Source organism: Barbus barbus (genome assembly GCF_936440315.1).
Source record: "Barbus barbus genome assembly, chromosome: 11".
Classification (NCBI taxonomy): domain Eukaryota; kingdom Metazoa; phylum Chordata; class Actinopteri; order Cypriniformes; family Cyprinidae; genus Barbus; species Barbus barbus.
Genome location: NC_136739.1, coordinates 29,980,530 through 30,096,748, shown reverse-complemented (window position 1 = coordinate 30,096,748; position 116,219 = coordinate 29,980,530). Strand labels below are relative to the sequence as shown.

The 116,219-nt window shown below is 35.5% G+C and overlaps 3 protein-coding genes across 3 annotated transcripts; 2 read left to right on the top strand and 1 right to left on the bottom strand.

The window, feature by feature from the left end:
• Nucleotides 1–8,504: 8,504 nt before the first annotated feature.
• LOC306876815 (tetratricopeptide repeat protein 21B-like) lies at nt 8,505–32,214 on the top strand. Its single transcript, XM_079428228.1, has 29 exons — nt 8,505–8,671; nt 9,398–9,527; nt 9,632–9,742; nt 10,785–10,951; nt 11,516–11,638; nt 12,020–12,177; nt 13,245–13,329; nt 14,172–14,270; nt 14,847–15,039; nt 15,898–15,995; nt 16,494–16,694; nt 16,851–16,980; nt 17,817–17,974; nt 18,070–18,294; nt 19,274–19,512; nt 19,707–19,779; nt 22,282–22,392; nt 23,296–23,434; nt 23,941–24,047; nt 24,772–24,960; nt 25,960–26,070; nt 26,361–26,442; nt 26,588–26,738; nt 27,319–27,480; nt 27,594–27,789; nt 28,676–28,900; nt 30,763–30,883; nt 30,973–31,040; nt 31,327–32,214. The coding sequence occupies exons 1-29, from the start codon at nt 8,639–8,641 to the stop codon at nt 31,402–31,404; spliced, it is 3,963 nt and encodes a 1,320-aa protein (XP_079284354.1). The 5' UTR covers nt 8,505–8,638; the 3' UTR covers nt 31,405–32,214.
• Nucleotides 32,215–33,500: 1,286 nt separating this feature from the next.
• On the top strand, nt 33,501–55,422 carry LOC306876575 (polypeptide N-acetylgalactosaminyltransferase 3-like). Its single transcript, XM_079427868.1, has 11 exons — nt 33,501–33,649; nt 34,785–35,369; nt 38,291–38,463; nt 43,526–43,675; nt 44,109–44,343; nt 44,823–44,940; nt 45,452–45,652; nt 46,404–46,535; nt 46,725–46,826; nt 49,072–49,224; nt 52,333–55,422. The coding sequence occupies exons 2-11, from the start codon at nt 34,873–34,875 to the stop codon at nt 52,444–52,446; spliced, it is 1,875 nt and encodes a 624-aa protein (XP_079283994.1). The 5' UTR covers nt 33,501–33,649; nt 34,785–34,872; the 3' UTR covers nt 52,447–55,422.
• Nucleotides 55,423–58,893: 3,471 nt separating this feature from the next.
• LOC306877318 (cysteine/serine-rich nuclear protein 3-like) lies at nt 58,894–77,879 on the bottom strand. The gene is made up of 5 exons (XM_079429020.1): nt 77,676–77,879; nt 67,075–67,286; nt 63,419–63,678; nt 63,042–63,338; nt 58,894–61,993 (listed from the first exon to the last, which is right to left on the bottom strand). Exons 2-5 carry the CDS (start codon nt 67,280–67,282, stop codon nt 60,875–60,877), a joined length of 1,884 nt encoding a protein of 627 aa, XP_079285146.1. The 5' UTR covers nt 67,283–67,286; nt 77,676–77,879; the 3' UTR covers nt 58,894–60,874.
• Nucleotides 77,880–116,219: the final 38,340 nt, after the last annotated feature.

Here is a 116,219-nt window from a genome sequence, read left to right as displayed (position 1 = left end):
TTCTTCACTTCTGCATCGTAGCGGGATTCATCAACGGTTGTGAATTAATTTTTGTATATGAACTCTGATTTGGTCATGTAGCTGCTCTAGACCATGTCTTAGGCCAAAATCGCATCTTTCAGCATTCAAATCTTTGCATTTTTAAAGATTTCTCTTAAAAATGGTTCTTCATATTTGTAAATATTTTGTAGGAATATGCAATCTGTTATAAAATTTCTATAATGTATAAATTCTGGATTATAATCTATATAGGGAATGTGAAAGGTTTAAAGTAAAAGGTTATATGCATCAAAAGCTAAAATACAAAATTATGCTGAAGTTATATGGGAAATATAATCTTTTTGATTATTTTGAAGCTAAAATATTGTGAAATATGAGCGTTTTTATTTATATTATGCATTCGTTTTTTATAAATAACACTGAGGAATCTATAAATGCACCATTTGTGTTTGCTGCATATTTCACCAATGAAGATTCTAGTTCTATATATTTCTGTTATCAATGTTAGCCAACAGGTTGTTTGACATGTGTCTTTACGATGACTGAAGACTGATGGGATAGTGTGTATTTGTTTACATTTTTATAGTTATGAATGTTATCATTACATTTCGTTTCATGTCAGAGACTCATATGTTCCACATAAACACAGTCGTAAGTGTAACTGCTCCATGTGAATGTGACGTATTGAGAAAATGAATTCTATATTATATCATAATGTATATTATGAATTTATATGAGACGAATATCAAAATAGCATAAGACATAAATCACTAGCTTTTATATGCATCATGCTTGTAGTCTGTGAGTTAAACTGCATGCGAGACATTGCTATGGATCAGTTCTTTAAGCTAAAAGAATAAACTCATCACATACCTCACACCTGATACAACTCTTGTGTATTTACTTTTTTTTTTTTCATGAATTTTGGTTTTAACTGTTAAAGCACCCTTTGTATCTGTTGTGATTATTTGAATTCACTCTTTATTTGGCCACTTTTACAATCCATGACTTGAGTACGAGACATGAAAGTAAATAGAATTGTGTATAATTTGTGTGCCACTATTTCACATATGCATATTAATTTAAATTGTCCCCCTCCAAAGGTTTGAAGTTACTTAAAAAATTTAAGTATAAATGTATTTCCTGTTTTTTTTTTTTACTTTATCCCATGGAGAAAACAGTCTTCGATAGAAAACAGTAACAAATCAAGTCTAGAAAGCGCAGACTTTTTTAGTTTTAGTTTTTACATCAACATTTCAAATCAACTTGGCAACGATGACAGTTTGCGCTGATGATTCCTCTAAATATATTCACATTTTACAGCATCTATACGCCCTGATGTCTGTACGTAAACATCTAGTAATGTTTCTCAGGGAGAGAGATGTTTTATGGACAGCGCTCTGGTCTCAAGTGACTGTCCGCTCTAATTAGGAGCACATTAGAGCTCCCGTAACTTCAGTCCTGACCATTTCAACTCCACCACAATCAACATTAGACCTGATCCACTTCCGCAAAACACCACAGTTTCTCTGCTAATGAGCTTTTATGTGAAAATGCTTCATTTTGTTGTCCTCAGAGGTTTCGTGTGTGAGTGCACATGTGCCTGACCTCACATCATCTAATGCTTCTGTCTGATTTGCAGAGCAGCAAATGTAGCAAGTTTTTTATGACAGTAATGCTAATAGTTGTTATTATAATTATATTCTTTATTGAATCATGTCAGATTAATAATAATAATTATTATTATTATTAAAATTATATTTTTATTATTCGTAATTATTAATAATAATAATTATTAACATGACATGATCCGATAAAGAAAAAGAGAATGACAATAATAAATTAGCATTATTGTCAGATTATTATCATTATTATATAAATGTCAATGTTGGTAAATATATATATATATATATATATATATATATATATATATATATATATATATACATTTAAAATTGATATATTTCTTTGTTACCACAATATATAATTATGTTTAATATTATATATAAATATATAATAAATATATCATTTATTTATTATTCTTATTCTTATAAATTTTTATTATTATAAAATTCTACCATTTATATATAATTTCCATAAGATCATAATTATATGAAATATTAAATCAATAATTCGTTAAAATCCAGGATTCATTAGTAAATACTGAAGAGCACATTTGGCCACAAAATACATCCGAATAGATCATCAAGACAATCTGCCTCTTTACATGATTCAGAAATTGCTGGTGGAATCTAATAGGACTTGATTAATTATTCATCTGAGATCTCAGATGAGCTCTTATCTGAAGATGACTCAATTTCCAGCCTGGCATACAGGGAAGAAGAAAAAAGAAAGATCTTGCCATTTTCTAGTTATTCAATAAAACTCCCTCAGCGTTCTCGTTTTTCACCACACCACACCCTGTTATCGTGTCATTTGTGGTGCTTATTTCCGTTTTCCACTAATGGTCATTTTAGATAATGCAGAATAATTCAGTTAGATTCACAGACTGCCTCTCCTTTGAGCCCATCAGTAAGACAATAACTTAATAATTTAAGAAAAACACAATTAAGCAAGTGGCCAAAACCAAGACGTTTCCTTACGAGAGACCCATAGGCCGGGCCGCAGCAGCACAGATGGTGTAGTGGCCCAGTCAGTATATTTGCAGAAGCTAATGGCCTCGTGATCGGACGACCCAGGAAGCTCTGCTCCAGACACTAATTCAAATGAAAAGTGATGCTGCAGTTTCTCCCGCGCTGTTGCTTAGTAACGTAACATCATGGAGGTTCATGTAGTTACAGTGTTAGCAAGGCAGAACCGCCCTCATGTTCCTTCAGTCAGTCTGGTTAGGGCTTGTTCTAAATCTCTTATACATTAAGTATACTTTCGGCAGTCGATCATTTAAACATTAAAAATTTTAAATTTTGAAGTTTGAAAATCTCCTGTTAACTTGGAATGTTCAGTGTGGCCTCTCATTTGCATATTGAATTGTGATTGGTCTTCTTTTTTATGTCTGTTTGCGTACTTGATGATTGGTTTGGTCTTCTTTGCATATTCAGAAAAGGTTATTATAGGCTTATATATATATGTGTGTGTGTGTGTGTGTGTGTGAGAGAGACCCTGGACCACAAAACCAGTCTTAAGTCGCTGGGGTATATTTGGAGCAATAGCCAAAAATACATTGTATGGGTCAAAATTTTTCAATTTTCTTTTATGCCAAAAATTATTAGGATATTACTTTACTTTTACTTTTAGTCATTTAGCAGACGCTTTTATCCAAAGCGACTTACAAATAAGAAAAAGTAACTAAAACTAAAAGTTAACACTCTGTAAATACTCTATACACACCCATTTAAGAAAATACAGAAATTAAATAAAATTGACAAATGCATACAACAACAACATTTCAATAGTAAACATAAAAAGGGAAAAAATTACAAATAAATCAAAAATAAAAAGTGATACTTATGTCCTTTGCCGGTGTCCTAGCCCAGCTAACCCACATTAATGATTAATATTATTAAAATATCATGTTCCATGAAGATATTTAGTAAGTTCCCTACCGGAAATATATCAAAACTCAATTTTTGATTAGTAATATGCTTTGCTAAGAACTTAATTTGGACAACTTTAAAGGTGATTTTCTCAGTATTTTGATTTTTTTGCACCCTCAGATTGCAGATTTTCAAATAGTTGTATCTTCCAATTCCAACTGTTGGTTTGGAATTGGAAAATCGTTTTTTTTTTTTTTTTTATGAAAAAGTGATCCCCAAGGCATTTATTTGATCAAAATATAGTAGCCTAAGTAAAAACAGTAATATTGTGAAACACTATTCATTTAAAATAACAGTTTCCTATTTTAATATATTTTGAACTGTAATTTATTCCTGTAATGCAAAGCTGAATTTTTAGCATCATTTAATCTTTAGAGTCATGAAATCGTTCTAATATGCTGATTTACTTATTATTATCAATGTTTTTAATATTTCAGGATTCTTTAATGAATAGAAAGTTAAAAAGAACAGCATTTATTTGAAATCTAATATTTGTATAAAATTATAAATATCTTTACTGTCACTTTTGACGAATTTAACGTGTCCTTGCTGAATTGTATTAATTTCCTAAAACAAGAAAAGAAAAAAAGAACTTACTGACCCTCGTCTATTGAATATTTGTAAAATCTGTATGTAGTATGTATGCTAAACATAATATGGAAACATTATGTATGATGCATTACCCAGATGAACCAGACATAATATCAGTAACAATTAATTTTTTTTATGTTAAAATCACATGCAATGTGATGATGTCATGTGACAATCATGTACAGTAGCATTTTTTAAACATTCCTTATTAAATTCCAAATATACCAAGTTTTGATTCTTGTGTGCAACCAACTGAAAGCAGTACTGAGTACTGACATTTACAGCAGTATCAAAGCATCATAACCTAAACTGACCTAACACTTATTTATTGCAATTCTAATCGACACATGTACTGTAACATTTTATGATACATTCAGACAGACAAACACAATTTAGTGCACAAAGCAATTTAGTGCTTAATGATTGATGCGTGTCAAATCCCAGTTATCAAAATTTTATTGCTCATATTCAATGGTGCATTTAAATATTGATCCATTTAAATATCCATTTACTGATTGTCACTTATATTTTATTAAAAGGTCTATGCAACCTTTTGAGATTAAGATTTTGAGAGTGCCCTACAGTGTGTCCTGGAGGTCACCAGATGGATCGATGAGGATAACTACAGGAAAACCACAATGCGGTAAGACACATCCAGCAAATGGAGCCAAGAGGAGCCTCTAAGCAGCAGAATTACGATAAGGTTTGAGAATGTTCTTTAAGGAGCTGTTGTATGTAATGTGTAAGAGCACTCACTGTGCTATTGATCAGAGCCTGGGCTGTCTGAGTAATTGTGAATATTGGCCTAAACGTGTTAAAGTGCTTTTGACACCGAGGTCATAAAAGAGCAACATCTTCCCCAGCAGCAAACCTTCTCGTTGTGTTTCAATCCACATATTTTTACAGGTATGTGAATTTTGGGGTATTGCATTGAAACCATCGAATGGAGACATTATGATGTGCGTTAATTGTTAAAGGAATAATTCACCCAAAAATGAACATTTGCTGAAAATGTATTTACCTTCAGGCCATAGAAAAAATTTACATTCATTTGTTTCTTCATGGGAACAGATTTGGAGAAATGTAGCATCACGTCACTTGCTCACCAATGGATCCTCTGTAGTGAATGGGTGCCGTCAGAATGAGAGTAAAACATCACAATAATCCACATCACTCCAGTCCATCAATTAACATCTTGTGCAGCAAAAAATGCACTTGGTGAAGGGAGCGTCTTATATATATATATATATATAATATATAATATATATATGTGTGTATGGGTAAACAAAAACTTTTATTTTGGATACGATTAATTGCGATTAATCGTTTGACAGCACTATTTTTAAAATGTTATATAAAAAGTGCTCTGTTACAGAGAATTCCTGGTTTGTTTTATGTGCACAGAATCATCAAGTAGTTTCTCGATTATGGAAAATACAAACCTTCTCAAAATCATTCAGAACAAGCCCGGTGCATTTACATATGAGGAGTATCACTATCAGACCGCCATGTGCGGACAGCTGTCCGATCATCGTGCGTTTGATGACTGCTGCTGCTGATAATGATTATCTGTCAGTGTGTATATAACTGTATCGGACAGGCCGAGGAAAGGCCCCCCTTCGGGACAGAATGCACGGCCCTGTGTGTTTAGACTGGGACCAGGGCTGAGGACACCGGCGTCCAGGACAAACCCAGGGCTGATTTACACGATCAATGAGCTCAAACTGTGTTGTTTAACCTCAAGTCTCTCATTAAGGCTGATGAAGATGAGAGCACATTTCCATTTCTCATGCTGTGTGGACAATGTGAACTGGACAGCAGGAGTCAAGCGTACTGAATGGCCTCTGATAGGGAGTTTATACCAAAAACTATAATTAACTTGACAAACCTGTATATATTTTGTACCAGACATGAATCTGTATTGTGCACTATAAGCTATTTAAAAAAGTAAATCATATCAAATATACTGTTCAACAGTTTATTTATTAAAAAAAGAAAAAAAATTAATCCAAGTATTTCATCACGGTTTCCACAAAAACTTTAAGCAGCACAATGTTTTCAAAGTTGCTAATAATAAGAAATATTTCCTAATCAGCATATCTGAATGATTTCTGATGGATCATGTGACACTGAAGACTGGAGTAATGATGCTGAAAATACAGCTTTGCATCACAGGAATAAATTACATTTTAAAACACATTCAAATAGAAAACACTTATTTGAAAATGTAATAATATTTCACAACAGTACTGTTTTTACTGTATTTGTTTAACCAAATTATGCAGCCCTGGTGAGCAAAAAAGACATTAAATAAATAAATAACAAACATCTCACCGACCCCAAACCTTTGGACACTATATACATACAGTATATATATATATATATATATATATATATATATATATATATATATATAATTTAATTATCTGTCTATATAGAAACTACATAAATATATAGCATGAAATTAAATTCAAAAGACATTTAGAAATCCATATTTTGTGCCAATGTTCTTACATTTTCAGTATACAGTATTTCAGTATTCATTTTATGTCCTAGCAACAGTTTTGAAGTTTAGTTCTGAAGCAAAAACCAGTGCAGTGCCCAGAGATGGATGGGTTTTGAAACACCAGCAATCTGTGTGCCACACACTTCAGCTCTGACCACAATTCAGTCATGTGATGAGATTCAGAGACTGAACCACCACAGCAGAAGCATTACAGTTTGCATCTATTCAAAACAGCCCGACCTCACTTTTACATGCAGATCAATGCAAAAGGAGAAAGAGCCAAAGTCAAGCATCACCTCAGTGAAGGAGTTATGTCACCAGGTGAAAGGTAGATGTAATTCAGAAAACTGTGAACATGTTCAAAGCCTTGCAAACACCTTGAAAGCCTGAGTTATTTAATAATCCAAATAAACAGGCAAAAAGTATTATGCATACAAGAGGAAAACTGTTATAACTGAAGGACTATGTTTTTTTTTTTTGGTCTTGCATGCTTTTTTTAAATGTTATGTTGTTTTTAAAAAGAATCCGATTATAAAAATACAGTCTTAAAACATACAGCAGCAGATTAGCCAAAATTCAGCTGCATAAGAGCATTTTGATGTTGCATTAAAGTAGCCTACTTCAAACTCCTATGATACACAGAAGACAGAGTGCATAAGCTTTACAGTTTAATTATAACCATTAATCATTAAAAATGCAAACCTATTTCAGAACAGTCAAATATCTAGTGCTAATTATAAGAAGCGTGCCACAGTTTTGAGCCTGTCACTGGACACACACACGCGCGCGCACACGCACACACGCGCACACACACACACACGCGCACGTTTGTTTCTGTGCATTGTGGGGACTTTCCATAGACTTCTATTACTTTTATACTGACCAAACAATATTTTCTCTCCCCTAACCCTAAACCTACCCCTTACAGAAAACCTGTTAGCATTGTTACGCTTTCAGATAAACATAATTTATCGGCCAGCGGGGCAGTTTTGTCTTTGCTGTTCCAGTGCTTTTGGAGGGCACTGTGTGTATATTATATATATATATTTATATTTATAAATGTGTATGTATATACAGTATATGTATGTATGTGTGTGTGTGTGTGGTTGTACATATATATATATATATATATATAGTTTTTTGGTGTTTGGCTTAGTGTTATGTTAGAATCATTATATTTCTCATACCTTTTGTTCTTTAATATTTTTAATTGTGTTTAGCTTTATTTTTCATTTAAATGTTAAGTTTAAAAATGTTGTTGTATGCATTTGTCATTTTCATTTAATTTCTTTATTTTTAAAATGTGTATAGGTAGTATTTATACAGTTTTAGCTTTTAGTTTTGGATCTGTTTTTAGTTGTTTTAATACTAAAATTGATTGCTTCTGTTGTCCTAATTTGGATAAAAGCATCTGCTAAATGACTAAATAATAAAATAATACTATTTTTTTATATATATTTTTAAAGGCTGGTCCCCACAATGTAGCATAAAACAAGTAGCCTACACACAAACAATAAATAAATTGTAAAAAAAAATACCAATATATTAAATAAAATAAATAAAAGAACTGAACTCTAATGCATTATTACAGGAGAATCTTTGAAATCTTAAATCACAAGATTTTGAGAAGATATTCTCATCTGAGAAAAAAAAAATATATATATTTTTTTTTATTCATATATGACATCTTTTGATGTTAGAAACGCAATTTGAATATGTATTCATAAATGTATTTGTAACTGATGTACACTTATCTGAGCTCCAAATAAAAAACATATTGTGGCGCCACCCTGTGGTAAGAAAGTGGAAGTGCGCCACTGTTTCACTGAGTCGTCACTTCCTGGTTTCCAAGCGGAAATAGCGGAGTTTGTTTGGTTACTATGATGCTTCATCTGCTTAGCAAAGATGCTATCCGGGATAGAAAGACCCAGAATCGTCTGTTCTGTGTGTTTTCAGGGTTGTTTTGACAGCTGCAGTGTGTGACACTATGGCGGGGGCTGATGATGAGGAATGCGCGCTTGTAAGTCATAATAATCAGAATAGCACCAGAATGTTTTGTGGAAATGCATGTAGTTTCTGAGATGTTTCATATATGCTTAAAAATAAATAATACATTTCGGTGGGAAAAAGCAACCTGTAAAGCCTGACACATGAAATAATTGTATTAATGGAACAGTTTATTGAAATAAATATAAAAGAAAATGCGTGTGTGCTGGATCATATTTGCTTCATCAAGCTTTTATGGCTCATATAATAATATGATATAGTGATGGAGCTCATGCTCACAATAATGATGATTGAGAAGTGAACATATACTTTCCTCAAGAGCCTTATGATCATATTTGATACTCACTTTTATTTTTTGTATGGATAATCAAGCAAACCCAAGTTCAGTCCAGTATGTGTTGATCTTATTATATTACTAACAATATACAAGTCTTACGTTTACTCAATAAAAACAGTCACAGCAAAAAGACACGTGAACCACTGGATGTTTTTGCAATTAAACATAAAGTACTTGCTAAAAAAATGTCAGCTATCAACAACATGTTGATCATTTATCAGAGGCTTATTTAGAAATGCATGTATCAAATATGATACAAGATGTTTTACAGAGTAATATATATATATATATTTAAAATAAATCTGTTTACCAGTGGTTTTCCAGTATAATTAAAATGCGTTGCATTGTAGGATTGACCCAGTTAATCAGCTTAAACCCTACTGAATTTATTGCCAATTTCAGGCCTTGATCTTATACTACTGCCAGGAAAAGTACTCCAGTCATGTTGTAGATGTTTCCAGTGAAGCTCAAAGGAAATTCAGTCATGATCCAGTCTTCGCATTCCTCCACGCTTATGGGCTGCTCATGCAAGGTGAGGAAACCCCTCTGTTTTCTATCTCTGTCTTCATTTGACGTCTTGAGAAATGGTCTGAATCCCTTGGCACCTGTTTGTTCTTTGTAATTTTATTGTTGTAGATCAAGTGTTGGATGCCATTCAGGAGCTGGAGCAGCTGAAGGAGAGAGGAGACGTTTCCCTCTGTGTGCTCATGGCTCTGGTTTATGCCCACAAGAAAAGACCAAACCCTGGTAAGAAATAAATGACTCTCTGCAGTGAATGGGTGCCGTCAGAATGGGAGTCCAAAAAGCTGATAAAAACATCACAATAAGCCACACCACTCCAGTCCATCAATTAATGTCTTGTGAAGTGAAAAGCTGCGTGTTTGTAAGAAACAAATCCATCATGAAGGCATTTTATGTTACTTCTGGCCAAAATACAAGTGCATAATCCATAATAACACTTCCTCCAGTGAAAAAGTCCATCATCTGTTGTCATCTCACATCAAAATCCACCAACATATTTGTTCAGCGCTATTTTGGACTGTTTTAAACAGTGCTTGATCTCTGCATATTTCTCTACTGATTCAAACCAGATGACTTTTTCACTGGAGAAAAAGCTGTATTATGAATCTAGAGGATTTGTATTTTAGCCAGAGGCAAGGGTTTGAAGTTAAACACATCTTGATGATTTGTTTCTTGCAAACATGCAGTTTTTACATCACAAGATGTTAAAGGAACACTCCACTTTTTTTGGAAACAGGCTCATTTTCCAACTCCCCAAGAGTTAAACAGTTGAGTTTTACCTGGCGGTAAGCACTTTTATCTTATCTTAGCATAGATCATTGAATCGGATTAGACCATTTGCATATCACTCAAAAATGACCAAAGAGTTTAGATAATTTTCCTATTTAAAACTTGACACTTCTGTAGTTACATATATCATAGGCTACAGAGCTGGGGACTACTTTCAGGCGCTGCGTAATATTATTGCGTCTGCTGCACTCATGGTACGGCAGCAAAATTATTACGCCATATCGGCCTAGAAAATCACAACTTTTCATTTTCCGTCGGTCTTAGTACACGATGTAACTACCTAACCCTATTTCCAAAAAAAGTGGCGTGTTCCTGTAATTGATGGACTGGAGTTGTGCGGATTACTTGTGGATTATTGTGATGTTAGTATTAAATGTCTCTTTAAAAATCCTTTGTGTTGCATGGAAAATGTATTAGCATACAGGTTTGGAGTGATATGCATGTGAATAAATAATAACAAAAGGTGTCTTGCATGTAGACCGTGACGTGATCCAGGAGCTGGATGGAAGGGTGAAGGAGGAGAGGAAGACGGCGAGTCCCAAAGCTCTGTATTACGCTGGCATGCTGCTGTGGCTGCTGGGCCGCAGTGACAAAGCCAGAGAGTATGTGGACAGAATGATCAAGATCTCCAACGGCTCTAAAGAGGTGAACTTTTCTAATGCATCTACCCTTTAGATTTCTGCTGACGTGGCTTTTCATGATGGGAAAAGGACTGATCAACCTGTCTGCATCAAAAGGATAAGTCTGATGGTGGGAAAAAATTCTGCATCTTCCAAATTATGCAGCAAGATGCATTATTACATTTGGCCTGTTAATTCCTGGTGATCATAAAACACTAAACAATGACTTTTTCAGTTCATTAAAAAATTTATTAATATTTATTTAAACATCAGGGGTCCAAACGTGTAACATGACTCCTTTAAATATAGTTATAGTTAAATAAAACTAAAACCATAAAAACCTTTTTCATTTTTATGTAGTTAACATAGTGTAATGTGCTAAAATAACTAAAAATAAATAAATACATATAAAAAAAAACAATACAAATACTAAAAAAATTTCATTAAAATGAAAACTAAAAATGACAGTCTAATTCAAAATATTAATAAAAACTTTAAAAGTTTCTCAATGATAACTAATAACACTGATGATCACCAGATTGTCCACATATTTTGTTGTTTGTTTAATATTGGGATCATTGTTTTGTAGGGAATTGTACTGAAAGGCTGGATTGATCTACGATCTAATAAAGATGCTTATGCAAAGAAGTCTGGGAAATACTTTGACGAGGCCCTGAAGGAGAAAAGCGACATTTTTGCTCTGATGGGGAAGGTAACTCTATTTCTGATCACCATTTAATAATTCAACAAACAGAAAATTCCTTATTGATGCACATTTTTTATTTACTTTTTTCAAAGGTATACATCTTAAAGGTGATGTGTGTAATTTTTAAAAAATATTAATACTTTTTAAAATACCACAGAGAATCAACTTAAAGTGATTCAGAGGCTGATAAATGTTGAAGTGAAATTTCACTTAATCTCAAAAATATTAAAAACATGGGAAACTATGTTAGAGATAGTGAAAAAGGAGGCGGCGTTATTTTCTAAATTTTCTATTAAATGGCAATAATAAAAATAAAATATTTTATTGTGCGTAAATGAAAAACAATGCAATTTGTTTTGTAATGCTCTAATTGTGTCTTTCTGTCAGGTACATTATTATGAATTTCGTCAGAATTATTCTGGTGCTTTAGAGACCATCAACCAGGTGATTGTGAGTTACCCGTCCTTTCTACCTGCCCTGGTCAAGAAGATGAAGCTGCTGTTGATGCTACAGGACTGGGAACAAACTATAGATGCAGCTCAGAGGTAAAACTTTTATTTAATGGTTTAAGTAATATTTGTTTTTGTTGTTGTTTTTTAAATGCATAAATGCACTCTAAAAGCTCTCAAAGACTTTCAGAAGCGAGCTGCATTCAAGTGCAAATGGAAATTAGATGTGATTCCATGGATTTGTACAGAAAGACTGGATCATTGTTTCTCTTTCCCTGTTGGATGAGGGCCAGCGAGAGGCAGAATGAAAAGGGCCTTTTAGACTGATCACTAAGAGCCGTACGAACTCCACGGCGAGACCTCAAAGGGTCTGTTTGAAAACCAGTTCTCTCAGGTGGAGCTGGATTGTGATTGTTCAAGATAATTTATGTACAGTATTTGCTCTAAAATTGCTTAAAAGAGACATTTTGTATGAATGAATGAATGAATGATGCATTTATATAGCGCATTTATTGTGTATTGCCGTACACTCAAAGCACTTTACAATCATGTGGGGGGGGGGGGGGGGGGGGGGTCTCTCCTGTAAATCAGAGGGACTATAATTTAAACTAAATATTCATTATAAATAAATAAAAAAATGAATGCAAGAAGTAACATACTTGAAAAATCTCATTCGAATAATCAAATAATCACTGTTTTCCACTAAATGTACATAAAGAAGAAGAATATTTAATAATTCTCATTAATATGCATGAATATAGCAATAATATACTTTTTAAAAACATTCAAATATAATGCAGGAGCTGCTGTGCTGATGCAAACTAATTGTTGAATTGAATCGCTTTGAATTGATTCTTTGAGATCGACCATTTAAACTGATTCCTGGAAATGAATCATACTTTAACACCAAAAGGACCGTCAAAAGTTTAGTCGTTTAACAAGAAAACACAATATAATTAAATTCTTCTGTAATAAAAACTGATGACAGGCAGTTTTATAGTGTGGTGTTTGTCACAGAATAAAGTAATGTTTATAATGGATATTGAAGATGCATATCTAAATATTCAGGAAATAATTGCTTTATGCAAAGACATAAATGCATGTCTCAGAACATCTGTTTTACACATCAACTGATCCTGATTCTGTCATCTTCTGAACTTCAGGCTTCTCCAGCGAGATAAAAATAACCTGGAGGCCCTGAGGATGCTGGCGCTGCACTCTCTCTGCAGGGAAGGAGATGTTGGAGAGGTGTGACATTACAAACATATGTGTGTTTACTCAGATTAAATGCCAGAAAAGTCATTTATTATGGGTTCAGATAGTCTGAATTGCTGCATTAAATTTAGTTCCTGTTTAGTTATTACACTTCAACCTGGCATTAATCCTTCATGAAGTTCTGCTTCATATTTTGAATGTATTTGTGATCAAAACCTGTCAGAAAAGTCTCGAAATCTGATATAAGGTGATGCATGACAATTCAGATTCATTTATGTGTTTGAGTGGTGGCATTGTGGATCATATTTTGTGACTATAAATTTTATTATGCATTTATGAATATATATATATACGCTGTCATTCAAAAGTTTGCTTCTTCAAAAGTAAGATTTATTTATTCATTTATTGATTTTACAAGCAATTATTACTTCTATCCAGCAAGGAGCCATTGCACCCCATTAAAAAGATTTATAATGTAACAAAAGATTCAAATAAATGCTTTCTTTTCATCAAAGAATCCTGATGTCTCACGGTTTCCACAAAATGTGCAGCAGCACAACTGTTTTCAACATTGATAATAATAAGAAATGAGCAGCAAATCAGCATATTAGAATAATTTCTGAAGGATCGTGTAACACTGAAGACTGGAGTAATGATGCTGAAAATTCAGCTTTGATCACAAATTCAATTTTTACGTTTCAAATTGTAATGATATTTCACTATCACTGTATTTACTGTATTTTCGATAAAATAAATGCAGCCTTGGAGAGCTAAAGAGACTTATTTCAAAAACATTAAAAGATTTACTGACCTCAGACTTTTGAATGGTTCTCTCTTTAACGATTCTCATTCATTTTCTTTCGTGTTTTTTTCAGTGTGTAAATCAACTATCAAATCTGATCAGTAATCTGGACATTCAAGAACCAAACAATCCGGAGCTCTTCTACAGGATGTCTTTAGCGTTCACTCGAGTGGTAATACTCATCCATGGACATACAACTTAATATTCATTTGAACCTTAAGATTAGAATCCTGCAAAGAGCGGGAAATAACATGTTTTAATAGGCTGTTGTTTCATGAAAGATATGATGCTGCAGATTATGGCAAGCCGTTTTGACTTTTATTCATTCACAGGATATGAATTCTTGATATCAACAATTTAATTCTTATTATATCAATAATTAAATCGTTGATATCTGTAATTGTATTTTCACTAATTAAATGTCACCTTAAATGTCACCAAAATGAATTGTTGATATCAAGAATTAATTTCTTACTATTACTTCCAATTTCACATATCAGAAATACAATTCTTATTAGTAAAAATGTCTATTTTTGATGTCAAGAATTAAATTGTTGATATCAGAGATTACCCTCCCAATTGTTGATATCAGAAATACATTTTCAGATATCAGAAATTAACATGGTCACTAGTGACAATTAAATTGTTGATATCAAAAATTAGCATTTTAACTAGTGAAAATGTAATTGCTGATATCAAAAATAGCCAAAAATATCAACAATGATGTGAATATCTGATCACTCTGCAGTGTGGAAGAGCTGAGAAGGTCCTTCAGCACACTCACAGGATGGTGGAGCGGGCGTTTGCACAGGCTTCGAGCGACTCTGAACTGGCCACAGAGATGGGCTATCAGCTGGTTCTGCTGGGCAGGGTGAAGGAGGCCATGAAATGGTACAAGACAGCAATGACACTCGATGAGAGCAGCGTCTCCGCTTTGATAGGTGAGAGCAAAAGAGAGCTTATCAAATAAATTATGATGGATGAGTCACATTCAAACAAAGCCTTTGTAAAATGGCTTTAAATGCACATCTGTGACAACAAATTATATATTTATGTGCAAAGTGGCAATTGAAAACAGTCTACAGTTACACTAATTAATTATTTACAGTATGAAAAAAAGATTTTTCATCAATACCTGTATTTATATATTGAACAATGAATGGTTGGAAAATAGTTTTTAGTAATTGCTGTTGCCGTCAATTCGTAAATGCAATCTTTTGCATTAAATTGGCTAAAATTGAGTGATTCAAATCAAACGATCAATTAAAGAAAACTTGTTACAACTTGAAACTTCACTAAAAGACTGTCTAGGATCAATGTTGTGATTGTTTATTAAAACTATTAAACTACAGTTGTCAACATTTCAAGTGGATCAAAAAAGTCATCCTAAGACAAGAACGAGTATTGTTTTGGTTTTAGGACAACTTTGATGAAAGGTTTTGATCCAAATGTTGACTACTATATTAAAAATCATTTTTGGTAATTAGAATCTGAAATAAAATATTATCAGATAAAAACTTAAACATTTAAAACTAACTAAATGTAATTAATAAGTGGAAGTACTTAAAATGACTAAAACTAAAATTGAAATCAAAATCAATAAAAGTTAAATAGCGTTATTTAAAAAAAAATGTACACAACAAAATTACTAAAACTGAAAATGTAAAAATAAAAGCTAATATCAAATATTAAAAAGCACTATAATGTCTAGCATGCCTGGCGTATTTTTTTTAAATGTTTTAAATGCATTACTAGAAAGAGCATTAACTGAGTGGTTTTGGTGTTTGGTGTTTGTGCAGGTATCATCAGGTGTCAGCTTATGGAGGGACACATAGATGATGCAGAACAACAGCTGGAGTTCCTAGCAGAGATCCAGCAGTCCATTGGCAAATCAGGGGTGAGAAACCATTTCAACGACTTACTATGTTATCTTAAAAAAACAATGTGAGCTCTTGGAACAATGTTACACAGAGAGACTCTTTCCAGAATATTTCAACAGAATTTAATAAAAGATAAAGAAAAGCATTTTTGTAGAATAATATCTATCTTTGATTTGGTTTATTAATCCACTTATGTTGTTTTTATCCATTGAGTCATCCACAGTGCGTAACAGAGCCTGTTTACTCAAACCGAGACTCTTGTCTGTGTGGTTTAGCGCACACTTAAACAAACACGCACATCTGCTTAGTGAAAAACAGCTGTCATGTTATATTTGTAGAGCAACAGATGTATAACAAAAACAAAGCTTCTTTCTTTTTTATTTTGAGCTGTGCCTGAGGAATTAAACTGTACAACATTAGTGAACAGATTAATTAGCACGTGACATGGTCTTAAAGCACACGATAAACAGAATCATCTTTAAGGGTTGCTTAATCTGCGTGTTTGTGTGTGTTAGGAGCTGTTGTATCTGCGGGCGCTGTTGGCTTTGAAAAAGCGTCGGCCCCCAGACGAGGCGACCAATCTGTTAAACGACACGGTGGACGCACACTTTTCCGCCCTGCAGGGTTTGCCTCTCAGCGTCGAGTACTTTGAGAAGCTCAACCCTGACTTCCTGCTCGAGATCGCCAAGGAATACCTGGCGCTGTCTCCTGCCAAGGTCTTGCCTCTCTTGCGCTGCCATGCAAACAATCAGAACACACTGTATGCTGCCTAACAACATCCTAGCAACTGTCTTTTGTCCAGCCTTGGTTCTATGTCTGTCTTGATGAAGATTACCCCTGTAGTTTATTGGCTGATGTTGTTTTCGCTGCAGGCTCCAGCTCCAGGTCAGCCTCCTGCACCTCAGCTGCAGCACTGTGCATCTGTGCTGGACACGGTGGTCAAAGTAGTGCCTGGACTGCGGCAGGCCGTCTTTCTAATGGCCAAAGTCCGATTTCAGTCAGGTGTGTGCATGTCTGAGTTCTATTTTCTGATAAGTATGATTGTATTGGTATCTTTCTATTTATTTTACAAGCAAAATCAAACATCATGGCTTGATCTAATTGGGTGAATCTCTCAAACTTCTTTCACACAGGCAGTATTATTTTAGTATCACTGAGATATTATTATAGTTTTTATGAATATTTTGAATTAGTTTATTTTTGGATTTTATATTTTAACTTTAGGCAAAGTTTTAGTATTTAGTATTTTTGTATGTTTTTGTCATTTTTATTACTTTTTGTCTATATAGTTTTTATTATTTTTTTATTTCAGTTTTGTTATTTTAGTACATAGTTAAACTAAATGAAAATGAAAAATGTTGCTTTTTGTACTTCGTTTTATTTTAGTTAATGTTTATTTTATTTAAAGTAACACAATATTTTATGTTTTTAGTTTAAATTTTAGTTAAGAACCGTATAATAAGACTGCTTCCAGGTAATATTTCACCTCAAAATCAAAAGAAAAAAAAAGAAGAAACTATATTTTGTTCTCAGTACTGTAATGGGGGAAAAATTATGTATTTTTCAAATTGCAAAGTGCTTTATACAGCATTTATTGTCTTGTTAATTTAAATAAAACTGTTATTTTACAGTAATGATAATATTGGGAAGTAAAAATAATAATAATAATAATAATAATAATAAAACACTAAAAAAATCTATAATTTTTGTCATCCAAGTAATAATGTTAAAATGCAAAAATCCAATCACTTTTTTAATATAAGATATAATTTCTTATTTTTGACCAGTTTGTTCAGTAAGCCAGGTTTATGATCTCTTCATATGTTGTCCCCCTACAGGAGATATCGAGGTGGCCCAGAGCAGCCTGCAGCACTGTTTGGATCAGAACCCGGCCCATGCTGACGCCCATCTCCTCATGGCTCAGATCCATCTCATGCAGGGCAACTTCAAGCTCTCCTCCCAATCTCTGGAGCTCTGCCTCAGCCACAACTTTGAGGTGACACAACATGCCAGCCATACTGAACTGCAGAAGTAAACCAGTTTCAGGGTATTGATTTGATGGGACTGAATATGTGGTTTGTTTGCGCTCAGATCCGCGAACATCCTCTGTATCACCTGATAAAAGCTCAGTCTCAAAGGAAGATGGGGCAGCTTCAGGAGGCCATTCAGACGCTGCAGATGGCTATGAGTCTGTGTGCTGTGAAGAGAACGGGCTCCTCAAACAAAAGACAGAGTAAGAGAGTTGAGCTCAGCTCACCTGACTGCGTATCTGTGTTCCTGGAACTAGCTGAGGCTCTGTGGCTCAATGGAGAACAGGTTAGAGTTTAACTTTAAAACTTTTCCCCCCAAACATTTCTTAATTTTCTTAAAGGAACAGTTCACCCAAAAATGAAAAGCTGCTGAAAATGTACTCACTCTCAGACCATCCAAGATAAGTTTGTTTCTTTATCAGAACAGATTTGGAGAAATGTAGCATGCTTACCAATGGATCCTCTATAGTGAATGGGTGCCATCAGAATGAGAGTCCAAACAGCTGATAAAAACAGCACAATAATTTACAAGTAATCCACACAACACTAGTCCATAAATTAACATCTTGTGAAGCCAAAAGCTCTGTATTTGTAAGAAACAAGTCTATAATGAACCTGTGCTACTGGCCATAATCCAGAATAATGCTTTCTCCAGTGAAACGTCTATCCCTTGTTGTCCATTCTTACTTCAGAATCCATTTATATATTTAATTAGAACTGTTTTGGGTTGTTTTCACTAGTAAATGGTGATTGATCTGTGCATATTTATCTCCTAATTCAGACAGGACAACTTTTTCACTATAGAAAGCAGTATTATGGATAGAGGACCCATATTTTATCTGGAAGCAACATTTGGAAGTTAAAAATGTGTTAATGATAGATTTGTTTATTATAAACAGCAGCTTTTCACTTCACAATATGTTAATTGATGGACTGGAGTGGTGTGGATTACCTGTGGATTATTGTGGTGTTTTTATCAGCTGTTTGGACTCTCATTCTGACGGCACCCATTCACTGCAGAGGATCCATTGGTGAGCTTGTGATGTAATGCTACATTTCTCCAAATCTGTTCTAATGACGAAACAAACTCATCTATCTTGAATGACTGGAGCGTGAGTAAATTTGAGCAATTTTTTTCACTTTTGGGTGAACTATTCCTTTAATAATAAATAGTGTGGTTTATTAGTGTTATTTTGGTCTTTATTGTAGTAAAATGAATATTATTTTTGCTAGTGCTTGGGGTTAAAAGTTGTTCTGAATTTCAGCATGAGGCAGCTAAAGTGATGCAGGATGCCATAAATGAGTTCACGGGCACTCCAGAGGAGCTTCGAGTCACTATTGCCAATGCAGACCTGGCGCTAATGCGAGGAGACACAGAGCTGGCACTGAGCATGCTCAGAAACATCACGCCAGAGCAGCCCTACTGTATACAGGCCAAAGAAAAAATGGCAGACATCTACCTGAACCACAGGAAAGAGAAACGGCTTTATGTGAGCTGCTATAGGTAATTCATTTTTATTTGTCAAATTAACTCCTCATATTCACTACATGTATTATAGCTTACAAAATATGTTTTTTACAGTATATGGGTGAATATCATAAATTCATGTCCAGCTTTAACGCAAGCTCTGATACACCTGTGCAAACAATCATCAGACACTCGTATTCAGAACATTAATGTATCCGTGTTCTCATCAGGGATTTGGTGGACAAATTGCCGAGCCCTCATACCTTCCTGTTACTCGGAGATGCCTACATGAACATTCAGGAGGTGGGAGAGATTCTAGTTGTTTATTCTGATGTTTACATTTGTGTTGAATGTCGCAGTTAGCAAAGGTTTTTGTTTAGAGACTCAAATATCTGTGTTTTTTTTTTTAATATGATGTCTCTCTCAATCCCCACGCAAATATTTACTATACAGTGTAAACAGTGATTCGTTATCTGTCTGGAAAATTCATTGAAATTCCGGAACCCGTTTTTTTATACGGTTCCATTAAGGTTTTTTTTTTTACTTTATCATTACAGTTTCTTATTACAAAAAATAATTTCTACTTTAATTGCGAACTAAATTTTATTTTATTTTTTAAAAATGCAACAAATTCTATATATAATAATGGTATAATACTATACAAATAAAATATACAGGTGCATATAGATGCATCTCAAAAAATTTGAATATTGTGAAAAAGTTTAAAACTCTTGAAATGCAATAAAACAATAAAACTCTTGAAATGCACCTTTACTTTACATGTAATGAATCTAGAATATATGAAAGTTTCACTTTTTGAAATAAGTAACAAAAAAAAAAAAAACTTTCACGATATTCAAATTTTTTGTGATGCACCCGTATTTATTTTTTGCATAACAATTTTATTTTATTGTTATGTATTTATTTATCTGCATTATGGTAATAAGAACTACACGGAAAATGTGTTAAATTATGAAAATATTTAAGCAAATATATGTATATACACTCACCGGCCACTTTATTAGGTACACCTGTTCAATTGCTTGGTAACACAAATTGCTAATCAGCCAATCACATGGCAGCAACTCAATGCATTTAGGCATCTAGATGTGGTGAAGAGGACTTGCTGAAGTTCAAACCGAGCATCAGAATGGGGAAGAAAGGGGATTTAAGTGACTTTGAACGTGGAATGATTGTTGGTGTCAGACGGACTGGTCTGAGTATTTCAAAAACTGCTGATCTACTGGGATTTTCACACATAACCATCTCTAGGGTTTACAGAGAATGGTCCGAAAAAGAGAAAATATCCAGTGAGCAGCAGTTGTGTGGACGAAAATGCCTTGTTGATGTCAGAGGTCAGAGGAGAATGGGCAGACTGGTTAGAGATGATAGAAAGGCAACATTAACTCAAACAACCACTCGTTACAACCAAGGTATGCAGAATACCATCTCTGAACACACAACACGTCGAACCCTGAAGCAGATGGGCTACAGCAGCAGAAGACCACACCGGTGCCGCTCCTGTCAGCTAAGAACAGGAAACAGAGGCTACAATTCTCACAGGCTCACCAAAATTGGACAATAGAAGATTGGAAAAACGTTGCCTGGTCTGATGAGTCTCGATTTCTGCTGCAGCATTCAGATGGTAGGGTCAGAACGTAAAGAACATGAAAGCATGGATCCATCCTGCCTTGTCTCAACGGTTCAGGCTGGTGGTGGTGGTGTAATGGTGTGGGGGATATTTTCTTAGCACACTTTGGGCCCCTTAGTACCAATTGAGCATTGTTTAAATGCCACAGCCTACCTGAGTATTGTTGCTGGCCATGTCCATCCCTTTATGACTACAGTGTGCCTATCTTCTGATGGCTACTTCCAGCAGGATAATGCACCATGTCACAAAGCTCAGATCATCTCAGACTAGTTTCTTGAACATGACAATGAGTTCACTTTACTCAAAAGGCCTCCACAGTCACCAGATCTCAATCCAATAGAGCACCTTTGGGATGTGGTGGAACGGGAGAATCGCATCATGGATGTGCAGCCGACAAATCTGCAGCAACTGCGTGATGCTATCATGTCAATATGGACCAAAATCTCTGAGGAATGTTTCCAACACCTTGTTGAATCTATGCCACGAAGAATTAAGGCAGTTCTGAAGGCAAAAGGGGGTCCAATCCGGTACTAGCAAGGTGTACCTAATAAAGTGGCCTGTGTGTGTGTGTGCATGTTTATGTGGTTTATGAGGACACAAATGTGTATAATGACATGGGTATGACAGAGGTATTACAATATGAAGGTGGTTTATGAGGACACTGCCTATGTCCCCGTAATTCAAAAGGCTTAAAAAACATACTAAATGATGTTTTTTTTGAAAATCTAAAAATGCAGAAAGTCTCCTGTGAGGGCTAAGTTTAGGTGTAGGGTTGGTGTAGGGCAATAGCACACACAGTTTGTTCAGTATAAAAACCATTACGCCTGTGGAGAGTCCCCATAAACCACAAAAACCAACGTGTGTGTGTGTGTGTGTGTGTGTATATATATATATATATATATATATATATACATATATATATATACATATATATATATACATATATATATATATATAATATTTTTTTTTTTTTTTTGTGTATATATAATACTGTTAAAAGTATGTGAAAAATGAAAAAAAAAAAAAGAATTCATGAGATTCTCCTAAACATGGTATCTGTCATGTCAAATGAGTCCTTACATTTCAGTTGGACATAATAATTTTTTGTTATCACATTGTTGCTTGTGTATGAAAATAATGTTCTCTGCTGACAGCCGGAGCTGGCCATTGAGGTGTATGAACAAGCCCTGAAGAAAAACCCCAACGATGGAGCTGTGGCCAGTAAGATTGGAAAAGCACTTGTCAAGACCCACAACTATGTGAAGGTAAGTGAAGAAGAGTCTTTGCAATAATATCTCTTTTAAACTTAGAGTGTGAGTTTTCAAAGTGGGTTTTTCAAGGAGCTCATTTTGAAAGAAGCACACTACAGTCAAAAGATTTTGAATGATAATATTTGTAATGTTTTTAAACAAGGCTCTTCTGCTCACCAAGCCTGCATTTATTTGATCCAAATTACAGCAAAAACAGTAAAATTTTGAAATATTTTTACTATTTAAAATAACTGTTTTCTATTTTAATATATTTTAAATTGTAATTTATTCCTGTGTTTTTAAAGCTGAATTTTTTGATCCTTCAGAAATCATTCTAATATGCTGATTTGCTGCTCAAAAAACAATTATTATTATTATTATTGTTGAAAACAGCAATATGAAAACAGGAGAAGGTTTTTTTCAGGTTTCTTTGATGAATAGCAAGTTCAGAAGATCAGCATTCAATCAAAGAATCCTGAAAAAATGTACTCAACTGTTTTAAATATTGATAATAATAATTTTAAAAAATGTTTCTTGAACAGCAAATCAGCATATTAGAATGATTTCTGAAGGATCATGTGACACTGAAGACTGGAGCAATGATGCTGAAAATACAGCTTTAATCACAGGAATAAACTACATTTTAAAGTATATTCAAATAGAAAACAGTTATTTTAAATAGTAAAACTATTTCACAATCTTACTGCTTTTGCTGCATTCAAATAAATGCAGGCTTGGTGAGCATGAAGAGAATTCTTAAAAAAGTAGCATTGGTAATGAATTTCTGTTTTAAAATGCAAAAAGAGGTCTTATTCAGTGGGGATTGTCAGTAAGAGTAAACGTAGCTTCCTTTGTTAGAAGCATTTTCCTCTGTTAATACAGTTTTCTGAATGCAGTTTCTCTATGAACTTTTCCCAGGCAATTAACTATTATGAGGCGGCGCTGAAGAGCGGGCAGCAGAATTTCCTGCGTTACGACTTGGCTGACCTGCTCATGAAGCTCAGACAGTACGAACGCTGTGAAAAAGTCCTGCAAGAGGCTCTCACACATGATCCTGGTGAGAAACAGCTCAGACATTCTGAAGTTATTGTGAAATGGGGACATCTCACTTCAGTCACCCCTAAAAGAGATTTTTTTTATTAGTGCTTCATTCAAATTGAACTTAAACTGCGGTTTCCAAAAGATTAGTGGAGAATTGAGCTTGTTTAGATATTGTCCGTGATATTTTTAAGTCTGATAAGCGATGAAATCAATGTTTCAGCAATAAAGAGGAATAATGCATGTCTGCTGAGTATTATCACTTGTATTTTACACTATATTTACTACACCTTAGAAATGCTGAATTATATGTTTCAGGGTGTGTATTCAACAACATGTCACATGACTGACAAATTAAATCAGGACTGTCCTTTGGGTGTGTCATGGGAGAACAGGGGTGTGCATTTTGATTGATGTTTGGAAGCTGCTTCAGCTTAATGTAATTTAAAAAAAATGGTGTAATACACAGTGCAGTTGCTTTTTTTCAAGTGTGATCGGTTGTGTGTTTCTGTTTTTATTTTTCAGTGAATGAACTGCTGCTTCTTACCGAAGATTGTCGCTATCTTGTGCTTCTCGCCAAAGTCCAGAGCAAAGTCAATAAAAATGACGAAGCGCTACTGTCCTTACAGAGAGTGAGTTGAGTGTCTTTTTCTGGGAAACAGTGTTATTGTTAGCTATTTAAAAACTTACTTTATTTTGCAAGTAACTGAAATAATCAGTTTAAGTACTAAAATTACTAACATCAATTTATTTTCCTTTTTTGTGTACCAATTTTTATTTTAGTCTTGATTGATTGATTGATTTATTGTTAGTTAGTTTTATTGTAATGAGAACTGGGAGGGAAAATGTGTCGTCATGACAATATTTAAGCAAATCATTATATATTATATTATATTGAAAATGCAATATTTTATTGAGATTTATTTATTCTGAAACTAAATTTAAAATGTATAAATACAATTAAAATAAATGGAAGCTAATTAGAAATTAAATACAAAACAGAAAAATCATAAAATTACTAAAAGGAATACTTAAAATATAAAAATAAAAGCTAATTCAAAATAATAAAAATAATAAAAATTTAATATAAATAAATGTGCATATATATATATATATATATATATATATATATATATATATATATATATATATATATATATATATATATATATACACCCTATATTTACTCATTTATATTTCATGTAGTATGCAAGTATGTTTTCAAGTATATAAATAAACATACTTTGGAGGGTGAGAAAATGCTGACAGAATTGAAATTTTCAAGGTGAAGTGTTCCTTTAATTTCACGCCCAAAGCGGTTGTTTGAATTGTTGTGAAATTGTTCTTCCTCCTCAGGCGAGGGATGTGCAGGCGAAGGTTCTGAAGCGCGCTCAGCTGGAGCAGCCCGACTCGGTGCCTGCACAGAAGCAGCTCGCCGCAGAGATCTGCGCCGAAATCGCCAAACACTGCAGCAGCCAGCGCGGCTACGAACGAGCCGTCAAGTTCTACAAAGAGGCGCTTGTGTACTGTGAAAGTGACAGCAAGGTCGGTGTGGCCCGGATCAGTGAGTCCAGTGTGTTCCTCTGCAGCTGGATCTGTCCATGTGTGGTGCTGCATTTGAACACGGCACAGGCCTGCATTTGACTGCAAACCATCACAAATCAATCTTATTTACAATACTACATTATATATTATTAAATAGCTTATATATTTGTATATATTAAGTAGCTACTGTATGTGGTGAGGATTAATGTGGGATAATTCATTGAAGTACACACTTTGTGAAATGAAAAAGCGCTTCACCTAATTTTATTTTCTCTTTTTATTAGGAACTATATTGACACAAAAGCACAAAAATTGTGTCATCTTGATTTCAAAACAGTATAAATAAACCAGGGTTATGAAATTTAACCACAACTTTAATATAACTTTAACTAAAATATAATATTATAATTTTTTTTTTATTTCAGCTAGTTCCTAAGGCAGTATGTCTCATTTTTATGTAGTTTATCATGATTTACTAACATAACTCAAATTAAAAATAGCATTTGATTAAAATTATGAATAAAAACTGTAATAGTACCTCAATTATATTAAAATAACCCTTAAATGAACTTAAAACACATTTATATTAAGTTGTCGTTAAAATGAAAATAAATAAATATTGCATATAATATTTTTCTTTTTTTCTATAATTTTTTTAATTCACAGTTAAGCACAGTTTACATTTGTCAACAAAGCTAGTAATTCAAGTACAGTACATTTACATCCATGAATTTAGCAGATACTTTTATCCAAAGTGACTTAAAAGCATGTGCCAAATGAATAAATGTTTTTTGCTGCTCTTTTTTTTTTTAATTTATTTATTTTATTTTTTTATGTGCAAGATAGATAGATTAGAATGCACTTAAATAAAAAATGCATGTAAATAAAAATGTGAAACTTTTTGACAGAAAATAACGATTCTTTTCAAAAGCAGCAGACGTTCCAGTATCCCAGTGAACAGCTGTGCAAGTAAATGTGTGTGTCTGTGTGTTTGATCAGGTGATGTTGGAACTGGCTCAGCTGTATCTTACTCTGGATGATGTCGAGGCCTGTCAGCAGCAGTGCAGTGCCATTCTGAGGAACGATCCGGTCAACGAGTCGGCCACACTGGTCAGTTTCTGCTCCTCTCTTATAACCTCACACCAATGGACCAATCAGATCAATCTGGAGGCGGAAAAAACATCTTGATTGTGTAGAGTTCTAGAAGGAAGATTCTCATTCATTTCCTTGAACGTTTATTCATATAAACGTTCAAGTCAAACTTTTTCATCATTCAATTATTTTAAGATTTTTTTTACACTAAAACCTGCATATTCTCCCGCAGCTCTTTAGTTTTTTTCCTTTTCTTATAGCTTTGCTAGGCAGAAATGTGGTGAACTTCTCTTCTCTGTGTTTGTTAGATGATGGCAGATCTTATGTTCAGGAAGCAGGACTATGAACAGGCTGTATTTCACTTCCAGCAGCTCTTGGAAAGGAAACCAGGTGTTGTTCATCTCCTGACCTTTCAAACGATTACGCCGTTGTTGCAGCAGCCCCCTCAGCTTTCCTTCCAGATACTTGTCTGGGCTGCAGGGGAAACCTAAGCAACCAGGAAGCTGTAATGAACTCATTTAATCTCTTCCCCTAGACAACTACCCAACGCTGTCCCGCCTCATTGATCTGCTGCGCAGAGCCGGCAAACTGGAGGAGGTTCCAAGATTCCTCGAGATGGCAGAGAAACACTCATCGAGGGCCAAGTTTGAGCCTGGATACAACTACTGCCAAGGGCTCTACCTGTGGTATGACTATAAAACATGAAATAGAGGGTTATGCTTTATGATGGTAATATAACGTTTCCCATATGAGGTTTTGTCAACCCCTTGGGGTTCATTAGTTAATGAAAGCTAATATACTAAATCATATAATTATTATTATTTTTTTAATTATGAATTCATTTTAATTTTACAGTGAAAAATAAAACACTTCATATACAACTTACATTTTATTTGCATACTTTCGTGTCATGTGGGTCAGCAATATATGGATTTTTAGAGAAAATATATATATATTTTTAAAGGAGACATATTATGCCCCTTTTTACAATATGTGATATAAGTCTGTGGTGTCCCCAGAATGTGTCTGTGAAGTGTCAGCTCAAAATACCCCACAGATAATTTATTATATCATTTTGAAAACGCCTATTTTGAGTGGAAGCAGAAACACTCTGATTTTCGTGTCTGTTTCTTTAAATCCAAATGAGCTGCTGCTCCCGGCCCCTTTCCAGAATAGAGCTGTGCCATTTCAGCTCATACCTGCTAAAAACATCTGTTTTGGTTCTGATTATCATGTTTATTTTATTAGTTGATCTGCTTCTCAAAGGTACACCGGTGAACCTAACGATGGGTTACGCCACTTTAACAAAGCCAGGAAGGACAACGACTGGGGCCAGAATGCAGTGTACAACATGATTGAGATTTGTCTCAACCCTGACAATGAGACCATAGGAGGAGAGGTGTTTGAGAACCTGGATGGAGACATGGGGTACGTCCTGATCCGTCACTCAAGATGCATCCCATTAGTGTCCTTTATTCTGTATTTGCTGTATTGCACACATGTACTTTCACAAATGATGCGTTTCATTTGTTTGTGTTCAGAAACTCTACAGAGAAGCAGGAGTCAGAGCAGCTAGCCGTGAGAACGGCGGAGAAGCTCTTAAAAGAACTGAAGCCGCAAACCCCAGCGGGACACGTACAGCTGCGCATCCTGGAGAACTACTGCTATCTGGCCACCAAACAGAAAGCCAACGTGGAAAGAGCTCTCAACGTGTTCATTGAGATTGCAAACAGTGAGGTGTGTGGACATCACATGATGGATATGTTAAATACACACACATGCACAGCACTTTTATATATGCCTGAATCACTCCTTCAAGACAAACACTCCTTCAAGACAAACTTAGACTTGAGTTCAGAATGTTTATTTAGAAACAATGCATTAGATTGATCAAAAGCGACAGTAAACACATTTATAATGATACAAAGCAGCATATTAGAATGAATTCTGAAGGATCATGTGACACTGAAGATGGGAGTAATGACTCTAGAAATTCAGATTCAGGAATAAATTACATTCAAATAGAAAACAGTTTTTTAAATTGTAATATTTCACAATATTACATTTTTTACTGTATTTTTGATTAAATAAATGCAGCCTTTTTTTTTAAATCTTACCAACCTCAAACCTTTAAACAGTAGTTTATATGATATTCAGCAGGCTTTTGTTACTTCTATAAAGGCACAACCTCAAACCTTTAAACAGTAGTTTATATGATATTCAGCAGGCTTTTGTTACTTCTATAAAGGCACAACCTCAAACCTTTAAACAGTAGTTTATATGATATTCAGCAGGCTTTTGTTACTTCTATAAAGGCAAGACACTATAGGCAAAACTTTCTTTTTTCAGGCACTGGTGTTCAATATGTTTTTTTCAGACTAGTAGAAAGAAAACCTCCAAAATACCCATCTAGGTGTTTATTTTATTATACTTCATCTATTTGTGTCTGTAGATTTCAGTTATAATACATATCTTTAAAGGCTGTTTCTCAAGAAATCAGATGTCAGAAATCTCTATTTCAGTATCACTTACACCAGACTTTACTATTTGTTCAATGCTCTTCTTTCATGCTTCACAACAACATTTACTCAACTACGCCTAAATGTCTGTTTGTTCTTTACAGAAAGATTATGTTCCTGCGCTGCTGGCCATGGCCACTGCCTACATGATCCTGAAGCAAACCCCTCGAGCTCGAAACCAGCTCAAACGCATCGCCAAGATGAACTGGAACATCATTGATGCGGACGAGTTTGAAAAGAGCTGGCTGCTTCTGGCCGACATCTACATCCAGTCGGGAAAATACGACATGGCAGGAGAGCTGCTGAAGAGATGCCTTCGACACAACAAGGTGACACTGAATTCATTCAGCTGCAGTATATATCACGATTTGTGCTGAAAATTCAGCTGAAAAATAGTAAAAGATAAGTCTTTTTAAAGGTAGGGTAGGTGATTTCTCAGAGGCTGGCAATAGCAAGCTTTGAAAGCATAAAATCCCACCCTCTCTGCAAATCACTCTCTCAGTTTGAAAGTGTTTGTTTCCTATTCAATCCCGTCAACTTGCAGAATGGGGCTTTTCATATCATTAGCAAACCGTTTCTACCCAAGGATGTTGATTTTTAGAAGGTATCTGTTTGAGATGGCGAACAAGAATGTGGTTTGGGTAACATTAGCAACACCTTTTTATTATCTGTTTGATAACTTAGTCAAGCCAAAAGCTAATGATATCCATTACTATTACATGTCCAGTGTTGTAGAGAGCGATTAGATAAAATGCATTATCATTCCGATACATGGACTTGTAGAAAAGTAATTCACTCTTTCTCTTCTTTGAAATCAGTTTCTGTTTCAAACATATATGGCTGAATGAATCCAATATTGGCACTTGCCATTGTGTAGCATTTACTTACTTCAGTTAACAAAGTAATTATGGAGCATGTAGTCAGATGGACTAATTTAAATATTCATAAATCTGTGTATTCTAAATGAGGTATGGGTGTAGAGTTATATTCAAGCCATTTCAAGCCAAAAATGTTTAAATATGCCATTTTAATTATAAAAATAAGGGTTAAAATGAGTGATTACAGTGGAAAATGCCTCTTTTTAGATGATCTGTGATTCAACACATTTGATTATTTTCTCTTTTTATTTGTAACTTGATGAACAAAATCCAAAAGTGTGCAAAACTTTTTTGCTAACTTTTCAGAATATCTAAAATTAGAGATGCACGATATTATCGGACTGTTATCGGAATCGGCAGATAATGGCTTTAAATGTAAATATCGGTATTGGACCGATATGGAAAATTATGCCGATATCATGTCTTACCGATAAGAAGAATAACTCCCATGTGCTCAGGGGTGTGCTAGCGATTAGATCACGTCAGCAGTATGGCACATTCACCCAAGCAAAGTTTTGCCTGAATGATGATTAGATTCACTGTTTTAAATCGCTGCATTGAATCTGAGAATGCAGGAACAGAATGACACGTTCGGTGTATGATAGAGTAAACCGTAATAGCACGTGCAGCAGCTGCAGCCTCCTCCGGGTCCTGTTCGGTAAGGCGTTTTAATGCGCAGTCCTGAGCTCACGTCTCAGAACCCTGACTGTTTCTATAGCAACCGGGACTTCTAACGGCAGCTGCAGTGACGCGCTGACTTTACCGATTAACAATTGGCTCTTTCATTCCGAAGGTGGGCTTCCTGCGATTAAGCAGCCATATTGAGCGTTGCATTTTCCCCCATTCAAAACTATCCGAGTGACACATCTTGGGTATTCTGAAGCTATAGTCTTTGATTCAACCCAGCGCTGGGTAAAATATGGGCAAACCCAGCGCTTGGGTTGTTTTGACCCAGCATTTTTAATCTTAAATCTTAAAATAAAATGTTAGTTACCACTGCATTTTTCAGAAAAATCAAATGCATTGATTGATACATAGTTTATTTATAGTTATTGTCAAAGCTTCAATGTACTGTCATTATAAATAACGTCATTATTATTTAAAAACTAACCAAAAACAAAAATAATTTGCTTAGAATTTCCGCACAGGAGAGACTTGGCGTTGTTTCCAAACAAAAGGAAATATGTTGGCATCGGCTATCAGCCAAAATGAGTTGAAAAATATCGGATTTTGGCAAAAATCCAATATTGTGCATCCCTATCCAAAATATTAAAAACACTTACAGAATGATGTCTTAACATGTTTTATAACAGTCCTGCTGCAAGGCATACGAGTACATGGGCTACATTATGGAGAAGGAGCAGTCGTTCAGAGATGCTGCCATGAATTATGAAATGGCCTGGAAGTACAGCAATCAAACCAATCCCACTATCGGTAAGATTAAAGCCCCTCTGACGCTCTGTACTGCTCTCATGTGTGTGTTCACATCTCTTATTGACATCAGCATGATGTTTGTTTACCAGGCTACAAGCTCGCGTTCAATTACCTGAAGGCCAAGAGACACGTGGATGCTATAGATGTGTGCCATAAAGTGAGTACGCAAGAAATCCTGCTGCGAATATAAACGTCTAAATTAGTAAATACTGTACTGAGACCAACGGTCAGATTCCAGACATGTTTTTTCCATAGAAAAATAATTTTTTACAAATAATGTTTAAACGTTTCTAGACAGACCATATCATACCTATATTATATTTAAAACTTTACTAAAACTATAATAGCTAAAAATATATTAAATACAAAAACAATTTAAATAAATGCAATTAAAAAAGTTATCCTGTTGCATCTTTTTTTTCTTTCTTGCGTCTCACCCTCAGGTTTTGGACGCACATCCCAACTATCCACGCATCAGGAAGGACATCTTGGACAAAGCAAGAGCAGCTTTAAGATCATGACAGAAGGACTGGTGTGTTGTGTGCTGTTGTGATCTCATCTGTAATTTCATATAAAGTGCATTTATAAGTGTCAGTATATGAAATATTTTGATATGACTACATGCAGTGTTCATTCAACATTAAAATCAATCATTAATAACGGTGCAAGATTTTTCCTAATGTACACAGAAATAAATAAACTTTTGAAAACACTAATGTCAGGCTACAGATTCCATAATATGCACATTTTCTGTATGCAGCAAAGCACGCTGCGCAGAATACTGAAACCCACAATGTGATGGGCTTGACCTTGCATTCTCATTGTGTCTCTTTTTGCCTCTTTAGATGACCTGCTTGGCAAACAGAACATTTTTGCCTAAAATTTACTCAAAACTGCATCAATTTCCAAGTTGATAACAGTGAGGTCATGTGAGAACAATGTAGCATACGTGTGTTTAACTACATTCTGGGTGGAATATAGCTTATTATGCTTCATACTACACAGTACATGATATATATAATTAATTTGTTTTACTATGCAGTATGCAATATGTATGGCTTTGTTTAGAGTTTATCAAATGCAAATATAAGACAGTATGTATTTCTCCAAGTTTTCTGGCCTCGAGCATGGATTTAGTCCTGAATCTGTGTTGTATGTGCCACTTGAACTCAGGGCAGAATTGAATCAGTTTATTTTTCCATTACAACTCTTTAACCATCTAATGCTGGTGTCCACTACAATCTTCTGAACCATGGTGTGATGTTGCATCCAGTCCATATATATTATAAATGTGTGTATATATAATAAAAAAATGTATATACATATGTTTAAATTATATTTCTTTCTTTATAATTACATTCATTATTTAAATAAATATATTATATTAGGCTATACTTAAATATATATATGAAGGCATATATCCAGGGATCAATTTCCTGGAATTTGTCCAAATATAGTAGTTTCTCAGATGTGGGGTTTTGCGAGATTTACAGAATAAACTTTTAGCTTGACAGTGTTACGGAAAAGAACTTTAGTTGTGCAATAAATCCACATCAATTTGATATCAAATAATAAACTTTGAGTTTCATCAGAAGCAGTATGCATATGTCAACCTCCAGCAAGAGTCCGACTTTCTCACTGAACTCTATTACAGCGAGATTCAACGCGAAGCGACACAGAGGGAAGTTAAATCTCCAGTATCCTACAGATGAACACTCTGAGCCTCTCTGGTATTCTTCTCTTGTCCGGTTCGTGTCCGGTTTCTTTTCTTTGCCCTGCAAACACAGAAGCTCTTTATGAAGCCCATGTGCATGGGGGACACGGTGATTAAAATCCTCAGGCTGAGCATGTCTGGTGAGTGTTTTCTATCATTTCTATAATTTAATGTGGTAATACGTCTAAGTGAGTTTAACGTAGTCGAATGTCACCCATCACTGATGTCAGATGCTGCATGAACAAATGTATTTAGAGTCGTGGAAATATATGATGCCAGTAACGGGACCCTTCGCTTTTGGATGATTTAGGTTTGTGTAACATTAGGGTGTGAATTATTATGGGGGTCTGTCTCTACTAATTAAGGTTTAAATGTCCCTAAAAGAAATTCATAACAATAGGTTAGGGGTCTTAAAAGTAGGCTATATTCTTTTTGCATGCGAGTTATTATTTTAATTATTGTTGATTTTAGATGATTTACTTAAAGCAAATGTTTTTGTTTTATTTAAAACGTCGTAGGCGATTGCGCCCAGAAAATGACTAAAATAAATGATTAAAAAAAGAAGAGTAATTTGCTCGCATCCCTGCTCCTTGTTTACCAGCAACGTCCTGGCAGACCGTGACAATCGTGTTAAAAATTTAAAAAAGTAGAATTTCTTCCATTATTTTATTATAGAGAGGAAGCTAAAGAGGGCAACCCCCCCCAAAAATAAAACCTCTTACATTTTTATTAAAGAGATTTTTTATTTATTTTTTGGCCCTAATTAAAGAAACTCAACCTTATAAGAGGAAGAGCAACATTGTTTAATAGTTGAAATGTTGACGTTGCTGGACTCACCCTAACAGAATGAAGGCACATGTGGCGCTTACGCACGCGTTACGCAAGTCCCGCCCCTTTACCTGAGAGACGCGCACCTGGATCCAAGGACGCGGAAGTCCGGCTGAGATGACTACGCTTTGACATCGCCGTGGGCAGCAGTTCTACTGTGGGACAGTCGCTGTGGGGGTTCAAAACTCTTTTGGATATGAACTTATGATATTTAAACGCAATTGGTATGTCTTACTGTTTCTTTGCTCTCTCGGCTTTGTTTACGTGATAGCGCACGAGAACTGGACACTGATTGGTAGTTTTGGACAGATTGTGTTATTTTCCTAGTAATAGTTAACCCTAAAATGAAGCAATAAAGCAATATGTGTCGCGTAAATTTTTTTTTTTTTTATCTGACAAAAAGGAATACCTCAATTAAAGTATCTAAATTGTAAATGTGCATGGATTTCCCTCCCATTTTTAATTTTATGGAATATTATATTAGTTTCATGTTTAGATTAATATTTAGTAAGAAAGTAAATAGACTGTTATTTGCTTTTCTCCGAAATACAGTGATAGCTCCTCTGGTACAACACATTGAAACATTGATTTTCATTGATAAAACATGTTTTTGGTAAAGAATATGTATTTATGTATGAATTTTGATTATTTAGGCCTACACATTACAAGAGGGAAACCTGCATGCAATCTAGGGTTGAAAGAGCCGAAATGAGCAAACAAAAAACATGTTCAGTTTCCCTTTATATTTATATTCCCTTTATATTGTTTATGGCAAAAGAATGTGAATCACAGATTCGATGCAATTAAATCCATATTTGATATTAAAATATTTTGCAATTTCATTTTGCAGACACAAAACCAAGCCAGGTGTTTCTGTTGTTTATTGTTTTACCGAGTGTCACACAGCATACAATTAGCTGTTTTTAGTAAATGTTTTTTGATTCACATTATTTTGGTCTACACCGTATACAGTATTCATTCTAGGGTTAAAAGCCTTTCATGATGCCTCATGAAAATGTGATTTTTAAAAAGATAGACAGAACTGTCAAGTCTGATGTTTGTAATATGATTAATACTTTTCCATTGGTTAAAAGGCCCAATTATCATTTGGAAAGTTTCTGTTAAAATTCTCTCCAAGGGAATGTTGTTAAAGAAATTAAGTTCACAAAATTACCTCTCAAGTGAAGAATGATTTCCCAGCCACCTAAAAGAGGCTTAAATATCAAAGAAAACATTTATGTTGGACGTTCAGAACTGGAGTTCCCAACTTTTCCGTTCTCAAACGAGTTGTCAGGAGTGTTGAACTTGTTCGCGGTCTGGTGCTCGTATATCAGCGTCATCTTTTTGTCCCATTCACAGGTTTGACAGGTGGTGATGTTACGCACGGGGTGTGTGTCAGGTGAAGCTTTGTTTCTCACACTCTGAGCGCCGGCTTCGCCTCAAAAGAATGACGTTCTTCCGCAGGCTTCTGCGCAGACGACTGCACCCATGGAAGCTGGCCATAGTGGCGTTGGTGTTCGTGACGTTCCTGTTTCTGATGCAGCGAGAGGTGGTCAGTCAGAACCCCCAGGACGAACCCTGGCTCAAGGGGATTGTGGAGAAACGGGACGGCGTTCTTGAGATGGTCATAGGTGCGGTGAATAACTTCCGGGACGCTATGCCCAAGATGCAGATAAAAGCTCCGGTGAGGAAGCAGGAGAGCCAGGGCAGTCCGGCCTGTCTGTCTGGATACTACACGGCCGCTGAGCTCCGACCAATCCTAGAAAGACCACCGCAAAACCCCAGTGCCCCAGGGGCTTCTGGGAAGGCTTTTCACACTGACAATCTGAGCTTGTCAGAGCAAAAAGAAAAGGAGAGGGGAGAGGAGAAGCACTGCTTTAACTTGTACGCCAGTGATCGGATCTCACTAAGCAGAGACCTCGGCCCCGATACGAGACCTCCAGAGTACGTACTTCCTGTTTGCTTTAGACACTTCTACAGACAACTTAAGCGAATAGTTCACCTGAAAATGAAAATTAGGTGAGAATGTTCTCACCCTCAGGCCATCCAAGATGTAGATGAGTTTGTTCATTGGAACATATTTGGATAAATTGATCAATGCATAACTTGCTCACAAGTGGATCCTCTGCAGTGAATGGGTGCCGTCAGAATGAAAGTCCAAACAGTTGATAATAACATCACAGTAATCCACAAGTAACCAGCACAACTCCAGTCCATCAATTAACGTCTTATGAAAAGCTGCATGTTTCCAAGAAACAAATCCATCATTAAGACGTTTTAACTTTAAAACGTCGCTTCTGGTTAAAATATGAGTCCTCTATCCATAATATTGCTTTCTCCAATAAAAAGTTGTTGCTTTTGAATCAGGAGAGAAATAGGCACAGATCAAGCAAAAAACAGTCCAAATCAGTTTGAAACAAATATATGTTGTTGGATTTTAATGAGAGAAGGACCTTTTACTGGAGGAAGCCTTATTATAGACTCTGGACTGGTATTTTGACCAGAAGCAATGTTTTAAAGGTAAAACACTTTAAGGATTGTTTCTTACAAATATGCAGCTTTTCACTTCATAAGACGTTAATTGATGGACTGAAGTGGTGTGGATTATTGTGATGTTTTTATCAGCTGTTTGGACTCTCATTCTGACGGCACCCATTCACTGCAGACGATCCACATTAATGTTACATTTCTCCAAATCTGTTTTAATGAAGGAAAAAACTCATCTACATCTTGGATGGCCTGAGGGTGAGTAGATTTTCAGCAAATTTTCTTTTTTTTTTTTCATCAGTTGAGGTGTGCGAGTTATTATTTGGATGCAATATCTGTCTCTTTCACTTTTTTAAATATTCAGGGTTCCCACAGAAATATATCAAGGAATTTTAAAATTGTGTTTAATAAAATCCAGGGTCATACACATTTATGAAGTGACTACACATTTTTCTAGTTATGCCTAGCTGATGAATATTGCGCTCTGTGAGCCTCATTCATGAAACATGAGCAAAGCAGATGTGCATTAAACTATTCTTGCATAAATTCCTGCATTTAGTTCAATAAAATTATGACTGACTTTGTTCATGTTTCATATAGTAGTCCCTGTAAATGCAATCTTTATGACATTTTACCTAGATTTTAAAAATTCAGCATCCAGTAAGCATGACTATACGACCGGAAAAGTCACGTAGAAGTGGAGATTCATCTGTCAAAAAGCGTGGGCAGCCTTCAATGTTAAGCTGAAAGAAAAAATATATATCTACAAATACAGTCATGTTGAAACACAAGTATAGAAAGACATGCAATAGTGTGATTTGCTTTTTTTGCTGAATCACCTTCTGATGTGGGTTCTGCAGCTCTGGCTATCAAAACTCAATCCAAAACCAACCAAAAATAACACGAGGAGACCACCTTGTAGATCGAAGTGGTAGTATAATTCCATTGCCAGCAGAGAAAAACACACAAATACAATGAGGTCCAAAGCTCTGAGACTAATAGACATTTTTCTAATTTTAAAACAAATTTTTGCTTCATGTTTTTAGTATTTATGTGGCATATAAAGTGCACAATCTAAAGGATTTTTGAAAGTATTTTCAAAAATTTACCATAATGTAAGTGTGCATAGAATCTAGAGGAGAATGTGTTTATCTGTGAGGATAATCAGTGACTCTGTGAAACTACAGACTAGCTTTTGTCCTCAGACACGTTATTTAAACATGTCTATGCAGATATTGCTACTAATTACAGACTGAGACAAAAATGAGCTTTTTTCTCTAATTAAACACGTTTGTTCTTGCCCTTATTGCTTTAGTGGGGTGATATACACAAAAACAGAGTTCCTATTGCTCATTGTTATACAAAGTGTCACACAACACACAATTAGGAGTCTGCAGAAGGAAATCCAGATGAGGACTGGGTGACATAGCTGAAATAAATTTAGATATTTATGCATTTACTCTATAAAGGCTTAGAAGGGTGATTGTTATTCATCATCAATTCAACCAAACATCCATTATAGCTAAATTAATTCAATTTTTATTGCAAGAAGTAACACACAATAGAAATCTAGTTAAAATAATTCTGTAATATTACTTGTACTAATATAAAAATACATAGTACTAAACATAAGTATTTTAAGATGATGCAAATAAAATGTTGAATCAATGTTGAACTGATTCATGGACAGTTTCTGATTTTCAAGCCTTCTAACTCGAATTCCGTTTATTAACGCTGTAGAGATAGAATTAGTTTTTTTTTTTTTTTTTTTTTTTACATAAATTTAAATGAGAAATGTGATAATTTATAAGCATTGGGATACTGTTAAAGTTTTTATTTTGCATTAGTTTTATTTTTATATTTTCCATTGTCATTTTCATTTTAGTAAAATTTTTAGTAATTTTGTTGTTTTTGTTAGTTACTGTTTTTTGTCTATATAGTTTTTATACATTTTTGTTTCAGTTTTAGTTATTTTTGTGCAAATAAAATGAACAGACACACATTTTGACTTCAATAATGTATTAATAAATGCTGAAATTAACATCAACTAGGATTAATAAATGTTTTAAAATTATTTTAATTGTTAATGTTAACCAAGTTAACAAACAAAATCTTCATTTTATTGTATTTTTTAAATTTTCATATTTGTATTGATATTTCAATCAATGTTTATTTTATTTCAAGTAACAATACTTATGTATGTATGTGTGTATGTACTGTATGTATGTTTAGTTTGAGTCTTTAGGAAATACACTGGCCAAGTGGGGCCAATATATTGCCCAGCCCTAATCCAGACATTTCACAGACATCTGTTGAATAAAACATCCTCCCCACATCTTCCCTTCATTTCTCTGTCTGTCTCTTTTTTCCTCTCACAGATGCATCGAACAGACATTCAGACGCTGTCCACCCCTGCCGACCACAAGCGTGATCATCGTCTTCCACAACGAGGCATGGAGCACATTACTGCGGACCATCTACAGCGTCCTGCACACCTCCCCTGCTCTGCTCCTCAAAGAAATCATCCTCGTGGATGACGCCAGCTCTGAAGGTAACTCACCTCTAGCGTGCAGCCCCACCAGAGCGTCCGTGTGTTTTAATGGGCGTCCGGTTTCACAAGCAACCCGCTTTACTGAATTCCTGTAGGCCTGCTGACACCCGGCGCTCGTGAAGCAGGTTACTACAGGAAACAGAGCTGTTTGGGAATGTTCTCAGAGGAGTTTTGCTCAGCCGGTGAAGGGGGTCAGGGCTATAGAGGCTCTTAAAAACCAGATCTTTGACAGGTGGACGAAGAAATGCAAAGAAGAAAATGGTCATTAGAGCAGTGGTTCCCAACTGGTTTGCTTCAGAAGCACTATTTGACATTAGACCTCAAGTGGTGACTCAACATGACACAAAAAAGTGCTTGTTAAAACTGTAATGTATTTACAGTCGTATGCTGTAATTTGGTGGTGTATCAATTTTAATGGACTTTACAATAAGTTCCCATTTGTTAACATTAGGTAATTGACAAAGATGAATAACTACTGTAACTAATGTATTGCTCATTGTAAGTTGATGTTAGTTAATGCATTAATAAATAGGACCTTTTTGTAAAGCCTTACCATTTAAATTCCAGCAATATGCATATGATTTTTCTAAACCAACTAAATGTTTCTCAGCAACTAAACCATATTATGTCCGCAACACAATTGCATGTGGCCGCGTCTAGTTTCTTTAACTTTGTGTAGTTTTATTAATGGTTCTTGTGGATGAGGGTGTGTTGCATGGCCTGCCAATAACATTTACTATAACTAACTTTGACTGAATGGCAAATGAGTTGCCACCAAAATACTACAGAGTTTGTAAAATTGATTGATATTTGATCATTTAAACTGACTGTTTTCTATGTTAATATATTTTAAAATGTAATTTATTCCTTTGATGCAAAGCTGAATTTTCAGCATCATTACTCCAGTCTTCAGTGTCACATGATCCTTCAGAAATCATTCTAATATGCCGATTTGCTGCTCAAGAAACATCCATTTTTGTGGAAAACGTGACTTTTTTCAGGATTTTATGAGGAATATGAAAGTTCAAAAGAACATAATTTATTTGAATTTAATTCTTTTGTAACATAAATGTCCTCACTGTCAATTTTGATCAATTTAATGCATCCTTGCTGAATGAAAATATTAATTTCTTTCAAAAAGAAAACCCCATTTTTTATGGTTCTGTACATGATTAGTTGCATTTGATTATTTGCATTAGCATTGTTTTCACCCTACTGAACAGATCAGAACAGACCAGGGGTCCGTTCTTCGTACGTCGCTAACTCAGTTAGCTGGATTTGGTTGTTGCCGATTTTTCTTGATCTTGGATCATTTGGTTCTTCGAAGCTCATCCTGGAGTTGCTGTCATAGTAACAGGTCCGTAAGCTTAAACCTGCTCGGGAGCAGGCTTATTTCATGTAAACAGGATTAGATTGCATCTTTTTAAGGTGAATTGATACTTAAAATCTGTCACAGCCACTGCTACTTTATTATAAGAGTACCCTGCTGGTCCAGGGACAATAATTTAAAATAAAAATAATTTGAAAATAAGATATCAATGTTGTGTAGTCTATAACAGCCAATTTTACTCATTGAAAGATTGACATAATTACTTTATAATTGTATTGGAGTCTTACACACATGCTATACAGTTAATCTGAGCCGTGCATTAATTTGAGTGATGACAGATATTATGGGAGGGGCTTGATGGAGCGCAGGAGATGAAGATAACATGATCTTTAAGAAACTGTAATTAATGCTGTCATGTAACAAATCTGTTTCAAAGATAAAATTAAATGAATTGCTAATTACAACACTTGTAAAAATGTAAAAATCTAATGCCTACACAAATACTAGAAATCATGAATATAAATCATTGGGAATCATGTAAAACAATTACAAATAAATTAAAAACAGTACACATTTAATTTATCTATTATAACATTTATGTAGTTTTATTCACTTGGCTGTTTCCTTATAAAAGTAAAGAAATTTGTCAGGTGTTTTTTGGTTAATGATATGATGTCATTACGTTGCTGTCTTGCCGCCAGCCAATCGCTGCATTGCTGATCGTGGTTTCGAGTATCGATACATCTGCCCTTTTTGGGGAACACAAGAACGCGCACTAATCTTAATCCAGATATTTTAATTAAATCCGCAAATTTGTTTGAATAACCAAATTAGCCAGATATCAGTTATCAGGATTAGAAGATCTGGCATCTTTCAAACCATCTCAGATGTATTAAGCGAGGTACGAAGAATGGACCCCTGCTTACTATCCATTTTGATTTGAGAACCACTGCACTATCCGTTCCCCTGGTTGAATCACGCAGGGACTGAACTTTCTCTCTTGGCCGCATGCCATGCGAGAAATAAAAGCCAGGGAATTTCCTTTCAACTATTCTTTTACGCCCCCTATTCTTTTAATTACACCCTCCGCCTCTCTTTCTCAAGCAATTCCAGCTTCCGCTGAGAAAGACCAGTCTTGTGTGTGTAGGTCCCCACCCTCAGAGGCAGCCAAACCCTATAGGACGTCCCGCTGTGCTGTTGAATCATTTCAGCTGCTTTCAGCCGGCTTAGTGTTGCACCTTTACTCTTAAATGATTCTGAGGAGGATCTTACATATTATGTGATATCATAAATCATAATGTCTGGGTTGGGAAAGCCACTCTTTAACTGCAGCTTCACAAGCGACTCTCCTTGCTCATTAAAAAAATGTTTAAACCAGCCTAAGTGGTTAGTCCGGCCTGTTGTGATTGGTTTATGAAGGTTTTCCAAACTTGTTCAAGTTTTTTTTCAGCTGTTGAACACAAAAGAATATATTTTGAGGAATGTTGGTAACGAAACAGCTGATGGTCCCCATTGACTTCCATAGTATGGAAATAGATCATATCAGTTCATTGTAGTGCTGTTATTTGTAGCGGGAAGGGCATCCGGCATGAAACATGTGCCAAATCAGCTCTGCTGTGGCGACCCCTGATAAAGGGAGCAAGCCGAAGGAGAGAGATAAGTTACAGTATCACTATTTTTAGCTAGTTACTCCTCAGTTCTGTATAATATATAATATTATACCAAAGTGCTGGTCAGTGGCTTTTCCCTGAGGGCTGCTGGGAGACTCATGAAAGGAGATATTTATGCTTAATGAATACGTACGCACCCATATCTACTAGATTAAAGGTGCTGCTTGAGCGTTGTCCTGCTCCTTTGCTAAAAGAGTATTATTATGTCTTTTATCCCAGCTTACTGAATCTAAAATGCACCCTAAAAGAATACTGAATCAGTTTGAAAGAAAAACATTAAATTTAATCATACACCTTTTTAAAAGTAACAAGCACCAACTGTAAAATAAATCTGAAATGTGTTCCAGAATCTATTGAGCAGCTTCGCTGTATGCTACATAAGCAGCTGCCTTTTAAGGGAACATCCAAACTGAAGTGCCTCCACATATGCTTGATGCTTAATAGTTCACCCAAAATGAAAATTGTGATTAATTACTTGCCCTCATGTCGTTCCAAACCTGTAAGACCTTCGTTCATCGTCAGAACACAAATTAAGATATTTTTGATGAATTCCAAGATATGACCCGCAGCAAGGATCCTTACACGATCAAGGTCCCGAAACGTAGTAAGAACATCGTTAAAATAATCTATGACTACGTTTACATGGACATCAGTAATCTAATTATTTACCTTATTCTGAATAAGACAATATAATATTAAGGTGTTTACATGAGTTGCTTTTAGAATAATCCTTTCATGTTCCCGTTTTACATATTATAGTACACATAGATCGATTAATGGCATGCATCATTACGTCACCATCCGACGTCCCCTCCAGAATTTCATGTATAAACATATAGTTCGTCTTTGTGATGATGCCATATACAGTTTTGGGTGTTTAATTTTTTTTATTTTATGAAAGCGTTAAGTGCAGTTAATTATTTGTACGTGCATACAGACGACGGTGGTGTTGAAGCTCTTTTATTTGCCGTAAAAATAAAAAACTAACCCCCAAATAAGAAATATTTATAATAGCCATTTGTCTCATTTTGTCCACCTTCTGGATGGATATTTTAAAGGGCACCTATTATGCCCCTTTTTACAAGATGTAATATTGGTCTTGGATGTCCCCAGAATGTGTCTGTGAAGTTTCAGCCCAAAATACCCAACAGATCAATTTATTATAACAGCTGGAAAATGTCATTTTTGGGGTGTGTCTAAAAGAAAAAGCTGTTTTGGAGTGTATAGCTTTAAATGCAAATGAGCATATTCCCGCCCCGTCTCCAGAAGGGGTGTCGCGTATACGTCTCTCTGCATTGCATATCTACAGCAATAAACAGCCGGTAGAAGCAACATAACAGAGCGAGAGAACCGGTGTTCAGCCGTATATATGGGAAGCCAAATGCACTGAACGTGGGACGAAACAGTGCGATGTTACAGAGCAGATCAGTTAAAAAATACTTAATGTATACACACAAATACGGTTAAAACACTAAGCACTAAAATGACATTCACAAAGGAGTCTGGAGTGAAACACGTATTTAGGTAGATTTTGAGGCGCATTAATCCACTGCGTCCTCAGCAGCTCAGATGTTGGGAGAAATTGAAGACTCTTATGTTCAGTCTTACATCCAAACACAGAGAATCAGGATTGCTTGCAAGACATTGTTAACGTTACAGCTGCTTGAACGCAGAGAAAATGGAGGACAGCGTAACTGCTGAGGGCGGAAACTATAGCAATGCAGGGCTGTCAATCAACCCCGTGGCCCGGCCCTCTGAAATGTGACGTTACACTGCGTGAGAATCAAAACGGCAGGCGAAGTGAGACTGACTTGGTTTGAAGGGGATTCAAAAAATAAGTGGGTGGATTTTTATTATTGTAGGGTGGTTGTGTTCATACACTGCCAACAGACATTTATGTCCAAACTTTGTGATTTTGCACAATAGGTGCCCTTTAATGCATTCTGAGATTCCCTTCTCCAAGAAAGAATAAATTCCGTAGAATTTTGCATAAAAAAGTCTAACAATAATTGACTGCAAATTGCACAAACACACATTGTTTTGACATTTCTCTTTCTCACAGAGCGACTAAAGGACGAACTGGACGAGTATCTGCAACAGCTGCACATCGTCCGCGTGGTCCGTCAGCGAGAACGAAAAGGCCTGATCACTGCGCGGCTCCTCGGGGCCTCCGTGGCCGTGGGTGAAACTCTCACCTTCCTAGATGCCCACTGTGAGTCATTTTAAAAAGCCAATCACTCCCACTCAAATGTGCTGGATACACATTAATAGGGCTTGTAATCTTAATAAAAACGCACTCTTTATAACAAGCCTGTGGTCAGTTAGAGCTGCTCTGCGCTGGAAAGAATCTGATGCTTTTTAATTCCGTCTGAGTTTAGGCTTGTTAAACATTCATGATGTTTTTTAGAAAGTGTTTGTGTCCTCCGCTGGTGTGGTTGACTGGGAGACGGTCAGCCAGAATGCAGAAATTACTAAAATTGATTTAGAAGACGGTCTTATTTATTCATCTGCGCTGTGTTTATGCATTAGGGTGTTAAAGATGTTGAAGAAAATGAGAGTAAGAGGTGATGTGTAGCCTAAGGCCAGGAATGTACTGGGAGACTTCAAAGTGATTTTATCAAGCAATTCCTGCTTGGTTTGTTTAGGTGAATGTTTCCACGGATGGCTTGAGCCGCTGCTGGCCAGGATAGCAGAAAACTCCACCGCCGTAGTGAGTCCCGACATAACCACCATTGACCTGAACACGTTTGAGTTCATGAAACCCTCACCGTACGGACAGCATCATAACCGGGGGAATTTTGACTGGGGCCTTTCTTTTGGTTGGGAGACCCTTCCGGATCATGAGAAACGGAGACGCAAAGATGAGACGTACCCTATTAAGTAAGAAAACACTCATGCAATGACTTTACAGGCCTGTGTGATTTAAAATACCTTAAAAACTACCCTTTGAAAGTCTCTTTTGCTCACAGAGGAAAAATCTGTAAAATCAGTAATATTGTGAAATATTATTACTACTTAAAATAACTATTTTCTATGTGAATATATTTTAAAATGTAATTTATTTCTGCAATGCAATGCTGAATTTGCATCAGTGTCACATGATCCTTCAGAAATCATTCTCTTTTTGTGTTTAGTGGAAGAGAAAATGTCATACAGGTTTGGAACAGCATGACTATTCTTTAAACGATTTGAGTAAATAGATTTGATAATACTCAGGCACTCATTGGATTTCATTGTTTGTTTTCCATTAAACGTTTTTATTATCCATGCACACACAAGACACACATTTCAGTCATTTTCTGTCTAATGAAAAAACATTCAAAGAAACATTTACACTGTAATCGTATTTGCCCTCACAGGACGCCAACATTCGCAGGGGGATTGTTTTCCATTTCCAGAGATTATTTCTACCATGTAGGAAGCTATGACGAGGAAATGGAGATTTGGGGAGGAGAAAATATTGAAATGTCCTTCAGGGTGAGTCAAAATTAGTTTTACACACATCTTTTAATCGATCTTGGCACATGTACAGTAGTCTGGTGAAGTGAAGCATCATTGTGACGTGAAATGAAAGTCGGGTTGATACGTTTTTTCAAATAAATTTATACTTTTATTCAGCAAGGATGTATTAAATTAATCAGAAGCGAGAGTAATGACATTTTTAAATGTTTTAAAAAATTATATTGCTCTTTTGAACTTTCAATTCATCAAAGAATCCTAAATATGTTTCCAAAAAGAATTAATCAGCACAGCTTTTTTCTGATTTCTGAAGGATCATGTGGAAGGAACTCTATACCATTTCTGCTGTAAAAAGTTTGAATCAGTGACTATATCAAAAGGAAGGATCAGAAAAATAGTTTAATGAAACTATCTTTATTTTAATATTTTGGCCACAAATTTTCCTAAAGTCTGTCTGTGTTTGAATGAATAAAGCTTCCTTTTCTTCTGATATTAGTTCACATCCTGACCTGCTGCTCTCGTCGTTCAGGTTTGGCAGTGCGGCGGGCAGCTAGAAATCATGCCCTGTTCAGTCGTAGGCCATGTGTTTCGCACAAAGAGTCCGCACACCTTCCCTAAAGGCACGCAGGTGATCGCTCGCAACCAGGTGCGTCTGGCTGAAGTCTGGATGGACGACTATAAAGAGATCTTCTACCGGAGGAACCAGCAGGCCGCTCAGATCGCCAAAGAGGTACAGCTCCCAACATTAGCCCCTCATTTTTGTTTAATTGGAGCTATTGTATGGCGCAAAGTGTAGTGTGCTGCTCCTAGCATATGAAGAGCTGTCTCACTTATTGCTCTTCTGTCCTTCTCTACTGTCCTTTCAAATAAAGGCAAAAAATAAATAAATAACATTTCATTTAAAAAGCTGTTAAAATAATACACTTTTTAATTTTTAAAAATACATAATTAAAAAAAAAAAATTACATGTAAATTGTTATTGTTATTATGAATGTATATTTTATTTGTTTCTAAAATACATGATTACAAATGAATTTTAATTATTTAATATATTTATTTATTACTGTTTTTAAATAAATTATGTAAATAAAGCCTTATATTGAGATAATTTACTATGTATTTTATTAATAATTTTTTATTTTATTTACATAAATAATTAAACTGCCACACTACAGTTGTGTTATACAAATGGGTTTTGCCTGAACTTGTTGTAATGGCATTGTGGAGTTAAGAGTTAAGAGACTTAATGCCTTTTGCCATGCTTTCATCGTGCTGGTCTTCTGCAAGCTAAACCACAGAAATCCCTTAATATTCTCAATGTGTATCCAAGACCTGCTGCTGGTTCATAAGCGTAGACAGACAGCTTTAAATTGGAGCCTCAGACAGCCTGTGGGCAGCTTTAATATGAGATTAAAGCTCTCCACCTTGAACTTGAGATTCAAAGGCAGTTTCTATAATGAAGCTACCGTCTCTCTCCACAGCGCTCTTTTGGAGAGGTCTCCAAGCGTGTAGATCTCCGGGACAAACTCCAGTGTAAGAGCTTTTCTTGGTATTTGAAGAACGTCTATCCGGAGGTCTTCATGCCCGATCTCAACCCGCTGCAGTTTGGTGCGGTGAGTGTGTGTACAGTGGCTGGGATGTCCCTGTATTTCTCTGGTGTTTTGTCTGGCCGCTGCAGTTTCCCACTGTGCATCGGATCTCGGAGAAGGCCGTTCTGTAAAACCTTGTTTTAACAGCTTTCATGTTACGTCACCACAATCCGTTCCATTTCCTCCTTCAACCCTCCTTCTGTCTCCCTCCAGATAAAGAACGTGGGGAAGGAGGCCTGCTTGGACGCAGGAGAGAGTAATGAGGGAGGGAAACCTCTCATTATGTACCCCTGCCACGGGATGGGAGGAAACCAGGTAATTGGAGCAGGAACAGATTGTCCTGTGAATGAATCAATGGAATTTATAAAATGACATTTAAACCACTCTCGTTTAAACTGTTTTGGTACAAATAAATAATAATATAATAATATATTATTATACACAGTGCCCTCCAAAAGTATTGGAACAGTAAGGCCAATTCCTTTATTTTTGCTGTAGACTGTAAACATTTGGGTTTGACATCAAAAGATGAATATGAGATGAGAGATTAACATTTCATCTTTTATTTACAGCTATTTTCATCTGGATCTGATACACAACTTAGAAGATAGCACCTTTTGTTTGAACCCACCCATTTTTCATGTTACCAAAAGTATTGGAACATGTGACTGACAGGTGTGTGTTGTTGCCCTGGTGTGTCCTATTAACTGATTATTCAGACAATAAATAGCACTGAATGTCTGCGCTCAGTTTCAGATCCGTGCAGACTGCATTTATAGTTAGTTAGACGTGTAACCAACATGAAAACCAGAGAGGTGTCTATGGGTGAAAAACGAGCAATTGTGAAGCTGAGAGTTCAATCCAACCATTGCACAAACTCTGCAATAGCAAGTACAACCATTTGGAATCTCCTGAGGAAGAAAGAAACCACTGGTGTACTAAGTAACAGACCTCAAACGGGTAGATCAAGGAAAACATCTGCAGTTGATGACAGAAACATTGTGACAGCTGTAAAGAAAGACCCTAAAACAACTGTTAGTGACATCAGCAACAACCTCCAGAGGGCAGGAGTGAAGGTATCACAATCTACTGTTCGCAGAAGACTTTGTGAACAAAAGTACAGAGGCTACACCAGAAGATGCAAACCACTCATTAGCAAGAAGAATACGAGACGAGCCTCAAAAAGTCTGGGACAAGGTTTTATGGACTGATTTTATGGACCAAAGTGATGGAAAGGCTAAAGTTTGGAGAAAGAAAGGATCTGCTCATGATCCCAAACATACAAGCTCATCTGAAACACAGTGTACACAGGTGTACATTATAGTACACATTACACAAGTAATGTAATGGCTTGGGCTTTCATCGCTTCTTCTGGGACAGGCTCATTAATCTTCATTAATGATGTAACACATGATGGCAGCAGCAAAATGAACTCAGAAGTCTACAGAAATATTTTGTCTGACAATTTACAGAAAGATGCAACCAAACTGATCGGGAGATCCTTCATCATGCAGCAAGATAATGACCCTAAACATAGTGCCAAAACAACAAAGGAGTTCATCAGGGGCAAGAAGTGGAAGGTTTTAGACTGGCCAAGTCAGTCTCCACACTTAAACCCTGTAGAGTATGCATTTTACCTGCTAAAGAAGAGACTGAAGGGAGTAACCCCCCAAAACTGAAAGAGGCTGCGGTGAAAGCCTGGAAAAGCATCACAAAGGAAGAATGCAAAAGTTTGGTGATGTCAATGGGTCACAGGCTTGATGCAGTTATTGAAAGCAAAGTATTTGCAACTAAATATTAAGTCTTTTTCACTTTAATCTGTTAATTCTATCTGTTCCAATACTTTTGGTAACATGAAAAATGGGTGGGTTCAAACAAAAGGTGCTATCTTCTAAGTTGTGTATCAGATCCAGATGAAAATAGCTGTAAATAAAAGATGAAATGTTAATCTCGCATCTCATATTCATCTTTTGATGTCAAACCCAAATGTTTACAGTCTACAGCAAAAATAAAGGAATTGGCCTTACTGTTCCAATACTTTTGGAGGGCACTGTATGTATGTGTATATATATATATATATATATATATATATATATATATATTGAAATCAGATGAAGGTGCTTTTGAAGTGCTTCTTTTATTTTATTTTCCTTAAAGGAACAGTAAAAAATAAATAAAAATAGTATGCATGTATATATGTATGTATGCTTGTATATATTTATTTTCCCTTACAGGAATAGTAAAAATGTTATAAAAAACAGTCTATACAATTCAAGCACTATGTTATATAGCAAATTTATTATAATCAGGTGAAGTTGATTTTATTTAATTTTATTTGCAATTTTTTGCAAATCCTTTTCAAAGCTTGCTGTTTTTTGAACACAAGCACGAATGACATTTTGAATTATATTCAATTTCTAGGTGCATCTCAGGTATCATTTTAATTAGTTCCCTTGATATGTTTTCCAGAAGCTCTTAGGAGTTTCCAGGCAAACATCTTTATCCGTTTAATGAAGTGTTTTCTTGTGGTGAAGGTCATTTCTCTCCTCTGCTCGTACAGTATTTCGAGTACTCGACCCATCACGAGATCAGGCACAACATTCAGAAGGAGCTCTGTTTGCACGGGATGGATGGAGTTGTCAAATTAGAGGAGTGCCAGTATAAAGGTCACAACACCATCACAGGACCTCAGCAGAGATGGGAGCTCAGAGAGGTAGAACGCTGGAGCTCTCGCTTTCTCTTACACACGCTTTCTCTCTTCTTCACAAGCCTGTGATCTTTAGACTCAAGTCCAAAACAGCCTGAGGCCATGCTGTGTTCCTCAGCTCACCCTCCTCTAAAGCTAACATTGTCTTTAGAGACTTGTCATCTCCTGTTATGCTTGTTAATGCTCATTTTTATCAAAACTCTAACACTGATTTGCAATATGTCTGGCTTTGTTGCAAAAACTAGTGAGCCTCCTTGCTGTTTGCTGTTTACATAGACAGCTGCTTTCTAAGGGAGCATCCAAAGAACTATGTGACCTTAAAAGTGATAGATTTAGAGCAGCAATGATGCAAAAGTCTAGCAAACACAACCAAATATTGAGTAAAATACACACCAATCGATATATATAATTCAGTAAGTTTTTTTATGTTTTAACAGTCTCTTGTGCTCATCAAGGCTGCATTTATATTGTTTACATAAAAACGGTAATGTTGTGAAATATTATTATAAATTAAAATAGCTGTTTTCTATTTGAATATATTTTAAAATGTAATTTATTCCTGTGATGCAAAGCTGAATTTTCAGCGTCATTAATAAGTCTTCAGTGTCACATGATTCTTCTTCTTCAAAAAAAAAAATTATTTGCAAAAAGTTAAATTAATGAAATATTGAAGTCATTTTCTGCTCTGAAATACTTGAGCATTTTTTTTTTTTGTATCATTTTTAAATACTTTTAAGATTTTAAATCCTTACTGAGCTAGAAAAACAGCTAGATCCAGCTACAAACAGATGTGATGTGAAATATTAGTATAATTTAAAATAGCTATTTTATTTTAATACATTTTAAAATGTAATTTATTCCTGTGATACAAATGGAATTTTCGGCATCATTACTCCAGTCTTCAGTCACATGATCCTTAAAAAAAATATATATATATCTATATGCGCACACACACACACATACATATATATATATATATATATATATATATATATATATGTGTATATGTATATGTATATATGTGTGTGTGCGCATATAGATTTTTTTTTTTTTTTGAAGGATCATTTAGAGAGAGCCAGAAATACAGCTACAAACTAAAATCAAATAAAAATTAAATAAAATAAAATATATATTCTTCTATATTTTTGGGGATTTTTTTCGATAACGATACTACCGTGGAGAGCTGCAGTTTTTGATATTCTTCATATGCTGTGTGCTACGTTCACATCAGTGATAGAAATTAATCTTTTCATACACAGTGGTGTGAAAAAGTGTTGGCCCCCTTCCTGATTTTTTTTTAATTTTTTTGCATGTTTGTCACACTTTAATGTTTCAGATCATCAAACAAATTTAAATATTAATCAAAGATAACACAAATATGTTATCTTTGATTAAAAGATAATCAAATCCCCCCCCCCCCCCTGTTAAAACATAACTGTGGTTTATCACACCTGAGTTCAGTTTGAAGTGAAGTGAAGTAGACCAAAAGATCCTCAAAAGCTACACATCATGTTGAGATCCAAAGAAATTCAGGAACAAATGAAAAAGAAAGTAATTGAGATCTATCAGTCTGGAAAAGGTTATAAAGCCATTTCTAAAGCTTTGCGACTCCAGCGAACCACAGTGAGAGCCATTATCCACAAATGGAGAAAACATGGAACAGTGGTGAACCTTCCCAGGAGTGGCCAGCTGACCAAAATTACCCCAAGAGCGCAGCGACGACTCATCCAAGAGGTCACAAAAGACCCCACAACAACATCTAAAGAACTTTTGGCCTCACTTGCCTCAAGGTCAGTGGTCATGACTCCACCATAAGAAAGAGACTGGGCAAAAATGGCCTGCATGGCAGAGTTCCAAGACGAAAACCACTGCTGAGCAAACAGAACACAAAGGCTCGTCTCAGTTTTGCCAGAAAACATCTTGATGATCCCCAAGACTTTTGGGAAAATACTCTGTGGACTGACGAGACAAAAGTTGAACTTTTTGGAAGGTGTGTGTCCCATTACATCTGGCGTAAAAGTAACACAGCATTTCAGAAAAAGAACATCATACCAACAGTAAAATATGGTGGTGGTAGTGTGATGGTCTGGGGCTGTTTTGCTGCTTCAGGACCTGGAAGACTGTGATAAATGGAACCATGAATTCAGCTGTCTACCAAAAAATCCTGAAGGACAATGTCCGGCCATCGGTTTGTGACCTCAAGCTGAAGCGAACTTGGGTTCTGCAGCAGGACAATGATCCAAAACACACCAGCAAATCCACCTCTGAATGGCTGAAGAAAAACAAAATGAAGACTTTGTAGTGGCCTAGTCAAAGTCCTGACCTGAATCCTATTGCGATGCTGTGGCATGACCTTAAAAAGGCGGTTCATGCTCGAAAACCCTCCAATGTGGCTAAATTACAACAATTCTGCCAAGATGAGTGGGCCAAAATCCCTCCACAGCGCTGTAACAGACTCATTGCAAGTTATTGCAAACGCTTGATTGCAGTTGTTGCTGCTAAGGGTGGTCCAACCAGTTATTAGGTTTAGGGGGCAAGCACTTTTTCACACAGGGCCATGTGGGTTTGGATTTTGTTTTCCCTTCATAATAAAAAAAACTTCATTCAAAAACTGAATGTTGTGTTTACTTGTTATCTTTGATTTAATATTTAAATTTGTTTGATGATCTGAAACATTAAAGTGTGACAAACATGCAAAAAAAATTAAAAATCAGGAAGGGGGTAAACACTTTATCACACCACTGTAATTTTTAATAGATTTTTACCTTTTATGGGCAATTTCACCTTTACTAAAGCCATTTTTTTCTAAAAGTGTGATCTTTTGAGTCAAATTGTTACATTTAATCAGTCAATTAGAATAATAGGACATAATGGGTTGCTACCAAACAAATGAAACCAGTATTAATAAAATTAATCTTTGCCAGAGTAATTTATAACCAAAGTATATATTATTATACCAAGTAAACAAGAACAAAGAAAACGCTAGAAAAGAGCTTGGTTTAAATGTATGGCTGTCCATCTAATGCTGATTTAAGCCTGCTAATGTTTGGTTTTGTGATTTGGCTGGACTGCAGCGCTGATAGATCCTGCTCTGTTATTTTATTCCCTTTGCAGGATCAGCTGTTCTATAACAAGGGCTCAAAACAGTGCCTAACCGCTCGACATGAGAACCCCTCTCTAGTGCTCTGCAATCCAGCTGACAAGTACCAGCTCTGGGTCTTCACGTGAACTGCGGGAGCAATGACACACACACACACACATAAACACACACACACTCTCTCTCTCTCAGGGTCCAAAACTTAACTTCTTGCCACAGCTGCCAATTAATTCAGGAAAATGTACATGCCAAAATAGTTTCTTACTGCCATGAAACTGTAGTTTACAGTATTTTTTTAAATAAAAATAATTTTTTATTCATATGACAATTGATTACAGAGCAGATTTTGATGAAAAGTTCAACTCATTTGCTCTGTCCCAAATTCTACATAGACAGCTGCCTTCTTAGGGAGCATCCTGATGGTCATGGAACCTCAGAAGTAAGTGAATGATTTGTAATGCTGTACACATGCAGAGACGGTGAGGGTGCAACGGTGCCGGACCACTTTTTCAGTATCCTTCATTCTAGAAGTGTTTTTTTTTCCCATACATTTTTCAGATTTTAAACAGTGTACGAGGTGAATCACAAAATTACAAACATAGATTTTTACGAAAAAAGTTTAGAAATCAGACAAAAAGACTTTGATGCAAATTTCTTGTCACAGTTCTCTGATTGGTGGAGATTTCTCTGCAGAATCATGGGTAATGTAGTTTTTCACCAGGAATTTCACTTTTTAAATTAGTTTAAATAATGCAGGCTGATTGCTTCAGCAAAAGCATATGAGCATAAAAGCATAAGATATTGTTAACAATTAATATCCCATTTTAATAATTAATACCCAAAAGGCTGTTTTTGCAGTGATGCCATAGAACAACAACCATTTTGAAGAATATTTTAAAAATCTAAAGAACCTTTTTCGACTATAAAGAACCTTTTCTGCATTTGAAAGGTTCCTTGGATGTTCAAGGTTCTTCGTAGAACCTTTGATGCCAATTAAGAACCTTTATTTTTTATGAATGGGATTTTTACTCTCGTAACCAGCTGTTGCACTGTACAGGTTGTTCAATAGAGTTTGTGTTTAGCATGTTGCTATGTTAACATACTCTTGCAGAAACAAGAATTGTTTAGAATGAGTCTTTTCAAATAGATTTGAACTGTTTTATCTGATTCATCTGGTATTGGATGTTTTATAAGTATATTTGGAAAAATATTAAAACAAAGATGCCAAAAATTTGAATGTGAAGGGCCAAAAATCACACTTGACTGAGGGCCAAAAGTAAATGTTGCAGCATATCCAACTATATTATATTAAAATGTATTAAATGTTTAAGTAAACAAAAATGTAATATTTTAAAACAAATTCACTTATTTTTTTATTCCAATGCAAAAATAAAACAAACAACAACAAAAATTGTTAAAACAAAAATATAAATAAGAAATGAAGAAGTTTTTTCCCCACCTATTTTTTTTTATATTTTTTATATCATCCTCTGCTGATATAGCTTCTTGCAGTGCATAATGGGATTGCCTTCATTTTCAGCAGAGGCTTTTTATGATTTATGATCAGATAAATATACAATCAGTCTCACAATCACAGTTAAACTGAGTAATATTTCGGATCTTTATAAAGTCAAAGACAAACCATGTGTTATTTACTTGCCAAAGCAAATTTGATGTACGATGCATTGCAAGTGTTAACTTTGGACCCTGAACACACACACACGCACACACACACAAGCACAAATTACCGGACAGTCTCTTCTGTCTGACACAGACCTTTAATTTATTTTTGTATGTGGAAAATATTGCTGCTGGAGAGTTGGAATATCTATAGGACCAAAAATGGAGCACATATACAGACATTCCTGTGTGGGGCCGAGGCATGTGCAGTGATGTGAAGTTTTATTTTCTCTCTCTCTCTCTCTCTCTTTTCTTTCTCTCCATTATGTCTGAAAGACTACAGGACTTGTGTCCTCATGGCTCATCCAGTGACTTTTCTTATTTTTATACTGGACGAGCTCAGCCACAGTGATGCTGAGTATCAGCTGTATTCTCTGAATGAACTGCAGATTGCGATCTTCAAAAATTCTTCAAATAATTGAATGCAACATGCAGATTTTAAAGCACCAAAGACTTCCCGAAAGTATTTGCTTCATATTCACTATTCACAAAGTGAGATTGTTCTTTTCTTTTTTCTTTAAATGCAGTGAAACAAAGTTCTGAGTCGTTCCTGTTCTGTAGCACATTTCTGCTCTGGAACATATTAAAAAATAATATTTTGTTGTGATTTAAAAGTATTTCTATAGAATAGTTCAGCAGCCTTTCAGAAATAGGTTCTGAGACACTTCAGCTGAAGATTGACAATTTACATGAGGATGTAAACTAGTTTATTAAGCCACAGTTTGGTAGTTTTAGCAAAAAAACTACATTTATCACCAAATAAAAACAATATTTTGAGGAAAAACGTTTTATTTAAAACATTAGAGCAGAAAATGGAATATTATCAGTTTTTTTATTTTAGAAGTACATGATAAAAATGACATTCACTAGAACTAAAATAGTCAAATAAATGTTCATGTCAAAGAAAACTGGTTTTCACTCAATAAAATTAAAGTTTAATACTTTATATAGTAAAATAAGACATGATGGAAATGTGTTGCATAGCAGGAAAGATGCTGAATACAGGTCAAATATTTGAAATGCAATTTCTGGGATGGTTTTATGTTTTTAGCCATTTAAATCCTTTTTGTTTTATTTGACCAAATTTAAATATTTTGTGTTTTATTAGATGTTACTTTTGTATATTTTGACATGCTGTTGAACATTGTGAATATTTGATTAGAGCCCTATAAGACCGAAGACAGTAGAGGGTGCTGTTATATAAGCATCAGGCCAGAAACCTTTTTTTTAAATGACAGCAGGAGTTTACATCAATCAGAAGATTCACAAATTTGATTTATACACCACCGTTCCATAATAATGCCATGAATTGATGTAGATTAATTGTCTTTGCTTAGAATATATTTTGTAACAACAAAAAAGGATTTAATTTTTGTAAGAGTGTTTCTGAATCGCAGAAAGTGTTCCTATTAAAAATGGAGAAACGTAATGCTTTAGATGCTTTTATTATTAGGCTATCTGTCTGTCTGAACTCTTCAAGGGTTTGTCAAGCCAACACCTGATTTTGTCTTAACTTTTTTCCATTTAGAGATTTACGATGCAACAAGAAGCACTTTAACAAAGAGAATTTTTATTTAATACATACCGTTTAAGGAACGCACAATAAATACACATTATAATAGATCATTCATAAGAAATACTGAAAACAGAACGAGAACTGCGATTCTAACTGGTAACATGATATGGCGACTCCTGTCTGCTGCCAGTTCATCCGGTCCCACTGTAATACAGGATTCATTACATCTGTACACGTGTCTTTCATATCCCATAATTTCATCAAAAACTGAGGTCTGTTGTACCAGCACTGTGTGTGTAAGTCAAGAGGTGAAGTAAAGACAAATCTAGACCAATGTCCAGACAACAAATCCTAGAAGGCAAAACACAGAGTGAATTTGCTTTTGTAGAATCTGTTTGAAAATGAAGGCATTAACTTTTAAGTAAACCATCGGCCAAGGCAGTGATCCAATGCTGCTGCCCAGATTACCATCGCAACATTCTGTATTCTCAGTCATTTGAAAACGCATCTTCTCTCTCTATTTGTTTTATCTTTAAAGGCGAAGTATGTCATTTCTGCACCGCTGGCAGCCATGAGTGGTTTTTTAAGATGTTCTGGGTGGATGCTCAAAATTATGAAATTGTTCAGTATTATGACAAGTCTTAAATATGACTTTAAAAGTAAAAAGTGACAAAATTCTGAGGTATAAAGTCAGAATTGTGACAAAATGTGAAATTATGAGAAACATTCGAAATTATGAGTCACATACAAAAACATTTATATTATGACAAAAACTATGATGACATCAAAAGTCGATGAAAGTCAAAATTATGACAATTAAGACATTCAAAGACAAAATTGACAAAGTAAAACATGAGATAAACTACGGAAGTTCTAAGCGGCCATGCATTATTATAATTTTTCTGTCTTGTTTTCTCGTGATCACGACATAACGAGTTGTTTTGTCGTTATCACGACTTAATTTTCTCGTGATCTCGACATAACCAAAGTTGTTGATCTCAACGTAAAAACCGTTTTCTCATGACGTAATTGTAGCTATCGTGAGAAAATCAGGGTCGCTATATTGTCTTCAACGATAAAGTTGCAGACCCGACAGCCTCCTTCTCAAGTGTCGAACACTTATGTGTAAGTCGTCAATCACTGACAGACACAGAGCTATTTCAGTTTGAGTGAGTCCCTGATCAAAGTAAAAGCGAATACGATCATCCATGATGGTGCGATGATGCTGCTTCTATAGCATTTTCTCATGCCGAATACACAGAGAAAATTAAGTCGTGATAACGACAAAACAACTTTCGTTATGTCGAGATCACGAGAAAATTAAGTCGTGATAACGACAAAACAACTTTCGTTATGTCGAGATCACGAGAAAATTAAGTCGTGGTAACGACAAAACAACTTTCGTTATGTCGAGATCACGAGAAAATTAAGTCGTGATAACGACAAAACAACTTTCGTTATGTCGAGATCACAAGAAAATTAAGTCGTGATAACGACAAAACAACTTTCGTTATGTCGAGATCACGAGAAAATTGAGTCGTGATAACGACAAAACAACTTTCGTTATGTCGAGATCACGAGAAAATTAAGTCGTGATAACGACAAAACATCTTTCGTTATGTCGAGATCACGAGAAAACAAGACAGAAAAATTATAATAATGCATGGCCGCTTAGAACTTCCGTAATAAACAGTTGGAATTTGGTGATAAAAAGTCCTAATTATTAAAAAAGTCGAAATTGTCAAAATTACTAAAGACTAGTAGTCATAATGACGACTATATTATAATTTTGAGTGTCATCATATTAATGACTTAGTATGTCATAATTATGACTTTTGTCACAATTATGATTTTTAAATGTAATTCTTTAGTCATGACTGAAAGTGTTTGACATTTTATATCATAATTATGAAAAGTATGTTTATATTATGTGCTGAAAATGAGTTTCCAAAGGTAATCGCACACCACTCAAAACAAAACATGTTGAGGTATAGTTCATGTTTGTAGCATAAAGACTTTTTTAATGTGTGAGGTTAAAGGTCTTTCTTATAATTCTGCATGCTAAAGCTGGGATACAAGTTTTAAACGACACACTTCACCTTTAAGGATCTGGTTATTTCATTACCGCCCCATGAGGTCACGCTACAATGTTGATGACATAAAAGGCATTTGATTGTCCAGTCTTGAGCTTATTGAGGGACATTCTCCATTGGACAATGACTCTCTCTATCATCAAGAGGATAAACAAACTGACAGATGCATCATAAGGTTTGTGCGTTAAAAACAGCTTAATCTCAACTCGTCAGTGCTTTCAGGTAATATTTCATGCAAAAATTATTATTCTGTGATTATTTAAACCCCCTCATGTCACAGCATGAAGATTTTTCATAAAAATTTTCTTTTTTTTTAGGGGACAAAATAACAGCATACGAGTTCGGAATGACCTGGATGAGGGTGAGTAAGTAATGACAGAATGCTCATTTTTTAGCATGAGAGGAAATCTGATGTGAAATGAATTCACTCCTTTCAATGAACATTAGCTTTCATGTGTGGCATTATCACACTAAACTATTGCACTTAACAAATTACTCTACAGAATGATTTATTCAGTCAAAGCTGATTTTTAAATTAACCATGGCAAGAATTATTCTCCTTTTTCCTCTCAAAATCTAATTGAGCGAATATTTTCACATCATGCCATAAAATAGGTATCATCATAAAAATCACCTTCCTGGCCTCCATCCATTCAATACCTTCAGTTATGCAATAAATGTAAAGTATTACCTTGTACAAACCTAATATGAGTTAATTTGTACTTTAAACTTTTACACTTAAATCATCTTCGCCTGACGGAAACAGAATGCTTCGTTCGCAGTAACTTGATGCATTTCAAAGTGCATTTTATCAGAAATCCCTGTATAATCCCAAAGATAATTTAAGACTTTAGTATCTCAGAGTTTCATAAAACAAAGTGTTTGATCATTTTCATTACGGTAATCTGGTTTAAAAAGTTAAATCTGTTATCTAACTACCTTCTGTCTACTATCTGCCATTTTAAACAAATGCAGATAGATATGATATATATTTTTTGGTAGTGTCATGGAAAAACATCCTTCATGTCTCCACTAAAAACTTGGAGATATGTTATAAAATCATCATTTAGGGCTGTGTTCGGAATAGCGTGCTAACATATTACTATACATCCAGTTTGTGTATTTACTGCAAACCATACTATATGCAAAAACGCAGTGCACTTCACAAAAGTAATGAGGGACAATTTAGTTTTTCTTGACTTTTTCTAGACATTATTTAAGCACAAATGTTTCATATGACTATATATAAAAATACATGTACTAATTTTTTCCATTTTTTATTTTATTTTAAAATAGTTGCTAGTATACTATGAAAGCTTGTTTCTTATTTTTTCTGATGAAAAGGTAATAAAAGGTAATTGACATCTCACAATTCAGATTTTTTTTGTCTCAGAATTCTGAGAAAAATGAAAAAAAGAGCAAAATATAAACTCAGAATTACAAGAATTCTGAGATATAAACTCAAAGGTCCCAGGATTCAAACTCGGGATGCACTGCCCACAAGGCTATCAGCACTGACATATATTTCACAATTCTGAAAAAAAAAAGTCATAATTGTGAGAGAACTTCAGAATTACAAGAAAAAAGTGTTGAAATAAAAATTGCAATTTTTTATGCTGTGGTGGAAACAAGCTTCAATAGTATACAGATAATATACAGAGTAAGTAGTAAACAAGTATTCCATTCCGAACACAGCCACAGTCATGGCACGGTACCAGATAGCCCCGCCCCCTTTAGTGCTCAGGTAACAATTGGTTGCAGTTCTGTATAATATCAGCCAATGGAAAAGTGCAAATATGTTGAGGAAATGTATGGTGTTCACAACTTAAATATCATGGTTTTGGTTTTGTAAGCAAAGGCAAATGAACAGCACATATTTTTAGAGCCGTTTTCATGCTTTCACCAACTCTTTAAAGCATGAAGTATGTGCACGAAAACACAACAGTATTATTTTCTCTTTTACAGTACATCGAACTCTTACAAAACCATAAACCAGCGATGAAAGCTAAAAAAACATGCTTTTATCAAACATTTAGATATACACTTACTTCAGAACACTAACAGCAACAACCTTTTTTTTCTGTTTTCTTTTTTGCACCACTGACACAGATAGCTACATAGAAAAGTTCTATCCACATTTCTGCTCAAAACTAGAACTTTTGAAATTACAGGAAAGATTGCACGAGCCTAAGGCCAGGAATAGACTTTATGCTAGTACGTAAACGCTTGGCCAACGTTTTGCAAGCGTGGATCCTAAAGTTCACCCAAAAATTAAGATTCTGTCTTTTATTCACCCTCGTGTCTTTCCAAACTTTATTTCTTCTGCAGAACATACAAGAAGTTAGTGTGAACAACGTTGGACTCCAAGCAATATTGGACCCCATTTACCTTCATTTTATTTAAAAAAAATCATCTTTTGCGCTCCAAAACAGGTTTGGAATAACGTAAGGGTGAGTAAAATCATGACAGTGTTTCATTTTTAGGTAGACTGTTCCTTTAAGTTCTTGCTCCAGTGGTAATAAACCTCAAAGGGGCAATAAAATATCTTCTAATGTCTGTTTATTTAAAAACAATGGGTCTCATTTATCACTAAGCACTTGTGCGTATGAATTTATGCTTGAAATCTGTGTACCAATGTTTCATGAGCAAATCAACAACTTTTGTACTAAAATTTAATGAAAATTTACGGAAACAATTTGGAGCAACTGAAACCAAATGTATGAAAAAAATCAAATACCAGTTGCATTATAATCATGTTCAGATGAAATGAATCATTTTATAATCATGTTAAGATGGATTGTCACCACCTTTCTCCCCGTTATGGATGGCCCTGGCTGAAAGCGATAAAAGACTGTAAAAGAAAATGTTGTGTGAAAAATACCCTTATATGGAAATGGCTTAGGTGTGTTTTATGCAAATTACTAAAGTCAGTTGAGGTTGAGAACGCACATAGACACGTAGGCAGAAATTTTGTAAGTTCTCCTTTATGTACAAATGCTAAATATTCCACGCAATTATTAGTGAATAAGACCCATTGCGTTGTTGAAAATCAAGCTTGCGTAGCTAGAAGCGTTTGCGTTAACGTACTTGCGTAGAGTGTTATCCAACCTAAAGCTTATACGCTCTGATTTTGCAGTTTAAATCATTTTTGTTCTTTGCAAAGTTCAGTAAAAATACATATTTTGGATCCGCCAAACGTTAAACAGGAAAACGAAACATTGATGTGCAGAATCGAAGGCTGCTTTTATACTCTCGTGCCGCTCTCTGAATCTAAACCGGAGTGGGCTCAGCGAAAGCGTCCAGTAAAGTAGGTCCTTTCGTGTTGTCCGCTAGCGAAACTTCGGGCAGATTGTGAGACATCTCCTTTGGCTGTTCAGCTACGTAACAGTTCCCGTTGGCGTTGTAACTCGTATCCTGTGTATTGTTGTTCAGATAGTTTTGGAATTCCATCTGGCTCAGCTCTCCTGATTGGCTATGGAATGTCCCTTTGGATTGGACGCTTTTATCCGGCTCTGAGGCGCAACAGCCAATCACGGCCAAGTGGTGATTGCCGTATGGCTGCTCGGGTTGCTGGGAGTAGTCCGTGTATTGGTCAGCGGTCACATTGTAAGGACCCTGAGACATTACCCTACTGGAGTCATTAACCCTGTCTTGGTAAGACGCCGTGTCCTCTACATAGGGCTCACTAGATTGGTTGGCAGAGGCTAAAAGTGTGGTCGGAGTAACGTTTTCCATTTGGTAGTACTCCGCGGTGGAGTTGATGAAGTAGGAGTTGCCATTAGTTTGGTTGTCGGACGCGACCGTATTCTCAGAGTAACACATCACGGAAGGGGGCGGAGCCACTTCGCTATTGGCCAATCCCGTGTCAAACTCCTCTGTCTTGACTTCATCCTCATTGTCGTCTTCCTCTTCAGAGTCGCTGTTCGCTAAACTCTGCGTGCTGGAATCGGATAGACTGCACAAACTGCTGCTCTCGTCCTCGTCTTCTTCGTTCTCATCTTCATCGTCATCTTCATCCTCTTCCTCATCTTCCTCATCCTCGTCGTCTTCCTCCTCCTCCTCCTCCTCCTCCAAGGTGTCGTCCATGTCGTCGCCGGCCTGCAGATGCATGATGGTGGTCTGCGGGACTGTATCCGGGATTGCGTATTCCAGCGCATGCTGGCCTGTCGCCAGCGGGCTGCAGTGACCATTCGGGTCGCCGTGGAAACCGTTGCCGGTTGGCGCGACGACGCCGGAATTCTGCTGCTGCTCGCGGCTCTTCTCGAGTTCCAGCTTCATGATGGTGTGCAGGAAGTGAGTCCGAACTCGGATGGGGTTAAACTCGATCCTGCCGGCCGCGTTGCTGCAGCCCTCTTTTGTGCAGCCGCACGGGAACGACATACGGTCCACCTGTGGACATCCAAGAACACTTGAGCACAGGCCAGTTTAGGATGGTTTGAATTACACACAGCAGGAATAGTCTAAATAAAGTTCCTCTCTCTTCTGAAGGCCTGATGCAGCGAGTAAAATTTAACCAGCTGTATCAGTCAGATCTAATCGGTTCTGTCAGGGCATACCTCCATTAAACTCTATCTCTGGACATCTTAATCATTTATGCTTGTTAGTCTGCCATGTTAAATTTCTTCGACAGGGTTTGTTTTACTACAGTACGGCAAAGGAGGGCTCTCTTGAGGGATGCAAATCAGCTCCTGATGTGGTTCTAGCAACTGGATGAGTCTTATGCAACGTGTCACAAACATGTTGGGGTCATTGTTCACCTCAAAATAAAAAAAAATGCTCAAAGACTTTTTATTAAAATTGTTTTGGATTATATTCATGACAATTAAGCACATTTTAACACATAATTGTCATTAGTGTCATGCGATATTTATTTATTTATAAATAATAATCTATCTAATATAATACAAAAAAATTAATGGGTTAAAGAAAAAAAACATATTTGTTGTACTGTATTTAATTCATGCTGTTTTAAAAAAGTATTTTAAAATACTGTAAAAATACATTATTTTTAGAATTAGCATAATCACTGACTTCTGCAAAAAAAAAAATCTGAAGTAAAATGTTGGTACGGTAATAAAAATTTGGGGGCTAAATAATGGCATAATACAATATTTTTCTATAAATCATTGCAATATTTTAAATAAAAACATTGTCTGAATATTAATAGTAAACATAAAAATTATTTACATAAAAAATTTAAATGACAATGCATTTTTTTTAATGGTGATAAATTATTTTAGCATGCTATTACCTAAAAGTAATACACATATTTATTAAATTTATTATCATTATTGTTTTTGTTTTTTAGGTGAAAAGTGTCCCAGGAATATTTATGTGAGACCAACCTGAATTTTGATTTATTAAATTATGAATTATTATATAAATAATTAACTCCCATGTTTTGTGTGTAATATGTGTGTTTGTTTGCTGATCATACCTGACACTTGATGCCAGCGAGGCTGCATGTGCAGGTCTCCGGGTCACAGAAGAGTCTGCAGTCACAGCCACAGTCTTCCCTGGACACCCTGATGGTCCGTAGCTCATGTTTCTCCTCCACATCGATCTTCTTGACGCCAGATGAGCGCAGCAGAACGCGCCGCTTCTTAGTGGTCAGTGGCTGAAGGAAAAAGTATTCATCCACCTCCGTGTTATCAATATCCAGGTCATCATCAGAGATGTCGTCCAGCGTGAGAGCACTGGCCTCCTCAGACTCCACAGAGCCGTTCTTCGTCAACTGAGGACGATACAAAAGGTGAAATATTAAAGACATTTTTGCACAGCAATATATGCATAACAAAAGAACCGTTTACTTACCCTTAGCCGAATAGAGTTGAGTTTCTCCTCTTTCAGGTGATCTCGGAGCATGTCTCTGTGGATTCTCTCCTGCTCCATGGCGAACTCTCCCAGCGTATACTGCCGCACGCAGCTGTGTCTGCTGGACATGCCCAGTGTACTGCCACCCTGACTGGGCACGCTGGTGAATCCCTGCCTCCGGCTAAAGTAATACACGGTCACCTTCTCAAAGTGCACCCTCCTCGTCCTCATCCGCTTCTCCCGCTTAAGTATCGAGGACGCTAGAAAGACATTAAAAGTAAATAAAATTACAGTTTGGTTATTCAATTTGAAGGACACTGATATGCATCATTCCGGTAACAGAGCAGTACGTCTAAACGATTCGTGGACTGGGAAATAGGGCTGAGTGATGCATTAAATATCTACAATATATTAGATTTGATTGACTACATAAAAGTACTGATATTGTGAATTTCACAATGATTCATTTATATTAAATGTATGCATTTACATGTACATGTACGTATGCATTTGGTAGAGCAACTTTTCCATTCATGGTATAATTATCAGTTCATGCATTCTCTAGGAATTGAACACATGACCTTGACGTTGCTAGCACCATGCTCTACTGTTTAAGCAACAGTAATGCATATTCAGTATATAGCGGCTTTGATTTAAACCTCCTAACTGAGATTGTTCAGAAGTCTGATTCAACAAATCTGTTCTTTCAGATTTAATGTAATTTATTCAAAATCATTCTGATTTAACAATTAATTTACATTGCCTCTGCATGGCATTTTATTTGCTTTAAAATGTGTGTAAAAAGATCAGTCAGAAACATTCCTGATAATTTAAAAAAAAGTGTCTTATGCTGCCCAAGGCTTTACATATTTGATGAAAAAATACATTAAAAACAGTAATATTGTGAAATGTTATTACAATTTAAAATAATTGGTTTCTATGGGAATATATATAAAAAAAGCTGATCAAAGCTGAATTTTCAGCATCATTACTCCAGTCTTCAGTGTCACATGATCCTTCAGAAATCATTCTAATATGCTGATTTGCTGCTGAGGAATCTGATTATTATCAATGTTGAAAACAGTTGTGCTGCTTTGTTTTTGTGGAAACCTTGATACTTTTTTCACGATTTCTTTGAATAGAAATGTAAAAACAGCATTTATTTGAAATGGAAATATTTTGTTAGTAGTGTTTACTTATTAAAATATAGAAATATATTCTTTGTAAGCTATGTCATGCAGCTGTATTAGTAAGCCATCCTCCTCAGTGCGCCTCTAGTGGCTCTTTCAGTTCTCTGCACGCCACTGGCTCCTATTGTTTGGCTATTTAAAGGGGGATGGTAAATATACCCTGTATAAATATCCCCAGTTTTGGCCTCCACAAGAGTGGAGTTTCCCTGATACTCTCTCCCACAGCTCCCTTCATGTCTGACACAAACAGGACAAATAAGAACCATCTGCTGCTGCCGGTCCCCCGCCCAGAACCACCAGCAGAATACATTACACACACACATGAATGTGTGCACTGCGCTTAACCCAGTCTGACTCAGGAACTCCAGCAGAACTCAAACACAGCCATTCACTGCAAACAGAGCTTTCTAAGTACAGGGGCGAAGTAGAATTAGGTGTGAGTGATATGTATCTTGTTTAAAAGTCTTTTTTCTTTGGACATGTACATGAAAAGTTGAATCTCCAAAAAAAAAAAAAAAATTCTGGCTTTTTTACTCTAATATTTAGATACCTAGTTCTGTGAATAAAATAAATAATAATCAGAATTACCTGGGAATTCTGATGGAAAAAAAAAAAGTCAGAATTGCAAGATATAATTCAGAATTCTAAGAAAAAAATGTCTGAATAGTGAGAGTCACAATTATACATTTATTATGTAAATATTTTATATATTTACTCTTGCAGAAATAAGCTTCCACAAATTTCACCCCTAAAATAAAATGAGAAAAATAATCAAATTTATTCTGCATAAATATGAAGCAGCACAACTGTTTTCAACATTGATAATAATCAGAAATGTATCTCGAGCAGCAAATCAGCATATTACAATGATTTCTGAAGTATCATGTGACATTGTTCAAACAGAAAACAGCTATTTTGAATTTTAATAATATTTCACAATATATTCTTGTTTTTACTGTTGTTATTATTATTTTTTTAATCAAATAAATGCAGCCTTAATGAGCATAAGAGACTTCTTTCAAAATTCACTTTTTCACAAAATCTTACTGACCCCAAACTTTTGAATGGGTCGCAATATCATGTGCATACCTAGGTATATGAATGTGGCAATCATTATCATACCATGTGTAATGAATTCAGATGCGCCACAGGGTTCGAATCTAACAGTCATTGGCTATTAATTATGTTTACTTTGCTGGAAATAGTTCCAAGAATCCAGCTCAGCAGGTTGATCTGAATGTCAGTAATTTATGATTATGAGCTACATTTCACATCTTAATTTAGACGTAACCTCTCTCTGAAGCTGTGCTGAAAGAGCAGCGCTTTCTAAAGGAGGAAACAGACATCCTCTGGGACTCACTGCACCCTGGGTCATCCGCAGACATCTGGTGCACATAAACTCCTAATTATTTTTAATGACAGAATCAAAGTGAATGATCGTCACAAAAGAGAGGTGTTGGAGATCGGAGAACTGAGAGCTGAAGAGCATCAGGAATGAGAAAACTGCCCTTCTAAATCCACCTCTCGCTTTATTGGGTGTTAATTAATCTGTTTATTTTAAAAGTTGCTGACAAAAAAGCTTCCCAAATACTGCATCTTTCTACAAATGCTGACTGCTGCTTTTCAGGTGAACTGCTCTTCTGCTTATCATGAAGTCAAATGCCCGCTCATGCGCACTTCTGAACGGTTAACGGCATGAGGCCAGATGTTTTACGTTTATTGCGATGATGGATATTTTCTCAAGCCCCCTTCAGACAAGCGTGATGGCGATCAATATCAAATCTCAGTGATGAATTTTCCTTTCAAAGAGCCATTTTCTATCTTCTGCTACCAATTTCGAGCTAGCAGTTTTCCCTGGGGACATTCTCTGGGAAATGGTATTTCCCATCTTCTTTCTCATATACCCACAATTCAGTGCTTTAAAGGAATGACTCAACAATGTTGTGCCAGTTGTCATTAGTTTTAATGGAACAGTTTACCGAAAAGTACAAATATTTACTTTCATATTACGTTTTTTCATATGTGGAAATAAGAAAACAAGTTTTTGGGACTATATGCGAGTGAGTAAATAATGACACATTTACACATTTTTGTGGTTAAACTAATATTTAAACATCAGAGACATGTTTTGCATTAAATCTCATTAGTTTTTGACCTGGCAGCTTTTGAATAAGCTTATAAATACAAAATATAAAGTCAAAAGTCGCAATTACCCTTTTTTATCCTGTGTCAGAAACATGTTTCCACAAGTAACACACAGAATGTTGTCTTATTTTATGTAATTTTAGCGATTTACATTTATAGACCATATTTATGCATTCATTTTTCTTCAAAAGGTCTTAAAGTCTTCCATTTACCTTCATCAATCCTGCAGAAACCCTGCTATTCTTTCATTTAGATATTTGATCTGTAATGATGCTGAATTGTCAGTATTTCACCTCTCAAAGCGTTTGATATGAGTCTCACCTGTCCGCTGCAGTGCGTGTGTTGATGATGAGGATGATGCTGATGAAGAATGGCTGAAGTGCGAGGCTGACGGGTTGACGCTGTCGCTGCTGTCTCCGCTCTCAGTGCTGGATATCTCTTCCTCCTCAGACTCCCTCAGTGAGGAGCAGGGCGACGGTCCCTCCACCTCCTCAAACTTCCTCTTCAGAATTCCACTCATGGCTGCCATCAGGCTGCACCAGACAGAGAGTGCAAGTCAAAATGCCATTCATTTTTTAACATTTAGTGACACATTGTGTTATTCCAGTGATAAATGCATTAGGATTATACGGTTCAGTCAGTATGATTTCAACTACATTTCCATAAAATTGTATTTTCTAATAATCCTGGAAAGAGATCCACCAATTACTATGACATTACACATCCATAGGTGGCTTTACGCTTTCATAAACCATGTAAATGATGTAATCATTAGGATATTAAGTAAAGATCATGTTCCATGAATATATTTTGCAAATTGCCCACCGTAAATATATCAAAACTTAGTTTTTGATTAGTAATATGCATTGCTAAGAACTTCATTTGGACAACTTCAGAGGCAATTTTCTCAATATTTAGATTTTTTTTGCACGCTCAGATATTCAAATGGTTGTATCTCGACCAAATATTGTCCTATCCTAACAATATAATATATAAATAATGTATAAATCTCAATTTAAAAAAAAATTACCCTTGTGACTGGTTTTGTGGTCCACATGTATATATTCAAAAATTCAAATACAAGTCAAATTTCTCACTCTAATCCATCATTTGCTTTGCTACAGTAGATTCCCACATTAAAGACTTTTTGTGGTTTTCACACACTTTATGCTTCAAATAAAACTAATTAATGTCAGAGCTGGTTTGAGATCCCCATGAAAAAAATAAATGGGGAAAATATACTTCCAGAAGCCAGGCCACTGAAGATGTGGTCAGCAGTTGTTGCTCTATATCAAGCTTATGTTCACTGTGATACTCAAAGCACTCAATTAGTGATAAGCGTTAGAGCACACATCCTCCTCTTCTTTCCTGTCCTCCTCCTCGCTGCCATTGATCACCAGTCCTCACAGGACCCCAGATGGAAGCAGAGAGAGAGAAAAAAAAACAACTACTAATTGAATTCTACCTCAACCTTCCAGGAAGTCCATTTTGTCTGTTTGATTGAGTGTCTTCAGGAAAGAAAACAAACGGGAAACTTGAGATGAGTTTTCAGAGTTGCACTCATAAAGCAGCTACCTCATGCTTCAGGAATTTATTAATCAAAGTACAAGGACACAGCATGACTGAAAATAACACGAAATCAGACTCAAAGGCTCAATGCCACTCGGAAAGAAATGTTCGGTAAACGGTTGTAGAAATAAGTGGAATCTAAGCAGAATAAATCTCTTGTATTTACAATGAAGTGAAGTATCCAGGAGAAAATGAAAGATGCTGTATAAAAAGACTGCCCAATGCCAATAGGATTTTGACTCCCAGGATTGCCAGTTGGTGGAAAACACAGCGTATTGCAGCCATGGAAGTCAGCAAACAAACTGGGTCAGAGATTGCAGATTCTACCCAACTCAAAAAGTCTTGGCATCCAACTAAAAAGCTCTATGGGCAGAGAAATATTAAAAAACCGATAAATATACTCATCAGCTTACAGTAGAAGACTCATTGCCTTCTACTGTCAATTGACCCTTCGCAAAGTCCCACCCAGCCTTAGTTACTGTTGCTATGTTTTACAAGCCATGCCGCTCTCACGCCACACATCATGTTCTCATACAGTCACAAATACATCTTGGAGCAGAGGACACTGCAGTGCGCCGACAGACAATAATAATAATAATTTGTTACATTTATATAGCGCTTTTCTGGGCACTCAAAGCGCTTTACATGAAAGGGGGGAATATCCTCATCCACCACCAGTGTGCAACATCCACCTGGATGATGCGACGGCAGCCATAGTGCACCAGAACACCCACCACACTCCAGCTTACTGGTGGAGAGGAGACAGAGTGATGAAGCCAATCAGTGTATGGGGATGATTAGGAGGCCATGATGGTCAGAGGCCAATGGGGAAATTTGGCCAGGATGCCAAATGGATGGGATGGGATTTTTAATGACCACAGAAAGTCAGGACCTCGGTTTAACGTCTCATCCGAAGTACGGTGCTTTTTACAGTGTAGTGTCACCGCCACTACACTGGGGCATTAGGACCCACACAGACTGCAGGGTGAGCACCCCCTGCTGGCCTCACTAACACCTCTTCCAACAGCAACCTAGTTTTCCCAGGAGGTCTCCCATCCAGGTACTGACCAGACTCAGACAAGACAGAGCAGGTTACTTTAGTTATGAATCAAAGTCTCAGCTTTAACATTGTCATTTTTTAAGAAATTCAAACAATAAAGCACCTCAGTTCAAGCAGCACGTGAACTGTTCATCTACTAGTTACAGCATGAAATAAACATCAGAACTTCAAGAAGGTATTTTATTTCAACCGTGGAAAGACCTCAATACACACAGTTTTTCAAGTTCAAGTCCACCGATGGCAATCTACTCTCCTGTCTGATTTGTTCGTTGGACAAAAATAGCAGATGCGGTGCTATGATTGGTCAGATCACCTGTCAATCAAACTCCCTGTGGAGGGTCAATTGTACTCGTTCCTTTTGCTTGTCCTCAATCTGGCAACCCCGTGTAAGCGTCGAGTCTTGAGGATAAGAGGCAGAAGAAACAACTCTTTCCAATATTTTGAATTTGGACTGCAGTACCCATTTAAACCTCTAGCTGCCAATATTACATACCGCACAGAAACAGCCAAGAATCTAGCATAGCAAATATTAACAATATTCAGAATACCAAACAACCACATAGCAACTACTCAGAACATTGTCAACCACCTAGCAATGCCCTGTCAACCATCGACAGCATGGTGAGTTTTGCACAGGTAAGCACTACTTTCATTGACTTTATAAAATGTGAAAATCTAGTTTTCTGCTCTTGCGTGTAATAAACCTGTTCCTGTTGTGTTGAGCCTGTTAGATTGGACAGATTTCACAAAGACTCCCTAAACCTACAGCAGCAGCAGCACATCCTGTGACAGTATCTTTTTCCTCCCGTCTCCTGCGTATTTCTGTAGCTAGAATTGAGCCAGCGATGAGAAGAGTGAAAAAAGAGACACACATACACACAACAGAGAAAGCAGTGCGCCAGAGTCTGGAGAGAGAGAGAGAAAGAGAGAGAGGAAGGCTGGCTGGCAGCCTCATTACTGAAGGAGGGAATATGTTGTTTCACACTGCAAGCCTCACAGAGCCATCGGATGACTACTGAAGCCCAGCAGAGCTGCTGATCAACTGCGATTTTGGAGGTAGGGGAACAATAAAATCTGATGGTGATTACATGATGCCCCATCCTCAAAAAAAATAAAAGCAAAAAAAAAATATGTATAATAAACATAACAGCTACATATTGTTAAAATTAGAAACACCGAAACTGACACAATGAAAACAAAAATACAATTTAATTATTTTATAACCAAATAATTAATCACATTTACTTGATAATCAACACTCGGTTAAAAACAGAGATGCATATACGCATTTAATTTGCATTTAAGCAGTTTTTATCGGGGCTCTGAACCGGTTCAAGGAACGAAAACCGGAAACGAACGAAATTTTGACTGGAACAGAACCGGAAACAGAAACGAAATCAAATTTTATAGTTCCGAACAGAATCTAAAATTTGAAATGGCCATTAACTGGTTAATAACGTTATTTTATCGTTCCATTTAATATTTGAAATTTGCTGTCAACCAATCAGGAATTCACGTAGTACAGACTATGCAAATGTGATGCTGATGCCTCCAGCGAGTGAAATGCCCGCCTGCGCTCAGCTGTGAACTTTAGCCGCAATGGCAATGAATTCTGCTACCATCTGTTTTAATGGGAGGTAGCAAAATCTGACAGGGTAGCACAAATCGTCAGAACAATGTAAGATGGATTCAACAGATCTTGCGTTCCTGCGGCGCTTCTGTGAACGGAGAAAACAATAAAATTATAGGCTTACATAAAAAGGAATATATATGCCTATACACTAAATATATTTCACATAAATCATTGACAAATTAACAAATGAAAGAAAAAATATATATGCTGAGTTAGGCCTACGGTTCATAGTGACGCATTCCAAAGTAGTTTTCTTTATTTTGCAAAAGCTTTACAGTTGTATTTTACATTTTTATTTGTTTTACTATAGCTTGACCGTTTTGAATTAGCCTATGTCTTGCATCTGTATAACCAACCAGCGTTGGTATGGCCATATCGCTCTGGCGCCTCACGCGCACAAAGACACATATTTTTGCGACATTGCAGCCTGTTCATTATCAAAATAAAATAGAGTTAAAGGGATGTGTAAAAAGTTACAGTGCTCCGTTGTCCAATCTGTTGCGTTCAGCGTGACCACCGCCTCACTGTGCTGTTATTGCCGATGTGAAGGATGATGTTTTACGTCGATGAAAGTAAAAGCCAATAAATAATATTTTACTATACGTCTAGAATATTGAAACATTTGGATTTGTGTCGAATGAGAGAGGTAGGCATCAGGTTCACCTTTAATTTGTTTTTGGAATGACGTTTTTATAGCCTATAGGCTATATCCTTAAGTTTAGAGGATTTGTTGTGGAGAAAAACTAATAACTGTGTTTATAATATTTGTAAACATTTTTGATTTACCGGCATTTTAGCCTACATCATTTCTGAATAATAGCCTAATAAAATGCTACGCAGCTTAGCCTTTGTTTTTTTTTTCCTCAAAACACAATTTTATACAAGTAGCGTTTTTTTTTTTTTACAATTTGCAGCAAACATTTTTAAATATCTTAAAAAATACTTTAATGTCTATAGATTTTTTTCTTTTGTTTAGTAGCCTACATTTAGAAATGTAAAAATCTAGAAAAGATGATGGTCTATTGGTTTTGACTAAGCGCAGCGGGTACCATCTCTTTCTGTAAGATACCATCTCTTTCTGTATTTTTTTTTTCTTTTTCGTTTTGTGTAAAGAGAACACTGCCTATAATAATAATAATAATAATAATAATATAAAGTACAAAGACAATTTTTAAAATAATGGTATTAACCGTTATTTTTTCTACTCGAACCGGTTTCGGAACGGTAATAATACAGAGGAACGCAGGAACGGAAACGTTAAAATATCGATTCTGCTCGGAGTGAACTGATTGACTTTTTTTTTCCGTTTTCAAGCCCTGGTTTTTATATCTACTTTTTAATTATATAATTGCCCAATATTTCTAGTCTAGTTGGTTGCTGAAATATAAACATTTAAACGTTGACGATAATAAACATTCTTTCATGACACATTTATTCAAACATGCATTAGAAATGAAAGACAACTGGTTGAAAATATAATGAATATGTAATATAGTGCACATATTTTACAAAATGCTGCTCTCTGGAGTTATATTTTCTACTTAACTCGAGTTTATGGACATTGAAGAGCTGAGGTAGTATGTACTGACACGGCCAGAATTCGCATGTTCCATTTAAAGACTTTTGTCCCTATCGGCCTTCCATATTTACAAGCTGTTTTGTTGACGTTTTTCCGAGGTAAAACACTGATTACACAAGGCATGAACATTTCAGTAAGTTATTAATTTTCTCATTATCATACCTTTTGATGTTCATACATGTTTATTTCTTGTTTTAACTAGTAATATAGAGGAAGAATGATCGGTTCACTTGCTGCTTGAATTGAGGCAAATACAGCAATCTGTAGCGCCAAAATCACATTCATTGTTTGAATATCGTGATTAAATTGACACAATTTGAAAGTTCAGACTTTGTTTCAAATCAAAATGCAAGTTTAATGCGAATATTGGATGGTAAAGGCATTACACGTTGAGTTAAGTTTTGTACACTCATCAACTGAAAATTATTTTTAAATATAGAGAAACTTAACTTAAAGGCTGTTTGATTGATAAAAAATAATGTAAAAACAGTATATACCTATTCTATATTTCAGCAGCTATTACTCCAGCTAACAAAATATTTAACGTGATAACATTTTTTTCTGAATGTTCAAAACATCCACCTTTTTAAATGTTTTTTTTTTTTTTTAATTGAACATTTCAGTAATTTGCAAACATTATGGGATTGTTACGTTTGAATGTTCTCTGAACATTCTGAAACAAATATAAACATAAAAAAAACAAAAAAAAAACAGATGAATATCCAAATAAAATGTTTCAGAAATAGAATGTTTCATGAACTATGTATAAATGGTTTTGTGTGTAACATTTTGAGAACATTATTTAAGACCAGATAACTGAACAAACATTCTAGTAACATTACTGGAACTGGAACTTTAAAAAAAAAAAACTTAAATGAAACATGCATATGAATATCTTTCATGTTCATAACCTTGCCAGAATGGTCTGAGAACATTTCCAGTTAGCTCGGACTCCAGTCTCCAGAGTCACACGATCCTTCAGAAATCATTCTAATATGCTGATTTGCTGCTCAGGAAACATTTCTTATTATTATCAATGATAAAAACAGTTGCAGAAACTTTTTACAGGATTATTTGATGAAAAACAAAACTAAACAAGATTTTGGATTGGATCATTTTTAGCTTTGGTTAACATGATATATGACATGACTAAAATGCATTCATAAAATACATGGCATCAAAGGATTCTGCAGCAGAATGGAATCTTGCATCACACTGGAACATTGTTTCTGCTTGTTCCGGCCCAGTTGAACCCCTGGGCAAGACCAGCCTTGGCCCGCAAGCTGTATGGGTCTCAGCTGAGGCCTATTGTTTCTGTGTGTGTGTGTGTGTGTCTGTGTGTGGTGAACACAGCAACTGGAGAGCTTCCAAACCACAGTAGCGCCGTGGAATGTGTCTCCCTCTCCCTCCCATAAGGACAGAACAAGGCTCTGTTCTCCACAGACACACTCAACGCACCTACTCTCAACCTCTGGAGCAACTTAATCCACTAAAAACTGTACTACAGTATGCACTACAAGGACACTAGGCTACCTTTAAGGCAGCATCCCAGTAGTTGTCTTGAATCTATTGATACCTACCAGGGTAGTATACATTTACATTTATGCATTTTGGATCAGACACTTTTATCCAAAACAACTTGTAGTGCATTCAAACAAGGTACATGTTATCAGTTCTTTTCTTACCTGGGAATCAAACTCATTACCCTGGTGTTAAAAAAAAATAAATAAATAAAAAAAAAGAAAGAAGAAAAAAAAATCCTTAAATTAAGATAATTATTTAATTATTAAAATCAAATAATCATACATATACATATATATATATATAGTTAACTTGTAGATGTATTATATGTACTTTTAGATGTATTAAAATAACTAAAACTGCAATAAAGGTTAACAAAAAATATATAAACAAACACTACAAAATTAGTCAAATTTTAACTAAATTGAAAAATATAAAAATAATGCATATTATTAACAGAAAACTATAACAGTATCTCAATGATACTAATACAATGGTTCCCAGTTTTTAACCAATTAATTCTCATGAGTTCTTTTAAAGAAGTAGTATTTTCTTGTAAAACTTACTCCAATAATCTTTGTTTTATTTACAACTTCGAAAAAATTTATTATTTAAAGTGTGGATAAGGGTTTTAAAGTAGCCATCTAGACTGATTTCTATGTGTATATCGGGTGCCACTTCTGAATTAACTGAAGTTCTTGATCGGTGCACAACTGTAGGGAGAAATGCAAGTTTGACTAATGCTCAAGAAAACCTTAAACCAGCGTATTGAACTTTGCTGCATAGCATTGTGAACACCGTTTGTGATTCCAACATGAAATTACTGTGTAATTATGTTTTTAATTCAATTAGATTTAGCCATCTGATATTAAAACAGAAGAAAAAGTGTTTTTGAGATGAATAAGAATGCTAACTGTTATCTTTTTTCCCCATTACAGACTTTCTAAGCTTTCAAGGACTGCATGAAGAAACATCGTTCCTGAAAGCACCAAAAATTCTCTTGATCTAAGCCCCAGATCTGTTTGAATCCCGCTGATCCCGCAGCAGTCCGGCGAGATGCGGGAGGTTCGCAATAATTGGAAATGGCTTCTCTACTTTTGGAGACACAATGTAAGTCAATTTTCTCGTAATCATCATAATTAGTTCCCCTTGTTGAAAATCCATTCGCATTTTCCGTCCTCAGCGGATGCTGTGCTGCTCTGCGATACCCAAAGTGGTTGCCATGGAGACGCTAATACACTGGCACAAATAGTAAATTTCACATTTGAGTCATTTTGCTTTTTTTTCATTTGTGGGGCATCTACCGCACACACACACATCCAAGATTCAAAAATAAACGCTCATGCAATGGTGCATCTGTAATCAGAGGGAATTCACTGGTGAAATGACTGTGAAAAACAATCATTTAGGAATACGATTTGAGTTTGCACTTACGCGGCAGAATTTCATGACATTTTTATTGTTTTTTTTCTTACAGCAGATGCGACTTGAAGCTTTAAAGCGGTCGATGTTGAAGATCCTGCGCTCGTGACCGAGACTACAGCCAGAGAAGCAACTTTTCCCATTTCTTGACACAATGAATCGGCATGACATCTCCGGCTAACTCGAGGTAACAGGAGCTGACTCTGCTGTACTAGTTATTTCTCCTCTACATCTCTCTCTTTCTCCCTTTGTCTTCTCTTAGCTGCTGTAGTTTTCCACAGCACACTTGCAGCATGTTACAAGGGAAAATCCTGCAGCAAAAGCCAGCAGAGACAGAAACAGCCACTCCCCGGAAAAGCTCTGTACAATACGGACATACACATGTACAAATGCATATGGACCTCAGCCTTGTCAATGCAGCACTGACAACCTCCAGTGATCAATACTTCTTGGCACCGAATGCTGAGCGGTATGAGGAGACCTATAGTGGGTTGGGCAGGATGACCACAGTCTTATATCACGATATGACAAATGTTATATCACACTAACTGCATATAAGAATAGTTATTTTTTCTTCAAATTCAACAGAAAAAGTTTATGTATTAATGCAATCCTCTGGTTATACGTAATTTGGGATAATCCATATTTAACACATTTAATTTATTTATAAAAAAGGTTTATATATTAATATAATGTAATGTGGTAATATTAAATCAAATTAAAAAAGTTTTTTATATTAATACAATCATGTATTAATAAAGATTTATATTTAATATATTTAATTAATATGTAAAATAAAAATGTATATATTAATACAATCATGTGACATTTTCTATTTTGGAATAATCCATATTTGTTATATTTAATTAATCTATATACAAGGTTTAAATATTAATATAATCATGTGGAAATGCGTATTTTGGGATCTATATTTCTATAATAATCTATATTTAATTTATAATAATCTGTTTATTTAAAGGTTTATATTTTAATACAATAATGTGGTAATATTTATTACATTTAAACTAAAATAAAGGTTTTTATATTAATGCAATCATGTATTAATACATATTTTGGCATAATTTATATTTAAAGCGTTTAATTGATCTGTAAAATAAAGATTTATATAAATTAATATAATCGTGGTATTATCTATTTGGGAATAATCCATATTTATTATATTTAATTAATCTATGTAAAAGGTTTATATATTAATATAATCTTGTAGAAATGCATATTTTGGGATAATCTATATTTAATATATTTGATTTATCTATAAAAAGGTTTAAATATTATTAAAATCATGTGTTAATACCTGTTGTGGAATAATATATATTTAATCTATACAAAAATGTATATTAAAACAACTATGTGATAATACATATTTTAGGATAATCTATATTTAATATATTTATTAAAAAATGTTAAGCTTACTTAGTAAGACAGTCATTTGTTAATACCTATTTTGGGATCATCTCTGTTTAATACATTTAATTAATCTATAAAAAAAAGTTTGTATATAAATGCAATTATGTGGTAATATTTATTTTAAGATAATCTATATTTAATTTAATCTATAAAAAAGATTTATATATTAACACAGTCATATGGAAAGACATATTTTGGGATAATCTATATCTATATATTTCATTTTACAAATGAAAGGTGCTTCATTTCAACATTTCAATTGATAATTTTCCCTTCTTATTTGGAACTAATATTTGGAAAGATTATTCAAAACAAATGACAAGTCATACTCTCTCTCTCTATATATATATATATGTAGTTGAGATATTTCTAATATAGTAAAACAAACGTAGTGATGTACACCTATGATGCACATGAATTAACCTTTTTTTGTACATTGAAAAGTTATAAAGTTGCTTGGCAACCGTATACAGTTAACTTAAAGCCCCTTAGCATCAAATTCCTCATCTTGACTGGTTTGGGACACAAATCTACCATAATATGAAAATCTCTACAGGTTAACAAATTCCTACTGACATCTCCTATAGTGCAGGTCAAAGCAGCAGCGAGCGCTCACAGAAGTTGACCTCAGATTTCCCATCAGGCCGTGCGTGACACATCAGAACAGAAATACAGGCCACAAGTCATGCTTCACTTCAAAATGCACCAACCTGCGTCCGCCGCTGCTTTACTCTCCTCCCTCACGCCGTTCAGAGCCAGATGAGACGGTCTGAATGAAGGCCCTCCATTGCACTGGGACTCGAGAGGAGACCGGGGCGAGAGAGGTAAACCCGGTCTCCTCTGCTGTTAGCATACACTCCGGTCTAAAATAGACCCGAGACTCGCTCTCATTCGCTCGAGCCACACAAAGACTCATTAGCTGCAGCCAGCGGAGGGCTGGAGATTGTGCACAGCGACGCCTGCCTGAGAGATCACATGGGTGGGAGAGAGAAAGAGAGAGAGAGAGAGAGCTGTGCCTGTGTTCCTGCTGTCTGCAGATATTTTTACCATCATGAGAGGGAGGGAGAGAGAGAGGGAAAACAGACAGCGGAGAGACAGTCTATAGCAGGCACAGCACCATAATCTGTAGAGGTGAATGAGGGCAACTAGAAATGAGCCAAAAACACTCATATAAACAGTCAAACACACACACACTTGGGCTCAATGGGATTTGTGTTAATGAACTTGTGCTGCACTTGTGCTTCATAAATACTCCTTTCCAGGCAGGTGATGTGACTCACAGGCAGTCTCGCATTCAAGCACACTGAACATCAGAGCTGGATGCTGTAATTGAATATACAATGCGATGGTAGAAATGCATCAGCTGGTATTTACTGTACTATACTGTATACACTACATGTTGAAGTCGCTTTTACTCACCAAGCCTGCATTTATTGAATTAAAAATATAGTAAAAATATTGTGAAATATTATTAAAATTTTAAATAACTGATTTCTATTTGGATTTGATATATTGTAAAATGTAGTTTATTCCTGTGATGCAAAGCTGAATTTTCAGCATCATTACTCCAGTCTTCAGTGTCACATGATCCTTCAGAAATCATCCTAATATGCTGATTTGATGCTCGAGAAACATTTCTTCTTATCATCAATGTAAAAAGCAGTTTTCATCAGGATTCTTTTATGAATAGTTTTGTTGAAATCGAAATATTTTGTAACATTAAAAACATAGTTTTAAATGGGAGTGTAAATGTTTCTGATTATTAGAGGGCAAGGCTGTTTTATGATATTTAAATGTAAACAAATTGAACAGTGTAACATTTTCTTAAAATGAGAAAAATGTAGGTGTTTGATAAGCAAAACGCTAGTTGTTGATGCCAATTAACAATATGATTCATTAATTCAGAATTCGATTGATGCACAGTCACTGGAGGGTTTTAAATGTGCCTCAACCAATAAGACTTTAGGATAGGAGCAATCTGTTTGAATAATCAAATGAGACGAAGTAGGTTTTATTTATGTAGAATTTGAGTCCCTGGATGATCCACAAACAAACATCACCACATGCACAATTAATATTCAAACTATTTTCTATAGAATTTCTTGGCAAAACATCTATGTTGTAAGATATATATTGTTAGTTATAGGCCTACTGTCATATAAAATTTGCTCATTAAAAAAATGACAGTGCTGGAGAGTAATACATACAGTATATTAACATTTAGGTTTAGGTATATCTAATATTCATGGGGTGATTTTTGCTGCTGAATTAAAATATCATGATGTTTTTTTATTCAGCCATTAAGTTTCCAATAGTTTTGTGATCCTTTCTTGTCTCACACCTTAAAAAAAAATCATTTAGTTCATTTAAACATCAGTAACAAAAACAGTGTTACAGTTTGATTCATTTCTCCAAATTAGTTCGGTGAATTGATTCAAAACACTGATTCAGTGATTCATCTGTGCCATCAAAGAATGTTCACTGGCATCTTTTGTGTGGTATTTTTCATATATTAAAATATTTAGTAAGAATGCATGTGCATTTATTTTTTATGACCATTTATTGTTATATTGGGGCATATAAATTAAACTTATTATTATTCTTTCTTGTGGTAACCTTTGCTGTGATTTTACTTCTTGCTTGAATCATTTTGAATCTATTTGTGAACAATAGCTTTTTTGGTTGAAACAATTCTTCTGAATGAATCATTTCCATGGATATACATAAATATCTTGAATATCTCAAACAGGCTACAATGCAATATAATACACCCAGCCTTCACATGATCAGTAAATAAAGCAGGAATTTGGGTTAAGAGTGCATCTAAATTAGTCTGGAAAGCTCCTGGGAGTAGAGCTGTGGAGCCATCATTAATGTTAGCATTACAGTTCTTGCTTCAGGAAATCCTTCCATTCGACAGCACATAAACAGAGAAACACAAACAGAGAGTGTGGCCATCCAGCTATTAGAGGCTGAATAAATGCAGTGTCAAAATAGTTTGATTACTGCTTGCAGCGTTGTGTGACGACTCGTCTTCGGCTCAACGAGGCATTCAGACCTCCCGTAATTAAGCTGAATCTTGCTTATTAGGCTCTCTCGAGTAATAAGTAAAGTCCAGCAATTAAAAATGTAGCAAACAGTCAATATACCTCTCTACAACAGAAAGCCAAATTCCTGCTGTAATTATTCATTTTAAGCCTATCTAAGTCCTGCTAATAGTACTGTATTTCCTTAAAACAAGGATGGACTTAATATGATGTGAGAAGCCTCTAAATCAACAAATCCTTCAAAGAAAGAATATTTAAGCACCAATCGCTCATTTTAAAGTGCTTAATCCCACCTATAACAGATTTCATAGTGTGTTTAAACTGTTTTAGTGGAAAAGCAGCAGATTTAAAGGTTTAAATCGGAGCTCTGACTGCGTCTCTGGCCGCAGATGGATTTATCCTGGACCTGGTTTTCTTTTGGAAAACGTCTTGAGAGCCAGAGCTTCTATGTTACCGTCTGATTTGTGAAAAACCAACCATTAAAAGCTTTTGTGACATTCAGAATTTTGCAGTATTACAGTAGCACATTCTTGCTTCCTGCTTACCACTGAAAATGATCGAATACTTCATTTCCTTCCATTTAAAATGTGTATCCCGACTCGAATCTATGGCCTCGCGGGTCCGTGACCCATTAGAGAGTAGAACAGACAGTCATGAATGGCTCAGTGCTTGATTTCACCAGAAAAATCAAATTATTCCCTCTCGTTTCCTCTCCATCTTGGAATGCTGCCTATTGTATAACAGTCATATCTAATTTGCATTCCCTTTCTTTCTTATGGAATATCGTACCAGGAGCTCCATTACGTAAAGATGCAAAACATATGACTGGCGGTCGACACACACACACACACACACACACAAACACACACGGAGGCTCTGTTCCAAAACTTAGTGAGCTGCCTACGTGGGTAGCATTTTAAGTCCTCTCAGCGGGAATGCTGTTCTGAAAGGCATGATTATGTTGCCTTTTAAGATTAAGCATGTATTCTTAGTGCACAAGTCAATCCCATAATGCATTTTGCTGTGAAAGAAATTTTGATTATAAATATATATGTAGAGTACTGAGAAATGTAGATGATAATGTTGGTTTATTAATAAAAATATATATAATATTCATTATAAACATATAGTATATAATATTTAAACAAATAGATTATAAAATTGGTATATAATGAACGTAAATTCATATTATAAATTTAGTCATATAATAAAAGTTGTGATTTTAAAAAAATATATTTTATATAATTGTTTGTGTATTTAATATTGATAGTTTATTTCTTAGTTTATCAGCTATTGAAATCTGTTGAAAGTCTTACAATTATGCTATTTTTTGAAACTCTTCTTTTGGGCAAAACCCTTGTTTTTTTTTTTATATTTAATCTTTTTTATTTATTTATACTTAACATTTCTTCTGGCTGCTTTCTAAAACAAGTAGAAACTTATGACCTGTTTTGTACTGTTTGAATAAAAAATCTTAAATTTTTAAATTAAATAAAAACATAAATAAAAATGATAAAATATTATTAAAATATTTAAAACAATAAAAACAACAGAAAAATCCGCAACAATGTCTGATTCTGAATTTGTGTCATCAGAAACATTAATTATCATATCATAAAAACAACAAAATCTTGTACACTTTGCATAAGTATTGCATAAGTAATTTAATAACGTACATAAGTAATTTGTATGATGCTGTATATGTAGAATCAGCCACTTATGAAGTCTCGTGATGGTTTGGAGACGGCAGCTCACTAGGTTTTGTAACAGACCGTGACTGTATTGCTCGAACGCTTATATTCATTTCCAATTTTGTGATTTTGTGCATATGAGAAATATAGAGAATGTAAATATATTGCACTTTGTTTGCATAGACATTCTCTGACTATATTTAGGCCATATGCAAATGAGCAGTCTGGTTCCAAATCAAATCATTGGCTGTGACGGCGGCATGAAAAATGGAAAGCCGGAGCCAAAAAAAGTCATTATTTCTGCTGCCTGAGGAATTTAAAAGCGCTTTGTAATAACTGGATGGCTTTTAGCACGCTATTTTCTGGTGTTAGTACTGCTGATAAACTTTCAAGGAAGAATAATAAGCCAAGTCTTGACTGACAGAATGAGAAAAAAAACATACGTCATTCTCAAACAACTACTCATTCAGAGCGATGACAGCCACAGTGATTAAAGTTTACGAGCGCTTTACAGATAATGTCGTTTCTTGGCTCCGTTTGAACTCGAAGAACAAAACTAGAAGTGTATCACTGAGAGGCCTGTGGATGGTGCTCAAAACAACTCGTATCTTCACACAATGACCATCAGAAAGAAACACGTCTCTGCCTTGAGCATGTCGAGGATATAACCTTTGTGTTTTCTCTTCAGTGCAGGGCTTTTGAGTCTCGACACCCTCATTCTGTAGTCTGGGCGTCCCTACTTAATGTTTTATAGGATGTTAGTAGTTCTGTGGTCTGTAATTAGCACCATACTAACCTCTGCCTGCCCTCAGGCTTGGGAAATCAGCACACTGAGTCATTCAGTTGAGTTCAGTATGCCTTTTTCCCCCAGCCCTCCAGATAACGAACACTAACTAATTGCTGGAAGACGATGAGTCTTGGGTGAGTCACGCCCATAATCAAACCCGAAGGGTGTGAGAGTTCAACAGAGTTCAGTTAATACTGTGTTATGTACATATGAAATTGGATGCTTGTTAAAAGTCAATATGACATTAAAATGACTTAACTCATGTTGGTTGTTTTTTTTTGTGGGCGATTCATTTGTGTATGTTCACAAATATTATTTTTTTTTTAAATACAATAACATGTCCCGCCCCAGAAATGACATTACAAATCCCACTTTTTTTACCTGACACTTCTAAACATATTCAGTATGTTTAGAATAGGCATGCTGCCCACAAGGCTATTGGCACCGACAGTATTTTTAATGTTTAACTATTTTTATGATGTTGTTGGAGCTTGACAGACATGGTCACTCAAGAATTGCATGGAAAAAAAGCTGCATTAATGTTCATCATCTTACGTTCTCCACTGAAAAAACATCAAATGGGTTTGGAACGACATGAGGGTGAGTAAATAATGAAAGAACATTACTTTTTATCTGAACTATTCTTTTTTATGTTTACTCTAACGAACTGCATTTGCTCTTTAATGTTGCAGTAATTTGGTGTTTTGCTGCTAGACATCGAGGGGTGTTTGGTTCACAGAAGCAGGGGTCAGATCAGTGCATGACAGGCGAGTGAGTCTCTCTCTTTCTCTGTCTCGTACTGCAGCCTGCCGAGAGGGAAAGCCAGGGCAACCGCAAAGTACAGTGAACACACAGTCTCGCTGGAGCCAGAGAGAGAGACAGAGACAGAAAGAGCATGCAAGAGCGCAGACAGGGAGGGAATTACAGAGGGGGAGGGAGGAAGAACACAGGCAGCAGCCTACAGAGGTAGGCAGCACTTTAAAGCATCATAGATACGCTTTAGACAGCATGATTCGGCAGCCTTTAGATGACTAATTTTTCAGATACACATTAAAACAGCATAAAATGCACTGCAGAAAAATCCTGTTATAAGTATTTTTTTGTTCTTTTGCTGTAAAAATATCTAAAAATCATAAGAACATAATTTAGAAGAAAAACTTTAATACAAGTGTTTTATGCATATTTTATGTATTTTATAATATTTTTCTCTTGTTTTTAAGTATATGTGTAAAACAGTGACAAAACACATTAAAAAACATTTTTCATATAAGTTGATTCTAAAATAAATTCATTGTATCGTATAGAAATGATGTTAAATATACTTATAAAAAATAAGTATTATACTAAGTATTATGTATTTTTAGGCTTATTAGAGCATCATGTTAGTTTAGTCTAATTGATTTAGATTTATTTTTGTAATATACTTTTTCAAAGCAGCTTAACAGAAAACCATGATCTTAATGTTTATAATTTCTTAATATCTTCATGCCTTATAGTCACATTTAGCTGATAATATTACATTTTGTGAAGATAAAAGCAATCAAGCAGTTGAGATTTGCTATAGTACATCCATCTACATCAGTATACTTTATTTATGCAGATAAAGTTGGGCATATTTATATATATTCAACTTTTTATAAAGAGCTGGGTGATAACAGTTATATTTTGTGACGAAATATAAAAAAAATCAGGCAGTTGAGATTTGCTAGTAATATACTACTTGAAAACTATCAGTTGAGTTTCTTGTCTGCCTCACATGGTATTTTAAGTAGCTCGTAGCTTTCCTGTAGCTCAAATAGTAGAGCATGGCGCTAGCAACGCCAAGGTCATGGGTTCGATTCCCAGTTAAAGCAAGAGTTGATCAAATGTAAAATGTAACTTGAATGCAATGTAAGTCGCTTTGGATAAAAGCGTCTGCTAAATGCATGAATGTAAATGTTAAGACAACAGCTGCCTATATAGGTGTGTCCAAACTGGTCTACAGTTATGATGCTCCCTTAGAAGGCAGCTTCCTAGGTAGTAGACAGAAAGGTTTTGGAACAGAACTATAGAGTGAATGATATCCGGCCAGCCTGAGTCAGCTCAATATGGACGGTCTCTTCTCTGAGCGTCAGTGTTTTTACTGGTGTACAACATAGTGCAAACATTTCGTCTTTCCAGATGGCCGTGCAGGGTTTTCTGAACAGTTATGTGTCAGTAAACAGGCTGTTTGAGAGACTGTGACCAATTGAGATCTACTAGAAAAGACTGCTATACCAACTCCATCCAGAGGCAGTGTTATTTTAGTATTATTTATATAACTACTATTGTATTTTGAATGTTATTTTTTAATTTTCATTTTTTTTTTCATTTTATTTTATTAACATTGTTGTGCTTTTGTAATTTCTCCTAGTTGTTTTTTTTATATTTCTATACTTTAAATTAGATTTATTTCAGTTTTTGTTTTAGTAATTTTAGTACTTCAGCTAATCAATGCAACATTTCTCATAAAATTTTTTCATCTATTCATATTTTATTTTATTTTATTCCATTTATTTCCTTTTTTCAGTTAACAAATATTATTTTTTCAGTTAATTTTTAGTAACAGTTACAACACTCCAGAGGTTGTGCTTATCTAGCAAGAAGTAATGACATTAATTTAACTACAGTTTTTCAGTATTAGCTATGTTTAAGAATAGCTCCTATATCAAGCTACATTTTCAAAACGTAATGTCTCAATATGGTGTATTGTTTTATTTTTTTGTCAAGTGACATTAATTTGCACATGCAGAATAACAAAGAGAGCTGAAGCTCTCTCTCTCTCTCTCTCTCTCTCCCTAGTCCCTATGTATATGTATATATATATATATATATATATGTGTGTGTGTGTGTGTGTGTGTATACAGTAGTCAACATCTGAAATGGATCAAAAAGTTCATCAAAGTTGTCTTAAGACAAGAACGCTTTTAGGTTTTAGGACAACTATGATGAAAGGCTTTGATCCACTTCAAACGTTGACTAGTATATAGGCCTATATTGATTTGTTATTTAACATAGTTATATTTTATATATCATGGTAGTATATTTTTGTACGAATTCAAATGAATGATACATTGATTGAAAATACTGTTAACACTTTAGTACAGAATGCCTATTATTAACATATTGGCTGTTTATTAATACTTATAAAGCACATATTTTGCATGACCATATTCTACATCCCTAATCGTACCCAATACCTAAACTTATTAAACTTACTAACTATTAATAAGATGCAAATTAGGAGTTTGAGGCAAAAGTCCTAGTTAATAGTTAAAAAACAAGTGTGAACAAAATATTTGGATAATTCCTGCAGTTTGTGCGACTCCATATACATTTAGAATGTTTTATAGTTAGTATTACAGTTTATGTAATATTGACATCCTCACTGTTTTTGAGCCTAAATACTGCTGATTTTGTTAGTAACTTTAACTAAAAAGTGTATCTGGACTGTTAGTTTAACTATAAATTATGAGAAGAGCCAGTAGCTTCCCCAAAACACGGCAAAGAGCGCCAGGTCTCATCTGCAGGAACTGTAGCCTGGAATAATGATATATCTGAGGGTGATGTCATTCTGCCGATGTGTGCGGCCGCCCGGCTGTGTGTCTGAGTAAACATAAACGCAGCCTTGATATATTCCATACTCCACATCAGTGTTAGGAAGAGTCACAGGCCTCTGAATAACAGCATGAAAATGCCAAAAGAAGAAGAATATGTTTGTAAAAGGTCACGGGCAGCATTCATAAAGCAGACCTACTTGAGGCGTGCATATTATACAGTGATGTTTACCGCGGTATCCCCTGAGGGAGCCTTGTTGTCCATGCAAAGAGATCCATTTAAAGTAAAGAGGGCTAATGGAATTTTCATTACAGTTCTTGCAATGTATTTAGAGACTGTAATTTGTAATAAACACTGAATAAACATAAATAAAAATTAGGCGCTTTGTATAAAATGCAAATCGCTGGGCCAGATTAAACATGGAAGCCTGATCATAAAACCAAGAATATATGGTCATATTTCATACTGTATATGTGTAGTCTTTCATTTTGAAGGGTTTTTTAATATTTTTGCAAGAAGTCTCTTATATGCTCAACAAGGTTGCATTTATTTGATAATTGCAAAATGAATTTAGTAGAATTTGTTTTATATTAGTTATAAAATCGTTTTCTATTTCTATTTTTAATACATTTTAAAATAGAACTATAACAATTTTTCAGGATTCTTTGATGTGTAGAAAGTTCAAAAGAACATCGTTTATTTGAAATAGAATTTTGTGACTTTATAAATGTATTTAGTTTATTTATTGCATTATATTATAAATAAAAAGTATTAATTCCTTTTTATTTCAGAATAAAAAATTTTTTGCATCGCAATATTTGGACAATTCAGCACAGTTTACCATAAAATTCATCATGAATTTCTCACACGAACAAACAAATAATAAATAAGTAAATACTGTAAATACACTTATGTATTCAATCTATTTATAACTTTAAACAAACTGCATTTATAATTTAATAAATAAAATGATGTAGTATTTGTTGTATTTTAATTTATGATGATTTATTTTAATGATTTATTTATTTTTGTTTGTTTGTCTCACTGCAAATATTATTTCAATATTTCAGTAGGCTACTTTGTATTAATGAATAACAATTTATAATAAACTATTTTCCTTTAGACATGCTTTTGTGAGATTCACTCATAGTTGCAAGTTATTTATTTATTTAATGCCAGTAGCTAATTCAACGATTGAGTTATAACGATGAGTTATATGCTGCGACTGGCATTTATTAATATTTGTTTAAACATGACACTCTGTCTGGTAGTAAGGTGACTTACTACAATTAATTCCATTAGAAAAAAGATTCATTATTGCACGTGGATTGAACAAACCTATAACATATGCTGTTACGGCATGCTAAATTTGCTGCATAGTTAAAATGATGCACACAACACAACTGATACTCAATATAATGGGACATAAACTACGCTCTTGTGATAATTACAGTCTATTTTCCTATTTTACTGCACTGAATATTGCTCTATTATGTCTTTAGATCCATTTGCACTGAAGGGTCAGTGATTCAGAGACCTACAAAAGATGCAATTCCAATAAACGTACAGAGATAGCTAATAAATCTTTACTGTTGTGGTGTGAAAATAATTTCGGTTGAGTGGCTCTCATTAAAAGATGGTTCACTAAGTAAATTCTAAAAACAAGTCAGTGCAGGACTTGAGAGTTTTTTTTTTTTGGAGAATAACAAGCAAGAAAGCAGAACACAATTAGAAACAAAGGAGCCCATTTAAATTGTCGCTCTACTACATTTGGTGCTTTATGTAAATGAGGCTTCATTGGTGCTTTGTGCATTTGTTAACTTGCTGTTGCCTGAGGCTGTAGACATCAGCACACACACACCCTCTCTCTCGCTCTCAAACACCCACACAAGCACACACATGAAACAAGGAAGACATATCTGGCTGCTATTCAGTACCCCGCACACGGAGCCGACTGCTGCAGCTCGCATTGATCTTCTCCAGAACAACAGTGGAAAAAACACACTGTTCTTCCATCAGTCGCTGTGTGCAAACCGAAGCTGTGAACTCAAATGACTAGCATATGGAATCTGATCCAGGATCTGTGTTTGAATGCACCGCTTTCTATGTTAAACTCGACCAAATTCCACTAAGCCATGTGTTCTCATTTTAAAGGAATAGTTCACCCAAAAATGAAAATTTGCTAAAAAATGTGCTCACCCTCAGGCCACCTAAGCTATAGATGGGTTTGTTTCTTCATCAGAACAGATTCTGAGAGATGTAGCATTACTCCACTTGCTCACCAATGGATCCTCTGCAGTGAATGGGTGCCGTCATAATGAGAGTTGATAAAAGCATCACAATAATCCACACCACTCCAGTCCGTCAATTAACACCTTATGAAAAGCTACGTGTTTGTAAGAAACAAATCAATCAATAAGACGTTTTAACGTAAAACCATCACTTCTGGCCAAATACGAATCCATAATAATGCTTTGTTTAGAACAGTTTTTTAGACTGTTTTCACTGATAAAAGGTGTTTGATCTGTGCATATTTCTCTCCTGATTCAGACAAGATGACTTTTTCACTGGAGAAAGTCATATTATAAATGACTCATATTGTAGCTGGAAGCATTGGTTTGAAGTTAAAAACCTCTCACATAAATTATTTCTTGAAGTGTTTGCTGTTGTTATATTTATGTGGCACTGTCATTGTAGACAGAATTTGATTGGACCAAAACCTGCATACACCACTGCAAGATGTTCTCATCAATATTTTTAGTCCGTTTACTTGGAAGAGTGCATATTTTAAATGTGTATTTTCCCAATAATTGTGTTTTGTCACTTTTAGGAAAGCTCAAGCTAACAGACATGGACTGCATGCCACAAATTTCATGACATTAAGAGATAAGCAGAATAACTGGATATTGCGAGGTAAGGAAAGTGTTTAGTTTAGTTTTTAGAAATCTGCTGATTTAAATATATTAAGTGATCCATTTCAGACATTATGAATTAAACATTCCAGAATTATGCTGAAATAAGTGTGCATTGATTCTTTATTTGTGCTTCAATAGTTCTGTTGCATAACTTATTCATTTGCATACAGTAATGAGATCTGCAAATGTGCATTCGTTATCGTAAAGCAATTAGTTGGACTGACTTTAAATGTCTACCTTGTTATAGACAAATAAACGTGCGCATAAATCCTGCAGTAATCAAAATTTTAATGAAATTTAAAAATGTATTAAATTGTTAAATGATATAAGATAACTAAAAGCTATGGTCATTATGTACACATATGAACACATTTCTTAATATTAAAGATACACCTAAAACTATAGAATTTTTCTTAAAATATATAAATCATTACATTCAAAAGAATTCAAATATATAATTTATCAATATTATATAATTTAATAATGAATATTTAATATTTATTATGTAAGTTTTTTTTTCTTACTCATATTAACACTATTTCCTATTAAGATGATGCTGGGAAGTAAAATACATGAAGCACCTCCATCCTTGAAGATCTGAAAGATGATGGGAGTCCAGTACTTACAAAAGGTTGAGATCCAGTGGTCTAGACAGGCCAAATTCAATAAGCGCATTTTCCACACGCTAAAAATGGCAGAAGAGCGAAAGGAAGGAACTGATTGGAAATGTACACACACTCAGGGCAGGTCTGATTTCTACACTCAGGCTGTAATTCGATCTTACAGAGATGCAGAGAAGGAGTTTGAACTTTGCAGCTCGGCTGATCTGCTCTGCTCAGCTCTGGCATAATCAGGTACTTTCACCCTTGTGTCAATCACAATGCACACCTGAATTATTCATAAAACTATATTTTATTTATGTCTGTATTTCCCCCATGCCACGGAAAAGTTGGAGGAAGCCGAGCTCTCTGCCAGACAGCGATGCACAGCACCTCGCAAAGCAAGCGAGGCTTTCATCTTTAATACAAGCGCTGGGAGGCTGAGGGTATCGGGGGTCTACGCAAGCCTCAAACACACACACACACACACACACACACACACACACACACACACACACACACAGGCTCTCATTATTCATTCACTTTCTCCAATAGATCTTCTTATGTATTTTCATATGTAAAGTGCTTCAGTGTGATGTCTGGGAGGATCTTTGAAGCAGCTCTTGTTTATGGTTCTGGTACAAAAGAAATTGTCTCATTCATAACGCACAAAGACATAATTTGTTGCATCTCACTTAAAAAAAAAAAACCCAAGCACAATTTGAAAAGTGTAGGGCTATTCAAACATTTTAATGCCAGTAACACCTAAATATTTCTTCCTTGAAAATCCTGAAATAATTTTGTTTAAGTTAGATGATAAAAAGTGTATGATAATGCAATTTTCACAATAACTATCATATCATAATATAGTAGTATCATAAAATATCATAATATAGTAGATTTACAGAAAATATTAGCTTGGCAGTTTTTATTTCTAACCTATTTTCAAAGTTTTATTAGTCCGATTGTAGAATGTGGTTTTAATTATTGTTGTTTCTAGCCTAAAACTATTAAGTTGAAGTACTAAAATTAAAACTGACATTAAATTTAAACAAAAATATTTATATTTCAACAACAAACTGGAGAAGAAACATCATTATTTTAATATAATACATTTGTATTATATAATAATTTTGAATGATGCCTTGTGTGCATTTTAAATATTTAATATACTAAAGCTAAATAAATATGATGATGATTAAAACTCATGGAAAATTAAAAATGGCAAAATTACTCAAATTTAAACTACAATTAAAATAAAAATATACAAATAAAAGCTAATTCAAAATATTAATAAATACTATAATAGTATATAAATAATACTAAAATAACACCTCAGATCTAATGGCAAATATTTTTAAGCATTTACTTATGTATTTATTTTTTACCCGATATTTTATTAACCGATATACACGTCTTATCATTTAAAAGGTTATTCATTCTTAAATATATGGTTTGGTGCTATCGAGTCTTTAAAAATAGCACGCAACAATGAAGAAACTACATTATTCAAATGTAAAGTAACTTAATATTTGAATGTGTTGCTTTAATTAAATATTAGATTTTTTTTATTATTGCTTAATGCAATATTAGTCTGGTTAAGCAGGTTGTCCACTTTCAGAGTCAAGTGATGAGTGATTTAAATGTTATTGTGTCAAAAAGAACAAAAAATTTGACTCTGGATATCGGTTACACTTTAGCATAATACTATATAAATAATCAGTAACACAAAAAACAATATCTGTCAATCTCAACAGAAAATGAATGGGATTTTATTCTGATACGCTGATGTTGCATTCTACAACTACAACAAGTAGTGTTCTCATTTTCCCCAAGAAAAGAAAAAAATCCACGAAAGTGTTTCTATGACTTTCCAAACCATAAAAAACATAGATTCATTATGTTGGTCAAAAGAACGTAATCACAGTCTGTCAAAAGTGTCCATACTTGATGCTCAAGATAAAAACTTCCATCAGTAAGATAATAACTCCCTTATCACGAGTGTATCACATACTGTATGTTCTACCACACAGCACACAATTACTATTCAGCATCTGTCATGTAAGAGCTCTAACAGAGGCCTCCATCGCTGATTGGCAGCTACCTCACAGACCGAGTGCGTGCGGTCTAAAATTAGACGGGTGTCTGTGTGGGTTGAGACAGTGAGTGTGTGTCACCCAAAGATGACTCAACTGTCATTCATGCCAGACAAATGCAGTCGAACTGAACAACCCGAGCAGTCAGAGTTTCCAGAGCTGATAATCAACGAGCCCGCTTCATTGTTTACCACCAAAAAGTGCTCAGAGGAAGATTGACTCATGAGGGTGCTGCTCAATATTAATTAGAAGTGTACCAGCAGCAGTTTCTTATCTGGGATATTAGGTAGATGCGCGGTCGCTGTGGCGTCCTCCGTGTGAATAGAGATGTGGCATTTAGAGTGATGAGCGTCTAATGACGTTCCCTTTCTAGTGGCGGCGGCGTTTGCTGCCTGCAACCCGATTCTGTCAAACATCACAACCATTTCAAGGCATTACCTCACCGGATGATCCCGCGAGAGACGCGCTCCGGGTTCCATTGCGTTCCAGAAGTTTAATTGTGGATTTTGTTTTGAAGTCTAGTTCTTCTTTAATTATGCATATACTTACTGACTTGTGGGAACCTAAAACTTCCTGGCAATGTTTGTGTTAAATTGGAATTGGATGCAGAATATATGCATATTAATTAGATGGCGGATGCGTCTGCGTGCTTGGAGCGGTCGAATGGGGAATCTACCCATACATATCTATGGGTACAACAATGTGCATGAGGTTATTGTTTACATGGTCATCAAGGATACACAGAGAGAATATGGGCAGCCACGCCAAGTCTCTGTTTTGGTCCGTTTACACTGAAACGCAACCCCAAAGTTTTCAAACTAAAACGGGATCTGCAGCGTTTTCAAAAGTCTCCATTTTCGAGTAGTGTAAACGATAGGTGTAACCGTAGCAAAAGTTATGCTTTTAAAATGAAAACACACTAGTGTAAATGGGGCCTTAGTTGATTGTACAGCACATTAGTCAACCTTGCATTGTTTTTACTGTGCTCTAAAACAAACCGATAAATAGATGGATGGATGGATATACGTGAAATGTGAAGGCGATCTGTATTAGCTGCAGTAGTGAACTGCTGCTGGTGACGTATAGTGAACATCTATGCAGGGTCTGAGTCACACTGGTGATGCATTATGCATGTCACATGACCTGTTGACTTGTTTTTTTGCTGCACATCTAGAGACTTTGTGTTTGCATCATAGTCTCTACACACTTGAGTCAAGCTACCACTACTGCTGCAAGTGCAGACAGTGAGCCTCCTCCTAAAGAAGCAGCTATTCTCACCGGATAGGAGAATGACGTGAGAATGATGTATCCTCACTCAACCCTAGTGCTTCATGTGCACAGACGCACAGCGGCAGTCTGGATCTGTCCTAAACATCAACAGTAAATCACAAACTGTGATGCAGTGAGGACAGTAATGCTCTCTTTGCTAACAACTGATATCTAATGATGATTTATAACAAATTATCTGCCAGTTTTAATGTCACTGGCGCTTCGGTCCAGCTGCAGCAGACAGCGCCAATTAGCATGTTAGTCATTCATATCTGATAGACTGACTGTTGCAGCTTGGTTGTCACTAGCGCAGACATTACCATACGGCAACTGTCTTGCCATACAGTTTTTCCCAGTCATATTAAAATTGGTTTCCATAGCGATTGGTGCAGACAAAAAGCTATCTATCTATCTATCTATCTATCTATCTATCTATCTATCTATCTATCTATCTATCTATCTATCTATCTATCTATCTAATATATATATATATATATATATATATATATATACTGTTCATGCATATAAAATGACATGCAATGAGAAAAAGGTCAATTTAAAGACATACAGGCTATTTAATTCAATTGAGTTGTGAAAATGTAAACGGACAGTCATGGTCCATATATATCATGGCAAATATATCTTTATTTGTGCTACAAGCCTTTTAAGGACCAAAAATGAAAAGCAGGATCCATCTACTGTGTCATTTCATGTTTGGGAAAACATGTCATTGCATTGATATAAAAATATGTTGCCTTTGAAAATAACATTAATGATTATGTCACATCATAAACTTCAAAGCATTCATGCTTCATCTCGATCAATTTTCCTCTCTTTTCCCTCTCTCTCTCTCTCTCTCACTCTTTGCATGTGTGTTGGCACACAAACAGACATACTGAAGTAATTCCACACTCTGATAATTAGAGCTGCACAATTAAAATTGATTATTAAACCACAAAAGGCTGCGGTTTAATTAAGTGGTGTACTGCGTGCTTCACAGTGAATGGACAGCTCTCTGTTTTCTGTCAACAAAACCTACTCCAAACATCAGGAGAAACTGAGTGCGCTTCACTTATGTGCATTCAAAACACAAATCGCCTCGTATTCATTTGATTTTTTTATTTGCGTAATTCTAAATGCAAACAGAAGCGACAGAAAATGACATCTTTACAGACTTTGCATTCTACATTAGAATTAGCATCAATATACTGACACCATGATGGCTGTTAGATTAACATTTACAGATGATATAATAACAACAAACATATTTCACTGCTGTGCACATAGCAATTAGGGCAGGTACTATAAACCCTGACCAGACTGCTTCTGAATGAGAAGTAGGATAATTAAAAGGCAGCGCAAGTTTTATTAATGCATCTCTTTTATGCTTGAAAACAAAAGCTGTCTGTGTTGTGACATCCGCTGTGATGGTCTTCCAGACGCTGAGATAAACTCTTCACACCTTTAATGATGATGGCCCTCGATGCTGCTCTATTGAATTTCAGTAACGTTACTTAGAGAGCCGTAATTAACTCTAAGAGGTGATGAGACTCCATAACTTCCTGTTTATAAAACATGAGTTCTGCTACCGCTGGATCTCACTGAAATACAAATAATTAGAGGTTTAGATTTTCCAAAGACAGTGCTTAGGTGGTTGCCAGGGTGTTGCTATTTGGTTGCTGGTTTTTGTGTTTTTGCTAGATGGTTTCTAAGGTGTTCCCCATCATTCCACCAGGTCGATTATTCTTTTACCATACTGTTTTTCCATTTCTCTTCAATATTTGCTTTGTTATTCTGGTTATTCTCTTTTTTCATCTGTAATATGTCCTTCTTGTTATGTTCTGCTTTTGTTTACTTCTGAGGTTTATTCATTTAGATTTGATTTGCATATTTTTTTCTTATTTTCATTATTCATTTATCTATTTTGCTTTAATGTCTGTAAAGTGACCTTGAGTGTTACAACTGAGCAGTGGTATTTTGGTGTCATTAAGATCATATTTATTCATATTTAGATTTTTTTTTTCAGTTTTCAATATAATTTTTAATAAACAATTTAGTAATTATGTTATTTTTTGTAAGTTTTAGTAGTTTTTGGGGTTGTTTCATGTCTATATAGTTTTAATTTTTTTTTTATTAGTTTTTTTAGTACATTAAGTTTAACTAAATTCAAATATTGTAGCTGAAATAAAAACAATATATTTTAAAAGGTTAATTTTAGTTTCCATTTTCATTAACTATAATAACCCTGAAGTAGAGCTACATAAATACCACTACCACTACTACTATAATAACGTAATATAAGATATACTGTATAAAATATAGATGAAGATAATAAAAAATAATGGAATTAATATTATATAATTAATTATATGAAAAATGTGTGTGTGTGGGAAAGTATATGTGTGTGTATATATATATATATATATATATATATATATATATATATATATACTTATTATTACTATTATTTTACTTGGCTGATTTGCTACATAGACAACAATTCACAAATAGTTTTCTGTTGCATGTTGCTACGCTAATGCCACTGAAAATAAGCAGAAAAATATAAAAAGCACATACAAAATTAATGTTTTATATACATTTTTTATTAAATTGAACTATTTTATATCTGTACTTTGCATGTACAGTACTGTATTTAGAATTGTCATTTTTCTTGCTTTAGCAAACTTTTTTTTCTTCACTAAGCTTGTCATAATGCATGAAGGAATAGCCTTCTCTAAGAGAAACACAAGTGATGCTACCTTAGAATTTTGTCAAAAAAATTTTTTTTTTGAAGGCAATTGTCTCATTAAAAAGCAAAAGCACACCTCTCCTCAACGATCCACAAAATGTAAGGCATCTTTAATGTCTGTTACTTAAACGATGCAAGAAAGTTGAACGCTTGTTTAAATCCATAAGCAGTAGTAATGCTTGATGGAGGTGTTTGAGAGCTGACAGTGAAATGCATGCGGCCTCATGCTACTCAATCAATAACCCTCATGCCACATCACGTGGAAGTCAAACACGCTGTATGAAAGCATCAAATCATTCGCTGCACGGGAAATGGAAGAGCAGCAGGTCACGGCAACATATTATCCATCATTTCATTTGTGTGCGTGTTTGTGTTTGCTCTGTATGCCATGTAATTGCGCGATGCTCGCTCAGAAAAAAGCAGTGCGCTCTCCCTTAGACTCATAATAGGCAAGACAAGGACTGAACATTCCATACAGGAGTCATGGCAACCGGTCATGGCTAAATCTTGGCATATAAGCGAGAGAGAGTCGGACTGATGAGATGCATCAAACACTGCTTGGCTCTAATTGATCTCTAAAAGTCGTTCTGTCACCAACAAAAAGCTTCTACTGAATGAATTAGCATCTCAGTTCAACTGACGGCACTATTAAATAAATAGAGACAGGCTGATTCTATAATGACAGACTGTTCTATTTGAATATTTAAATGCACGCTCAATGTATAAAAGAATGGCTTATGCATGCCAATGACAGTAAAATGAACTATTCTCAATGGCCAACCACTTCACCTCTGATAATTCCGTATGAATGAGAAGTTGTATGTTACAGTGATATTACACGAGCACGAAAATATGACTGTCAGTGCAGTGTATGCACATACTGTTGTGTTGAGGTTAACAGATAAATATATTACGCACCAATATTCTAAAAACATGCTAAAAACTAGTTTATAAAATTTAGGTTCAGTGCTCTGCCATGACAGTAGTTGACATGAGAAAATTGGCCATAGGTGCAGGTGTTTTACAATAACACATACATAACAATAAATAACCAAGCTTATGCATCTAGAAGGATTTTAGTTCTCATACTTATATACCATGCATCTGAATATCAGAGACAGAAATGTAAGCATGGACCCGTGCCTATAAAAACAGCCCAGAACCAAGGGCGCATGAACCACCCTGTATGTTTCACTTCACTACCACAATATTGCAGCCAGCAGCCTGGAAACGGCTTTGTTTCTCCTCACTGCGTTTGCTCTGTATATCAGAAACAGATTAGGCTGTTCTTTCTCCCGCTCTCTGTTTTTCTTCTCTTTTCAGTCCTTTTCCTGAAGGCATGCATGCATGTTATAGTACAAAGCGCGCTCATCGATCAAACCGACACTTCTGTCTGTACACCGGCCGCTGGTTTTCCTCTTCCTCCGGGGCATGATGCTTCCCTGACCTTTTACAAGCTGTCGTGCAAGTCCATATGAAGAGATTTCCAGGTCACATTTACATGTACATCTCAGCCATTCCTATACAAAAAGGAAGCAAATTGATTTGGCTGCATGCATGTAAGTGCATGTGTGAAGACGTCATGCAGAGAGAGACAGAACGCTGGGCTGTTATCAGGGAAAACGGCGCGCCACCTCTCCTGTGAATCTTTAATGGATGGGATTCGGCGTTCTGGCAGCATTGCCATCTGTGCACGGGTTAGAGCCATGCATGTAAGATTTAGTTATTCAAATGACCCAGCTTAATCAGCTTCTCCTAGCAGACTGGAAATCCATTCTGTAAATGTTGCCGTGTCCTTTGAGTGTGTCATATAGAGTAATTAAATCATGTTTCCACGGGGAAGATTTGAAAGGATAAACAGATGCAGTCAGGAGTGGTGTGAACACCGAAGCTCTTGGATCATGATCTGAAAACATCTGAAAGGTGTGTAGGCAAGAGAGCCAGCTTGTGTGCTCGGCTTTGCTGCGTTTGAATGTGCAGGAGTCGTGATTAAAGCAATAGTTCACTCAAGACATGGAAACTGTCAACATTTACACAGCCTCGTGTTAATGAAAGCCATATAATTTTCTTTCTTCCTGGAAACACCAACATGTAAGTCATTATTCACTGAGATCTTCCTGATTATTGTCATATTTGACACTGTTCGGTTTCTCAATCAGTATTTGTCAAAAAGTCTTGTTAGTATTTGTCAAAAATCAGTATGTGTGTGTGTGTATATATATATATATATATATATATATATATATATATATATATATATATATATATATATATTAGTGTGTATTAACTGATTACATGTAATCTGGATTATGTAATCAGGTTCCAAAAAGTCAATTATATTGCTGTACATCTCAAAATACTTGTAATCAAACTACAGTTACTTTTTTATTGATTATAAATTATTCACATAGCAACACATTTTTCATAATTTATTACTTATCCCTAATTCTTTTTCATATTTTTAATTTTTATTTCTATAACAGCCTACCGCTTGCATACATTCAGAAAGTCTTCCAGTTTTGTGGACTTTCACACAAAGACCACTCATTAGTCAGGTGCCTAATTACACACACAATTGGGGCCACACTGCGTTTGACAACTGGATTTATTTATTTATTTTAGTCATAGATTTACAAAGATCATTTCAATTTTATGATGTTTTCTCAACATTTCAACATTGCATCAACTACTATTGAATGCATTCATTTTTATTTGAATTATTTTATCATTTACCATGTATTACTATGCATTTGGAAGGTTTTTGTTGTATTTCTTATTTAATCACAAACTTTTCTTTTGTCAATTCAAACCTGTTTTAATACTTAAAGTACCACCCGAGATTTTAAGGTATTCAGTTAATAATAATTAAGTAACACATTTTCATGTTCACACGGTTCTCTGATGTTAGTTAATGGTCACATGACAAGCAGGTAAACAAATATATATATATATATTTTTTTATTTTAATAATTTAATAGTTAAATTTTTTTTTTCATTTTACATTTTTATGATTTCATTAATTATTAGCTTTTCATTAAACTCACAAAACCCATGCAGTTCCTTCATGAACCCCAATTTGGGAAACCTTCACGAAATGTAATGTTTAATGCACTTCATGGTGTTCTAATAACAATAAATGTAATATATTTTCTTTCTTTTTTACTTTTTTAATCAATTTGGTACAATTATCCTATTGAAATGAATGTAATAAATGAGTTAGGTCAAAAGTAGTCTAACCCCTGGTTTCACAGACAAGGCTTAAACCTAGTCCTAGACTACAATGTAAGTCTGAGCTGTTTCAACTGAAAGAAACTTGCAATGACTGATCTTAAAATATATCAATGCCTTTGGTTTGTCTCAAGATGCACACCAGTAATGTTTTTTCCTAAGCACATTTATGAAAATTACTTAAATGTCCTAATTGAACTATGGCCTAATCCTAGCTTAGTCTAGGCCCTGTCTGTGAAACCGGGCCTAAAAGTAATCAAAAAGTAATCTGATTATATTACCTAAAATGTGTAATGTAATGGATTACGTTACTACAATGGTTTTGTAATTTGGAATCAGTAAAAAACTACAATTTACATCAATCAATCAATCAATCAATCAATCAATCAATCAGTCAATCAGTACAGTCTACCAGTGCATGGAAAAGAGCAGCATGGACTTTCTATCAAATATCTCATGTAATTTAGCACAAGCAAGACTGTATATGAGTAATGACAACATTTCTATTTTGGGAGGAACTATTTCTTGAAACATGTGTGCATGATATTATTGAATATATATTCCTGAAGGTGAAAGTGTGGGCAGATTTTGCAGTTTTCAGAAAATGTTCCCAGAAGAAAAAACAAACCCTGATGAAATGTCCTCATCCCCACTCAGAAGAATAAAAAATGCCAAAGGTATTATATAAGGTGAGTAAAAATCAATAAACTCACTGCTGCAGTGCTAATGAGTCCTGACTGTTCGCCAAGCCATTACCATGCTGTTGCTAAGGTATCCTAAGTGGTTGCTAGCACGTTGCTATAAGGTTGTTAGGACGCTATGTGGTTGTTAGGATGTTCTGGGTGGTTGCCAGGGCATTGCCATGCAGTTGTTAGCACGTTGCAATGTGGTTACTAGGCTCTTCTGTGTGGTTGCTAGGGCATTGTAATCCAATTGCTAATGTGTTCTGAGTGGTTGTTAACAACAAATGGGCATGCAGTTGTTAAGGTGTTCTGAGTGGTTGCTAAGGCATTGCCATGCAGTTGCTAAGGTGTTCTGAGTGGTTGTTAAGCTATTTTGGGTGGTCGCTATGGCATTGCCACAACCCAGGCTCATTCAGAATATGTGCCTCTAAATACATTTCTGCAGCACCGTTATTACGTACCTTACTGCACGTTTCGAGGCAGTTTCAAAGTGAAATGTCCAGTGAGTAGTGCTAAAACACGGGTTCAGTAAGTGACCCTGGCACGTTTTTGTTACGTTGATATAGGCATGTATTGCTGTGTTTGTATTACGTTGCTTCAGGTGCGTATTGCGGTGGTTCATAATTCAAATATACACTGAGTGTAGCTAAAGGTTAATGCTCTATCATGACCCTACACCAAATCCACCCCTAAACCTACCCGATAGTGTTAACAAATGCAAATGTTTGTTGATGCAACCGTGCTATTTTAACTTCCTTATGCAGATTTAAAGCTGTTTTGTTCGAACCGTAGTTTCACAGGGCTTGAACCGGAGCTTTTCGTCACTGTATCGTGTGAGCTACTGAGCAAACCTACTGAATTAGAAAACTCATTAACAACTCGCAGTTGTTAGCATGTTTTTACGGGGTTCTGGGTGGTTGCTATGGCATTGCCATGCAGTTGTTAGCACGTTGCTATGCCGTTGTTAGGGTGTTCTGAGTGCTTGCTAGGGCATTGCCATGCAGTTGTTAGCATGTTGCTATGCAGTTGTTAGGGTGTTCTGAGTGGTTGCTAGGGCATTTCCATGCAGTTGTTAGCACATTGCTATGCAGTCGTTAGGGTGTTCTGGGTGGTTGCTTGGGTATTGCCACACAGTTGTGGTTTTCTGAGTGGTTGCCATGCACATGCATTTTTCTGAGCAATTGTTAACACATTACTATGTGGTTGCTAGGGTGTTCTGTGTGGTTGTTAGGTCAGATTTTTACATAATCTGGTCTTTAGGCTCCGGTCGCTCTTTCAGTGTAAATCCTGTGTTATCATCCATTAAGGAACAATCATAAATCTGATAACTCCAAAACTTGCAATACTTCAAATATAAACAATAGTTATAAAGATGCTTGCTTTAGCAAACACCCTAATAGGGCAGTCGTGGCCTAATGGTTAGAGAGTCGGACTCGTAATCCAAAGGTTGTGGGTTCGAGTCTCAGACCGGCAGGGATTGTAGGTGGGGGCAGTGAATGTCCAGCGCTCTCTCTACCCTCAATACCACGACTGAGGCCTTTAGGCTCCGGTCGCTCTTTCAGTGTAAATCCTGTGTTATCATCCATTAAGGAACAATCATAAATCTGATAACTTCAAAACTTGCAAGGCATCGAACCCCCGCACTGCAGCATAAATGGCTGCCCACTGCTCTGGGTGTGTGTTCACGGTGTGTGTTCACTGCTGTGTGTGTGCACTTTGGATGGGATAAATGCAGAGCACGAATTCCGAGTATGGGTCACCATACTTGGCCGTATGTCACTTCACTTTCTTCTTCTTTTCTAATGGATAGAGAGTTGGACTTGTAACCCGAAGGTCGTGGGTTCGAGTTTCAGGTCCGGCAGGATTGTAGGTGAGGGAGTAAATAACCAACACTCTCTCCACCCTCAATACCACGACCGAGATGAGACCCTTGAGCAAGGCACCGACCCCCAACTGCTCCCCGGGTGCTGCAGCATCGGCTGCCCACTGCTCCGGGTGTATGTTCACTACTGTGTGTACACTTGGATGGGTTAAATGCAGAGCACAAATTCCAAGTATGGATCACCATACTTGGCCACACACCACTTCCCTTTCCTAATTAGTGTATTTTAAGCATAACAGCTGTGATAACAGAGGCATCTGCAATGACCTACACACACACTTGTGTGTGTGTAGTCTTGGTATTCCTTATGTTCTGGGGACCAAACGTCCCCAAATGGATAGTATACCAGTAGTTTTTTTTTAACCTTGTGTGGACATTTTTTTCCCCATGAGGAAACAGGCATATAAATACATGTTGTACACTATAAAATGACTATGCCTATATGTTCTCATAAAACATGGAAACCCAACATGTGTGTGTGTGAGTGTGCTTGTGAGTGAGTTTGTGTGTGTGTGTTTGCTCATGCTGTGCAGCGCTGCTATTCTCAGCTGGGCTCTTCCTGATGTCAAAGAAGCTGCTAGATTTGCAACAAAGGAAGTTCATAACAAGCTGCAATGGCACAATTAGACCCACACAGCCCCCCCCCCCCCCCCCCCCCCCCCCCTTCTCTATTATTGAATACAGCTTGGCCTCTACGGACCAATCTTTTCCCAATCACACCTTCTCCAGCTCACACTGCTACAGTCTTTAATTAGTTAAACTGTCAAACAGTTGCGCCATGTGTGTCCCTGCAGACTACAAGCCAGCTACAAACTCACTCTAGTGAGCAACGGATGAACAATCAGTCTAACAGACGTGATTTTATTCTGCAGATTCAACATATGACAGAAGAATGAATCAGAGCTGCCTTTTAAAGCCATCACAAAATCAAACAATTCACAATCCAATCAATTCACAAAAATCAAATCTCTGCTGATTTGCAAAAATGTCTGTTACCTAATTTGATGATGCTGAGGCATAAAATAATGTCTTCAGAATAATTCATACATGCGGAAATTGACTGAGAACTAAACAAATAATTGTAATCTGCCTCAAAGAAAGACAGGAATCATGTCTTTTTGGCAGTTTTTCTGCTGATAACGATATGACTTATTCACCTTATAAATGTTTGTTGTAAACAAAAATGCTAGGAAATGCATAATATTTTGTGAGAAAGTGAGAAAGGAATCAGCACCCAAACTTAGTGAGAAACAAGTATTGGATTGTATTCATCAAATATGTTGCAGAGGATAAAATAAAATAAAATAATCCCAACCTTTATTTTTCCTACAGTTTCCTGTTTCACTTAAAAATGTGTCACAATGGATTGCAAACTGTGACTTCATGTTGACTTGAGGGCATTTCTCCAGAAAGACAAATGATTGATGACCCTCATCAATTATTAATCTGAGCAGAGGCATTATAAGCATCAAATCAGCTGAATTCAATGAATGCATGATCAATCTCGAGCTAAAGAGACCTCAGAACAACTGGTTGTATTCATAAAAATCAAGCAACATTGTTATTGTATTGATATCCAATTTGCATGAGCAATGCAGGAGCTTTTGTGTTACTGGGTTTGATTCCCAGTGAAACCTGTAAACCACTTTGGATAAAAGCTTCTGCAAGATGCATACATGTGCATCAGTAATATTACTGATGCAAGGCTGTCACAGCAGTTGTGCTCTATTTTTAACCAAGCAAATAATATACAGTAATCACAAACCACTTTGAGAGCCAAGAACATTTTACAAAAAAAAAAACAAAAAAAAATCAGTTATCTTACCTTGAATGCAGAATGGGAAAGGATCTAATATTCTGCAGAAAAATAAACAAATGAAGGTGTATTAAAAACACAATTATCCATTAAAACCATTAATAATGTTACGGTTGTACAGGGAAAAAGAGTTAAGCATGACTGCAGCCTGTATTTAATCTAACAATTTTTTAAAGCCATCATTCTGCTTGCTTATTATTTTTTTCTCCCTTCAATAATGGGTAAGAGCAGCCATTACAGCACTGGCAGTAGAGTGGGTCGACGCGGACCCTTTATGAATGCTGCCTCATTACTGGAGGGAGTGCTCCCCGGGGAGGGGGCAAAGCAGAGCACAGCCTGACACAGCTGCACATTCTCAGGGAGAGATGCAATGGTAGCCTGCCTCCTCTCTGGAGCTCCGGTTCACTGACTTTCAGCGGCAGCAGAGCAGGGTTGTGAGAGGGGTCACACACATCATTGCATCATTGCCATACAGATTCTCCCTCAAGCATGCACTAATAAATATAAAATATCTTAATTTAAATAACAGTCTTCACAGGTAATGTTACATATATAGACTGACAGTCCTGAGGGTCTAAGGGTTTTATGCTTCTTTTTTCCCCTCCAAATGACAAAAAACGGCTTCCTGCAAGTTAGTTCACAACTTTACTTTTTTGCTTACAAAAATGTTGATGTTATATAACAAAACTGCTTACTGATTAAAATGATTATGCCAACATTTATTTAAATTTTTTAAACAAATTAATTATTTAAATTAAATACTGATTTTCCTTTTCTTTATTATTGCTGATCACTTATACTAAGCACCAGATAAATAGGAGGTGAATAGCCTACAGAATACAGAATTTGAAAACATGAAAAAGTGCATTCAAGTTATTTTGCATGAATTGCATTTTTTTAATGTACCTTTTGGATAATTTTTTTGGACAAAACAGCTGACAGTAACTATATCTATCATTTAAAATTGTGAAATAGTCTGATAAATAACAACAACAACTATTATTTTCACTGTTTCCAAGGCTACAATAATTAAAAAATAATTTCTACAAATTGATTATCAAACACGACACACACACACACACACACACACACACAAAACATCGATCGATATCTAATTCCTGCAGCCCAACCTCCCCATAGATCAAACTGTAACAGAGAAGACGACACCTTTAAAAGCGCTTTATGAACGAATGGGAACAGCTCCGTTATCGCGTCCATTCAAAACCTGACAATAGAGAATAAACGGGAGACTTACCATTCATTCTGATAAATCACTGTCGGGTGATCGCTTTCATCATATGCTGTACGCGCTTGATAAAATCATACACACACCGCAGATTTTACGGCTAGCTTTACTGTTAAACGATGTGTTCGTGCAGAACCGGCATCTGCCGCAGTTACACCTCTGACAGAAGAAACAATGGTGCAAGAGAGCCCACAAACTATCGATCCTACTACAGCTAAGGCTCAGCTCATGAATATTAATTAAGTCGTGATGACGCTTGCGAGCTACCTTCCAATTGAGAACGCCTGGCTTCTGAATATTAAGTAGGCAGTGTTGACGTTCTATCGTTATCGTCCAATGGCTCGGCTCTGCTCATGAATATTAAGACATAGGTCTTCCCCGTAGTAGGATTCGTAAAGTGGCTGCAGTGGGGATTGAGTGCGAGCCAGCGGCCACTAGAGAGCCACACAAGTGTCTTCCGAGGGGATTCAGGGTTTCCAGGGGCCGCTCTGTCTCCTGGGTTTCAGCCAATTTTAATTGTTCCTCATAAAACACGTGGGTGTATGGCAGGCTGTTCAAATGGGATTGTGCGGGATATTGATGATAAATAGGCTACATTGTGAAATTGACCGGCCTGGAAAGGTAAACTCATGCATTCAACAAGAGATGAATACATTAGTGAAATAAATGTTTAAACCTTTTTAAGGGCAGAATTCTTATGATGATACAGTATGACATTTCCACTGAGCTTGATGCAAGTAAATAGGCTAAATACAAATTCCGTCTAGGACATAAAATAAATAAAAAATAAAACAGTAACAAAATAATTAAAATAATATCATATTAAAACGTAATTAAAACATAATGCATCGTTAAATATGACTCAGGAAAAAGAAAGAGATTCATTATCAGTGAACTATAAGCGCTTATAGCTATGTAGGTTCTTTATATCAGTGTACATTTTGATTAACTTGACTAACTTTTGATCAAGATGTGACCTTATTTCAATCTGACTGTGCGACTTTTGTGATAATTTTTACTGGTTGTTAAATACTGACATCTAGTGACAGATTTTGGGAATTGACAAGATTTTTAGAAGTATATTTCCTCATGTAATGGAGACCCTCACTGCAGAACACAAGATCCAGGGAGCGTGGATGGATCTAGATCCAACTCCTCCCACCTTACATATAACTAAACCTACCCATCTCCACCCCTAAACCCCCCCATCTCCACCCCCTAGATGTGGATCCAACCTCGCTCCCTGGATCTTTGTTCTGCAGTGAGGGTCTACCGATGTAATGCGCCAGTAACTTAATACACCAAATATTGTGGTATTTTTATGTATTTATTGGTGGTTCAATGCCCGGTTATTTTATTTAGTTTTTTTAAAGTCTGATGGTTCAGAAAGGTAACAGCACACTTCTCCACCACAAGCCAAGCCACATGATTTGAGGTATCTTAACACTTGCAGTAAGAAGTTTGTTCAGATAAGTAACCTTAAGTATGAGGAAATTAATTCCGTGTTAAACTGTTTATGGTTTAAATTTGACTTATTATAATTAACTGAAATAAACCTAAATGGTCATATAGTCAAACTACACTCTCATAAATAAAGGTACAAAAGCTGTCACTGGGGCGGTACCTTTTCAAAAGGTATATGTTTGCAACTAAAGGGTCCATTTTGGTACCTTAAAGGTACAGATTAGTACTTAAAGTGTATATTAGAACCTAATAGATAAAAAAATACCTTTTGACAAGGTACTGCAGCAATGACAACGTTTGTACCTTTATTTCTGAGAGTATATATATATATATATATATATATATATATATATATATATATATACTGTGTATTGCCAAGTTAACCGCCAAAGTAAATTTTATATTTTTCCTTTAGTTTAACTTGAGGTTTTAAAATAACCAAATAAATTAAAATAAAATATAATTACTAAAAGCTATATCTATATTTTTTCAAACAATAATAAAAATGACAAAATATGACAAAATTACTAACTCCTTAAAATTACAGTGAAATAAAAATATAAATAAAACCTAGCCTATAAGAGTATATCAAAAACAAATGCTTGTGCTTATCTTAGCAGCACTCTCTTTGCCTAAACTGAGATATTCAACAAAAATCATGAAATTTCTTGGTAAGTAATATATGATTCTTGTATTAACAGGCATTTTTGTTTTATCTGATTCACCTTCCATTAAATGATTCTAGAATAACCGTTCATTCTGGAAACATCTGATTTGGGGGTTAGGTGCCATGTGACTAATCCATAAACAATATACCACAATTGACTCAAATTCCCAGCATAGGATTTAGTGTGAAGAGCAGCTATCAAAAGATTTGGAAGATAAATGGCACGCACTAATGAGTTATTTTAATCTGCTGTGCTCAGGAGTTTTTATGCTGATTATTGTGATTGATGCAGCTATGAATGATACCATATCCACACTGCTGATCTCCTGCTGTTTAAAATGGATTGAATCATGGTGTAAATAATTCTAATGTCCCTGTATTATCCTGGTAACCCCTTAACCTCGAGCCCCTGGATCTAGTAAGTGATCAGTCACTTTGCATTTACATCTTAAAATATGCCCTGAGCTGAGTTCCCATGAGCAATGATGACACAAAACAGATCTGTGTAACAAGAAATGTGAGGCAATAAATCGGAAGGATGAAGAAAGAACGGACAGAAAGTGCTGGGAATGTGAAAATGTATTAACAGCATTGATTTAGATTTCCTTAGGAACTGCAATCTGAGTTAAAATAAGATTATTATATTCGCTGTATTGATTTTGCTGTAAGTGTTTCAAAAAGGCATAGACATCTTCAGGAGATTTACTGTCAAATTGGCATGAAATATACTTATTTTCAAAGCATTTGTTTGCTGATTTGTACAAAATAACTATGTATGTTCATATAAAAGTGAAATAATGAAGAGAAAGTCATGTTGGGTTCCAGAATCATCATAATGCTCTTATGGCACACAAACCTTACTTATTTACTTATTTCAGCAAGAAATATACAAGGACTATAATACGGACCCAGCTGGCTGTGGATTGCAATTGTATGGTATAAATATTTCCTCAGAAGAAAACCTGCTGCCAGACCTTTGGTCAATAACTTGCTGTGAAACTCCAATAACAGCTATTCAGGTTTTCTAACCCATAGTTGTTTTGCATAATTGTTGAAGTCAACATGAATAACAATTCTGGTACCTCTTTACTACACATTCTCACTGTGCACAAACAGACTATACATTTAGGCTAGTAACTTCTATAATTCTATTCTATAAGCTTCTGTAATATTTTCCCATCCCCATCCACCACACTTCAATTAAAAGCTCCAGTCTATTTTTTTTTTACTTGGAAATAAAGTAATGCATGTAACACGGATTCAGAATGCCAATTTATATTGACTTTAGTTGTGTAATTTTGTGCATTATTGTTGCATGAACCTTTCCAGTCCAGAGCGAATTTTACAGTATGCCACAAATACGCCACCACCACCACCACCACTATAAAATATGTCCATTACGCCTTAAATTCAATGTCAAGATTTGGTAAAGCACACACTTCAAAATTGCTTTGAATTTTAAAATGGAAATGGAAAATCCGGAGTGGATTCTCAGCAGAGTGATTACAGAATGCTATGAGCAGGCAGCCAATCCGATCCAGTCCGGCTTTCAGTCAGTATTTTGGTAGTTGAAGTTTATTTACTACTTTCGTTGGCGGAGAAGAAATATGGGAATTAAAGGGATAGTTCACCCAAAAATGAAAATTCTGTCATCTTTTACTCACTCTCAAGTAGTTCCAAACCTGTATGAATGCCTTTGTTCTGCTGAACACAAAGGAAGATATTCTGAAGAATGTGGGAAACAGAGCAGTTCTGGGGCACCATTGACTTTCATAGTATTTTTTTCCCTAATATGGAAGTCAATGGTGCCCCAAAACAGCCTGGTTACAAACTTTCTTCATAATATCTTCCTTTGTGTTCGGCAGAACAAAGAAATTCATACAGGTTTGGAAATACTTGAGAGTGAGTAAAAGATTATTATTTTTAGTTCACCATTTTTGGGTGAACTATCCCTTTAACGGCACCTTTTTCGTCTGAAAGGCAAGTTACTGTGATATCAATTAGTTATTATTGAGCTGTTGTATTAAAAATGAATGTCAGACTCACAATCGTGATGATTACAGTACTTGCTGCCTGGTGTCTATGACCGAATGACATCTTGTTACGCATGTGATATTGTTGAATTGTCTAATGTAATTTTCCTGTCATGTTGACATTGCTGTAGCAATGTGAGAACAGCGGTGGCTCTATAGGTCACACCGCTTAGATACCTGTATAACATGATGTGACAGCCCCATTATATGTAAGGTCATGAGGTTTCTCAGTTTACTCTAGAGGTGATGCTCTTTTAAACCTTTTATTCGCTGATGTTGACAGCTCTGAAGCACCAGCTGAACTTTAATGCACTGCCCTTCATGTCTAGCTCTTTAAATTCAGGATTTAATTGAGGATTAATGCTTTAAAGTACAAAAAGAAAACATTTACTTCAGACATGCCTTTAATTATTCAATTTGAGCCAAAGGGTTTGGAGTTTTAAAAGGCTACTGGACAAAAATAATGCAAATGGTATCACATTGGGCAGTCGTGGCCTAATGGATAGAGAGTTGGACTTGTAACCTGAAGGTTGTGGGTTCGAGTCTCAGGTCTGGCAGGGATTGTAGGTGGGGGAGTGAATAACCAACACTCTCAATACCACGACTGCAGTGAGACCCTTGAGCAAGGCCCGGGTGCCGCAGCATTGGTTGCCCACTGCTCCGGGTGTATGTTCACTACTGTGTGTACACTTGGATGGGTTAAATGAAACAGAAACAACATCAGAAGCATCTTACCTGGGCTGTGGAGAAAAAGAACTGGACTGTTGCTCAGTGGTCCGAAGTCCTCTTTTCAGATAAAAGTACATTTTGCATTTCATTTGGAAATCAAGGTCTAGAGTCTGGAGGAAGAGTGGAGAGGCACAGAATCCAAGCTGCTTGAAGTCCAGTGTGAAGTTTCCGAGGTCAGTGATGATTTGGGGTGCCGTGACGTCTGCTGGTGATGGTCCATTGTGTTTTATCAAGTCCAAAGTCATTGCAGCCGTCTACCAGGAGATTTTGGAGCACTTTATGCTTCCATCTGCTGACAAGCTTTATGGAGTTTCCTATTTGGTGATTTCCTTTTGCAGCAGGACTTTAGCACCTGCCCACACTGCCAAAACCACTTCCAAGTGGTTTGCTGACCATGATATTACTGTGCTTGATTGGCAAGCCAGCATTCCTGACCTGAACCCCATATGGAATCTATGGGATATTTTCAAGAGAAAGATGAGAAACAGTCGATCCAACAATACAGACGAGCTGAAGACTCAATAGTGCCTCAGCAGAGCCACAGGCTGATCGCTTCCATGCCATTCCTCACTGATGCTGGAGTTTGTGCTAAAGGAGCCCTGACCAACCCAGACAGCAACGTAGTTTTGGCCCAGATTCAGCCCACATCTGGCCATCCATGCGGGCCAGATGTGGGCCGGATCTGGGCCGACACTGTTTGCTGTCTGGGAAGTATTGAGTGCATAAATCAACATACTAAAAAGAACTTGAAATTTTCTGTTTGCAAATCCTTTTTTTTTTTTTATTGATCTTTGGAAATATTCTAATATCTTGAGATACTGGATTTTTGACTTTAATGAGCTATAAGCTCTAATCATCAAAATTAAAACAAAAAAAAACTTTTGAAATGTTTTACTTTACATGTAATGAATCTAGAATATATGAAAGTTTCACTGTTTGAAATGTTACAAAAATTAATGAACTTTTTCACAATACTCAAATTTTTATTATTTATTTATTTGCTCTCTAAAAAAGTCCCAGAATGCACTGTTGTTATAATTTGATAAATGCATCCGCTAAATGCATAAATATAAATTACTTCCTGTTCTCATAAAATTAGAAAGATTATTGAAATTTATGATTATAAGTTGTTGCTGTATTCTTGTTATTGGTGTTTATGTCCCTGGTGTGTACAGTAGTAGTAGAAATGCTTGTTTAACAAATAACGAATAATAAATAATAAAATGTATTAATAATATTCAGAATAAACAATTATTCTGCCAAAATTAATTTGTTTAACTATAGGCTGTCACAGTTGCCGAGCAATGTCACAATTTTGCTTATTAATATAGAATGTGCATCTACAGATGTGCATTTATTGCCTTTACCGCGACTTGTCGCTCATCCAATCAGAGAATTAAGTGTTCTATAAATTTCATTAAACACTAGTGTCCCCAATTAATTTATGCAAATCAGCCTCGTTAAAATAAAAATTCACATTCTATGTGACGCCTCATAATTACAGTTCCAGCATGTATGTTTACAGCCAATTTTTAAGCAAACCTTTCATTTCACGTTTCATCTGTTGAACTGAAAAGAACAGTATAGCCACACACTTGTGCGGATGGCCATGGTCGACTGCGCCGCTCTCCAATTACCTTTGTTTAAAATTGACATTCAGGGTGGCATACTTAATCTGTTTGGGACCTTGAGCGTGTGAAAAGTGTCTCTCATTTGATTTCACTGTGGCTAAAAATAATACCTACAGTACGAATGCGCACCTGTGTCAGCCAAGGTAATGCCTAGCAACAGTGCTGCCAGCGCTCACGTGTGTCCCTAACTAGCAATGACACTGGAGACGCTAGTTTGAACTCGTTTCTGACATGCATCTTAACTGTTAGTATAGAATTTATGGGACACGTCAGTTGCTTAACTGTGAGTGCTTTATGGTGTAGCTTTATTTTAATGGGAGCTATAACAGGTTTTATGGTTTCACTAAGTAAAAGCTTTGTCAGTGAAGCTCTGAGGATGATTTGTTACACCCCCTGCTGGTCTGTGAAATTGTCACTGGCTCTGCATTTGAGTCATCATTTGGAATAATGTACTACAATAGTACTCTTACTATTTCTTTTGTGCATATATTTAGTATACTGTGCACAGTGTGCAATTTTTGTTACACATCGAATGTTCTCAATGGACCGCATATTTCCCAGTGTACTTGAAAAAACAAACAAAAAAAACCTACAAAATGTTTTTTTTTTACTTAAGATTGGATTCAGAATGCAAAATAACATCTCATGAAATTAAACATGCATGTAAGTGAGGTCATGTGACAGAACTAGTGTAGCATACTACTATTTGAAATGTTGATCATTGCGTATTTGTACTAATTCATTATTGTTAACGGAAACAGGCACAAAGATTAAAACTTGAAACTAAAAAAACGTTTAGCAAAAATAATTTCAAAGTTTGCTAAAAACAAAAGTATGTTGTAAAAGGTAAATTATACAATAAGGAATTACTTAAAATGAGAAGAATTAATTTTGAATTAATTAATAAAAAAATATATTTCAATTAATTTTGAATTAATTTATTTAATCTTCTATACACTACCAGTATTTTCTATTAAAAAGATCATTGTGAAGCAAAAACAAACAAACAAACAAACAAACAACAACAAAAAAAAACAGTTCAGTTGTTGCTTTTTTTGTCTAATTTTTGTGTGTTGTCTGTTTAAATTTGGCATGAAATGGAAATTCATATTTTTTCTAAATGCATCTTAATGATCTTATTGTGAATGATTAATTCATGCATACAATATGTTGCTTTCTCTTTATGGTGAAAATGAAGATCTGCCATTACTTCCCTTTCATTACAGCTTTAATTGTGCTAATACAGAATCATAATAATATTTGAATCATTGCACGTTTATACCGCAAGATGTTGTTAGTGGAAATGATAACTGCAAGTACAAAAGCTGCAAGTAATTTTTTTTTAAATTAAAATAAAAACTAAACTTGCAAAAGAATGAAAGTAAAGTGAAAAGTGATGACTAATATATTACTTAAAATTCAAAATGTCATTTTTATTAATATTTTATTAATTCATTTAATTTATTTCATTCACTTAACATAAAACAAATTACAGTTCACTTGTGGCACTTTTGGTCTTATGTATTGTCTATTTTAAAATATTATAGTAGGCAATATTTAGCTAGTGTATAGTATTGCATTCAGATCTCCAGTCTGAATATTCCCCAGTTCATTCCCTCGACTGTTTGCGCTAAAGGCACAGCTGCATCTTGTGCATGCTAAATGAAAAGGGTGAGCTCTCTTCAACATAAGTGATGTTTATTAGCTCAGATGAGCTCTCCTGAGGTGGGCTGCTGTGGGATCAGACTACTCCCAAAATGATTATATTCTCACATTCTCCAAATACTTAAATTACTCTAATGTCATTAAGGTAATGCTTTTTATTGTTGCCAGGTTTGAACTGGTTGCAGTGAAAAATGGCATCATGAAGGTATCACATTCAGTTTTGTTGTTAATTATGTCAGTGTGGTATGAATGACGCATCACATAGAAGAGATGCAACATGACTCATATGTTTAATGTGGCTCCAATGCATTTTATTTGACATTTTTTTGTAGGGCTGCATGATTTGGGGAAAAAATTTAATTGGGATTTTTCTGGTAAAAATTGCAATTGTGATTTAAAAAGTAGTTACAGGTTTGCTGTAGGGCTACACAATTTGCACAATATTTTGTGATTATATATTAATTAGTGCTGTCAAACGATTAATCACAAAATAAAAGTGTTTGTTTACAAAATATATGTGTGTGCACTGTGTATATGTCAGCAGATAGACACAGCGGTAAGTGCAATACAATCAACAGGTTTATTGAGTAGTAGCAGAGGGGAATGAGATGAGCAGAATGTCCAGGTAAGCAGGCGGGGAAATGGGAATGTCTCTAGGGGCTTATCTGAGGGTGAATGTCCTTTTTTCCTTTCCAGGGGATCCGGAGGTAACAGTGGAGCGTGGAGACGGTGGAGAACAGGGATAGGAACACTGGAGCAACTGGTAAGTAGACAAAAGGTAAGTGGGTCAGGTTAGTCAAAAAGGAATGTTTGAGACCAGACATTGAGTGAACGGGAGGAGTGTAGGGATATAGTGCTGCTGATTAGTGCTGACAGGTGGCTGTTGTGTCATTGGTGGAGACTGCGGTGATTGTGGTGACTCTCTGACAGTATATTTATTACAACCTGGTCTCATAAAAATATGTACCTTTGTATGTACCTTACTGCACTTTTCGCCGCAGTTTCAAAGAGAAATGTCCACTGAGTGGCGCTAAAACACAGGTTAAATACGTGAACCCTGGCACGTTTTTATTATGTTGATATAGGTACGTATTGCTGTGTATTTATTATGTTGATATAGGTACGTATTGCTGTGTGTTTATTATGTTGATATAGGTACGTATTGCCGTGTATTTATTATGTTGATATAGGTACGTATTGCCGTGTATTTATTATGTTGATATAGGTACGTATTGCCGTGTATTTATTATGTTGATATAGGTACGTATTGCCGTGTATTTATTATGTTGATATAGGTACGTATTGCCGTGTATTTATTATGTTGATATAGGTACGTATTGCCGTGTATTTATTATGTTGATATAGGTACGTATTGCCATGTGTTTATTATGTTGATATAGGTACGTATTGCCGTGTATTTATTATGTTGATATAGGTACGTATTTCCGTGTATTTATTATGTTGATATAGGTACGTATTGCCGTGTATTTATTATGTTGATATAGGTACGTATTGCCGTGTGTTTATTATGTTGATATAGGTACGTATTTCCGTGTATTTATTATGTTGATATAGGTACGTATTGCCGTGTGTTTATTATGTTGATATATGTACGTATTGCCGTGTATTTATTATGTTGATATAGGTACGTATTTCCGTGTATTTATTATGTTGATATAGGTACGTATTGCCGTGTGTTTATTATGTTGATATAGGTACGTATTTCCGTGTGTTTATTATGTTGATATAGGTACGTATTGCCGTGTGTTTATTATGTTGATATAGGTACGTATTGCCGTGTATTTATTATGTTGATATAGGTACGTATTTCCGTGTATTTATTATGTTGATATAGGTACGTATTTCTGTGTGTTTATTATGTTGATATAGGTACGTATTGCCGTGTATTTATTATGTTGATATAGGTACGTATTTCCGTGTATTTATTATGTTGATATAGGTACGTATTGCCGTGTATTTATTATGTTGATATAGGTACGTATTTCCGTGTATTTATTATGTTGATATAGGTACGTATTGCCGTGTATTTATTATGTTGATATAGGTACGTATTTCCGTGTATTTATTATGTTGATATAGGTACGTATTGCCGTGTATTTATTATGTTGATATAGGTACGTATTTCCGTGTATTTATTATGTTGATATAGGTACGTATTGCCGTGTATTTATTATGTTGATATAGGTACGTATTGCCGTGTATTTATTATGTTGATATAGGTACGTATTTCTGTGTGTTTATTATGTTGATATAGGTACGTATTGCCGTGTATTTATTATGTTGATATAGGTACGTATTTCTGTGTATTTATTATGTTGATATAGGTACGTATTGCTGTGTGTTTATTATGTTGATATAGGTACGTATTGCCGTGTGTTTATTATGTTGATATAGGTACGTATTGCCGTGTGTTTATTATGTTGATATAGGTATGTATTGCTGTGTATTTATTATGTTGATATAGGTACGTACTGCGGCGGTTCAGAATTCAAATATCCGGGGTATGTCCCTAAATTTAATGCTGTTGGAAATATGCCCTCCACCAAACCCAACCCTAAACCTACCCGATAGTGTTAACAAATGCAAAACTGGTATAAAAATGTATTTGTTGATGCAACCGTGCCATTTCAACTTCCTTTTATGCAGATTTGAACTATTTTGTCGAACCGTAGTTACACGGGATTCGAACCGGAGCTCCTCACCTTCTAAGTACGGCTCCGTGAGCTACCGAACAAACTTTCTAAATCGTCTATGAAAACCCATAGATACGAGGCTGGATATGTGCGATGCTAACATTCAACAGCATCAGTTTTCAAATCTCCCAGCATATTAATATTGTTTTGAAGTCGTAACATGATATTCTTAAAGTAATTGTGCGAAAAATATGCTTTATTAATAAAAAATCTGTACATTTGTGTGGAAAGGAGTAAAAGGTATCAGAGTTGTACTGCCTCTAGTGTTTGTTTCTTTAGGAAATTGAAACTGCAGTAATGTGTAGTTATTGGTACATATTTCGTGTCTCGCTGAAAAGTGCATCCTAGTCAAATGTCATGAGACTAGGTTGATTTATTATGTATATACAGTATAAAGACACACACATACGCCATATATTTTGAAATTATTCCATGGTCTGTCTGAATAATGGATTTTGATTGGCTGGAACTTTGTGTTTGTGATTTGTATTTTGAATTTGTGAAGAATATTTTTGTGCATCAAGTAATGCATATAAATAGTAGTTTTTATATGCATTTGTGAATAATAAAATTTGAATGTGAATATGCATTCATGGAACTGTAATTCATTAATTAATTATTATTCATATTAAATTCCTACATTTTAAAATATTTACAAAATGTGAAGTGTGTGTTTATAGATCATATTTTGAATTTGTAAATCAAATTTTGTGAATATGCATTAGGTAACACGTGAGAAATATTTTAATGGCCATTTTTTAATCATA

Excerpts from the sequence above, each read along its gene's own strand:
- LOC306877318 (XM_079429020.1), bottom strand. The coding sequence starts at position 67,282 with ATGGCAGCCATGAGTGGAATTCTGAAGAGGAAGTTTGAGGAGGTGGAG. Across the intron at positions 63,679-67,074 it reads ACACGCACTGCAGCGGACAG|CGTCCTCGATACTTAAGCGG; the intron begins GTGAGACTCATA and ends ATGTCTTTCTAG. Across the intron at positions 63,339-63,418 it reads TCAACTCTATTCGGCTAAGG|TTGACGAAGAACGGCTCTGT; the intron begins GTAAGTAAACGG and ends TATCGTCCTCAG.
- LOC306876815 (XM_079428228.1), top strand. The coding sequence starts at position 8,639 with ATGGCGGGGGCTGATGATGAGGAATGCGCGCTT. Across the intron at positions 13,330-14,171 it reads GGGAAGGAGATGTTGGAGAG|TGTGTAAATCAACTATCAAA; the intron begins GTGTGACATTAC and ends TGTTTTTTTCAG. Across the intron at positions 26,443-26,587 it reads GCTCTTGGAAAGGAAACCAG|ACAACTACCCAACGCTGTCC; the intron begins GTGTTGTTCATC and ends CTCTTCCCCTAG.
- LOC306876575 (XM_079427868.1), top strand. The coding sequence starts at position 34,873 with ATGACGTTCTTCCGCAGGCTTCTGCGCAGACGACTGCACCCATGGAAG. Across the intron at positions 45,653-46,403 it reads CCGCTCAGATCGCCAAAGAG|CGCTCTTTTGGAGAGGTCTC; the intron begins GTACAGCTCCCA and ends CTCTCTCCACAG. Across the intron at positions 46,536-46,724 it reads ACCCGCTGCAGTTTGGTGCG|ATAAAGAACGTGGGGAAGGA; the intron begins GTGAGTGTGTGT and ends GTCTCCCTCCAG.